General features: G+C 31.1%; 5 protein-coding genes and 1 pseudogene across 11 annotated transcripts; 3 read left to right on the forward strand and 3 right to left on the reverse strand.

Moving 5' to 3' along the window:
- Positions 1–5,630: 5,630 nt before the first annotated feature.
- Positions 5,631–8,986, reverse strand: LOC126738172 (keratin, type I cytoskeletal 9-like). Its single transcript, XM_050443373.1, has 4 exons — positions 8,882–8,986; positions 7,407–7,614; positions 6,981–7,324; positions 5,631–6,633 (listed from the first exon to the last, which is right to left on the reverse strand). The coding sequence occupies exons 1-4, from the start codon at positions 8,894–8,896 to the stop codon at positions 5,806–5,808; spliced, it is 1,395 nt and encodes a 464-aa protein (XP_050299330.1). The 5' UTR covers positions 8,897–8,986; the 3' UTR covers positions 5,631–5,805.
- A 21,661-nt stretch (positions 8,987–30,647) lies between these two features.
- On the forward strand, positions 30,648–32,728 carry LOC126738765 (uncharacterized; annotated as a pseudogene).
- Positions 32,729–46,563: 13,835 nt separating this feature from the next.
- Positions 46,564–77,928, reverse strand: LOC126738187 (uncharacterized). Of its 7 annotated transcripts, none has more exons than XM_050443398.1 (2): positions 48,817–48,950; positions 46,564–47,337 (listed from the first exon to the last, which is right to left on the reverse strand). In XM_050443398.1, exons 1-2 carry the CDS (start codon positions 48,838–48,840, stop codon positions 46,675–46,677), a joined length of 687 nt encoding a protein of 228 aa, XP_050299355.1. In that variant the 5' UTR covers positions 48,841–48,950; the 3' UTR covers positions 46,564–46,674. The 7 variants fall into 7 exon arrangements, 3 of the variants coding, with proteins under 3 accessions (XP_050299355.1, XP_050299356.1, XP_050299357.1); XM_050443399.1 differs by lacking the exon at positions 48,817–48,950 and adding an exon at positions 47,880–47,997; XM_050443400.1 differs by lacking the exon at positions 48,817–48,950 and adding an exon at positions 47,405–47,428.
- A 6,138-nt stretch (positions 77,929–84,066) lies between these two features.
- Positions 84,067–84,630, forward strand: LOC126738766 (uncharacterized). The gene has a single exon (XM_050444200.1). The coding sequence runs from the start codon at positions 84,067–84,069 to the stop codon at positions 84,628–84,630; it is 564 nt and encodes a 187-aa protein (XP_050300157.1).
- A 3,261-nt stretch (positions 84,631–87,891) lies between these two features.
- Positions 87,892–90,292, reverse strand: LOC126738189 (uncharacterized). The gene is made up of 3 exons (XM_050443402.1): positions 90,160–90,292; positions 88,956–89,079; positions 87,892–88,662 (listed from the first exon to the last, which is right to left on the reverse strand). Exons 1-3 carry the CDS (start codon positions 90,169–90,171, stop codon positions 88,175–88,177), a joined length of 624 nt encoding a protein of 207 aa, XP_050299359.1. The 5' UTR covers positions 90,172–90,292; the 3' UTR covers positions 87,892–88,174.
- A 9,613-nt stretch (positions 90,293–99,905) lies between these two features.
- Positions 99,906–104,008, forward strand: LOC126738190 (uncharacterized). Its single transcript, XM_050443404.1, has 4 exons — positions 99,906–100,072; positions 100,299–100,431; positions 103,467–103,708; positions 103,763–104,008. The coding sequence occupies exons 1-4, from the start codon at positions 100,061–100,063 to the stop codon at positions 103,940–103,942; spliced, it is 567 nt and encodes a 188-aa protein (XP_050299361.1). The 5' UTR covers positions 99,906–100,060; the 3' UTR covers positions 103,943–104,008.
- Positions 104,009–141,744: the final 37,736 nt, after the last annotated feature.

Genomic DNA, 141,744 nt, shown 5'->3' on the forward strand with positions numbered 1-141,744 from the left:
TGATGACCGCATAGTTTTATATACATTTATATACAGGGTAATATATATATATACACGGTAACCTGTTTAAAATAACTAAAGAAGAAGAAACCAATTTATAGTAAGCAAGGACAAAATTTCAATTTTGGCATATTTTGAAGCTCGTATGGAAAACTCAACTAAAGATTTAGCAAGAGCTCACAGCGTGAGCTTAAAAACAATATGGCCAGCCTTAAAGAAGTAGTAGACCAGTACAAACATTGTTGCCTTGCGATAACAAAAGAAGATTTACTTTATGCAACTGGTTACGTAATGCATGTGAAGCAAATAATCATATTTTAAACTATAATTTATAAATTTATAACTATAAAAGAAATATTTAGAATTATCTTCCTTGGTTTTTGCCGAAAGAGACCAATACTTTTAGGAGAATACTGACAGTCAAAGCAAGCAAGTATACAAATTCTAGAAAATTAAAACTACAGGGATTTACAATAATATAACCTAAATAACCTAAATTGGGGCCAAAACGGGGCTCTCGAACAAGATGAACTCTTAAAATCTAAACACTATAGATAAAAATAATAAACCAAGCGTAAGTAAATAAACCCTATGAATCAACTTCAACTACAGAATACTAATAAAATAGTACAAAAACTAGAAGAATAATTAACGTATTTACATTTTCATAATACTTCTCCCCTCTCAAGATTGATTGTCCCGATCAATCAACACCTCTAGGGTCGAACATGGGACCACCTGAGTTATGATAGGCTAACCCGACATTGTTTTCAATTTTCATAATCGATGTCGGATGTCGCTGGATACGGTACACCGCGTCGTGAATTCTGGTGACCACATTGTCATAACGTGATTTCATTCTGTTACTCTGGATGAAGTTTATTCCGTGCTCATTCGTGAACAATTTGTAAACGCTCTTGTAAATCGTCGACGTACTCCTCAAGAGTTTTAGACTTATGGGGTCTTTCAGTAATAATGTCCAAAGGTAAACGAAGTTCATCACCGAAGACAACTTTTGCCGGGCTTTTTCCAGTTGACTTGTGGATAGAAGAACGATATACCAATAGGAATGGTTGTTTACAGGTATTCCAGTCGTTTCCTTAGAGTTTCCTTACCACCATCCTCAAATAGGTTTCAAACGTGAGGTTAAATCTTTCAACCATTCTATCAGACTGAGGGTGTAGGGGGGTTGTACGGGTCTTATTGATTTCCAGCAACTGGCATACTTGTTGGAATATTTGTGACTCAAAGTTCCTTCCTTGCTCTGAATGTATCTCTCTGGGTACACCAAATCGACAAATCCAGTTCTGGAACAGCACTTCAGGTACTGTCGTTGCTTCTTGGTTTGCAATGGGATAAACCTCGGGCAACTTACTAAAGTAATCCATTGCAACAAGAGCATATTGGTTTCTGGAGCTACTAGAAGGAAAGGATCCTGCTACGTCTATGGCAATTCGTTTAAAGGGTACACCAACAAGATACTGCATCATCTTTCCTCTTGTCCGGGTTCTGGGGCCCTGCTCACACTGTCGGCACCAGCGTTCAACATCTTGATGATTGTTCAGCCAGTAAAATCGTTCTCTCACTTTTGGCTAAGGTCTTACTAACTCCAAATTGTCCTCCGCCGATACCGCCATGAACTGCTTCAAGAACTTCTGGAATCCGTTTTCGAGGAAAGACTGTCAGATATATCTTTTCTTTTCTATCTACGTTGTCCCAGACTCTTTTTAACAATCCATCTTTTCAACCAACGAATTCCATTGAGACCAATAAGCTTTTAGTTCTGGAGATTTGTCAGAAATATCTTTCCATTCTGGTTTTGAAATTTCTCGAGACTTCAGTTCGTAAATAAGACCAAATACTGGGTCATCAAACTGATCCTGGATTAAACCCACTCTTTAGAACTGTGAAGGCCAATACGATTACAAGTAAATATCTCTGGATGCTGTTTTGATTCCTTTTTAAAACAATGTTGACATGTTTCAATACAAGATCTTCTCGATAAAGCATCGGCATTTTGGTGATATTCGCGTTTCCTATGTTCTATTGTAAAGTCATACTCTTGTAATTGTTGAAGCCATCTTGCTATTTGTCCTTCGGGGTTTTTAAACTGAAACAGCCATTTCAGTGAAGCATGGTCAGTTCTAAGGATAAATCGTTGACCATACAAATATTTATAGAAATGTACCAAGGTACCGCTACTTCTTTTTGAAATAAGCAACATTTTTTAGAACTTAGCTTCAGGTTGGCCTTTAGAGCTTAACAATTACCTTTTGAATATTCTTCAAATGATCTTCAAATGTTTTTCCCAGTATGATGACGTAATCTGGATAAATTAACATGATTCCCAAGTTATTCCCCGTAATACTGTTTCCATAAGTCTCTCAAAGGTAGCTGGAGCATTGCAGAGTCCAAAGGGCATGACTGAAAACTGCCAAAGTCCTGTTCCAGTCGAGAATGCGGTCTTTTCCTTATCTTCTGGCCACTTTTTATATCGAGTGTTGAGAACCATTGTGAACCTGATAGCGTGTCCAGGGTGTCGTCAATTCTTGACCTATCAGCTATCCCCTAGGATAGCTGTCTTTTTTGGTAATGTCATTCAGTCGCTGATAGTCTGCACAAAATCTGGTGGATCCATCCTTTTTCTTCAATAGCACAACTGGAGATGTCCAAGAACTCTGAGAAGGTTCTATCACTCCTTGTGTCCTCATTTCTTGAAGCATTGGGGGAACTTCTCCTTGTTTAGCTATCGGAATCTTTCGAGATGCTTGTTTAAGCAGAGCATTGTCTCCAGTGTTAATTCGATGCTGCACCAAATCAGTTCTTCCCAGGTCATTATCGTGTAAGAAAAACACATCTTAATTTTCTTCAAGAAGACGTCGCAATTTACTACACTGGTCCATGGTTAAATTGGCAGAAGATTCTTCAAATAGGTTTTGTAAACATACAGGAAAAGGTCTGTTAGGCTGAAAAGGCTGAATAACGACTTCTATCAGCATTTTCCATGACTGCCACTACTTCAGAGCATACGCCAATGTTCTTTCCATATCATATCCTTTTAAATTTACCATTCGAACCAAAATAGTAGATTTCTTCTGCGTAGATAACGTCTTGACTGGAAAATTTTGTTGATCATATAGTTTGCAGTTTTCTATGGGCTTAATCAAAACAGTTTCTCCCTCTTTTCCTCCAGTTGTAGCATTAACCACCACCTCTGAATTTGCTGGTATGGTAATATCCTTGAATAACTTAACGACTCTGGTATTTACTTTATCTTCATATAGGTGGTGCATAAAAATTCTTCATTTCTCGTCGTCAATATCCGGTTATATACATCCATTTTAAACTGCTGAGCATTCATAACATGTAATCCTAATATGACATCATCCATGATTTCTGCCACTAGTACTGGCTGTTGGAAAGTTGTTAAGCCAATGGTGACTGTAGGTTTATGCAATCTAAGAATTAGGATCCTTTTTCCATCCGCATAATCCAGAATGAAATTGGGTGGTGCTGAAAGCTTACAGTAAGCTACGATGTTCGGACTTCACGATAGTATGACTTGATCCTGTATCCACTACCATCTCACATTCACAGACGCATATGTTTCCCGATACTACCAAGCTCTCTCCAGGATGTGGCAGCCGGTTTAGTCTTATACGTGGGGCTTGGTATACTACTACCCAGCCAGCTTGAATTTAAAGTTTTCCTGATTCCTTGGGTCTCTTAAAGGCTTCGGGCATTGACGTTTAAGGTGTCCCTCCTCATCGCAATACCAGCATTGCAATGGTCTTTTAGGTTTCCTCGCTAATAATGACTCAACCTTCTTTAGGCGGTCTTCGAGATCACTTTCCGAAGTTCTGATTTGTCTTATTCGTATCTGCCTTCTAGTTGCTTGAAAGGCGGCCTCATACTCTAGTCCATGGGTCAAAGCTTCTGAAATACTTTTTATGATGAGCCATTCTTAGAGCGTGGTTAGTATCTGAATCTCGAACTCCGTCAATAAAATAATTTATAGAAATTTGTTCTCGGAATTCTATTGGGGCTGAAGGGTAAGCCAGATTTACTAATCGAGCAACATCGGCCTCAAACTGCTGAAGTCCTTCCTCGGGTTGTTGTCTTCTAGATTTCAATTTAGCCTGATACATTTGTTGTAGATGGGCTTCACCGTATCTCATCTCTAAGGTATTTAAACCTAAGGTTTGTTATAACTGAGGTGAGGTTAGGTGTGGTGTTCAAGTTCTGTCGTCAACTGCGTTTTGTCACTTTGCAGCTTAAGCCTTGTCTCCAGCCTGGCTGACCTTTTCTAAAATGTAAGTATGAAGTTCAGACCCTTCATACTTTCTAACATGAAAAAGTATATAGAGTGCTCGTAAATGTCGAGCACATGGACGCTTACGCCCCCCATGTGCTCGACGTCTCAACTCAAGACAATTTATTCCAACCCAACCCAACCCCTCGAAAATGTTAAGCACACGGGGGGCTTATGCCCCCGTGTGCTTGATTAAGGACATTTAATTGAATCTTTTTATGAGTGATCTTACTAAATTTTAAACATGAACTTTTAGAGAGGTTGAAAGAATTTTTGATAACGTCCTAACGGTACGTTCTCAAGCTTATTTAACCTACAGGGTGTTTTTTTAATATTGCGACATGTATTCGAATGTCTTACCGTAAAAACTTAAAAAAATGCTGAAAATAAAGTTACGTAACGTAACACACACGTAATACGTGATAGTACGTAATACAAAATATATATGCAGGGTGTCCCGGAAAATGTGGGAAATCTCTCGATTCAGGTAGAAAATAAAAAAAAGGAAAAGACTGGGTTGTACATTATAATGCCTAAATTTTTAACACCTTGGATGATAAAGACTTTAAAATAATAAATATGGATAGCTTGAACCTTAAGCTAAAGAAAAGGCATACTTGTTCATTATCGATAAAATGCACCGTTATGGAGAAGAAAATAATTAAGTCACTGTTTTACTTTAATTAAAAAGAACCATGATAGGTTTTTTCAGCGATGCGACAGTTATTCCAACAACAGCGAAGTTCCATTTTAAGTTTTTAATCCGAAAAAGTAAATGTTTTTTAAAATCAGTGTGGTTTTTAGAAAGACACCTTAACGAAATTGTTTAAAAAATATAAACCTATGTTTCTCTTGAAACGAAAAAACAACCTGAAAAACGAATGTAATAAATAAAGAAGCTGCTAATTCGCAACAATTAATTAAAAACTTCATAAGTAGCTTCAACTTGGGCTACGTGACCATTTTGATTTCGCGAACTGGCTATTAGATCAGCAACGAACTAATCCAAACTTCATTGGCATTCTTTTTACCGTTGAAGCAGGGTATACCAAAAATGGTATTGTGAACTTACATAACTCGCATGTATGTAACGTGAATCACCCAGAGAAAATTAATTAAATTGATTACAATATTAATATAATATATTAAAATAAGAAAAAAATTGTTAAATCTATTCAATGTTAAAAAAAATGCTACGTACTTTTGCTTTATCTTTATCATTTATCGAAGTAAGAAATAAATACTTCACTACAAAATTAAAAATGTGTTTGGTGTTTGGATACCTATCTTATATTTTAAACTAGTTGAAAATTAGATCGAGTTAAAAAAATAAATTTCTATTTACAATAATAAATTTATTTCACTACTAAAATATTTTTATTTACAGTAACAAAACAATACTGATATCACAATACAGTTACATTCACTTCTCTACAAGCAATGAGCGAAAATGCAGTTATATATACAAAAAAAGTACAATTTTGAAGTTACACTTAATGTTTAGAATATTCGGGGCTCCCAAGACTAATAGAGGAATAGCTTGAGGCTCCTTTTCCGCCTGAAAAACCTGATGAATAACTGGTTAGCCCACTGGAAAGGCCGCTTAAAAGGTCAGATCCGTATCCGCCTTTTGATAGACCACTTCCGTATTCACCGCTTGAGAAGCCACCTCCATGTCCTCCGCTGTAGAGACCAGCTGAGTAACTATGTCCTCCACTTGACAAGCCATCGGCATTAGCTTTACTTGAATAGCCAGCACCGCTGGAAAGGTCACTTGAATAGCTTCCACCAACAACTCCTCCACTAGAATACCCGCGGTTTCCTGGCGAAAGCGAACTGCCTCCATATTGATGTTCCAGGGACAAAGAGCCTCCAGAATATCCGTTACTACCTCCTATCGAGTAAGATGATCCAGAATGCCCAAAGTCAGAACTATGATCGTCACCGATAGATATTGATCCGCTTACGCCTCCATGACTTCCACCTAGGTTACTACCACCATAGCCTCCACTAAAACTGCTGCCTCCATAACTACCTCCGTAACCTCCTCCAAAGCCAGCTCCAATATCATTTATGGCAGTAGGTCCGTTATTGCCTCCACCCACGTAAACAGGTTGAGGAACTGGTACTACAACTCTTTGGGGTATTTTAACTGGGACGGGTTGAGGAACAGTGATCGGATATGGTTGAGGAACTGAAACCGCAACAGGTTGAGGTACTGGTACACCTACTATAGTTGGAACTGGAACTGGTACAGGACGGTTTACGGTCACTGGATAAGGACGTGGTACTTCTACACGATGAGGTACAGGAACTGATACCTTAAAGAACAAATATTTTAGCAAAATAAATATAGGGCCCAATACCAGTTTTACCATTATCTTAGGAAAATCACCTTTAATTTTTTATAAGCTAAATGAGTCATATATTGGCTGGTCAAAATACTAGGCTTCCTAGTACTTTTTTCATATAACCTTAGATTTCATTAATTTTTATTGGACGAAAAGGAATTAAGGAATTGGACAAACAATATATTATAATTAATATTAATAGATAACAATAGAAAACATCAATAACTAAAAAAGGTGAAGTGAGCTCACCCCAATGAAAAGTTTTTAATTAAATCGAATTAATATAAAGTAAATGATTGAAATGACTACCAACTTACTGGTACTGGTCTTGCTACAGGGATAGGTACAGCCTGTGGAACGGGTACAGGTACTGGTCTGGTAACGGTGACCGCGTAGGGTTGTGGTACAGATACAGGAACAGTTCGAGTAATAGTAGATATGGTAGGTCCTCCACTACCACCACTGGTCCCACCTCCGAATCCGCCTCCTTCACCACTTCCAAGACTACCTCCAAATCCGCCTCCATAGCTACTGCTACCTCCTCCATAACTTATACTACCTCCTTTGTAGCTACCCCCATAGTCATCACCGCCTCCTCCGTAAGAGTTGTAGTTACCACCGCTGTAACCATTTGAAGAATGTCCTCCAGATGAATAACCCCCTTAAATTAGAAAAAAAAAATGCTATTAGATTACCTACCTACATTTTTTGAGTCCTTTGATAGATATTTTTTCTTGCTTTACCTTCAATAGATCCTCCTTGGCTACCACCTGCTAAAGATAAACTAGTTCCGTGACCTCCAAAACCCTCAAGAGAGATGCTACCATGTGAGTTGCCACCATAACTTCCTATATTGCTTGAAAATATACCTCGTTTTCCTTTTTCTGTGCTTTTTTTACTAGCCTCTCCTGCATTAGTTGTACATGAGATTGCCAGAATTACAGAAAATATCTGAAAAATTATAGATATTTTAAAAATGTTTAGATTATTAAGTCAAATTAATAGTTTATGTCTGATTTTATGATTGATACATTAATAACTTGAACTAATGTAACAAAATATAATAGAGGCATTTAGGGGATAATTGCCTTAGTGCAAAACTATGCTACACTAACATTTATTAGAACAGACGAAAAAAGCTTCATTTTGTAAAAATGTCATATTCCTTGTTCAGCTAAGAAAAGTCGAATATAAATTTAAACTCTAAATACTTTTAAAGTAGAGCTGGGATGCTAAGAATTAATAATAATGACCCCGTACGAGCTGTGACTAACAACTGAATTACTCAAAACGTAAAAGAAACCACTACTCGATAAGCTTCTATTCCACGTATTTTGTAATTAAACGAAAATAATATTTTACAATCACAATGTATATACTTCAGCTTTATTCGTACAGTTCTAGACAATTTTTTTTGTGTTGGTATCCTCAAAAAAAAGGTTAACATTTTAAAGTTCCTTATCAGCGCACATTAAATTTGCGCCTGTTTTTATCACTTTTAGTTAAAATTTTACAGTGAAAACATGAACATTAATATGCTAGGTAAAAGAATGCGTCGTAGAGTGTACCTAAATAAAGTTGAAATCGCTAGGGCCGAACATTAATTGAGGAAGGTTATTCCAGAAGAAGAGTTCCAGAAATTTTAAATGTAAGTCGGGCCGCTTTAAACAGACCATGGACTCCGTATTTAAGTTATGGCATTAATCTATCCTCAACGTTAGAGGGCCACATCAGCTCGAGAAGGCCGGTTATTAAGTCTGTGAGTGAGAAGGGAACGAACCACTACTGCACGAGCACTTCAAAATCAGTTAGCAGCCACTACGGGAGCCAGAATTTCTGATCAAACAGTACGTAATAGATTTCATCAGTGTCAGTTGCGTGCTAGGAGGTCGATTCGAGTGCCTCGACGGTAGCCTATACAAAGCATCCACTAACCTAAAGAACTTCTTATTCAATAATGGAAACAACCCCAGAAGTTGATGAGAAACTTGATTGAGAGTACACCCAATCGTTGTGCTGAAGTTATCACAGCTAGAAGAGGGTATACTCACCACTAAGAATAGTTTTAAGATACTGCCCTATTAAAAGATGGAAAAAATAAAATCATTTTATATTAACCTATTATAATTAAGCCTCTATTAGTAATGGTTAATCAGAATTTCTTCAGAGATATATCGTAATACTTATAAATTTGGAAAAAATCTTTAGCTCTGCTTACCAAAAAAGGCTTCATTTCGTATATAATATTTAAAAACACGATTCAAAAAAACGCTACTAAGCTACTAATGCACTACCCCTCACCGAGGTGTGTATATATACCAGCAACATCTTTGGCTTGAAGAGAGGGTAATATGGAGTACCATGATGGTACTCTGAAGTACTACCATAAAACTATACATTCTCCCATGGTACTTTCACCGGGTGCATGAGTACAGCAAGACGCGATGATTGTATACTAGATTGATTCGCACTGATGCTGGGTTGGTCAATTTCTTTCACTTAATTGACCATCAATAAGGCGTAGAAAAAAAAGCCATTTACTATGATTTTGTATCGAACGTGTGTTGGCTCTTTAATTAATAGTAACTATACGATGATGTTTAATTAGGTAAATTTTAAAATTATTACCAAGTTTTTTAATAGAGACCCATGTGTCTAAGCATAAAATCTTATATTGTTTACCTTTATATAATCGTATAGAGTTACTCGGTTTAAAATTTAGACATTTTAAATAAATTTTCCCTAATCTATATATTGATATTATCCACATAATGAATATGCTTTCAAAAATGTTTAACATAATTAACATCATTATTATGACATTTATAACGCCGGTTTGCAAAATTGAACCTATTTATTCTTTCATATTTCGTGCATAAATTTATGTAATTCACACATATTTAGAAACTTTTCTAGGGCACTTTAACTATTTTCCTGTAGATAATTATGCTAATTTCTGAAATACTGTTACTGTGTTAAGGTTATTTTAACTTTTCAATTATTACCCTAGTAAAAAAATAGTTTTTGTAAGAAAAAAATATTTTGTAAAGAAACTCGAAAAATCTTTTTTAGCATTTTTAGGCATTTTAGGCAGATTTTCTTTCGTGTTTTACTGCATGAAAATGGTCAATTTTTTAATATAATTTCGCAACCAAAGTCTCAAATACACTCTCAAAAAATGGGCTGCGTACTTGATTATTCCCTTAGGATGGTCACAGAATATAATCAGACATACCTTTCATTAGCAAGTATTAAAAAAGTTTTTAATACCCAGGTGTAGTAAGTTATTAAAAAAATTAAAATATAGCCTGTAAACCAGTTGGGTTTTTGTTCCGATTATTTCTTTAGGTTTACAGCACTATATAATGACTATCATCGTATTTCGCTGGTACGACACATTGAATAATAATACTGGCTAATCTTCTTCCAACTTTAAGTCCGGTGGATCTAATAAAATACTAAGTCATTAAAAATATCCCAAAATTACTCTTGCATGTATTAAGGTAATTCATTTTTTTAGTTCCAAATTTTACAAATAATTTAAAATTATGTGTTTCATAAGCCCAACCAATCTACAAAAGAACTAAACAGAACAACATTGCTGACTCAGTATTGATATATCTAATATTTATTAAAGAATATCAGGGCTATAATGTTACCTGGGGCTTGGTCCTGCAGACTTTTTTACCTGCAGACTTTTTTAGTAATTGCAGTTGCATATTATTAAGATTTTTTTCGTGTTTTTAGTTTTCCACAGGTATTCTTTTTTTCATTTAATTTACAGGGAGATTCTAGAGGAATTCATTGCTAAATAAATATAGATCTAGTAATATTATATTTGGGAGTTTTGCACATGATTCTTGAGGCTTTAGTTAACGGTCAAATGGCTGATCAGCAGTTTGGGTATTGGAGAGAAAAATTCAGTGAGTTTTACTGCACAAACTAAGAACAGTGGGTGTTGGTAATCACTTTTACATTGGCTTAAGATATACTTTATGGGAAGGACATAAATAGTAAAATCAAGGATTTCGTCTCTTGTGAGATTCATTCAAGTATGATAATGTTAAATTCAGTCGACAATGGTAGAAAACTAATTTTGATACGAGTCATTTTTGGTAAGTTTGAATATATCAAAAAAACTTAAAAACAGCAATAAAGAGCTTCACATTGATATAATACAAAACACATTTCATAATTAAATTAATAAGTGTAATTATTGTTTGGTATACAATACAGCACCATCATAGACGTGAGTTTTACATGATTCTAACATATTAAGTCTTAGAATAACACTTTTACAGTATTACAGACAGTAAATTGTTCATGGACTGTGAACTTCATGACCTCCTTTTTATTAAGCCTGAAAGTGTAATAAGCGTTACTCTACTACTAATAACTGTTAAGAAGATATCGTGAGCAAACGTAGTTGTCATGTTCAAGAGCAGCCATATCTTGAAGTAACTAAATTTTTTTTAGAATCTTGATCAGAATTAATTCTTTGGGATACATTTAATAAAGCCAAATCAATTGATTCCACTTAAGAAGCCATGTTCGGATGTACTAATGATATGCCAAATTGATTTGCATTTATTTGTGCTAGTTAGTATCATATTTTTAAAGCAGTCTCTTTGAAATAAGAGGAACTTTATTCTATAATATGACAGTAAGTTTTTATATACTGTACAATATTAATTTTAAAAATTTCTGACATGAGCCTTTTATGTTTAAAAGAAATGCACAGACCATAAGTGATTTTTAGATCTAAATATATGAAATTTTACCAATAGAAAACTTGTTTGAAGGTACTTTTAATAGTTTCGAGAAGTAAATTAAATATACGGTTAATATCTAAAACTACGCAACTAACATAATGTTCCTCATCAAAATGCGCGGTCTTGGTCTTTTTATAAAGGCTTGCACGTTGTCCCAGTCCAGATCTTCCCGTTGATTCTGACACGTGGAGTCGCCTGTACGGGTAACAGGCGACTCCACGTGTCAAAGATACCTAGTACGTGGTATGAAGTTTCTTACCCTGTACCACAATTCGAACAGAGCGGACTTTCTCTTATACCAAGAAGGTATAGATGCCTGTTTAGACAGTTTTACCCAGTTAGGATTCCCCCAAAGTCTTTCATACCCTGTTTGGTCTTTGCTAGCAGTCGCCTTGCTTTAGAGCCATCATGGTCTGGCCCGGTTATAATCCTTGATGCCCTGGTGTCCTAGAACCCACCTCAGTCTCACTCCCTGTAAGCTGCAAGTCTTTTCAATGCGTCTGTGCACTCCTGGACTGACGCTGAACTAGCCCTGGGTTTCTGAATCACCTTGAGGACAGCTTCACTATCAGAGTAGATGCAAATCCCCGTTACCCTTCAATGCTTTTCGTTTGTTTGTTACTTCAAGTATACCAAACACCTCCGCTTGGAAAACTGTGGTGTGTTTCCCTAGCGAAAAAGATTGAGGAGGAGAGGTAATGTCTATGTTACCCAAGTGATGAACCAACGAGCCCTCGATCGTATTTAATTTGGGGGTATGAAACTAAATACTTTTTGTAAGATTTTCAAGTAAATACGATGGGGAAGGTTAAAAAAGTAGGTAATCTACACTGAAATATATTTGTTTTCTTATTATAATTGGGGTTTTCTATATTATTCATTTGTGCTATTTATTAATTCCTTCTAATGGTTTTTGCCGGATTTAGTTTTTTTCTTTATCTGATAATAGTTTTCAATAGTTTTTCAATTTTAAAATTTATTTATATATATATATATATATATATATTTATTTATATAATTACATAAATATTATATATATACTACCTGTATATACAGGGTGCCTCGCTAAGTATAAGTTGAAAGTTGTTCACTAGGGAGCATAATTAAAAAGTCAATAATTCAAATTTTATTTTCTCCGGAAACTGTCAGCTTAAAGAATTTAACAATTTTTTTAACATACTTAGAAATCTTTATAAAGTAGAGTAAGGAAAGAAAAGTATATTTGCTATAACTTTTAAAAGACATCCCATTGTGTTCAATTTGAGCTTGCTTGAAAGTGAAAGGTAAGAACTCTTACATATTATTACTCGCGGAAGTTTTAGTAGTACGCGAAAGTTTTAAGTACAATTTATAGAAAAATCAAAATATGTTAATCATAAATAAAAAATAAATAATCATAAAAAATATTTATTAATTATCATAAATAAATCATAAAAATCTAAATGATACGGAATAATTCTGATAGCAGAATCGAAAAGTAGATTAAATTTACTAAAAAAACCTGAAAACAGCAACCGGCTTTTTTTTACCTTTTGAGTTATTACTGAAATAGGAAATTTTACCGCCTAATACAGATATGTCATCTGCGTTAATAATTATTGGGTTTCTATTCTTTATTTGGCACCTTGCTTTCCAGTTTATCTAGACATCGGATTATTCCAAATTAACAATATTTCTAAAAATTCTGAGGTCATAATAAAAATATAATTTAATTAAACATAAATTATCTTTTTATTGCCAACAGATCATAACAAAACACAAGAACAAAAACCAGAAATAAACTTTACAAATGTTCAAAGCGTTCACTATTTTGTAAAATATAGTTCTCAATTTTTTCTCTACAAAAAGAAACAGCTGTTTTAATTTTTGGTTGAGGAATGTAATTTTATAATTGTATTTGAAATTACCTAAATATTGTATAATTTTAAATATAATTAAATATATTACACTTCTATTGTATCTTCTCTTGTTGTGGGCCGTGATTTGTACCCAATGTCCTTAATTTGTCCCTATTCTTTCATTACACACTCTTTGATGGACAACCATGATCTGGATACGATATATTTATCGTTAGGCCAATGGAAACATCTTCTAATAGTATTTGCAATATGTTTTGTAAAAACTTAACGCATGATTGATCATTTGAAATATCCAAACGGCCAATTAATTATTAAACAATAAACGGCCCATGTGATAATGCTATTTCCAAACACTCCGCACCAAACATTTAAAACTCCATGTGTTTTGGTCATCAACTTTCCGTATCCACTGATGGTTCTCCCAGGATCATTAATGACTCTTATGCAAATTAACATTACCACAAGTAGAAAAACTAGCTTCATTAGTGCATAACATTTTAAAAAAGAACTGAGGTCGAACTGAAGGAACTTTCGTTGCACATTTTTTTAAGCCAATAATAATGATTAAGTGGTTTGTCAAAACTATTTTCTGACAGTGCTTGGTGCAAGGCTACATAGTATAAATGAAGTTTAAATTCTTTCAAAATTCGGAACACTGAAGGATGACTAATTTCCAGATCAAGCAAAATTTCTCTCGTACTTAAATACGGTACAGCCTCAAAGTACGCAAAAATATTGTAATATTATCTTCATCGTTTCTTACCAGTACCGAAATACTTTTCTGCTATAATGCCTTTGTTCAGGTTTTTTATAGCATATTCACGTGCCGCAATAGGACCATTTTCAGAACACTAAAAATATTTGGCAAGCATTTCACAAACTTCGGCACTGGTGTAAACCAAAAATATAAGATGAAAAGCGAATTAAAATAATAAATTTGAATTAGATCAAACTAATTAAAAGTGCCAACTGTTAAAAATTTATTATTAAATTAAAAAAGATAGTCGACAGTGGTATTCTAGTAAATTTAATTTACTTTTCGATTCTGCTATCAAAATTATACCGGCCATTTAAATTTTAGTGGAAAATCAAAGTAACCGTTTTTAATTTAAATGACGCCTTTTACCAATTTTACTAAAATCTATCGCGTACTACTGGATATAATATTTAGAAGTATCTCCTTTTTAATTTTAAACAAGTCCAAATTAGACAAAATCGGATAAGTCTTTTAAAAGTTAAGCAATTTAAACAATTACAATTTTACTATCTTTCACTACTTTATAAAGGCCGCCAATAAGTTTTTGACCAAAATGATGAAAAATATAATCTAAGGTTTCTAATTATGTTAAAAAGAAGTACCTAAATTATTTATAATTAAAATGCTGATATTTTCCGGAGAAAATTAAAATTTAATTATTGAGCTTTCAAGTATGCTTCTTAGTAGCCGAAAATAAATTCCAGCATTTTCTCTTGGGCACTTTTATAATTAATTAAAAAAAATCCAATGATGTCATATTAACAATTTCCGAGATATAGCAGGGATCCACGCTTAGTGAAATACTCTGGATATGTACATATATATGTATGAAAAAGTCGTCCAACGTTCTCAAAGAGACTTAAATTAAAAGTAAAAATTAAAGTTATTGTCAAAAGTCTCGTATCTATTCACACATTTACAAAAGTTACACATTTCGCCGACCTACACGGCATCCTCAGACCTACATAAAAATCTCATATATTTTTGGCTTAAATAAATAAAAATGTAAAAACAAAAATTACCTATCTATAACAGCCAGACCAGCTACTATCACAAACGGGACCGACAATTTAAGATGTACACGTTATTATTACACACAACAGATAGTGATGAAAGTTTAAGAATTCATGCTAAAAAAAGTGTAAACAAAGTAAAACAGTAAAAAAGAGATGCAGCATCAAATTAAAATTAAAAAATAAAATTTTCTGACCTAACCTGCTTAAGTTCCTTTGAATTAAGCCAACTAAAGAATTAACAAGAACCACTTCTTTAGGTCAGCCTTCCTGAGTAGTAGTTCTGATAAATGCCATAACTAAGGCTAGCTAAGCTGATGAGGAAGAGATAATACCTTGCTTAAATTCAACAAACTAACTATTAAATATGGATATAGAGAACTAAGAAACTTTGTTTTGACGTGTGTTTAACATGAGAAGAACAACTATGCAAGCCTCTTGATTTCTTTGAGCTATAAAAAGAAGTGGCAAGCACTAAGAGATATGGGCATAGAACCTGATGAAAATAAAGTAATTTCTTCCAATCTGGCTACCTCGGATGAGATTAATCAATACTTTTGCAAGTTTTTTAAGTAAATAATTATATCAACAATGATTCAAAACAAACGGGAAAGCAAATAAATGAAAACATCTACAAACTAAACCTAAAGCACTGCCATCCATATTTTATATTATCTGAAAGTTCAGTACAAACTGTGACATATTCCTTAATCAGTTACAACATTAAATCTGAGCTGCTTAGCTTTAAGTTTGTTATTAAGTTATATTAACCTTATTATTAGGATAACTTGTATGTAGCTGTTTAAATAAATAAATAAATACATAAATAAATAATAATAATAATAATATAATTTTTTTATTTATATATTATATTATATTTTAATTTATTTCTTCTTAAATTTCATTTAATTTATATCCTTTTTACAAGTGTAAGCCTTTGGTATAGGATTTTTAGTTTCTATAAGTGAATAATACAGGAAAAACCTAACCTCATAGCCGGGTCTTTGGTAAGGGGAAGGAATTTCTGCAATGAAATGAATGCCAAGCTATGATAGGTGAATAAATCATTGATGAGTTACCTTGTCATATGACTGAATAAAGGCTTCAGAAAATAGGTTTGTAATAAAATGTAATATATGTTGGAGAATCCCTTTAATTTGTTTTCAGACCACATTTTAATACTTGTTAAAACAAGAAAATTAAGTGAGATTTTTTCAATAAAATAATGTCAAACTATCGACCCATAGTCGACCAGCCGGTTACCGATCTCGACCAATTCTCTCTAAAAACTGCCGGTCCTTACTCCTAAACTCAATAATAAACTTCATGAAAGCTCCAGTTATAGTTAGAAAAGTTTATAAAGAACCGGTGACATCAACAGGCGGCAAAATCCGCGCATCTCGTTATTCTATCGATCGGGTCAGATGACTATGTCGAGGTCTGAAGACAGTGGAGGCGGCACACTTGTTGAAATTATTAATATTTATTTGTACTAGAGTTTAAATAGCCCTAGATTTTTAGTAGGTATAGCTAGCGATATTATAAGTGCGTTTGATTTAGTTGAAATACCAACTAAGAATGCATATATTTGAATTTAATTGCTCCGAGATTCGTTTAAAAAAATGTAGATAAATTAAAATTATATTTTTTAGCATTGTGATGTGCCCATAAAAAATCTAATAAAAAATAGTTTTATTTACAGGAGGATGCAGTTCGATAATTATTTTTAAAACAGGACTTCAAATAGGTAGCTGAAAATTATTCTTTATTCGCATTTTTTTTAAGGATTAGGTAGGTATTTTAAACGACTTGTGTAAAGAAACAAATTGGTATAAGCTTAAAGTTTTATTTCATTATTTTACATATTATATATTTTTATTCACTTATCTGAATCAGATAGTGTATTACAACCTAAATCAGATTCATCCGATGAAGACCATTCGATCTCTTCATCAGATGAGCCTGTATTTACTGTAAATTTTAAAGAATCCAATGCTTCATCAAAAAGGTGATGACTTTTGAAATATTGTTTTTCTATGTTGTCTATATGGTTGCAAATATTTATCCAATCATCATTCGAAATTTCCGCAAATTTCTGCATTGTCAAAGTTTCGACATCCGCCAATTTAAAAGTGGAATTTCTGCTTGCCACCCAATTCTTAACAGTTGCTCAAATTTTTTCTATCGGATTAAGCTCTGGGTGGTATGGAGGCAAACGTAACACAATGTGTCCATGCTTTTCCATTAGGTCGTCCAACTTGGTTTTTACAGGATACTTTTTTTTATTTTCAGACACTATTTCATATAACTCTGTCTTGGTGAGTTTTGCATCAGATGTAAAATTACGTTCCTTGAGCCAGTCAACTATTTCCTGCTTTTTACTTCCAGATGTAACATTCTTGACTACAGGCACATTGTAATAAGCTGCATTGTCTAATACTAGGACGGAATTAGGTAGTAAATTTGAAATTAACTGATTTTCGGCCCATTTCATGAAGTTGTGATGGTTCATGTCATCATGATAGTCACCGCTTTTTGACCTTAAAAAGAGAAGAATAAAAGATTTTAAAATAATCGTATAAAGTTGTCAGTGTGGTATTAATTATCAAAATATCAATATTGATAATGGTAAAAGGTTGACTAAATATTATAGGTGAAAATATGGGTAGGGAACTGGTACTGAAAAGTATAAGTACCCGCTTATCCAATCAATGAACTAAAAGTATCATTTCTGCGTATTACTTTTTAATATCATTTTTGGTATTACTTTATATAGAAATAGCTAAAAAATTTTACCTGAGCGAAAAATCAGTAGTAACCCATTATTTACGAAACAGTAATTAATTTTCATTTATTTTTTTAAATTATTAGACAATTGAATAATTTAAACCAATTTTACTTACCTTTTACAATAAAAATCGGATAGTCTAACTAAAAAAACTATAGTCTATTTCACTATTATACTTTAAAAAAAAACACACAACGGATTTTAAATGCCTTATAACACGATTAACTCACTTCCCGTACGAGACGACACTGAGTAGGCCTTCAGGCTACGTCATAGGCTTTAAATCCCCGGCAGGTACAAAGAAACGAAGTACGGCGGCTGCTTTGTTGTTGCGGTTTCTTTAATAAGAAGCGAGAGAAAATATATTGCGGTCGTCTTTTCTCTCTGCCACCGGATTTTCTATCGATTTTGTGTTGAAAAATGGGTTTGTGCGCAGCAGCCGGTTCTTTATAAACTTTTCTACCTATAGTCGCGGCTATGGTTTACTCTTTTCATTATTTAATTTATAACTCGGATCATGTTGTATATCAGTTCGAATGTTGAGACACTGATACTACTTTAGCACTAATGATTTTTATTCCTGATATTTTATTACCTTTTGTTTTATAGTCTATCAAATTGGCTTAATGGTTGAGAAAAATTAGAGACATATAAATAGAGAAAGAAAAAAACAAAGTAAAATAATAAGCTCATTTTCTTCTCCATTTTATAATAATATTTTAAAATGTTTTAAACTAATATTATCACAGTCCTCCTTATTTTATATTTTAACATTTGGAACCCTTCTATATCATAATTTTTTATGTAGTTTTGGTAATATGTCATGAATGATTTAAACTTGCCAATTATCCATTTTATTATTTTTATAATTATGTTTGGTTATAAATAGTGTAAAAACGAATTTATGATAGTTCTCTTAATAAGCCTTTCGAGGTTTACGATAACTTTTGAATCACGTTATCTAACGGCGCCAATTAAGTATGCCTAATTTTGTTTTCTTTATATAAAATTAAAAATATCAATAATAATTAGGCATTTTAAAAATAAACACGCTTGGGTAAGACATATGTATACATAAACTTCTTTTGCTGATATGCTTCAAAATTGATTTATTACAACTTTCATCATTTACTTAAAAATTTCATGAGGTTTTCTAAATTAATACAGTTACCTGCATAATAAATGACATACCGAAATGACAATAAAGTGGAATTAGCTTGTTTTTTTCGCTCGAAATATTATTCGTAATTAAATGAAAGGAACGCCGTACAATAGAGAAGTAAATTACTGGTCGGAAAAAACTTGCAATATCATCAATTTCGAATAAGATTTTTTGTATAGATAAAAAATATGTACAACATGTGAATCAGAAAGACCATTTATTTTAGCATTTTATTTATTCGGTTTTTATTTTTTTACACATTACTTTACTTTGCCTGCAGTATAAACTATATGAAAGAAATCGCCGAAGACCCCTTGAATAAATTACAAAAATGCGTATTTATCAAAAAATTTGCTATAAAAACACAATCCTTCCGCTATTAGATATAAGTCTCGGGAATATGAGCACAGAAGTTTTCAACTCCGTACTCAGTATCCTAAAAAATTGAATGTTTAGGCTAGTATTTTGGGCGATCATATTATAGGACCATTATTTACTGAAGGTACTTTAAACACCTAAAGACAACTGCGATTCAAATCTTCTCAAATTTCCAAGACGGCTGTTCTGCTTGTAATGCTGTTATGGTAAATGAATTTTTAACAAATACTTTTCCTAATCGTCTTATTAGTGGCACTGGCTATATTAACTGGCTCCCTATATGATCAAATTAGTCCCCATATGTCTTGCATTTTTAGGGTTATCTTAAGTAGACCTTAATTCTGAAGATAGTTATCTTAAGAATTTAGTATGTCGTAAAATTAAAAAAGTTGCGAGAGAAAATGGTTGAATGTGACAGTTTTGTTTCACCATAAACTCTTCTGGTGTGCAAAACTACCTTTTATGTTAGGTTAACTAAAAGCTTAGCCAAAGAAGAAGATCTGTTTGAGCCTTCTATTTAAACAAATATTTTTTGTTCAGTTTATTTTTATGAGTTTTAGTTTTACATTTGTATAGCGCCTAAATTTTTCTATATTTATCAGAGATTATATTTTAAGAATTAAAATAATGCTTTTACTTTCATTATGTAATAGAGAGCATACAAAATATTTTTACGAGGTTACGAGTCTATGAGGGCTATACACTGATGTATGCGAAACCTGCATCAGAAAAATCTTTTAGAAATTCTGAAGTTTTGTGTAATATTTGACGAAATTTTATGGGAAATACCGTACTTACCCTTTGAAAGCCAGACGTTCACTAGTGCATAGAAATAGATTAATACTTCTTAGATAGAAAACTTCCATAAGAATGTATAGAACAGTAAACGCCGATTGACTGTTGCGCCCTCTGAATTTCCAGGAGTATTACTAACCGGAAGTGAAAATGGGTTTGTGACGTCATAATAGCGAGTAATTTGAAATTTGATTATGGCACCAACTTTGAATGTTGCTCTACTACACAGTGCGCCTTAAATTAGAGGGAAATGTGTAGTTCTTTCGTAATAAAATATAGTAGGCAGATTAAAAGTTCTTCAAGTCCTTGATTTGTCACTTTTTCTATTTGCGAACTATATTTCTGAAACACCCATACAATGCCTACTAGATACACAGGTGCGGATTTCAAAAATGACAAGAAATATTCTCAAAATCTATTACTATAATTATACCAGATAAGTTATACAATAAAAATTAAGAGTACATGCTTGTTAAGACATTAAATAAAATTAAAAGAAAATTGTTCCAAATTCCTTAATCTATAACCTTATAACTTAATTTAATTAGGAACTTTGTTGTATGAAGAATAAACTTTGTAAGTTAGGATTTATTTAGAGTGTTTCAAAAGGTTACAGTACATGTTGAAGGTCAATAAAAATTTAATAAAATCACTGAAAAATTATTGCAAACCCAATTAGTGACGTGTTTTAGTAAATATTATAAATTTAATAACTATTAACGAGAGATAAAAAATGCACATATGTATATTATAAATAAATTATAGAAATAAAAGCAAAATCAAAACTAATAGGTATACATGTTTGTTAAAATAATAAATAAAATTTATAAAATTCTTTCAGATTCCTTTCTTCCAGACACCTTTAAGAATTTTCTTCCTTTCTTAATAAAAATATTTTTTTTGTTTTTGTGTTATATTGTAAGTTTATTCTACAAAACTGTTGTTAGAAATTTACTATTCTTTTTTTTGACGACGAAGAAATTCTTCATGAACACAAGTAGTCCTTGAATCTTTGGTAATGTAGAACTCCGTGGCTGGTTACACACACTAATACTTCCCTGCTAGGTCGTACCAGTTGATTCTCTGCACTACAATCTGCACTGTTGCAGTCCTGTTGTGCCCCATAGATTTACAACTACATGTTAAGTTTTGTTGCTTCTAAAAAGTCCAGTATTTTGCCCAGTGGTAAGGTTCTTATCCTCTGGTAAGAGTTTCGCCTACTATTAAATTTACGGGAATCCCCATTTTACAAAATAAATGTACAAAATAGATTATTACATGATAGATAACTTAACCTAGTGAGTAATACCTGATACCTGATACAAGGTAAATAAATATATATATATATTTCTAAGAACTGAGTTGACACCATTACAACCATAGTCTGCTCAGGCTATTCTTAAAAACGGACAGTGAACTACACAGTGAGATCCCTGAGGAACCCCTGAGACTACATTAGTAGGTGCAGAAGTACAGCCATGCACCTTCACACTCTGAGTTCTTCCCATCAGAAAACTGTTTAGCCATTTTAAGAGGGAGTCATGAAAACCAGCACTTTCCAACTTGGCCAGCAAGAGACCAAAGCTCACCCTGTCAAAGGCCTTGGAGAAGTCGGTATAGACCGCATCAGTCTGAACCCCCCTTTCGAAAGCCCCCAACAGATCACACTTGTATTGAACCAAACTGCTGGTTGTGGATTTTCCAGAAGAGAATCCTGACTGTTTTTCACTAATGATTTCTTTGCATTGCCATGTTAGCTGACCGCAAACCAAACAATTTGCCCAATGAGTTTTGAATACATACTCCACGATAATTGGCAATATCCCCCCTATTGCCAGCCTTAAATATCGGCATGATGAAACTGTGCTTTCAAGCTTCTGGGGAGGTAGAGTCCTGTAAAGACATATTAAAGATCATCTGGAGAGGCCTACTAATTGTATAAATACAGTTCTTTAAAAAGACATTAGGTATATTACCTGGCCCACAGATAAACTTGTTAGGTAATTTTTGGATCTTAGAAAATACCGCCGAGATTGAAGTGTCCAACAATAATATTCTGGGAACCAAATTCAAGAGAATCAGGAATGGGATAAGTAGAGTTATCGTATACTGTAGCAAAAAACTTTGCAAACAAATCAGTAATTGCTTTCCTAGACTCTGCCATTTCCTGGCCCGAAAACATCCAATTTGAAAATGCATTGCTCTTTCTTTTGTCATTGACAAACCTCCAAGGACTAAACCATTTAGGAAAAGATGAAGACCTTAGTATCTTTTTAGGAACATACAAATCAAGGCAATCCTGTAAAATATCATTTAACCCGCAGCACCATCAACATTTAACCCATCAAAATTCATACTCCAATCAATGGCCCCCAAATGAAAGTTAATAGCCCCAAAGTCGGCATTCCGAAAATCGAAATAAAATTCATCAAGCATTAGTGAAGATGAGTTAGAATATACACTCCACCAAAAACAAATGACTTCTTGCAAATATTTATTTCTACATATACTTGCTCCACTGAGATGTAAGGAGCAGCAATCATCACCATCTTGAGACCTCACATTTTTTAACGGCACGATCTTGGGCACTCCTTTAATGTACTTGATTCCCAGATTTTGTTCTCCATTATTAAGGCGATTCGAAAGAGTAAGCTTTAGTTCCTTAAACTGCTTTCTCTGGAGAAAAGTCTGATCAGGACCTAATTTAACATCAGTGTCAACTCTGCTCCTCAAAATCTTCAATGACACTTGTTCATTAGCAAGAACAGCCTTGATAGGTTGTAGTGTGTAGCGTTCAGATTATTTGCATTTCACGTTAATTAAAAAACAACATTTATTTGCCAAACACAGTAATAAGTACAGTATAAATTATTAAATTAAATAGTATGACGCCATTGCTTGCGTCGTCAGAAAGTTAAGACGAGAGAGTAAGTGATAGTAGTTCCCGCTTCTGCACCTCGCGCGGCGCTCTCCTCGCGCATGGTGACGTCGTGATGTGGAAGGGATGCGGTATTGCCAAGCGTTTACAATAATAATTGTCGACCAGACAACCAGACATAGGTCTCACTCCTGTACCCCTCTTCCCAACACGAAAAACTTTATTAATTTGACCCTCTGGTCTGTCCTCCACCACGTTCTGAAGCAAGCTTCTAACTTTATTCGTATCAATCAAATTCATCTCTAGCATCCTCAGATGTCGACTCAGTCACATTGTACAGTGTGATGTTCTTAGATCGCCTCTTTCGCTCTTCAAAGTCCTTAAAAAAATCACCTGTAACTGAGGCAATGGGTGCTTTGTTTTCACCTTCACTCTGAGAATTAGATCTAGAAAAGGCTACTTGAAGATCACTTACCGCCTGTTTCAAGGTAGATACTTTCTGTTCCAGACTTTCAATACCCTCTGATCTTTCTTTAGTCAGGTCGCGTATTTCCTGCAAAGTCTCATGCAATTCAGTTCTCTGATCAAGCATAATATTGAGCATATTTGAAAATAATTCAATAACATCTTTGGTGTTCACATTCTGTTTATTCAGAAGAGATGACATCTGGTCCCTAACTCCATCAAAGGGAGAGGTCAGGGAACCGCCGACCGGGGCTTTGAGGGAATTGCTATTGTTGCGTCTTGTCCCATTGGTGACAGTCATGTTGCCGCTGTTTGAATTAGATTTCAATGGTTTAGTAGAAACGTTTTTAGTTATTAAAGATATAGTGTGTTCTATTTAAAAAATATAGGTTACTCAAAAACAGTAAATATGTAACCAAAATGATCTGCACCAGTGGATTTTATGGAAAAAAATCTTTTAGAATGTTATTTTACCTATTAATGGATAACGGACATATATGGGAAAATGCTATAATCTTCAAAATGCCCTATACCTGAGTAAAAAAGTTATGAACATTCTGTTAACGGTATCTTTAGGTTGATAAGAAAGTAGACTGCTGCAAAATTCGCATCCCGCTAACTTAGTAACAGTACCTAAAATTGGACACTCTGTACTTAATTGAGTCTTGGTAACAGAAGACTTAATTTATATAACACGTACTTTAAATTAAATTATAAAATAAAATGATTTCTGTAATTTACAGAATATCTTAATGATTAAATTTCAAACAAGGATCAATATGAATAAAACCAACAATCTCAATACAACATTAATTTTATTTAGCTTACTTGTACACTTAATTTATATGATTTTATTTTAACATAACAGTATACAATACCTCTCCGAAATAAACTAGGTATATTAATTGTCTTGTGAAGAAAACGCACTTCACAAATCTAACTGCTACTATATATGCTTCCTATTCCCTTTAATTTAAAGATTACGAACTTAAATATAACGAGAGAAAGTTCTTTTGCGTTGTAACATTTTTGCTATTTATGTCGAGATATTAAATTACGATATACTTATGCATGCCATTTATCAATATAATTAAAACAAGTTTTAAATAATGACATTTTGTAGAAATACTTTCTTAGCTAGATTTTTGTTGGTCAATTAGTTTTGTAAATTAAAATTGTAATATAAATCTAAATTTTAAATAGTTTATCGCCAGTTATGTTTTTATAATAAGAGATGAATATCTTTTTCTAGAATGTTTTTCTCGACAAATGAACAGTTAATTAGTTAACATTAATTAAATAAAACATTAGAGTTATTGTTGTTACTAATTATACATGTTTTATGGAAAAAACAATTTTGTTTTATGTTTTTATTTTAAATTTGGAAAATATGATAATTGATTGTAACAAATCACAAGAGGTGGCCGATAAAATAAACGCTGATCTGTAAATATGTAAAAAATTATCTGTTTAATATAACCTAATCTTAAGTTCTGCCAAAATTAGACTGTCATATATTGGAAGAAACTTAGAACATTGAAAGGTCTTTCAATGTTCTAAGGGCAGTAAAATGTCAAGAAACTCTATTAAAAAGAACTGTAAATTGAAAACAAATTATTCTACATTATGTGGCGTTAACTTTACAGTGTTACTATTTTGCCAAGAGTTTGCAGACAGTAGCTCAGAATTATTGGAGGCTTGGGATTGTTCGAAGGTTCACTTATGACTGGCTATTAAAAAATATAAGCTTGATTATAACTAATAAATAAGAGGGCGCCACTTAGTTTTTTTTTTAAATAAGTATACACCTCAATTTCTAATCTGTTAAATGTTAATAATTTATTATGAATTAAAATATAAATAATGTTGATATGATTAAATAAAATAATTTTGTCAAAAGTAACATTTAAATTATGATTAAGCGACTAGGTAGTTCAGCACTTGAAAATTAAATTGCAATTATTAAAGTTTTTAGTAAATATTTGTATTACGCAGGGAAAAATTCATGAACCTTTTTACCTAAGGCATATCAGCCTTAACCGACTTATATCTACTTAACTACTTAAAAAAAAGGTACTGAAAAATACTGAACAAAAAATAACTAAAATTATAGATAGGAAATTGACATACTAAATTATGATATTGATTAAATATTTGGAGCAATAAATTTAAATTAAAGATATATTAGTAAAAATTTAAATAAGTGAGAAAAATCTATGGTTAGTGATATTTAAATAAATGGAATAAACTGGCCTGTATATTCCTCCAAGAAATGAACGGTTAGCCTTCAAAATCAAGGCTCTAAATGTGTGCCATTTGTAGCTTAGCTATCCGGACTGGGAATGTCTAATACTAGCTCTAACTCTGGCTCCAGCTCCACAGCTTACAGCAATTTTCCGGGGAAATCAAAAATCCTGCAGCCATCAACAATTGAAGAAGAACAAAGAGGAAAACGGAAAAGTAAAACCCTTGCTAAGTTTCATTATCTATCCATTAAAATCTTGGGCATCCTGCACCAGAATTATGAAATAAACAGTTCCCTAAAGGAACAAGATTAAGGATATAAATTATAAACCATATTGACCACTTCCTGCTTCACAAACTTCGGAAATAAAAAAAAACTGGCCTTTTACGTGTGCTTCTACCTGCAACACGGGAACAAGTCCTCGAAAAATGGATGCAGTACCGACTAAATAAGTTACGACCCCACCTCTCGCCTGAGCTGTCAATGTCAATCCAATCAGAGAAAACATTAATCAAGGACCAACCAGAAGAGTGACGGACCGTCAACAGAAAGCATGAATAATAAAACCAGGAGAGTGATGCGTTACAGTAATAATGTGTCATTGACAGTGTGAATTTAAAGAAATATCGACAAAAGAAGTTGACTGAAATTATTAATATAATTATTGAAATTAATGAAATATCAATGGAGCGTTAGTGAACATAGCAAAATAGAAAAATAAAACGCTACAATTAAAGTTTGTATGCAGCGCAAAAAAACTTGGTTTACCTATAGACAAAGATCTCGTGTTTAGTGCGCTCGTTCAGAATATATGTTGGGGCTGATACTCTTAAATAAAAGTTAATAAATTCACAAAACCAACTTTTAATTTGCCAACTTGACAATTCAACTTATTTGATTTTCGCGAGCGCATCAGGCCGGGGACTGCAAAGTACCGCGTCGCATTTACCGCTTCTTGCCGTGCTCGGCAATTCTGCTGGATCAGCTCTCTGGCAATCTGGAGATGTTTTTTAAGAAATCCGCTTACACAGCCATCCTGAAATCGGTGCGTCCTCGCGCCGTCAAACAATAACTGAAATAAAAAAAACAACCAACAGATCTCTTGCTATCAATTTTCTTTTAAACAATTACTGATGATTTAACCTCAGATGAAGTTGCCGCCTTCAAGCGTAGTGGAGTTGCCACTAGCTCTAACTTTTTTTTTGTGTTTTTTTACCACAGGAGGAGTTGCCACCTTTCAAGCATAGTGGAGTTACGACTACCTCAATTTTGTTTTTACCACAGGCGGAGTTGCCACCTTTCGAGCATAGTGAAGTTGCCACTACCTCCAGATTCCTTTTTTTTTCACAGGCGGAGTTACCACCTTTCGAGCACAGTGGAGTTGCCACTACCTCAATTTTGTTTTTACCACAGGCGTAGTTGCCACCTTTCGAACATAGTGGAGTTGCCACTACCTCCAGATTCCCCTTTTTTTTGGTAGATCCACAAAAACAATTTACTCGTTGAAACATTTTAAAATAAAATTTTTTCTGAAATACTCACATTTTAATTTTAATCCTCTGAAGGCCATGGTCTCAGTTGATCATGCGGTATCATATCTTTTATTGGGTAGTACCTTTTTGACTGCAAAAGGACCCTTAAATATCAGTTTTAACTTTCCTCCGCCAGCCAGCTGTGAGTCTTCAATAGCCACAATATCTCCCACAGTAAACAAATTGGCAGAATATCTAGACGCATTAAAATGCAGGGCTTGTTTATGTGCATTTTCTCGCATCCGAAGCCTGGCCTCGGAAACAGCCTTGTCTGCGTCGACAAAATCATCACATGGAATATCTTTTTAAAGTTGCTGTGTTGACATTAATCGAGGATTTTGACCAAAATGAAGAACGCAAGGAGCGTAGCCTGTCACTGTATGGACTGTTGCATTTAAATTATCCTCTATTGCTGCTATTGCGGTAGTCCAAGTGTTATCAATTTTATCGGTAAGACTGGCTCTTAATAAATTAAACACTGTTCCCATAACACGCTCTACTTGGCCATTTCCTCTAGGTACGCCGGTTGCAATGTGGTAAAGTTCAATTTTTTGGTCATTTAGGAAATTTTTGAAAATTGTTGAAGTAAAAGCAGCAGCTCTGTCAGCAATAATGCGTTGAGGTTCTCCTAATTCTTCAAAAACTGGCAGTAAGACACGTATTGAATACTCTGATGTTTTCTTAGGAATTGGTTGTAATCGACATAACTTTGAAAATGCATCTATTATTACTAGGATTTGTGTGCAACCATTTGAATTAACTAACGGGCCAGCATGATCAATATGCCATGATTCTAGTATATCATTTGGTTTTTGCCCATGCTGCCAAAGTCCATGTCGGGGGCCAGTGTGTGATTTCCCCAGTACGCATGCTCTACAATTCCTAATATATTTTTTTAAACACTTACCCATCCTAGGCCAAAACAAATGTTCTCGTATTTTCTTTAAACACTTGTCCCCACCAATATGAGAGGATAGGTCATGGTATAAACGCATAGTAAGCAAACGCGCGGCCACGGGCACGAAGCACTTAGAAGGATTTGTTTTGGTTACAATCATATTGTCAACAACTTTATAGACTGGATCGGTATTTGTGTTACTAAGCACTTCTTGGCAAAATGCGTCGTTGTTTTGGAATTCCCGTAATGTTTGTTTATCATACAGTTTATTTGGGTTAATTGTTTTTAGGACACACACTTTTAATTCACGATCGTCACTGGTAATGGGGTTTCAGCTTAAATAGTCCACGTGTATCATTTTGCTACCCGGTCGGTACTCAATCGAAAAATCGTAATTTTGTAGTTTAACCCACCATCGCGCTACACGGGGATGAAGGTTCTTTTTAAGTGATGTTGTACGCACTGAATTACAGTCAGTGAACACGGTAAAATGCACACCGTATAGGTACACTCTGAAAGGGTATATATATATATATAGGTACACTCAGCTCCAATCCTAATCGAACTCGCGTCAGCATGCACTTCACAGGGTAAGTTTAGATTATAAATCCGCAATCAGACCATTCAAACCTACAATTTTTCTTTAACAAAGCAGTTACAGGCGCACTTAGTTGTGAGAAAATTTTACTCATTACAATATAGTAATTAAATGTTTTGGTTAATATCTGAAATAAGTGTTAGTAAATGTGAAAAAAATCATTGTCCATTCAAAAAATTTCAATTCTGGTAAAGGGTATTTTACCCTAAGAAAACTATCATGCCTTTATTAAAGAATTTTGATCACAAAAAAATATTCATTAAAATTAAATACTTTCGAAAAAAAATCGTTATAATAACAACCATCAACCACGACAAATCCCTGAGATTATTAAAAACTTTTGTTGAAATGTCACAACAACAACATATGGGACCGACAATAGATTCCCTTGATTTTTTAGCAAATATCAAGATCCCAAGTTTTTTATTTCTTCAGCCTTTTTTTCTAAAGACTTTTGAAAATCTATTATGTTGTTTTGGCTCCCCTTCGTTTTGGGATATCAATCTAGGAAAGTACGCACAAATATTTAATCCAAACTTTATTCCTTATATAGGGCTCACCGTGACGTATGCAAAGGGCAATCCTTAACATCATGTCTGTACATTCCCGCAAAAAAAATCGTCTTCCTAATATATCTTTAAGCACATGTTTAAACAAATAGAACAAAGAAAGATGTGAGAGAGGGCATCCTATTCACTGGGTGAATATTTTAAGATCTTGAATTGAATATAACTTAGTTTTTAATTTTTATTCTATTACTTTTGTCATGTTTTTATCCCTTTATTTATTGTATATTCTTGACTGTTCTACTAATAGTTTTGTGTGTATTTTAAAAATGTTGTTGATTCTTTTTATAGCATATTTTAAACATAAATGTATTGTTGAAGACAAATTTTGTTCGTTTATATAATATATTATAATAAAGTATATTGAATTTCTGTATGGATTATTCTAACTTATTATATTTTTATTATTCTATCAAATAGATAACCAATATTAACGTATATATCGTTGGTATTTATTCCAAATAATTTGTACTAGAAATGTAGATATATCAAATTTTGTTGCCTTATTTTGTACCCTTCGAATCTTAAAATGTTTCTATTTCCATTTTAACGACTGTCAAATTGATCGCACCATGTGTCTATAAGATATTATATATTAATTTAAAATGTATTTTTAATAAATATTATTGTCATTATTATCCAAGCTTTACTTCAACAATTAAAAAAAGCAATATCTTATTTGGTTTACTATAAGCCGCAAGTGTAAAGTATTTAAATGTTTAATTTAAAAACCGAATATTTTACGAAAAATTATACATAAAGTCACCTACGCACATTGTGACATTAGCGAAATATAAACAATACAATGTTACTATTATGGGAACTACGCCTACACATAAGTTCCCGTGGAAACCTCTGATCAAACAAAATACATGCAAGCGCATTTATTTAATATTATATATACCATTACAACTGATTTCAAAGAGCCTTATTTTCTCTTGACGCTGTACATGTAGAAATAAAGTCGTAATTTGTAAACGTGTTGTTTTAAACAACGCTCTTTGTCCGTTCGATCGTAAAATTGACGCAGTCGGTAGGATTTGTTAAAACGCTTCGACAAAAATCGCGAATAGTTTCCGTTTCTACGGTTAATTTGGCAAATCGAACACGCATCGCTGTGGGAAGAGCATAGAACGCACTTGCACTTTTCAGTGTTAAGGTGGGTCCAGACTACTCGTGCTCGCGCTCGCACTCCGGCTTTTATTTGTACTTTTTGAACTTGATCTACTTGTGCCACCATTTACTTGGACCATCCACATAGACTTATTTATTTGCTAAATTGCTTGTACTTCGGCTGTTCCAATGAGCGACGACGAGCTTGTGGCGGCTAGTGCGGCTTTTAGTGTAATTTATTGTTTATTAAATAAACAAAAAACAAAAATGAGAAAGAAGAGACCGTGGTGGGTTACGTCGTTATTTAAAAGTCGAAGCAAATGCAGTGGAAGCAATTTACTTAGCGACCTAATATTGAAAACCTCCACTTTCATACATTCTGTAGAATGTCGCGTACTAATTTTGAGGAAATCATAATTTTAATCGGCCCAAAAATTATGAAGAAAAACAGAACATTTCGAAAAGTAATTCCTGTAAAAGAACGATTAGCTGTAACACTAAGATATTTAGCATCGGGTGATTCGTACACTAGCTTAAGCTTTTTGTTTAAGTTTTCCAAGCAGTCAATTTCGCTGATTGTGCCAGAGGTATGCAGTGCTTTATGTGAAGTTTTTCAAGATTTTATAAAGGTAGGTAAACAATAATTCGTTCAAAACTTTATTAATAATAATTCACAAATTTTAATATTGATTAGTGTTGAGAGTGTTAATCCATGGCGTTAATGAATAGTTGTTATCGTTGGTTTGTTCAGGCTGAGAGGTTGTAGGTGTAGGTGTTAGTTGTGACGGTTGTAATAGTGGTTGATGTTCCGTGTTTATTGCATGAGGCGAGGGAAAAGGACTTTGAACCGTAGAAGCTGATTCAGTGGTTGAAGGGGAAGCCGTACTCCAGTACGCCTGTAGTGTTTGGGCCCTATAATTTCCTAGATTGGGTCTTTGCATAGGGTATTCCCCTAACTCTGCCTTAAACAGGATGTCATTAAAACCTTTCTGGACGTAAACAGCTGTTCGTTTATCCAATGATCTTAACTTACGAGCGATGAATTCACCATATGCGTCATACTCATCTCTCTCTTTATTGTTTATCTTCTTTAATATTTCAAACGATTCTTTTATTCGTGGATCTTCATTACTACGTATTCTTTTGCGTCCAGTGATTTGCCTAGTTTGGGCCAAACTATTTTCTTGTGGTACAGTCTCTTCAATAGTGTTGTTATTAGGTGCTTCTTGTGTATGTCCTTCTTCACTTTCTACTTCTTCCTCTTCTAGGTTTTGTGTTGAAGTTTCCTAAAAAATTGACTTATTAAATTAATAAAATCTGTCCAAGAAAATCTACAATATTTAAATATTATTAATAAATGTTTCTTTTTTTCAGATGCATCAAACAGAAAACGAGTGGCTTCAAGTAGCTCAATATGAAAGACTATGGAACTTCCCACATTGCATGGGGGCAATGGATGGCAAACACGTTGTTCTTCAGTGTCCAGTAAATACAGGCAGTGACTATTTTAATTACAAAGGAACTTTTAGTATTGTTCTTTTTGCTGTTGTTGATGCCGATTATTGTTTTCTCTACGCTGACGTGGGCTGTCAAGGTCCAATATCAGACGGCGGTGTTTTTCGCAATACAACCTTTTACAAAAAACTGGAGGATGGCTCTTTAAATCTTCCAAGTAGTAGAAAACTTCCTGGTAGGGAAATGTTGGTCCCGTATGTTTTTGTTGCGGATGATGCATTTCCGTTGCATAATAATATAATGAAACCATACTTAGGACAGCAAGAAAAGGGATCAAGCAAAAGGGTTTTTAATTACAGGATGAGTAGAGCCAGACGAATAGTAGAGAATGTTTTTGGTATAGTCTCAGCAGTATTTCGGGTTCTTAGGAAACCCTTACTTTTGGAGCCCCAAAAAGCTCAAGTATGATGTTATGGCTTGTGTTTATTTACACAATTATTTAAGACATAATGCAAGGAATACATATACACCAACCTTAACATTTGACTGTGAGCAAAATGGAGAAATTGTTCCAGGAAATTGGAGAAATGAACCAGAGCCGAACTCTACATTCCGGGCTTTAAGAAACATACCTCGTAAATCTTCTCAGAATTCCCAAAGCATAAGAAATGAATTTGCAGATTATTTCGTCAATCAAGGAAAAGTACCATGGCAAGATAATTATCAATAAATTAAAAATAATTTTGTCAGAATTTTTTTAAAGTGTAATTACAATTTTTTCTTAAAAGATTTTTAATTTTTTTAATCGGTGTTTAAATAAGGATAATATTTTGAAGAGCAGTTTATTTAAATGGCACTTATAATTAGATAAAAAAATATAGGTACGTACCTCTGTATTTATTGTTTCCTTGGGTTGATATTTCGTGTGCAAGAAATGAAAATGTTTAAAGGCAAACCAAGGAGAATATAAGTCATCTGTGCCCATTCCAGATCTGTTATTTTGTGCAACTTTTTGCCTAGCTTTTCTGTATGTTGCCAGTAGTGACGTAATTTTGCGTTTTATCTCCTGTACATCTAAATTTAATTCTTGTGATATTTCTTTCCAAGCATCGTTCTTTTTATTATTAATTTTGTAAAATTTATTTGTACTGTCCCACAAAACTACATGCTTTTCGTATAATTTAATTAAATCAATAACGCGATCGTTCGTCCACTCCATTTTGATAAAAATTAAACGTTTAAAATAGGTTTGACCGTAAACAACACAACACAAGTCACGAGTATACGAAATTCGAAAAATTTTCGTCCAATAAACTTACAAGTCCGTGCGAGGTTCCGTTGATGTACCGACACTGGTCGGAACCTCATGAGTAACGTACTTGCCTGGCTTGCGCTGCTCCCACTCCGACTTGTCGCCACGTCCACATATAGGCAAGTCGCAAGTAAAAGCCGGAGTACGAGCACGAGCACGAGTAGTCTGGACCCACCTTTGGTGGAAGCCAGCATAGCTAAGAAGACACAGAAGATAGCATCGCTTCACTAAAGCAAGAATCCAAAAGAATGATACGAATCTTCATATTACTGTAAGACATTTTACAAAAACTATTTATTTGTTTTGATATACATTATTTTGCTCGTTTATTTTTGATAAGTGATTTTTTTTTTATTTTAGTATGATAATTTTTGAATTAGCTAACATTTAAGAATTTTTAATTATAACATAATTTCCTTTTTGAACGACTTATCTTAATATCTTATATTGACGATTCTGACGTCTCATTACAGGAAATAGTAATAAAAAATATAAAATTACCAAATTTAGAAATAAAACTAAGTTCGCGCTTAATTTAAGAAACATAGCAACAAGTCAAGCTAATCTGAAACAAACTGCTAATCCCAGTACCAGTAAAAATAGTACTAATACCAATAATACGAATTCTCTTTTAAAACTATACGTGGATACTTTTCCAAATTTTGATAGAAACCCACATACTTTGGCTGTTTTTATTAATAATTGTACAAGTTTAATTAATAATTTTTATAAAGAAAGTGATGAGCTTCATAATAACTTTATATGTAGGGCAATTACTGGAAAGTTAACTGGCAGAACTCTAACTTTGATTGGTTGTAGATTATATGAATTAGAAATATGGGAAAATATAAAAAATGCATTAGAATTTGGTGATCAGAGAAACCTTGATTGTTTAGTTCAGGATCTAATCACATTATCTTAACTTGCACGATCTCCTATATTTTCTAAATTAAACATTTTAAATCTAACAGCAATCAGATAAAGAATTAAAAACAAAAAAAAAATTGACAAATTAGCTTTAAAAACTTTCATTGAAGGTGTAACCGGAACTCTACAAAATAATATTAGAATTAGGAACCCCAAAAATGTAGAAAAAGCAAATCGTAATTGAAGAAGATAACTTCCTTTATGGCCAACAAAAAAGTAACACCCTTAATACCCATAACTTTAAACCGACACCAAGAATCATACCCTTTTCACATTATGGAAATACGAGATCTTTTAATTTTCCAAATAACCATAACGTCAATCCCAGAATAAACCAACCACGAAACAATTTTTCACATAATAATCTTAGACCCAACTATTTCCAGAATTGACCCTATTTTTCAAATTTTAGTTAAAATTAAAAAATGGCGCAGGGTGATGAGGATACGTCAAAGCTCGTACATAAAAAGTGCAAATATTGCAAAAGTGGAGTCGAAAAAGTGCTTAAACTGTGTAACAGTGTACCATACATCTTGCGCACTTCATTGAAAAGCCAGTTAACTGACTCTGATGTTATTCATGTTACTTACATGTCAGATCCTGAAATAAATACCACCAAAAGTTTGCCTAACCTCAAAAATGGCGACAATACAATCGAAAAGTTTTCGTGTGAAAATCTTTTACTCTGTAAACTAGTTTATGAGATGGAGTCTAAAAACAATATTTTAATAGAAAATGCCGCCCTACGTAAAGAGAAAATTGATCTCTAATCTAAAAGAAACACCTTGGCACCAGTATCGGGATACTCAGATTCCGATCCTGCTAGTCAATTAGCCTTTCGACTATCATATTTTAACGTAACTAATGGCAACTCCAAAAGTCAACAGAGCCCACACCAATTGGGCCGAACCCAAAGTTACCGTAGCACCAGTGAACTACAGACAAAAAATAGGTTCTGCTATGGTTAAAGCTGCTATTCATGAAGCACAGATTGTCACCAAAATCCATAATCTACAAAATATCAAAGATGGCATCACTAAAACAGCCGATGGTTGGCAAACTCAAGGTAGGAAGAGAAGGCGATTTATTGTAGGCCAAAATGAATCTGCCCCTAACATTAGCACAGTACCCAGGTTAGCAGCACTTCATATCTCACGACTAGCACCCCAGACTAAACCAGAAAATCTTATGCAGTTGCTAAAACCTTCTTTTCCAGATGTAAAAGGTGAACCCCATTCCTCCAAACATCCGGGAATATATACATACATGAAGCTAACAATTCAAAAGAGTGACTTAAAAAATTCTTGGAAACGAGACATCTGGCTCCTGGGAGCGACAGTTTCCCATTTTTTCCAGAAACGGAGGGCAACACCAGCTCAAACAGTACAACAGCCACAGGTGATAGGTCCTTTGTAAATCCAGCCTCTTGCCACAAATCCCCTCTAATGAGTCTATCCTGCTCCACTATTACACCACTGCTACTACCAAAATATAAGAGACCTCAGGACAATAACAAAAAGTCAACAGGTACAGACGGTATACCTGCTTATATCTACAAAGGTTTAGCTGACTTTTTAGCAAATACATTGGCACATCTGTCCATAACGAGCAAGCAATTCCCACAAGCATTGAAAACAGCTTTGGTCACACCTATACATAAAAGTAATAAAACAAATAAAAGAAAAAACTTTATACCTATAACCCTTATGAATGTCAGGAAAAATTCATTCAAACTAATTTTATGTGAAAATCTAACGAATAATTTCTAACCAAGTATTTCTAAATTTCAACATGACTTTATCACTAACAAAACAACTGATACCAACCTTTGCATACTATCTAAATATGCTTCGCAAGCAATATCAAACAAAGCTCAGTTAGATGTAATCTATACAGATTGTGAGAAGGCGTTCGACTGGGTTGATCATGGGCTGCTCCTGGATCGGCTGGTTGCACTGGGTATATCATACTCAGTTTTTTGTTTTTTGCAGTCTTATCTGCGAAATTGGATTCTAATGGTAAACATTTGGCAAAAGCACTTCAAATAGATATAAGGCTACCTCAGGTGTACCGCAAGGTACCATCTTAGGTCCCCTTCATTATTTATAAATTTACTTCCCGACTGCTTATCAAAATCTGTGGGACTTCTTTTTGCAGATGACTTTAAACTTTTTAAAATAATAACCAACCCTCAAGATTGCATTTTACTTCAGAGCGACATAGACAATATCATTCTATGGTTTCGCAACAATAAAATGTCAATAAATGTTACTAAGTGTTCTGTTATAAGTTTTTCAGGGAAGGTAAATATTATTAATTATGATTACAAAATTAATAGGCTGATCCTAGAAATTTAGAAGTGACTTTTCAGAGTGATATGAAATTTAATACACATTGTATAGAAATGGTCAATAAGGCTTATAAGTCTTTGGGGTTTGTGATTAGTGCTATTTCTACTAGACGTTTGAGCTAGAAACTATTGTTAGGCTTTATAATGCCCTGGTTAGACCACACTTGGAATATGCTGCACAAAATCGACCTAGTGAGCCCTTCACCCATAAATAGAATGCTACTGATATGTAACCAGATACTTAAAAAGAATCACATAGATATTTTTAATACAGCTCAATCACATTTGCAAACTACTCTTGCTAAAAAACGGCTTTCTGCACTGAAAGAGGTCATTATAATTTAAAAGAATGCCGTTTGCATTAAAAATGCACCCTTTACATTTCAACGGGTAATAAATAACATATTACGAGGACTACAAAACGAAAAATGCCTAGTCTATCTAGATGAAATTGTCATTTTTAGTACTTCTCTACAAAAATATCTAGACAGAATTTTCACAAGACTAAGAAATGCCAACTTGATAAATTGGAATTTTTGCGAAAAGAAGTTAATCTTGGACATATAATTACTAGACACGAGAGAGTTAAACCGAATCCCGATAAAATAAAAGAAATAAAAAAATTCCCTTTACCGAAAACCCAAAAGCAAATAAAAAGCTTTCTAGGATTAGTCGGCTATTATCGTAAATTCATTAAAGATTTCGCACGCATAACAAAACCTTTAATGCATTTCCTAAAGAATAAATCCAAAGTAATATACGACGAACATTTTATTTCTGCCTTTAATATCTGTAAAAATTTATTAATTAACTCAAATATACTCGAATACCCTGATTTAACAAAAAAATTTATATTGACGACAGACGCATCTAATTTTGCTATAAGCGTTGTCTTATCGCAAGGAACCGTGGATTCAGATAAACTTATAGCTTAGGCATCGAGAACTCTAAACGAAAGCGAGACAAAATACAGAACTATTGAAAAAAAAATATTAGTGACAGTTTGGGCTTAAAAATACTTTAGACCGTATTTATTCGGAAGAAAGTTTACAATATATACTGACCATCGACCTTTAGCCTGGATAGCTTGGCTAAAAGAACCGAATTCAAAATGAATACGCTGCAGATTAAAACTAGAATAATTTGATTACGATATTGTGTATAAAAAGGTAAATTAAATAAAAATGCCGACGTGTTTTTAGAATACAAATTAATGCAATAGAAAATGAATCAATGATTAACAATTCTCTCAAAGGAAACTTTGAAGATAAATCAGAAAAAATCTTAAATTACTTGCGACGAATAGCAGAAAGTTTTATTCTTTATGAATTAGCAGATACAACAAATATAAATGTTAATAGAAATTAACCCTCATCTAGTCATAAAATCCCGGAAAACAAACGAATAAAAATTTTATTTGATATACAGATAAGACCACCGGATAATCAAATAATAAATTATGAACTAGATCAAACTGATTCACAAACCCAACATTTTTCGATCTATGAAACTACCAACAGCGGAATAAAAATACTCGATGAAATGATTAACAATAAAAAAATTAAATATTATTTTTTCCCCATTTTTATCCTAAATTAAAAGTCAACCAAGACAACTATAAATACCATAAAATTCTAACAATTCATATTCCTCAAACTAATAATGAACATTTAATAATTGAGTTTTTAAGAGACTACACTATTTAAAAAAAAAACATATTGTATTTATTTTCTCACAGACATTCTATATAAAAAATTTAATGAAGTTTATCTAAACCATTTTGTAGAAAATTACTTAATACTATAACTGATAAGGAAGAACAAATTTTATTAACGAAAAACCACCACGAGGGAAAATAAACAATAGAGGTATAAGAAAGACGTTATTATTATTGGAAGCGTAATTATTATTGGATAGGCATTAAAAGCACTGTGACCGAATATATTAATGTTTGTGATATTTGCCAAAGAGCCAAATACGCACGAAAACTACCATATGCACTACTTATGCTAACAGAGAGACCCTTAAAATCTTTTCAAATAGTACATATGGACGTATTTTATTATGATAATAAAATCGCATTTATTATGACGTAGATGCATTTTTAAAATTCGCGCAAGCAAATCAAATACCCGGCAAAAATGCTATTGCTATATCTAAAGCACTAGTTAAATATTTCTCTTATTGCGGTATACCGGAAAAACTAAAAAGTGGCAATGGATCAGAATTTAATAACGATACGAGAAAAGAAATCCTAAATCTGCACAAAATGAAGATTCATTTTACTACTCCATATCACCACGAATCGAATATTGTAGTAGAACATTTTCATTCGACCATAATTAAACATCTAAGATTTTTAAGAGAAAATTTCTACCAAATTAGACATATTGTATTCAAGAAAAACTCTTTAACAAGAAATAAAAAGAATAATAAAACGAATAAAAGATATTTTCGAAAATCAAACAGATGTCTCAGTTACTTATAGAGTAGGTTTTCAAAATACATATAATCTAGCACTATCATTAGAAAACAAAATTCTCCTACAATTAAGTGAATTAAATCCCTTATTTAAAAGTAGGATTAAAAGAGACCACATAAATGCCTTTGGCTCTATAATAAAAACAATAACCGGAAATTTATATCAACATTATGCTCAAAAATAAGATAATGCAATTAAAATGTTATCTAATAATTAAGAAAAAATTCAAACCATTGTCAAAGATCAAATCTCATTCTCGACACATCAATACAAATATATAAAAATAATATGAGAACCCTAACAAAGAATCAAAATATCTTAAAAGTTAAAATAAGACAAATCGAAAATACTATCCGTACAATGGAAGTGTACATGGGTAGCTATAATTATCTATTTTTAGAAAGTGACATTTTTAAAAAGATAGAGATAGCCATCACTTTTGCCAAAATAAATATCCCACAACTCTATGATAGAATCAAATGAACTTTTGAAAGAAATTAATCAAATTTCGAAATACCTGACACAGAGTTGCCTTTTGTTCCACAATTAAGAGTTATAGCAAAGGAAATCAAATTATATTTATTATCGATATACCACTAATTGAAAAAGCCAGATACCATTATTTCTATCTTCACCCTTTTCCGATAATGAATAACGACTCTTTTAATATGAGAATTCTAGTTTTTAAATATTTAATATTAAATGAGCAAAATCATGTATTTTTTGAGAATTCTTATACGGGCGGCGCTGACGTAATATTTTAATTTTTTTCGGGTGCATGCTTTGTTTGGAGATTGAGGACAGGAACGCATTCAGTAAAATATTGTTTTCTTGATTTAAATTGATTATTTTTTTTTATTTGTTTTAATTCAGTTATATTTTTAAAAATACTCTTTCTGTTTTTAATAAAACTACAGCAATTGTGTTTTATTTGGTAAATTGGATATTCTAGCCATTGTATCGTCGTTTGGACTGCAAAACCTTGTATGTGCATTTTAAAACAATTTACAAGAGAGCATTAAATTTGATTTTTATTTCGAACTAAAATTTAAATATCTACAGACTTTGCTTTAACTGGAACAAAATACACTTACTTTGGCTTTTATAATTAGTTAATTAAAACGCAAATATAAAAACCAGCTTTTTCCAAAATAAACAAACTTATGAGATTTTGAACAAAAACTCTCAAACTCTTCAACGACGTACGTGTTCTGATACAAGCAAACTAAATGGTTAACATAAAAAAAAAGTTACAGGTAATATAGTAAAACTATTAAAAAAAATCTTTGGGAAAGATAAACGATAAAAATATAAAAAATTATAAACGTTAAAGACTTTAAATGATTATACTTTTTGGTCTTAATTTTTAGACGAATTTTATAAAGCTGACTAATTGTATAATTTCTACTTCTTGGACTTGTAGGAAATTCTGTTCAGATATCATCATAATTAATTTTATATTTTATTTTACCAGGCAAAAGGTATATTAGATTCATGGTTCCGGAACTTTAGTATCTCCGGATTAGTAATCAGGTCTTATGGTTGAATAATAACCAATTTTAGAAAAATCTTTAAAATCCTTATAATGCATATATTTAACGTTGTATGTATTTTGACGTAGTGTATAGTATTCTACAGATAGTCGATTTACAGTGACCCCAAAGAATTCTCTCCATAAGATAGGTAATTCATGCGATATTAGAATTCGATTTCTTAGTCTTGAAAAACGGCTAATGCCAAATAATTCACTAAGAAAGTTGTATACAAGCTTTTTACAGAAATTTAAAGAATTCGAATATATGATAGAAGTAAAGGAGGTGGATAATCATAAACCCAAATATTATGGAGTTCTTAGAGTACCTAATTTGACAACTAAGATTCGCCTTATATTTAACGCATCTGTTTTATCATCGATGGGTATTTCTCTTAATAACTTGCTTATAAACGATCCAATTAATCAGTCAGATTTATTTTTAATAATTTTAATATTCAGAATTTGTGCAATTATGCTTTCTAGCGATAAAAAATAATTTTCAAATGGATACTCATTAGTCCTGATCATAGAAATTGAGTGAGCTTAATTGAGTGTTTGGGATCTTATCCGCATATTTGTAATATAATTAAACAGGTATATAATACAACATATTTATGTTGATAATTTAAAACGGTCGGTAGATTTACTAAACGAAGCGGAATATATAACTAAAAAGCTTACAGAACTTCTTGTTAAACAAAGTTTCGAATTGTGAAAATGGAAATCAAACCGATCGAGTCAATTGATCTAGACTCAAATAACCATATTATACATTTTACAGAAGACAAATATAGCGACACTTTAAACATACTAACCTATAAGATTGTTAATCATTCAAACGAACTAAATCAAAATATAATTGCTAACAAAGCCTTTTTATCACGAATCGCCACAATTTTTGATCCGCTTGGATCAGTAAATCTCTGCATAACCATAGCCAAAATTTTATAATAAAAATTAGGGGCAGCAAATCTTACATAGGATCAAGTTTTATTTAACCATATTTTGACCAAATGATTAGAATTTTCTTCAAAACTGAACAAATAAAACACACACAAATAAATTACACAGTTTTTTAAATGTATTAGCATCAAGCTATAGATGTAATTCGTTTGAAAACTGTATATCTTTAAGTTCCGATTATTTTTTGCAGACTCTAAATAGATTTATTGGACGTAGAGGGAAGCCAGAAGAAATGTTTTTTTCGATAATGGAACAAATTTTATTAGGGCCATTAAAGATTTACAGTCACTGTCAAAATAGTCAATAATAAAATAGTCGGTTTAAGATTTAGGAATTAAATGGCATTTTATTCTACTAAATTTACCACACTTGGGTGGTATAGAGAAAGCTATATGTATATGTTAGAAGTTTAAAGTAAAGTATCATCTTTAAAGAGAAGTGGGTTCATATACTTTAAAAATTGTCGATCTCCAAACACTGCTTGTGTACTTTAGTACTAAGCTTTCATCCTGAAGATTATTTCTCACTTACGCCCGTACATTTTCTCTTCTGAAACCATTGAAAAGGAAAACATAAAGAAAAATATGAGATCTATAAAGATCAGGCAATTGGTTTTGGACAAGGATAGTAATGTTTTTTTAATGAAATGGTGACTAGAAAAAGTGTTGATCTATTTTTGGGTAAACATGGAATAGTCAGAGTTGCATCTGTAAAGTAAACAAGAGGAGTTCTCACTCGAGCAGTTATCTACCTGTGTCTACTTCCAGTTAAAAGCTGAGCTTCTAAGGCCGGAGGCATATAAAGTTCAACCCTGCCTCTCTACCTGAGAAGGTTGGTGGCGCTACTACCGATTAGCGAGAGAAGTTCATTCCCCGTTCAAGCATAAGAGATAGCGACAGTCTTAGCCGGCTATTTTTATATTTTTGTTTCAATAATTCAATAATAGTTCCAATAATCAATTAGGTTGTAAAATATTATTTATGTTTGATAAACCTATTTAAAAATGACGATGAACGACCAGAAGAAACATCTTTCTAACTAGTGACATACAATCCAAATGCATAATAATGAAGACAATATTGTCTTATGGTTGACTTAGGTGGTTTGTATCCATCCAATTTTTAAAATACGGTTTTTTACTAATTTGTTATTATTTAAACACCATTTAAACATATGCTCCAAAAAGCAAAAAAATATTTGTATAGCAATTAAATTGTCAGTAGTTGTTGATAATTTATTTAAATTAATAATAAATAGAAAAAACTTAATATACAATTCAGTTCCAATGAAAAAAATGATTTCATTGATAAACTTACGAAAGAAAACCGAATACTTTATAAAATATTGATATAAGAAAAAATACTACAAAATAAAAGTTGTGTATTTTATAATTATGAACAACTTTTGGTAGTATTATTTTTCATAAAAATTTTATTTATCTGATAGCGATTAAGTTCTTTCACAAACAACCAAAATAAATTATATATTAATAAATATAGCCATAGTTATTTTATTCACAAAAATCATAATATCTAAAAAAGGAAAATTTAATAAAAAAATTAATGATAATGCTGATAATGAAAGAATTATAGTGATTTAATTAATAAAAATATGAGTTAATTGCTTTTATGGCTGAATATCTCTAACCATGATCCCGAATATTTAAAAACAAAATAGCTATTTGATTGAAGACATTGCATTTTTTTATTTTAGGTACTGTTTTTACCGATTAATATTTGCCTACATTTTCTTGTATTATTAAACTATTCTTGACTCCTAAATTGAATTTAAAATATATAAAAACAGGTCTTAGTAATTAACCTAACAGATACAGTCACTATATAAAACTTTATATAAGAGCTCTTGTTTTAGTGTCAGATTTTCGATTATTAATTATTATTTTCATAAAATAAAATTAAAACATATAAGCTGGTTTTGCGGAAGAGGCTATAAATGAAAGGAGTGAGAGTATCAAAGTCAATAACCCTGCAAAGTTAAAGAATGTGGAGCAATTTCTTAAGCAATCGAATTTAAAAACACCCAAATAACGATGTAATTTTTTTCTCTTCCTTTTCATCATGTGAGTGCTCGCCAGGTATGGCCAACTGTTCTTTTTAATATAATTCATTTTAATGGTCACCACTTTTTGGCTAACGTTTTTTAATGAGAAGTTTAGGTATTTTTTATCTGTTTGAGGTTAAGCAATTAGCTTTTTTTATCAACAAAACGGACAAAAGGAACAATAAGGACCTTAAGTTAAAATTGCACCTGAAAGGATATCATCTGAAAAAGTTTATAAATACCATCTCACAATCTCAGCTTTTTATTTACAGTTTTTTACTAATTTTTTTTACTGTTAACTTAGCCACATCAAAATGGTCTAAGGGATAAAAAAAAGCCGTAAATGAAAGAAATGGGTTTCAAAATAAATTCTGTTTATTTGTTGGATATACCTTTGAATATATCTCATAACATAACAATTTTTCATAATAAGTCAGTTTTGTTGATCTTTTTTTGTTGTTGTTGAAGTTCTTCTTTATTTCACTTTCAAAGTATTTTTTAAAAACAAACGATAACGTGAACTCTAAATGCCTAAAATAAACTTACAAGCTTGAAAAATGTGATTTTTTTAAATTTCTTTAAACCTTAAAGATTACCTGGATTAAAATCGAGTGCCTGGACTAAAATGAATAGAAATTTATAAATAAAATAAAAAGTTTCTTGAAGACTTATTTTGTAAATTGAAAAATGTATTCAGTATAATAACGAGGTGTTGAAATAGTACAGTATAGTATGAACAGTTACGACGTCCCTGAAGCTATAAATAGTACCAAGAGCACTATAGGAAGGTTATGACAGAGGCATAAGTTAGCATAAAGATAAGCCTCTTTTAAATTGAGTTTTACTCGAGTAAGAACACGTCTTGTTTTTTTAACCTGGCCCAAATAAAAAATCAGTTTACAAATGCCAGAGAAGAAAAACAAACATAAAGTAATTCATAACTTTAGAACATTTTAGGTCTTATATTCCTAAGTCATAATAAAAACACATATTAACAAATACAAATTACATCTATATAAATATTTTAAATTCAAATATAATTTCAAAAAATTAAAAAAAAAATCATAATTTCAATTTAAAAATACATTTTAAAACATTAAAATAACTTAGACTCCAATAAGAATAAAAAACAAAAGTTAAGTATTGCTCGAAAGAATAAGATGAGTTTTTAATGAGATATTGCTTGATAAAGTGTTTATGCCTAGTAGGTAAGGATCTTATAGCATCTGATATGACCGAAAAAATTTTAGTATGTTACCTGGTCATTCCAGCTTTCCGCTGTATTTATATATCTGCTTGATACCAAAATAACATAGGAGAAATGTGTATGAAATGTTGCATAATATGTAGTTTTATGGAATTTTTGAAGACATATTGTCATTATTGTCAAAGCAATATTTGTCTCAGTATAATATTTTTTTTACATTTTCTCAGAAATTAAAAAAAAAATCAACATATTTAAATCTGTTTTAAAATAATCCCACGATCTACATGATGTCCTACAGTGGGTGACACATTAGTTATTAGAATTATATTAACATATATAAAGGGAATAAATAAAATATCTATTAATACTTATGATGCCTTTTAAGCTATTTAAGTCAAAGAAATAATATGAGCTTTGTACATTTCTCACTTAAATGCCTATTTTTAAACACATATTCAATTTTTATACCTGTACTAACAATTTTTTTCAGATGACGACCTAATGGAAATAATTACTTAATAAGATTTTCTCTAAAAATCAATTGGTGTAGTCTTTTTTCAAATCCGTTTTATGCAATGATGATTTTTTAATTATTACACTTTGTAATAAACAGAACGATGCCTTCAACTTCATTGTCAAAAGCTGTTTTAAATTTTAATTTCTTTTACTACTTTTTTCTGCTAAAATATTTTAGTTCCAATTAAAAATTATTTTAACATTTTATAAATTATTACTTAATTTTATACTTTAATTAGGTACAAGGTTTTAAAAATGTACGGATTTATTTTTTAAGGCTTAAATTATTAAAGGTAATATGAAAATCTTTATCTATTATAAAATCTAATTATTGAAATCTAATTATTACTTAAATTATTTGTTTATTTTTTAGAAATCTCCTATTTTAAAATAAATTCAAAATGAAGTTTTTCCCTTACGCTCAATTTTATAGTGTTTTCAATTTTTTCTTCTATAAACTTTATTACTTTCATTTTTAATTTTGTGAAAACATGTGCAAATCTTATTTAATCAACAAAAAAAAATTGAAAATTCTCTGTTAATCATTCTAATAAATCCACATTTCTAAACACCATATTTAATGGATTTAACCATAACCGAAATTAAAATTTTAATTTAAAAATTAACAAGAAAAAATGTTTTATTAATTGGGTAGCCAACTTCTTTATTTGCTTAGAATTGATTTAAATATTTGAAAAAAACGTTTTATGTTTAACTTTTTTTAAATATGTTATTTCTGGCAAAAATTATCTTGTACATATTTTAATTTAAGAAAATATATGATAATTATGTGTACAAAATAATTGTGTAAAAAATTAGAACAAAAAATAGTTAAAATGAATTTTCATATATTTAAATTAAAATGACAAAAAACACTAAAGGATGCCATTTTAAAAATAATTGAAATACTTTTTGTCCATTTATATATGAATATATATGAAGTAGCATTATAAAACCAATCTTACTAATTACCATACGGTTAAAATTTGTGGAATAGGTCAACATCCTAATAATTACATTATTACACATTAATATAAAAAACAAGGTGATACAAATTTTATTTAATTAAGAATGCATAAGTAAAAACTTCGAAATACTAGTGTTCGTTTATAGATCATTAAACCAAAGAAGAAAAGTCTCAAAGATACTTAAAAATTATTAAAGTTCTCGAAGAAGCATTTTGACATTTCTAAAGACATTTATTGTCAATAGATAATTCTTCTATTGGTCACTAGTAAGCAATTGTCTAATCACTGGTAAGGAATCTAATAATATTGCATTTTATTAAAATTTTATTAAAAAAATATGTACAACAAACAAATTAACAAAAAACACAAAACAAACAGTCTTACATTGGCTTAATATCTGGATTTTAATATACTAGATTAGTTATGTTCCTCCTCTTCTCCAATAGGCTGCCAACCTTCACTCTGTCCACTGGTATCAACTTCCAAGGATTTCGGTTCGTAAGGATTACTACCTCCGCCAATACTATATTCTACTCCCTCATTTGATGGTAATTCCGCATGTTGTTCTTCCACGCCATAAGAGTTACTTTCAACAGCTTGATGACCTCCAATATTACCTCCATAGCCACCGCTTCCTTGAAGCTGGGACAAAGCATCTCCATGATCACTTTCGTGGCTATGAACTGGCACTGGATAAGGTTTAGGAACTTCTACAGGATAAGGTATTTTTTTTTCGACTATTTGAGGAACAGGATACGGAACTTTTACGATTTTAGTCTCGTGAACTGGATACGGTTTTTCAATGTGCACTGGATAAGGATGTGGAACTGGGATTTTTACTGGATAAGGTTGAGGGATGGTTATTTTGCTTTCTTTTATAACTTTAATTTCATCTCCAGGCAGATGATCGTGAGAGTATTCACCAAGATCCAGAATATTATATTTTGGGTATTTGATTTTTCCAAAGGTTTCGAGGTCTGGAACGCCTTCCAGTTGTTGATTTCCTGAGCTAGATGATCCCCATTGGCTTGGTGAAGCCTTTACTGCCACGCATAGGCAGCAAATTGCAAATACCTTGCCCTAAAAATTAAAAATTAATCTAAGTGTTGCAATATGTCTCGCAATATAATACCCTGATAATTGTTACCTTTTTCATACTAGTAAAACGTTCAAATACAATAGCCAAATACCTATATACATTTTTATTATTTACAGTTGTTATTTATCTTGCATATTAGAAATTAAGCAAAAAAAGAGGAACCGGGAGGAAAGGATTCGCCTACATCCACAGTTCTATATATGTTTAATTGTGTGTATATATATTATGTATATTTCTTTTATATTCATATTCTTTTAACACATGTATATTATAATTTCTTTAGCTAATTAAATGTTTAGATAAAAACTTACAGACCAGTCATTTCTTCATAAGTTAATTAATTTTTGACATTTGAGATTAGTCAAAATGTTTAAATCAAAACAAAGTTATTTTAAGCTGCCACATCTCACAATATAAATATATTTTAATATACATATATACGCCGCATAATCTCTAATATCTTAGATAATATATAAAAATACTCTTTATGTAATAAATTAAAATACGCCCTCCAGATACTTACAAAATTGATCATGTCTATTCACTAATAGAAGGTTGCGTTATACTGAATGATTTAGCCAACAGGAAACAGTATTTATATTATACGGAACTAAATTACCTGATCTACATTACAGTTTTTCCTGTTACCATTCGAGAAATGGAAGGTTTACTTTCTTCGTAAATGTAGTAACACAAAAAAGCCACAAGACGGTTTAATACGTCACAATGGAGCATTCAATTTTTTGGGTACCATTCTCTGATGTAATAGTTCCGAAGAGAAGATCATGTAATACATTCAGTGGCGTAGAGATAAAATATTTGTGCTTGCAAAATTTTAAATTTGGTTATGAAAGTTTTTGCGTTTTAGAAATTAGAAGAAACTCTATGGCTACAAAATAATAATAAAGCAAATATTAAAAATGATATATGTAAATATATATTTAAATTTTTTTTTTAATTAACAATCCAAATAAGTTTATAGGGTTTGTAATATTGTTGGGTTTAGGGATTAAGAAGACAAAAGTCGAAAGTTATTTAATTATGCCGACGTTTCGCAAAATATATTTGCATCTTCAGGCTAAAGTACAATGGTAATACAATTAAAATTTAATTATAATTAAAATTAAAATAAATAAAATTGATTTTCCTAATTGTAGTATCACCAACGTTAGACACACGCTTATTTTTTGACCTAAGTTGAACTTTTATTTTGTTGATTCTTAAATATCCAATAATATTACAAACCATGTAAATATAATTTGTTCTTAAAAAAGAATTATGTTTGAAATATCTTATCAATGAATAATAGTTTTCCAAATAGCTTTGATATTTCAGAAACAATATAATTTAATAGTTCATTTGGTTTAGCTTTACCAAAAATATCAATTAATTACCTTTTAAAGGAAGTTTTTTAAAAATGTTGGTACCTGTCACAAGAAACATGAAAAAATTTTTCATACCTTCCTAAATATTTCGTGAGTCATAAAAATGAGTCTAAGATGGAGCAAATTTCATGACATTTTATTCAGTTTTACTCTTTATCTTGAAAACGTTTCAAAGGTACTACAGTTAATACGAGTAAGGTGAAGGTACCGATCATAATTGATAATAAATATGTATTCTTGACGGCTGACATAAGAGTTCATTCGAGCTATGTTGCGATATTATGTAGCATTTAAAAATATAGTGTATAATATAAATAACTTTTTAAGATATCTTTAAAATATTGCAAAAAGTTGTTTAAGCCATTTTAAAAGTAATCCTAATGCAATGTATGTATAAGTTTTGATGTGATACTCAAATTATATTATCAAATAGTCTTATCACTAATCAAAACTCTATATTTTATTCTCTCTCTACACGTGTTTTGCTAACGAAGTTAGCAGCTTCGGGAAAAATATCAGGGCGGGAGGAGGAATTAAAACTCATATTTTTTTATCATAGATTAAAAAATTAAAACTTCTAGTTATGGTTAGCGAAACATGTGTCGAGAATAACATATAGAGTTTTGGGTAGTGCTAAAACTGTTTTGTGATTAAAAATATTCGTTAACTTTATGTTGACATATATTAAATACATGTATGAAATATTGTTTTTGAAAATAATATATATTTTAAAGGGGTCGTTTATTCAATTTAAGAAGCTTATGAGTTAATTTCATTTATTTTATATGACGTTAATTCAGAGGTTTAAAAAAGTCATGTCTATAAACAAATGATAAAAATAATAATTATAAATAAATTAATTGAAGCTTATGGGAAATGTACATGGAAATATATGATATCGATAGACAAAACTTATAATATCAAAATACTATAACATATCTTCTATCTCTTCGATAGCTTTTAATCGCCATGGCTGTAGACTTTCGATAACAAATTTACATGCACCACAAATAAAATCACCAAATAAATATCTACATTAGTGGCCGATTTACCGTAAAGGCAACATACGCCATAGTCTGGGACGGCAAAATTTAAAACGGTATGAAAAAAGTATATATATATATATTTTATTTTAAATTTATTTTTTACTTTTATTTTATATTTACGTTATTTACGCGATTAAAAATTAGAAAGACACTAAGCAGTTTTTATTATGACAGACTAGCGAACTCCATACTAACTACCATAAAGTCTTCAAATATACTCGCGTGACAGTTGAAGCGCTAAAAGATAATTTTTTGGCTTGAAACGTATTAAAAAAGAAATAAGAAAATTAATTTTCTCACTGCTGTTCTCTTAAAAATCTTACTCTGTTAAAATGATCCAACAACATTATTGAATAAGCCCTCACCAAAAAAATTAAAATAGCATTTTTTCTTAAAATAAGGGCGACGTATTCAAAATAACCGAGGGGCGGCGAAAGCGCAAATCCGCCACTGTATCTACTTCGGTTTTGTCGCAGTATTTCATATTAAGACCTCTTTTCTTTAGCATCTTCTGAGAATCTTAATATAGTATATTATCTTGCGTTTCTGTTAGGAGATAAATTTATATTTCAAAATTGATACAATATTCATATGAATTATTTTTATTTAATAAAGCACTAATGTACTGAAATTAAAAATGATTCTCTTAAAGTAAAAGTAGTTCTTATCTTTGCTATATTTACTCAACAACCGTTACGTGTGCACATACCATACATTATCTTGTTCTATGCTTCTGTCGTGTAAATCTTGGTGAGAAGATTAATATATTGATATTTATATTTTTATCAATATTTAGATAGTAATAAGTCTTAACTCAATTATACAAAAATACACTAAAATGTTGGTATGATTAATTTTGTAATGATCACACAGCTTTGTTTCCAAGATCTTATAAAGATGATAAATTCTATCCCTAATTATAACTAAAAATTATCATTAATCACATGTGATATTTAAAAATACTAAACTGACTTATGAATATTAAAAATGTGGAAATCTTAAAAACATTCTTTAGTATTTTTACTTTTCAAGTTTACTATTTTTTATTTAGTTATATATTTAATTTTGGCAAATTAAAATGTAAATTACCTACACTTTACAGTTTCGAGTCGATATACTAAAGAAGTAAGCATACCAAAATATCAAAATGAAAACAATTAATTATTTTGTAAATTATACCATGGCCTGAATGGCCACGGCGCTTCTCCTCTCAGTGCCAAACCTAAGTGGATACTTGGAGGAACCGCGGAAGCATTGTCGTGCGTTCTAATGTAAGGTTTTCTGTTAAATCTTGGGTTTGGTTGGGTTTTGTTCAAAGTCGTAGGCGTTTGTAGAACTGTAAAATTGGAAAAATGGAAAGAAAACTTACCAGAAAAGTTCAACAGTTAATAAATAGTACAAGAATGGAGTCATTTTTACAGTCAGTCTTATTGCAGTCATTTTAAAGCAGCGGCCGGATAAATGGCTATTGTTCTATTGGCTGTTGACTATCGTTCAAGGACAAGGCAACTGTGCTAACTTTGGCCTTAAAAGACGTACGTAAACGTAATGGGCTATTGGTAAAATATAAGGCTACTTCAATAACCCAACGATTATTAGAATTACTGAAGGTCTCTATGACACGCCCAAACACTAACTGCGACAAAATCTTCACTACCGATGAGTAAATAGAATGCTGGAAGAGGGCATTTTTAAAATTACTTAATATTTGGAAATATATTTTATTTTTGTAATTTTTAATATTAATAATTTTTAATATTATATTAATATTAATTTCAATATTTTTTGTTAGGGATTCTTCAAAAAATTTAGTTAAATCATTAAGAAATATATGTTCTGCCATCGGTGGCGGTTTATATGCTGCAGTATCCCCGAATGATAAACCACGATGCTCAAAAATTTTCTACAAAAATTAGCAACCATGATTTTTGTTAAAATTGCCATTGTTATAAAAGGTATTATAACTTAGAATTTAAAAACATTCACTTAAAATAAATATATCACAATAATACAGTTGATGACGTTCTATAAACAAAAGTAATTCATCAAAGTTTTTTTTGCGCTTCTAATATTTAAATGTAATATATTGACGACCTTGTTTTTTAGCAAAATTTGTTTTTTTATTATTACATCATTTACTAGTGTCCCATGCACCTCCGCACCCAATTCGGCCAATATTTCATCTTGTGGGGGTTTAAACATTATCAGTTGTATTCAATCTTACTTTAAAGTATGTCTAATTGGTAATTGTAGCTTGGACGGTTTGGGTTCGACGTTGCATATGACACAGTATGACAATTTGTATTTTTTGTTTGCTTCTGTACAGTTATTGCACTTTTTATTGCCTTGTCACATTTTCGATTTTATTATTACCTGCACAGTATTCACATACCTTATTTTTTTACATTTGTTATTTTCATGGTAAAATTTTTGACAGTTATAGGACCTTGTGACACTCAAGTATTGGAAAACGCTGGGATCCTATATGTACCTTTTTGTATTGCATGCATTTTTGAAACATAGCTCCTGAAGACTCTGCAAAAATAGTTGCTTCCATGTTCCTTTTTTTCTCACCTTTGCTATTTTTAGTTCATCTGTAGTGGTAATTTATTCATTTTGGTTTCTTATAATTTTCTCTATTTATTGTTTAGATTCATTGCCTTCGTATCCTGGAATTTTTATTTTCGATCTCATCATTGTTGTTGATATTATTTCATATTTATTTTGTAATTTTCCTACAGCAATCTTTTTTAAATCTTCAACTTCCTGCTTGGTCGGACATTTAATAACAATGTTCCCATTTTGTTTCTCTCATACTTCTTATATCAATGTCGAGTTCGGAAGGATTTATTTTCTTAGTTATATCTTTTTTTGTTTTTGCTACATCTTAGAGTTGTTTCGGACGGATAATCAGCTTTGGAATATTCATCCTGTTCTGCACTATCGGCTTGCTTGTAACTCCTGCATAAGTCTTTTCAGAGAGATCACAAATATATTTATTTTCATTTATTTTTTTTTAATTTGAGTTTTTAACATGCTTATAATTTCATTTTTATCATAAATATTTGCATTTTTGCTATCTATGACCTCTTGGAATAGTTTAAATGTATTATGTTTTGTGCATCTAGGGCAATGAAATTTCATGACCCTTTTTCCACGTAGCTTTAAGACTTCCGATGCGGATAAACCACCGTAAGATTTACACATAAGGTTTTTACATCCATCATGATGATCCATTAGGAATCATTGAGCACTGTTTTTATTGTCTATAAATAGTTAATATTAAACAAAAACATAAAGTAATTTTCTGAACTACCACTTTTTAAGGAAAAACAACTGGCAACACTGTACACTGTTTAGTACATTGTCTGGGCAATTTCACTAGTTTCCTTCACCAGTACTGAGATATTACATAACAGACAACTTGTTCTTATAAGATTTATAGCGCTCTAAAATTCAACAGTGCAGTATGTAGCCATACAGCAAAATGGGTGTTAAGGGTTTGTATCTTAATCAAAGTTTCTCAATAATTGAAATACAAAATATATTCTCAAGCCTCGAATATAATAATTATCAAGAACTATTTCTAACCATATCTGCCTCATAGTAATATGTATTTGCGTTTTCGAGTGAGCACCAAAAACAATAACACAATTCTTCCACAAAATGTGAGGGATATTCTATAAACGCGAAAAGTAGGGAACGTGGTGTACTACAAATCTGTGGAGAATGTAGTGTACTACACTTGGCCATCCTGGGTGCCGATCGTTCTCAATCGTGCTTTAGTAACAAAACCCATTAACTGCAACAACAAAAAAAAGAAAAATATATTTTATAACAAGCAACAGAATATTTTCTTTCTTTCATTCTTTGGTTGCCAGCAGTAGGGCAGTCTCATATTTTGCATTGTTGCTAGCAGTCGGACAATCTAACATTTTGTAGCACTGCCAGTAATTGGACAGTTTATTTTTACTTTTAGGTAAAGTGGAGGGTAAAGTAGTAATTCTAGGCAAGATATAAAAAAAGTTTATAAGAAAAGGTTGTTTAGAATGCAAAATTATGCTCGAATACCGCATTTCATAACCATAGACCTAGTTTGCTTTTTACGTTTTGTGTACCAATGAATTTTTTTATTCATATTTAATTATTAGAGATTGAAATTTTTAAAAACCAAAGTAGGCCTATGGTTATGAAATTCGGTATTCGGGCATAATTTTGCATTCTAAACAACTTTTTCTTATAAACTTTTTTTACATCAGGCCTAGAAATACTACTTTACCTACTCATAAAATTTTAAAAATGCTCGTACCAAGGCTTGATTTTAAAAAAATAAAAATATGCTAAATTTCATTTTCATTTTTTTTCAAGCAGGGGTGGATGCCAAACGGTCAGATTTCATCTACAAATTTACAAAGCAAATCTGTACGGTAAAATAATTTAAAATAAGTAGGCATAATTCTCCTCGTCTAAATCTGCCAAGATTGCATCGATGGGCGGGCCTACATTTCGCGCACTTCATTTACTCCATCTGTTCGGTAATCCGACTATACTATCCTAATTGGAATGCTTCATATCTTGGTAAAAATTAAATCGTCGTCATTAAATCCTTTAGAGTGTTAAATTGATCGTCTTGTTTCTGTCTATTTATTTCCATCTTCTCATGATTTCCATTTCGTCTATTTCCATTTACGACTTACATCTTTTTTATTAGGGTTATTAAAGGTTTTGTCAAGCCCTCATTGTTAGGAATAAACTTACGAAAATATCCCGTTAGGTCTAAAAATTAGAGTAATAAAATTACCTCTAGAGTAATAAAAGCCGTTTTATTTACCGAATCTGGATGTACAGGAATTTGGTAATAGCCAGCATCTAAATCAATTCAATAAAGTAAATGCAGTCCAATGCTTTACAAGTATTTAAGGCACTTTTTATAATTATTATCTCCCGCTATACTAGTATTACTATAATATAACCGCTATAAAAGAGTTAACTATTGAGTACACTGCTAATTCGCCACCTCTGTTGTTAATGGGTAATCTATTTCTACTATCTTTGATGTACCACATTTGCCTAAGAATACCAGAAATGCACCTTAGGCAAGTCCGCATCGATGGAGCAAGCTTTACGAATTGGAAATTTAACAAGGACATATAAGTAGCTTTGTCATCTGATGGAAAATTCATTTAATTTACTTAACAGCTCACAGTTCAATAATATTACTAAAAATACTATTATTGATTGATGTCTGTTGTGTTGCCAAAATTGAAAAAGTGGGAAGTAATTGATAAAGGATGATAATTAATTGATCGATTTAACTGCTCTTATAGTAGTTTGTCAGGGTTGGTAAATTACTAAAGACCAGTTATATTTTTATAGGAAAAATTAAACGAAATGGAACTTAAATATTAAAAAAAATTAAATTAGACTTAAATTCAAAATCTTTTTGGTTAAATAAAGCAACATGGTATTACAAATTCCAATTATTTACAATTTGTTATAGTCTTTAAAATACTGGCAACAAGTAATATTAATTTTCTAAGCTCTAAAAGTTTGATTTTGCTAAAAGTGCGATTTTTGCAAAACGATTAATAATTTTGAGAAATATTTACAACCGTATTTTTCTGATGAACATGTAAATAACTCGTAAATAACATTGACCATGTAAATTCCATTGATATAATTCAATAGGCAATATTTTATGAATTAGACATGAAAATTTCGTGAAAAAATGAGTATGTTTCACTTTATATGGCAGGTTATATACTAAAAAAAAGAAATCTCAGTAATTGCATAAAGTGGTGTGAAAATTTGCATTCAAATGATTTATGAAATGTTTACATTTTATATATGTAAACAAAATAAAATGTAAAGAAAACACAAAGGAGATTAACGTTGTCCCCTTTTTAAATACTGTTTGTCCTGTTTAGTGTTCTGTATAGTCTTAGGTGTGTCTAAATGTCATGTATAATTTTAATAATATCAAATGTATTCCCACTATGGTAAACTTCTGGGCTTAACTGACAATTAGCACTGATGATGGCTCATACGCCGAAAGCGCTCTGCTAAGCTTTTAAAATAAAATTGCTCTGAATACATCTGGTTTGATTAATTTGTATTGTCCTTCGAGCAACACAGCCACTTCCCTCTTCTACATATTCTTATGTATAGTGTTTTTAATGTTATTATTTTTATACAGTGCTTTCATTTAAAAACGATCCACCCTTAATAACTTTCTTAAAAAAAAAAACACGTCAAATTAGATATACAGGGGGACGTTTAATTATGCATTTACTAAAGTTCTGTCAATCACCTCCTCACCTCTAGCTAACCTTACTTTAATATGTCAAATGGGAACCCTCATCGTGTGATACATCATAGTAAGCAGCGTTAAATTCTCTATTTAACGGTACAAAAAAAAATGAAATCGGTAAATGTGTAAGCAAATAGTTAGCGAAAATGTCTAGAAATAATGAATATTTTATTTACGCCAAACTTTGGTATTTTAAATGAATACTTTTAGTGTGGTACCTACATTTTAAAATTCATACATTTTTTATAATAGATCATCAAAAAAAAAAAAAAATACAAGCAATTTAGAAGTTAAAATGTGTGGTAACAAACAGTACATTTAGTTCAAGCAAATTATTTATTTTTTTAAGTAAAGAATGTGTGAAAAAAGAGTGTCTTAGTTATAGATTTGAAAGATGAAAAGGCTTTTTTAAAAAATTTATTTTAAGAACGTTACAGCGTTGTGACTTAACTCTACTAATGCTTAAATCTATCTTATTAAAACGATACAAATTACTTCTTAGCCAAAGTAAAAATGATTACAATGCAAAAGATCATATTCTATAAACTAAGGAATAAAATATACTATAGTCAGGGGTTATATGTTTCATAACTTCTCCCTCCTAAGAAACAAGCTTACGGATGGTACAGGAGTGGTGAGGTGGTTATATGACGATTTCTGAACAGGATTTCGTCATAGATTCGTCTGGATGTAGGCATCATAAAGTAGCTAATTATTGCTACTAGCAGAATATAAATAATACGGTATAAATGCTGGTTCTGTGGTAGTATACAGGTTGGTTCAGGGCCCGGTCAAGTCTTTGATGCTGAATCTCGATGGATTTATGAAGATGTTTGGCTTCATTTAGGTCCAGTGAGCTTAATTCCAAATTAGAGAATTGGTGTAGCTTCATTGCTAGGCGGTGATAGGTTGATTTGAGGTAGTTCGATGTTTTTGTAATGGGTTTCTGGATCCTTGTAATTTTTGATGACAATGTTTCCGACACGAAGTTCACAAGTAGAATCCAGTTCTACGATGTAGGTGCCATTTAATGGGATATTGTCTTTATTGGAACCACAAGTCTGGATAGCTGCAAGAGGTCGAGGTACGATTAGCATCCATTTTCCTTCTTTTAGTTTTTCTGCTTTGTTGGTGGTAATTTGGATTTTCGTCTGCTGGCATTGGAATATTGATTCTCTGAATTTTAGCATCTGTACTTCGCAAGATGCATCTTCGTCTATAGGCAAGGGGTTAAAGTCTTGGCAAACGTATTCGTTGGTGGTGATCTTCTTGCATGGTTGGTTGGATTTTGCATACTCCAGCTCGTTAAGGATTAGGTATTTGGTTTGCGGAAATATTACATCCTGGAAGGTTTTTGAAGGTGTAGGTAGAGGATAAAGGTGGTACAGTAGATAACTGTTCTTCTCTACGATCGGCATTTCAATGATAAATATGACTTTATTTTCCTTTGCGTAACTTTTTATATTAAGAACTTTCTCAAAAAGAAATACATTTTTAAAAGTTGGATCAAATGGGAGTTAACCGGATGTTAAACTCGTAGAAATTAATTGAATTTTCTTAAATAAGTCTTTTGGACTAATGATTGATGGATGAAAGGTATTTAGTTTTGAAAAAGTTATTGCTATTCGAAGATCTTCTAAGACATCATACATTTCTTGTAAGAATGTGGTAGCATGAGATAGAATTGTTTTCAAAAGAAAGAAATGCCTATCTTCAAAACTGATTTTGTTAAGTCTTTGGACCTCTATTTGAATTTCTTTTATTTGTGATTCCAAAATATTTTGATTGGAAGTTAAATTTTTTGATAGTTTTTGAAAAAGTTTATTAGAATTATCTATTATGGCAACTTGTTCTTGCATTAAAAGTTTTATATTATTTTCGTTTTGCATAATTGAAGTTATTGCTGAATCATAGCGCTGAGCATCCTCATTATCTAAATTACCGGTTATACTTTTGACAATACTGCCTGATCTATTTATAAGGCCTCTTTTGTCGCGAGTTTTAAGAGAGAATGGATTTATTTGAAGTATTTGATTTTTTATTTTTTCTTTTAAGGTTGAAGCTAAATTGTATGAATTAAAATATTCTTTTTTATATAAAGAACAGTTTACTATGTTTTTTTCTAAGTCGTATATAGTTTTTTGCATTATCAAGTCCAGTAATCAATTATGTTGTGCGAGTTTCCTAACTTCATTGGTAAAATTCCGGGGTTCTTGGATACGTCATGAAATGTTACGTCAGGTCTTGCATGTTTGATGTTGAGGGACCTGCAACAACAGGGGTTTTTAATTCTTTTATATGAACTACCTCTTTTTTATTGTTCTTTTTGTTTTTTATTTTAACTTTATTATTTTCGAGTAGTTCAATTAGTTCAAAAGGGCCTAAGAATCGTTTAGATTTTTTATTTCTGTTGGCGTTATTTTTATATACAATTTGTCCTACTTTAAATTGATATTGATTTGGACCTAGAACGTTTCTTTTATCGAAAATTTTGTATTTTTGGGATTCTAATTTTTCTTTTATTTCATCATAAAGGTGTTTTATCTTTTCTTTATGATTAAAGGCATAATCGGTATAATAGCCGGTATTTATAAGTTCACACGGGTCTCTTGTGTTTGTGTGACCAAATGTTAGCTCGAAGGGTGTAAACTGCGTCGATGAATGGATCGAACAATTGTATGCTATTATGGCATATTTCATTAAGGTTTTAACGACTTCATCCTTAAAACGGTCTCCCAAAATTCGAAGGTGTTCGATAAGTGTAGAGTGGAGTCTTTCGATTGGTGAGTTCGATTCATGGTGAAAAGGTGTTGTGAAATGTATGTTTATTTTATGAGTCTTTAAGATTTCTTGAACGGTGGTATTTTTAAATTCAGGACCATTGTCCATAATTATTCTCTCAGGAAGACCATACAATGAAAAATAATGGATGAGAGCTGAACATATTTCGACTGAAGTTTTGCCTTGAATAGGAATGGCTTGACCTAGTTTTGAAAAGGTGTCGACGAGTGTAAGAAAGTCTTGGTTGTCAAATTTGAAAATATCTATATGAAGCAGCTGGAATGGTTTTCCAGTAGTTTCTGTTAATACATGAGGAACATACGGTGGTTTACGGAAATATTTAGATGTTTGCCATATGCTACAATCATTTATATACTTTGTTATGTCGGATTTCATGGATGGCCAATAATAATTCCTTTTAAGTTTTTCTAAAGTCTCGGCTATTCCGCGGTGATTACATTTACCTTCATGCTGGTATTTCTTATATAGTTCTTTTATAGAGTTTATTAGTTTTGTACATTTAAATAGTTTTGGTCCAGACTGATGGAAGTGGTGCATATAAACATCATTAAATTCGACATGGAATCATCATAAAAATATAGGTAAAAAGTTTTCTTATCGGTGGTATATGTTTTTAGGAATTCTAATATATTATTTATGATTTTGGAATTTTGACATGCCATATATTATGTTTCTCGAATGTTTTCCAGTTGACAGTCAATTTATTGTGTGGATTTTTGGAGACAATTATTTGATATGATTTATTGTTAATAATATCATCCAGTATGAGGATTCCATCATTTAGTGTGTTATGGTTGCTGCTAGAATGCGGAGTATCTATAGAAGATTCTGGAGTCTCTTGGGAATGAAACTCTGGTGGTGGTAAATTGACATTATCTGGTTGAAGGTTTAAGTTTGAGAAATCATTAAGAGTTTGTGTTTCGTACTGATGGGGTGGGTCGTTAAAATTTTGGAAATTATATTGGGGTGGTTGAATATTAGGGTTTGTATTTCTTGGAGGAACCAACTGAATATTTTGCAATATTTTAATTTTTGCTTCTGGACAGGGAGGTTTTAATTCTTTTAAAACTGATGTTATATCTGCTGGGTTTAGTTTATTGGGGTCATAGGACTTTAGGAATTGGTCAATATCTAGATCTATATCACCTGAATTATTTACGATACTTTCGTTTTCAATTGCATTAATACAAATTCGTGAGAGTGCGTCTGCGTTGGTGTTTTGGTTACCCTTTTTGTAAATAATTTCAAAATCGTATTCCCTTAATTTACATCTCCATCTTACGAGTTTGCTATTTGGTTCTCGCATATTAAAAAGCCATACTAAAGGTCGATGGTCTGTGTAAATTTTGAATTTGCGACCGAAAAGATAAGGTCGAAAATGTTTGCATGCCCAAACTATAGCAAGTAACTCTTTCTCTATCGTGGAGTATTTTACTTCGGTGTCATTAAGGGTTCTTGAGGCGTAGGCGATGGGTTTTGTCATTGGGAATGTTCCCTTGGGAAAGGACTGCTCCAACTGCATAGTTACTAGCGTCAGTTGTCAAAACAAATGGTTTGCTGAAGTCTGGATATTGAAGTATGGGGGAATTGGTGAGAAGTTGTTTGCAGTGGTTAAATGATATAATGAACTCGGGGGTATGAATTATTTTATGATCTTTTTTAAGACAAATCGTCATAGGTTTTGTTATTTTGGCAAAATCTTTTATAAATCGACGATAATAACTAAGTAAACCTAAAAACGACTTCAGAGCTTTGGGAGAATTTGGAAATTTTTAATTGTTGAAATTTTGTCTGGATTAGGTTTAACACCTTCAGTAATAACAACATGACCCAAATATTGGACTTCCTTTTTTAAAAATTCTGATTTGTCCAACTGAATTTTGAAATTGGATTCACGAAGTTTGTCAAAAATTTGTCTTAAACGGGAAATGTGTTCTTCCAAAGAACTGCTGAAAATGACAATGTCGTCCAAGTATACAAGACAGATTTCATTTTGAAGGCCTCTCAAGATGTTATCCATGACTTTCTGGAATGTCGATGGGGCATTCTTAAGTCCGAAAGGCATTCGTTTGAACTCGTAATGTCCATTTTCAGTGGAGAAGGCGGTTTTTGGGATATCATGGGGATCCATCTCGATTTGATGAAAACGATTGGCCAAATCAAGTGCTGAAAAATATTGGCTTCTGCCAAGCTTATCCAGAATGTCTGTTATTTGGGGAAGAGGGTATTTGTCATCAATCGTTCGTTCGTTGAGCTTACGATAATCGATAACAAGTCGCCACTTGCGTTTTCCGGAAGAATCGAATTTTTTTGGAACGATCCAGATGGGGCTGGACCAAGGGGAATATGAATTTTGGATGATGCCTTGTTCTAACATTTTTGAAATTTGTTATTTTACCTTCTGTCTATGGACTTCTGGGTAGCGATAACTTTTTGTATAAATTGGTGTGTGATTGTCTAATTTTATTTGATGTCTAATCTGGTTAGTAAAAGTAAGGGGAATTTTTTCGCAATAAAATATATCTTTATATTCTAGACACAAGTCTCGAATCATTTGTTTTTCTTCTATGTTACAATGGTCTAAGCGAATATTTTTTAAATTTTCTTTAAGCAGATTATTTTGCTCTAAGGAAAGAGGTTCATCAACATATATTTTTTCAACAAAATTTATATTACGAATGTCAAGAAGTTCAATATCTAGAGGTTTTGTCAAATGTAGGGTTATAGGGATATCCTGAGGATTTGTGACTGAAGTGATGGCAAAATAGTTTGAGATATTAACCAAAGAACCTGGTATTTCTAAATTATGTTCAAATTTATGATAATCTAATCTGTCACTGAAAAATTGTAATTTTGAAAATTTTCATTCGGGATTTTATCGTCACGTTTTTCATAAATTTTTGGTATTTCTGCATTAGACAAATTTTCCGAGCATTAATATTTATCCTAGCATTTAATTGGTTCAATAAATCCGCGCCAATTAAACCATCGTATTTTTGAGAAAAGTCGAAAAGATAAAATTTGTGATAGGCATTGGTATTAAATAAACTAAAAATAGGAATTTTTGCGACTTCATCGTGATATGTCATTGCGTGGGCGGTCTGAATATTAAGTACCTCTTTATTAATACAATTTTTATAAAATTTGTGTGCAAGGTAAGGTTTCATTAGACTTCTAGAGCTGCCGGTATCAATTAAAAAATGTGCTGTGATTTCGGGAATAAACACGTACGGTAAATCTGATCTTATATTGTAATTATGCATATTAATTACGTTGGGTATTGTGTTGCCTGAACTTGCTGAAAATTTTCATCTGGTTTTATATTTTCACTTGAAGCACAAGGATCGGATGTCTGGGTTTTATTGTAGTGATAAATATCTTGCACATCTGCATAATATGCATTTTTGTTGGGATATGGGTCAGATTCGTTTTGCTCTCAGAAATCGTAATAATAATCATCTTGGGAATTATTGTAGCAATAATTATTATTGTCGTTGATTTGTTGTGAATGAAATTCTTGGTAATTTAATTTATGGGGTGTTGGATGATGAATTATGGCTGTGCCTGAACTAGTGTCCATTGGCGTCGGCCTATTTAAATTGCTTCGAGCACTGCGGCTTCTAATTAATGAACTTTGATTAAAATTCGGTCTGTTATTGGTATTTATTGGAAAATTTGAATTTGGGTTTTGGAAAAATGGTTTTTGTTGAAAATTATTTGACGGTTGTGGTTGAGGAGGCCTTGGTACAAAAGATGCATTATTTATTGGAGGCTGTTAGGGGTTTAATGCAAACACATTATTTGAGGGTGGTGTTGGGCGGAAAATATTAATTTCTGGGGGTGATTGGGCATTAAATGTTGGTTGTAAGAAAGGTATTGGGAATTGCTTATTATTATGGGGAAATGTTTGTTGATTATTATTTGTAGCTCTAACATGTTGATGTGGATGTGTTTTAGTCTGTGGTGGTAGATTTACAGTTGTGTTTTGATGTTGATTTCGGCTGAAATTTATAAAGTTTTCTTCTTTGGCGGCAAATGATAGTGCCTGTTCTAAATTAATTGGATTTTTAAGCCTAACTACTAACTGCATGTGATATTTGAGCCCTGCTAAGAAGGTTTTTAAAGCAATATCATCGTAATGGGCGATTTTAATTCGTTTTTCATTTTCATCAACAATTAAAGTACTTAATTTAGCAAACAAAAGACTTCTGGCATCTTGTATTCTCATGCCGAAATTTAATGGTGGTTCATTTTTATAAGGCCTAATAGAAATTAAGTCTTGTATTAGACAGTCAATACCCCTTTGATCTGCGAATGTTAAATTTAAGGTTTCTTTTATTAAAGCCCAAGTATTTAATTCTGATCTAGAGCCAATTAAATCAGCTGCTCTACCCCTTAATTTGCCTAAAATTGAGTCTATTAAAATTGAATTAATAGGGTCTTCACGAGTTTGACTATTTTGAAAATTTCTTAGAAGATTTTCACACGATAAAATAAATCTTTGCAATAACTTTGGATTCCCATCGAAATGTGGGATGTTATCCGTTTGGTATTTTAAAAGTGGCATATCAGTAGGCATGGTTCTGGATACAACTGATACAGATTCTACTTCGAGTTCTTCCTCCGGTAAGGCAGGTAAAGTATTATTAATATCAGCGGTATTATCAGAAATAATTTGATTTAAATAAGGCTGATCCGTTTTAGTATTTGTTACGGATAACCTTTCCAAATGAGAAAGTAATTAGTCAATAATTTCAGAATTATTTTCAGACATAACATTAATAAAAAATTACGCAAAATTACGTATTGACTAAAAAGAAAAAATAAAAACTTGAATAAATTGTAACTCTAAATCTAACCTAAATAAAATTGCCAATCGTAAAAACAACAGTATATGTTATTGTTTGCAATTGTGCAAAAACGGAAAAATTAAAATAAAAATCAATTTAAAAACAAAGGAAAAAGAAAGGACAATGATCACTTACAATAGCAAAAATCCAGCGATGAAAAGCTGCATTCTCTTAGACTACGTTGCCTATAAGAACCGATGCTTGTGTTCCAAAGCCTAATCTAGGGTTGGTCGAAGTTGTACCGTTGCTGAACGCTCTTCTCCCAATAGATTTGGTCGAAGTTTGACTTCCTCCTGGGTGCTGCCTCTTCGTAAATTCACAAGGTTCGTGATTGCCGATAAACCGTAAAAACGGACCAATTCCGCGATTTTTGTCGGATATTGTTCGACTTAGAACTCCGTCGACTGCGCCAGTTATAGATTTGAAAGATGAAAAGGCTTTTTTAAAAAAATTATTTTAAGAATGTTACAGCGTTGTGACTTAACTCTACTAATGCTTAAATCTATCTGATTAAAACGATACAAATTACTTCTTAGCTAAAGTAAAAATGATTACAATGCAAAAGATCATATTCTATAAACTAAGGAATAAAATATACTATAGTCAGGGGTTATATGTTCCATACCTTTTTCAAATTTTTTGTAAAAATCTTTGCAGTCTTATAACTTTGTATGTGTATTTATTTCACTTATATTTTTTACGAAACCTACCTAATAGGTATAAAAAAACACTGCAATACCTTACATTTTTAAGGCGTTTAAAAAGCAGGCGATTTATTATTGTTAAAAATTTCAGTTTGACGCGTGCAATTTTTCAATTTTAGTTAAAACAGTGAGTTAATAAAATGGTGTATACGCTAACCGAAAGAATAAAAATAATTTTCCTTTATGGAGCTCAAGATCGGTGTGCTCACAGAACCGCGAGAGCATTTAATGAAAGGTATCAAGATAAAAACGTGAGCCATAAATACGTATTAGAAATGATACGAAAATTTGAAGAGATGGGATCGATTTGCAATACGAAAAAATATGAAAATAGAGTTGTCGATGAAGCATGTCAAGTTGAAGTACTAGAACAATTTGCTATGAATCCAACTTTGTCTATACCAAAGGCCGTAAAACTAACAAAAATTTCCACTGGTTCCGTACATAAAGTTTAAAAAAAAAATAAGTTCTTTCCTTATAAAATTCATATTCTTCATGAACTCGGAGAAGATGATTTTGACAGGAGAATTCAATTTTGTGAAGTGATGTGCCAGTGAATTGACGACGATCCCCATTTATTGAAGAACATTTGCTTTAGTGACGAATTGACCTTTTCTTAAATGGCCTGGTGAACAGACATAACTGTTGATAGTGGGACTGGGATAATGAAAATCCGCATGTTTTTCGGGAAGGCCATACCCAATATCCCCAAAAAATTAATGTTTGGGCAGGAATTTATGGGAATGAAATAATCGGGCCATTTTTTTGGAAGAAAATTTGACTGGCGAAATTTATTTAAACCTTTTAGAAAATGCAATATACCCTTCTATCTTCCAATCTATGGAAAATCAAGTAGATCAACATGGTGCTATATTATTGAATAAAAATAATATACATTTTCAGCAGGATGGAGCTCCCGCGCACTACACTTTGGTAGTTTGAGGTGGCTTGATGAAAATCTTCGAGAAAAGTGGATTGGCAGACGTGGTGCAATCGAATGGCCTGCGCGGTCTCCGGACCTTACCCCACTAGACTTTTTTCTTTGGGGCTACTTAAAAAGCAAAGTTTATAAAACCCCACCTGAGAGTATTGAGAATTTAAAAAATAGAATATTTCAAGAATGCAGAGAAATTAGCGTGCAGACCCTTGCCAATGTTCGTAAGGAGTTTGAAAATAGGCTTTTTTATTGTCTTGCTAATAACGGCGCGCATTTTGAACAATAAATTAAATAAATTTGTTAAACTAATTAAATTTGTTTTTCTACCCTACCGATTTACACTTTAGTTGCTTCTTGGTCAATTAATTTTTTTTTTACAACCATTGATAGCATAATGAATGCCCTTTTAAATAATGTATCACACCATGGGGTAGCCATTTGACATACCAAAGTTTGACGTAAATAAAATATTCATTATTTCTAGACATTTTCGAAAACTATTTGCTTACACATTTACTGATTTAATTTTTTTTTTTTGGTACCGTTGAATAGAGAATTTTACGCTCCTTACTATGATGTATCACATGATGGGGGTTCCCATTTGACATATTAAAGTGAGGTTAGCTGGTGAGGAGGTGATTGACAGAACTTCAGTAAATGCATAATTAAACGTCCCCCTGTATATCTAATTTGACGTGTTTTTTTTTTTTTTTTTTTTTTTTTTTTTTAAGGAAGTTATTAAGGGTGGTTGTTTTGAAATGAAAGCACTGTATACTTATTTCACGTACAACCTGCTAGACTTTACATCTTCAATTTTCTGACTGATTTTGTTTTTTAATACGTTTTTTATTAGCTCGGTTTGTATATATGTATATAACGGAATCTTTGAGCTTAATTTTCACTGATTTCTAAAAGTTTGATCAACTTGAAACTTTGCACACGTATCAAGGACCAATGACAATGCAATAATTTGAGAACAGTTTCCTATTATCCTTAGTAGGACTGCCAGAATGAATAAATTCTTTTTTATTTACACTGACACAAGTTTGGTTAACGTTAAAAAACAATATGTGATCAATGACATTTAAAAAGAACATTAAATCTATATAGTTGCACGGACGGCCAGCAGAATTCTGCTTAATTGTACGTTATTATAAATATTCATTGTATGTTCTATTTATAAAATAAATATACTTTTTCAGTTAACATTCATTTTATCGATTTTAATAATAAGAGTATGGAAAGTTTGAACAGGCCGCGCCTCTAAAAGTATCCTGGTAATATGAGATGCTTTTAATAAGAAAAGAAATAATAGTTAAAAAAAAAGAACACGCTTTTATTGCTAATCGAACTAAAAAGTAGAAAATCATTTTTAATTACAAAGAGTAGTTTATTACAATAGTAGAAGGTCGGACATTCAATCATAATTAATTACCTCAAATAAAAATCATAATATAATTTTAGTAATTAACAGAATAATTCAAACCGAAGTGAAAACTGTGCGGTGCTTGATATATTCAATATGACAATTATTCCATTGCCAACTATCTATGAGAGAAGAGTTATGAAAATGGAAGTAAGATGTTTTCTGTACTTTTTTATTTAGGTACAAGTAGGGGAAAATAAATATTCTAAAAAATTAGTGCTTAATATTTTAAATATTCTATAAGAACTGAAAAATAAATTATAAAAACTTTGAATCAAATATAGACATTGGCGACATTGCAGTTGCCTAAGTAGGTATTAAAGTATAAGATACAGATTTTCTGGTTAATACTTAAGTTCAGATTCTTAAGCTTCAAAACCATATCGTCACACCTTCAGTTAACCTCCCAAGTTTAATACAAAGTAAGGTAATCTTTAAGCTAAATTATTAATCATAAGCTTCTTGGGTTAATCTAAGCTCTTTAATCCTTAATTTACATTTATCATAGTAAAAAATATTACTTAGTAATATATTTCTTAGACTGAGACTATTATTGTGTAGGCGAATGACATTTTTGTGTATGTAGGGACGTACCACAGTAGGCGATCCTTTTTACCTGTTTTGATGTTGAATATTTCAAATTAAAAAAAATTAATACCAAGCGTATGAGTACCAAGCTGATGGATTGTTATACAATACCTCCAAAAATAAACAAAATAAGAATTAAGAATTTCACCTAGGTCTTCAATAATACAGTAGGATCGTGTATAGATAATGTCGCAAAAGCTGTTAAGATTTAATTTTTTTATTGATTTTAAAAATATTTTTGAAATATGCTTTTTATTTCTAGACATTGGAGATTCATGAATTAAACAGAGAAGCTCAATAAACAGAAAAACTTATCTTATTTATAGATATACTTTTTGACAGCCTCAATGTCAAAACTTTTTGTAATACTGATGTCAAACCTAAGAAAAGAGCAATTTCAATGCATGAGCAAATTTGGAAAGATTCTATACAAATATTTTAACATGCGTGTATAGCTGCTGATTTTGATTGTATAATTTGTGAATTTTTTGGTATAGTCTTTTTTTTGTATGATTTCTGAAATTATAAGAAAAATTAAAGTACACAAAGAGAAAAAGTGATAAACGGAGGACTTTGTTTGATATGAAGACAAAAAAAAGTCACAATTTAATACTTTTTCAATCTGCCTTTTATAGTTTCCGAAAGAACAACACATACATTCACTAATTTTAAGTTGCACGATATAATAAAGCTTTATTCAAATTTAGTACCATAGTCAAATTTTAAATTTCCCGCAATTATGACGTCATAAATTTATTTTCGTTTCCGGTTAGTACTAGTTCGTGAAATTCATAGGGCGCAACATTTAATCGACGACTTAGTGTTTATGTTTTTTCGCGCTTATATAACCCAGTATTATGTCAAGAACGTCAGCCTGTTTTTGAGGTTATGTTGTATTGTTTTTACAATTATTACTCCGCATTTTGTTTTTGCACAGCAGTGCGGATAGCGTTTAGCTTCCCCTACTAGTACTCGTTGAATGTTTTTAGACTCTAGGGTTCATAAGTGTTTTACTAGCACTTATGGAAGTTTCCTATCTAATAAGTAGTCGCTTGTGAGCGACTAGGCCCTCCACCTTCTTTTCAAATGAAGTATGTCTCAACTAGATTAATAAAGTGGTGGTTTAGCATGGACTTATTTTAGTACAGCCAAGAAGTATATTAAAAAATGAAAAAATTGGCTAGAGTATAATTTTTGTCAGTTGATTATATAAGTTTCATCATCCTAAGGGTGGGGCTTCTTTTTAGGGGATGAGTGGATTTCATTATGGATATAGTTTGATAGTATTATTTGATTACTTAATATGATTATACAGTCTACACAATACACTTTCTAGCCCCAGCAGCGGAGATAACAATAATAATTATAGTCCTATGGTTGGAACCTTTGGTGTAATGCTCAAATTACGAGATAGTTTTACCACTAACCTAATTTCTTTACTTTTAATCTCGACACGTGTTTCGCTAACGACTGATTTATCGTCAGTTTTAATCTTCTCCCGAATATGCTAACATCGTTAGCGAAACACGTGTCGAGATTAAAAATAAAGAGTTTTAGTTAGTGGTAAAACTGTCTCGTAATTTGAATAATAATAATAATAATAATAATAATAATAATAATAGTAATAATAATAATAATAATAATACTAATAATAATAATAATATTATTATTATTATTATTATAGAGATATTATTGCACATACCTGTATAGTAGGGCCGAAAGGAACTGTATAATACCATGCAAAATGTAAGGTAGATTCACACTAGAGAACAATCAATTTTTGTTTTATTTAACATTTAAAAACTACTTAAAATATTAAATAAAATAAAAATTAAAAGTGAAAATACCACATTTTAATGTACCATTAAATCTTAATTTGAACTTAGTTTTTATATTAAGTCACTCGAATAATTATTAAATTTGGATATTGGCAATTGTATCCTGTACAGTATACCTTCTTTTATGAAATTCTTAAACAAAGAAACATAATTACATCTTTTAAAATATAAAATGCCATGTTACTATATATTTTATTTGCATTAAATGTAAAAAATATTATAAAACATGGATTGGTAATTTGTGTTGCCAGTTGGTTTAAAGAGTTGTAATTTACGATATATATTTGGTAACCCTATATATTAAATGGCTTAAACATAAAATTTGGTACGTGGAAGATGAATTATTGGGTAACAGAATAAATCTATAAAATGTGTCAAATGCTATTATATTAGCATGTTAAGAAAAAAGGTCATCCCCATTTCCTATATTAAAACATATTATTATTGTGATTTTATCTTATACTTAAACTAATAAAAATTATTTAACAGAAGTACTAAAAGTATTTAACAGGTAGTAGAAATTACTTGCAGAATTTACAGAAACAATAAAACCAAATACTAATTTTCAAATTCAAACTTTTATTGTCTAACAGGAAACAAATCCTCATAATAAAACAATTATTGAAATACCGACAGATAATACAATAAAGTCAGTAATGCAACAAATAACAATATCGAACTCAAAAACTGGTACATTATAAAACTAATAGTAGGTGTTACATTAAATACTTAAGCCACTAACAATCTAATTCTATCTGAAATAATAGATTACAAATGATTCAAAATCATGCCAAACAGATCAACATCAATCCTGAACCACATTAAACCAATTGCATGCTCTATATATGGGCTCTTTCTTGGCCAAATTGATGCCATAAGTATCAGGATAAAAGGATGCAGGGAATAACAAAATTCAAAGCTGATAGACGATCTGAAGCATCAACTTGATTGTTACACATTTTAAATAAGAACAACAAACTCTCACAAACAGTAGATTGCTGAAGAAACATTGCATCAAACCTTGAAAGCAATAACTGATCACTGAAATCCCTCTCAAGGTATACATCATCCAACATAAAACTATGTAATATATTTGTCAAATTTTCGTTACACTGATTCTAGCCTGTGAATATGCACAATTAGGAAAGCATACTAGAGAGACATACAGTAGGCGTGATTTCACTAGGGAGTTAAACAAAATCGTCCTGATAGTATTAGAAAATAGTTCTATTGATCTTATAATGAAACCTAGGGTCTTAAAAAAAGATCTTATGATTGTGATTGTGTATCTCTCTCCATCCCAGTGATTTTGAGGATTACGGGGCCGTACCCAGATAAATTTTTGGGTTGTTTTTGTATTACTTTCGTCGTGTTTTTAAAGAAAATTTTAAGGATGGGTCCATTGCCTTTAAAATAGTTCTGCTGAATGGGTCTGGTCGAAACTCAGCATATAATGAAAAATAGATGTGGTTCTTCATATATAAAAACACTGAATTTATTTTACTTGCATTATCAAATAAAAACAAAATTAAATATAGATAAAAACAAAGTGTGTATTGAAGCGTCTGCTTGCTAAATCTTGACTGCTCCAGTGCTACTCCTTCTTCTCCATAACGCCATACTCACGACGTGCAACGTTGCCAACTTTCGTAATGTCTTTAATATTAGCCATACCACCCGCCTTGAAAAACTACAGTTTTTCCAACAAACACACACAAGAAAGTTTTTTCATCAGTTATTGGTAAAGTACAGATATTTTTAACGGATCTGTGGATTATACAATTATTAGTTTTTATGTCCATCACACGCACTATTTGATCCATACCAGGATATATCTTCAATATTCGTCCTACTTTCCAGTTAAGCATAGCGACGTTTTCATGTTTTACTAAGACTAAAGCACCAATCTTTATCCTATTTTTGAAGACTTCTTTCTACTTAAATCGTGTCTGCAACTCACCAATATATTCGTGCTGCCATCGTCTTCAAAAGTGCTGCACAACCACTTGAACTTCGGGTAAGGCTACCAAACTTCTTCCAATTAAAAAGTGTGCAGGTGTAAATACCGTAAAGTCTTTAGGATCGGGGGATAAAGGAGCAAGGGACGACTATTTAGGATCGCTTCGATTTGGCACATTATGGTAGAAAATTCTTCATAAGAATAGGCAGTATTAGATACAATTTTTCTTAAATATTGTTTTACACTTTTAATGCTCGTCTCCTATATTCCCCCAAAACTTGGCGATCGTGCTGGAATAGACTTCCAGAAAATCTGATCATTTGCTAAATTTTAAGCAATATATTGAGAATTATTTAGCAAAAATTCATACTAATTAGACAGTTCGTGTTCGGCCCCTACAAAATTTGTCCCATTATCGCTAAAAACGTTAGCTGGCTTTCCTCGTCTACTCGTAAATCTTCTAAAGGTAGCCAAAAATTCGTCAGTAGTAAGCAAAGTCACTACTTCTAAGTAAATGCATTTAGTGCTTAAACAAATAAATAGACATAAATATCTCTTTATAATTTTGGTATTTTGATCTTTGATTGAAAAAGGTCCCTCATAATCTATACCTACGTTCAGGAAAGGGAAATAACTTTCTATTCTATATGACGGAAGATCGCCCATTAAATTCTTCATCTTAATTGGATTTGCCTTCAAACAAACAATACATGATTTACAAATCTTTTTACAGACATCACGTCCAGCGATAGGCCAATATCTATCTCTAATGGAGCTTAACAACATTTGGCTACCGCAATGCAAAAGCCTTAAATGTTCTTGTTTTACAATTAAATCTGTTAATATGTGAGATTTGGGTAATATAATCGGATGCTTTTTATCAAAGTTATATTTAGATTGTCTTAACCTATTCCCTACTCTTATAATGTCATTCTCAAGAAATGAATTAAGACACAAAATCTTACTCTTTTTCGGTAAAGGTAGTTTGCGTTTTAAACAATTAAATTCATTTGGAAAACATTCCTGTTGAAATTGAGAAATAATTAATTTTAATGCTTGATCTAGTTCTATTGGACCTAAAATATCTTTTGGTTTGAAAAAATTATTAAGAGGCAAATCTTTAAACTGCCTTATATTTCTAATAAATCTCGATAGATATAAGCAATTATTCTTTGAATTTTATTAAAACTCGAAAATTAGACTAAAAGGTCAGTAACTATTGAAGCATGATTGATAGAGAGATTACAAACCAATTTTTTTATCTGGAATGTTCATATCTTCTGGAATTTTATTCTGAAGATTAGCCGAGTTATCAGGAAATAACAAAAATTCGAGTCCATACCACCATAAATTATACGATTTTAAACTATCAGGTGTGGTACCCCTAGATAATAAATCCGCAGGATTTTGACCCGATTCTATATGATACCATTTATCAATATTACTTAATGAATGCTTATCCTATTAGCTAAAAATGTTTTCCATCTAGAAACCTCTCCTTGTATCCAGTGAAGTACAATCATCGAATCAGTATAAAAATATTTTTTATTAAAGTTATGTCTAAGGAATCACGAGCCTTTTTTGCTAAATTAACCGCTAAAGTACTAGCACACAATTCCAGACAAGGTAAAGTTTGCTTCATTTTAATCGGAGCTACTCGCGATTTAGCACATAATAGTTGTGAATAAAGTTTTCCAGAGGAAAGCGTACATCTTATACAGGGTGTTCATTTGAAAACTTCCCACCACGGATTTATCGAAAACCACAATTTAAAAAACATGCCGAAATACGTCAAAAGGTTTGTCAAGGGGGAAACTTTCTAACCTAAAATTACTTAAAATTACTTTACCCCCTTTCACCCTCTGCTCCCCAGGGTCATCCCCTTAAAATGTTAAATGGTAAGGGGTATCCAGTAATAGCTTGTTTAAAAGGTTTTTCGAAGTCTTTTATTTTGATGTTTGGTTTTTTTAAATAGGTCGATTCGTTTTCGAGAAAATTAGAAAAATCTTTGTTTATCTTAATTTGTTCAGACAGAAAACAAAAACATGAAAATATCAGTTTTTATGTCAATAAGTGTTTAAAATGTCGCCCGTTAGGGTTTGCCAAATCTACAATTCGTTTATAATTTAAAAAGGAAACTACCAACATAAACAGCAATTCCGAAGATTAGACGTGGAAAAAACTAAATAACAACCTGAATTTTTTTCCGCATTCTTTTCATCAACACAGATATCCTGGACGAACTATATTTATTGTTATACCTGCTTAGTTATTTGTAGTTGCTAAGGAAAATAAGGAATTTATTTTGCCGTCAGTTACATTTGTGACAGTCTTGGAATAGTGAAAATTTATTTGTTGAATTGAAGATTTTACTTCCAAAATGGTTTACACACTAGCCGAAAGAGTGGAAATTATTCTAATTTATGGTGCCCCAAATCAATGTGCTCGGCAAACTCCCGTCACGTTTAACGCTAGACATCCGGAGAAGATAACTTCGCATAGGTATGTCTTGGACCTTGTTTTTAAGTTTACTGAAACTGGATCTGTTGCAAATAAAAAACGTGATCATCGGCGAATTTTGGATGAAGTCGCTCAAGTTGAAGTTTTGGGTCATTTTGGAATAAATCCTAATACTTTATTACCCAAAATTGTTGCTGCTACTGGTATTTCATTAGGCTCTGTTCACACAGTTACCAAACTTCATAAATTTCATCCATTCAAAATGAAAATATTGCAAGTGTGTTTGTTTGTGAAAAAATTACTGAAGCGATTAATGATAATACTATTCATTTAAAGAATATCTGCTTCAGCGATGAATGCACATTTTATCTAAATGGATTTGTTAATAAAGCATAACTGTAGATATTGGAGCAATGAAAATCCTCATGTATTTGTAGAAAGGCATACCCAGTACCTTGAAAAAATTAATGTATGAGCAGTCATTTTAGGAAATAAAGTGATTGGGCCATTATTTATTAACGGAAATTTAAATGGAGACATTTATTTGGATATGTTAGAATGGAATAAACAGGGGGCCTATAGAATGGCCTGCTAGATTTCCTGATAATACGCCGTTAGACTTTTTTCTATGGGGTCATTTGAAATCTATTGTGTTTGCTCCCCAACCTGAAAGTTTGGATGAACTTCGTCAACGCATCATCGACAGCTGCCATGATATCCCACAACATGTTTTTGAAAATGTCCGTCAGGAATTTGAACATCGCCTATATCATTGTTTGGCCAAAAACAGGTAACATTTTGGACCCTTATTGAAATAAAAACTGATATTTTCATGTTTTTGTTTTCTATCTAAACAAATTAAGACAGCAAAGATTTTTCTAATTTTCTCGAAAACCAATCGACCAATTTAAAAAAATCAAACGTCAAAATAAAAGACTTTAACAAGTGTGTAATTATCACCAAAAGTGTGTAACTCTATAGTAACATAATTTGATAAGCATACATATCGGAGAATATAAAATTTTTCTATAATAGGCAATTGTGTTATAAAATTATACCATTTTTTACAGTTCTTCAGGTATTTTGTCAACCCAATCTGATTAAAGTCTCCAAAGATCTTTAACTATAAGCTTAGCGTTAATAATAATTAGACCTATCAAGCCCAAAGGATCAAAAATTCTACAAATATCTGACAAGATCACCCGTTTTGTGGTTTTCTTCTGTTCTTCGAAATTTTTAATAATATATTGTATTGAATCATTTTGGGAATTCCAATAGATTCCAAGAGTTTTATTCAGATCCCCATCTCCAATTTTCAAAATAATGAAAGCTTGATCTTTACAAACTTTAAATTGATTTAAAAGTTCCCTGTTATTACACAACCATTTCCTTAATTAAAAACCTGCCCCAGACAAAATTTCACACACACCCTTGAATTGAATTCTAATAAGTTCATCCTTTATCATCTTCTCCGGTCAATAAAACATCCATGTAAAAATCATTGGAAATAACCTTGCTGGCTAGAGGATAATCAAATTAATTTTGGGCAGCAAGTTCCAATGGAGATCGGACAGCTAAGTATAGAGCTGATGCAGTGCCAAAAGTGACTGTTTGTAATATTCGGAGATATTTTGTATGCTCTTTGTGCATCCTAATTTGCCTATACATCTTAGATATATCTGCAGTCATGAAATATCGATACCGACGGAACCTAAGTAAAATGGACAGAATATCTTGTTGGAGCGTAGGACCGCTATATTGAACATCGTTCAACGACAATCCTGCTGTCGGCTTGGCCGATGCATCAAAAACTACCCGACACTTGATTCTTAATTCTTAATATTCTTATTCCCAATGTCTCATATTCACTCATTGTTTTCGAATATTCCAGCTTTAGCTGGAATATATCGAACTATATCGAATTTATTTAAATATTAAAAATAATTATTATTTGATACTCTATATCGAAGTCAATATACGTTAAATAAATTAAAATAAAGTACGAAGAAACGAGAAAACGGTAATGGCAGTTCTACACATAATGAAAATCAACAATAATTGTTAAGACTTAATTTGTATAAAGTAAAATAAATTCTAGAAGAAAATCCTAAGATTTAATTTAATTAAACAAAATATTTATGAGACAAAAGTAGAGAAACTAAATTTTATTCCAAAAGTACAAGTTATTTCTTATTTCTATCTTAGAAAAATTAATAGTAAGTAGAGTATCCCTTATTGGCAATCACCTCGCAGCATCGATTTGGCATGGATTCCAACAGTTTCATATTGGTTTCCTCTCCAATAGAATTCCAGGAATCTTGTAAAACTTTTATAAGATCATTTTTATTACTGATCTGATGTTGCCTTACACGCCGGTCTAGTTCCTCCCAGAGGTTTTCAATCGGGTTAAGATCGGGACTTTGCGCAGGAAAGTCCATTACCCTAATATTTTCCGATAAAAACCAATCTTTGACAACCTTTGATTTATGTTTGGGGTCGTTATCTTGTAGGAATATCCAAGTCAAAGGTAAATTATCCTCAGCAAAGGGTAGCATTACATTTTGTAGGATGTCTAAATACACAAATCGATCCATGATACCCTCAATGATGTGTAATGGTCCTGTACCGAACCCAGAGAAGCAACCCCATACCATGCAGGAGCCACCACCATGCTTTACCGTAGGCTGTGTATATCTTGGATCGAATCTTTTGCCTTGTGGTCGATGTACCCATGAGATTCCATCGGACCCAAACAAATTGAACTTAGTTTCATCAGTAAAAAGAACTTTTTTCCAGTCGTTGGTTGTCCAATGCAAATATTTTTGTGCAAAGTTGAGTCGGGCCTTCTGATTCTTCTTGCTAATAAACGGCTTTTTAGCGGCTCTTCTACTAAATAATCCTCCTTCCCTCAGTCGTCTTTGTATGGTCTTAGAACTAACATTAACACCAGGTAATTCACTTAAAATTTTATTTGCTGATTTGTGAGGATCAGACTGGGCAATTCTTTTTATCATCATTTCCATGTGTTTGGTTGTTTTTCTTGGGCGGCCACTTTTTTTAATGCTTTTTGTTGAATTTCGTGTTTTAAAATTAGAAATTGTCTTGCTAACAACGGACTTATGCAAATTAAGCGTTTTACTAATGTCCACTTGTCGTATACCACTCTTGTGTGCATCAACTATTTTTCTACGAAGGTCTTCAGACAAATATCTTCCGCGAGGCATGTTGATTAAAAAAACTATGCAAAACTATCAACAGAACTCACGTAAAGCGAACTAAATACTAAATTTGGACGATTGATATTTAGGTTTCTCTACTTATGTCCATCCGAAAATATTTGAATTCTTTTATTGTAAATAAACAACTGATAAGAGGCATGTAAAATGCGGTAAAAAAACGCAGTTGTTGAGAACTACAATATTTGTAGTAAATATTTAATTTAAATACATGGTTTCCGTAAATCAAAGAATTTTTAGAAGTTTCTCTACTTTTGTCCGATAGTGTCGGTAATTAATGTTTTTTATAAATTTTAACGCGTCTTAGGGCCATAGTGGCGTAGTGACGCATTTCCGGACATGGGTTCCTATACTCAAATGGATTCTTCTGTTGCACTGAACAACCCTCAGAAGTTTGATCCCATAGTTCTGAAACACCCTGTATATTATTGTAAGTTGCAATATGGTATAACAAAAAAAAAATTATCGACCAAACTTTAGGGAAAGACAATATTAACTTTATACATAGATATCAATATCTAAATAAATTTCAAAATTCTTTAAAGGCAATAAAAAATTAGTAATTTCATCTATCTACCTAATGTCTATATTAAAAAAACATAACTCTATATAGTTAGGTACATAGGTATTATGCCTTTTTTCTGCGAAAACAATTAAAAAAAACATAAAATCCTGTAATAAAACCAGGGACAAAATTCTAGTTTTATATTTTTTATAGCCTATTAATAGATGAATATGTTCAAAAAAATATAAATATTTTGGTATTTTACGCACACTTTCACATTCAAGCTTTTATTAGGTTTATATCTATAAGATGCCCTATTCTACGTTTATGATGATGGTAACCCCATGATGTGATGTATGAAAGTATCGGTACTTACTTGTGAAAAGATCGGCTTGAATCACCTTTTTATTATGATGCGGCACAAACGACACAAGTTTTTGCCATCCTAGCAATTAAAAAAAAAATACTAAAATGTGGCCTTTTTCCTTTTTAAACCAAAAATGAAAGAAAATACACGAATCCCGAATATAAACAAAGAGCCGTTTGACAGATGACACTACGCGTATGGCTCAGACGCTTAAGCTCTGGTGTTGACGCTTCAAATTTTTTAGAAGCAGTTTTAGGGATGAGAATCTTAATAATTTTGTTTTTTTTTGATTAAGAATATTATATTTATTCTTAAAATAGGTTAATTGTAGTATTTACACTTTTTATTTTAAATTTTCCTATAAAATACAACACAAATAAGTTAAATTAATGTCATAATGGTTGTTAAAATGTAGCTAAAAATTTCCTCCGTTAAAAATTTGCGTCGACTTGACAACAGAGAATCGGCAAGTATGTTTTTAAACAAAACACCCCTCTTGCCCCTGTGCACATGTTGGACTCAAACAAAGTTATTGTTTAATGTTTACTAATTCTAGCCTTTCAATGTTCTAAGTTTAGCTGACTATTTTTTTTTTTAATTTGTTTTCTAACGATTTAAACTTTTTTAAGGCTAAGTTCTTTGTATCTCCCAGTAAACCAACATTTTCTTGCATTCAATGAGATTAGACGGATTTCGGGGTGTACAGTGTTATTAAATTGCATGGCCGGCGGCAAACCTGTGTGTAAGTCTCCATTTTCCTTTGTGTTTATTCCTAGTCGTTTATGGGTTTAGATATTGCTTATTTTAAATAGGAGTGCCTTATTATTAGCTTGAATAATCTCTGTTGAGATGATCTAGGAGTAAATTACCATTTCCAGTCGCAGGGCGCCACGGCCCTGTTTGTGCGACTCGGGGGGAGTTTTGGCATTTCAGAATAATAGTGAATCTTCCCGCTTCTTTACGTTAAGTTGTTTTGGAACTTCGTAAATAGATATAAGAATAATAGAATTAAAGACAGAATTTTAGAGTAAAAGGGTATAAAGCCACTAGTTAGCCAAAATGGGAAAAAAGAGTGTTCAGGGCGAAGAAAATCTTAGTAAACTGTACAAAAGGGCAGAATACTTAAATTTACAACTAAAAAGATTTGTAGAATTTTTAGATAGAGTAGAAGGGGAGCAACATTTAGCGGAATTAGAAATTAGATTAGGAAAAATAGAAGGGCTTTATACAGAAATAGATACCGTTTATTCGGAAATAGAGTTGCTAGATGAAGCATTTGATGGAAATCAGGAAAGGGAAGAATTTGAGACCTATTTTTACTGGGCACTTGCTGATGCAAAACGTTTTAAAGATGGACTTAAAAAAGATTAAAAAATAGTAATTTAGGTTTGCAGTAAGATCTTAGTGCGTTGGATATTGCAGTTTTGGGAGGAGTTTCTGGCGGTGCTAAGCTTTCTAACTTAGGGCTACCAAAATTTAAAGGCGAATACGATAAGTGGACACAGTTTTTTTAAACTTTTCAAACTTCCATCGGATGAAATTCAAAAATTTTATTACCTCCTTGATTCATTAGAAGGGAGCGCCCGCAAGGTTTTAGATTATCTAGAAATTAGCCGTAGCAACTACCGAGTTGCTCTAGAACTTTTAGAAAAAAATATTTTTTAATAAGCCTGTAATTATTCAAACTCATTTAAAAGCTTTGTTTGATACCCTAATAATCCATAAGGAAGCGCATTTCTTATTAAGATCTTTAGTGGACTTAATTAATATACACTTTAGGGCTTTGAAAAATCTTGATGAGCCAGTGGAAACATGGGATAAGCTAGTAATATTTTTCATGAGCAGGAAATTAGATATGGCTACCAAAGTGATGCTGGATAGTAGTTCGCAAATAAATCTCATCACAAATGATTTAGTTCAAAGATTAGGTCTTAAACTATAGAAAAATTTATTTTAATTTTCTTAATTTAGTAGTCGAAAGACTAGTATACCTGTTACAGGCGTAGGGCAAAGTAACCAATAATTTAAAACAAACTTACGCAACTTTCAGATCCTTACACAATACGTATACAACTAAGATTTTGTAACGGCTCATATCCCAGCAAAAACTTTTGATCCGTTAGATTTAAAAATTCCCTCATATTGCAGGTTAGCTGATCATTGTTTCGATACATTGTTTTCCGTAGAAGAACGAGACTGTGAAAAGTCATTTATAAATAGTGTGACGCGGGATAGATTTGGTTGTTAGCGTAGGTTTACCATTAAAGGAAAAATTAAATAAATTAGGGGATTCTTTTGAACAAGCGAAAACACGTTTTCATATTTAACAAAAAAAAATCATTGGGTACCCAGAGTTGTACAGTAAATACTCATCTTTTATTAATGAATATGAACGGTTAGGCCATATAACCAGACTAGGGCCAGATGACATTTCCACTAATAATCCCACTTATTACTTACCACATCACGCTGTAATGAATGACTTTAGAATTACAACGAAGCTTAGAGTGGTTTTTGACGCAAGCGCCAACACCTCAATTTCTTTAAACGACATACTTAAGTTTGGGCAAACGATACGGAGTGATTTTCTTGATAGTCTTATTTGATTTCGTAGACATAGCGTGGTCATCATAGCGGATATAGAAAAGATGTACCGTCAAGTTAACCTTTTGCCTATTTATCGCGATTTACAACGGATTTTATGGCGCGAAAATCCAAATCTAGCCCTTCAACATTCTAGACTTAATACTAACATGTATAAAAGTTCATCGGCCCCATTCTTAGCGACGAGTCGAAGCTCTTTAAATCAAATCTCAATAGATATTCACGATAGATTGCCCCTAGTAAGTTTTATAATAAATAACAGTTTCTATGTGGATGATTTAATCGCAACGGTGCCGACGACTTCCGAGGCTGTAGAGGTTGCCAATACATTAACCCTTAAATTTATTGAAAATATGGGTTTCCCTTGAGAAAATGGGCGTTAAATAAAACTGAAGTTTTAAACCATATTTCTAATAAACCCATGAAAAATTCCGGTTATTTTATTACAAACCGTTAGGCGTATTTTGGCGAGCTAATTCAACACCCACTCAAAGACAAGGCCTTAGTGCTTGGCGCATGACGTCATCGATGTGGGCCACCGATTTTTAAAAACCAAGGGATTTCATATGCTTATATCTCAATATTTGGCTTATTTTAAAAAATGCTAGAAATAGAATAGAGTTCAGGAAACATTCAAAGGTATGTTTTAGTTCTGGTTGAATGTCAGGTTAAATATTATGGTGTAACATTTAATGCACACTCCTAACTCCCCTACATCTGCACCAAAATTCAACATATGTATTTAGGTATTTATAATAATTTTTTTATACCATCAAGTAGTAAAAAATGTTATTATATACACATAAATACATATATTGACTTTAAAAGCTTAAAAAACTTATCATACTCCAGTTCATGTAATTTTTTAATTGCAGAAAAAGAAGCACATTTTTTCTTCGAAGTGTCAAAATCAGGAAAATAAAATTTTTGGTCTGGTTTAGAGTTAAGCCAACTATTAAATACACATTTAAGTAAGTGAACTGTGTCAAATAGGTAAAATAATGGTCTCTGATTATCTATGGGATGAGGATAAACAATGCTAAGTTGGTCTGCAGTTGAAAAATGACTCATGGCTTTCCCGTTAATGGCATTATTATCACTTATAACACAAAAAACTATGTACCCAATCTCCTCTAAATTTTCAATAATTGTCTTAATTAAATTATAAAGTATGTCTGATGTAATTTTGGAGATGGGAGCTAAGTGAACTACTTCTTTAAAGCTGGAACACACACTGGTAATCATAAAAGTAAATGCCGAGGAAGCTAGAGACTTATTATTGACTGATGTTCCAGTGATATTACCTCTTTTATAGTTCATGTAAGGGTCAATATGAATGTCATCAAAAAGTAGTGTCACAAATCTCTCATGATCCTTTAGTAAACTAAACACATTTCGGGCATAAGTTAAAAACATTTTTTTTCATCTATGTGGGGATCAGTCATGTGTTTGTTACAAATACCCATTATAGTTTGAGGATGTGGTAAAATTAGGGATCCATAATCTCTTAAATACTTGTACACATGAGGACTAATACTATAGATTATAGAAGTCAAAATTATTATACTACATACTTGAATATCTGTAACTTTCCTTTGCAGTTGTAAGCAAAGCTAATTGTTCACAAATAAAATCTAAAGCATGCACTATTTTGTTGTCTTCAAGGTTTTTAAAACTTTTTAGTATGTTTGACACAAAATCGAACACACGTTTTATTTTATTTATGTCATTTGATGGTTTGACATGATCGAGAATAGTATTGCCAAGGGTATTGGTAGCAGTCTCGGTAGCAGTATTTGGATTTAAGTCACAGTCAGGGTTGTCATTATTATTATAGTAACATTTTCCTCCAAAGGCAGGGTAATAATAGTAAGGTCTATTGCTTCAAGTATTGCATATAAATCATCTAAACTATGGGAAGTATATGGAGTTTTAAATTTTGATGTTAAAACACAAACTGGCTCGTTATATAAAAAAGTTTCAACATTTAAATTAAAATTAAAAACAATTGCCCAATTAATGCATGGACCAGGTGTGTATTCAATTTTAAAAATTGTTAGCTTTTTGCTGTCTTGAGACTCACTGTGAGCAGTAAACCAATCTTTCGGTAGTTTAAAAGCAGATTTTTCAATAAACTCTTCAAAACTGTGAAAATTATTTTGTTTCTCATGCTTGCCAAAGTCAATTTTGCTTAATTCAAGCGCTTTTGCTAACTTCAACTCGTCAATATTTTTAAACCTTTCATCTTTACTTGGCTTTACCCATTTTCGCCTTAGATTTATATCCTTAGGAAAACCGAAGACATGCACTTTAGGTCCGTTTTTATAGTGTCCGTTACAACCCGGAACACAACGCTTTTGAGGCATATTTACACTCTGGTATTAACTACAAGCCGAACTAGGAGAAAAACATTAAATTAAACACGAACTAAAGTATTAAAATCTGATATAAACAAATAAATCCGCGGCGCGCCGGAGAACCAGTTTTTCCGAGGATTTTTCTAGTCCGAAAATACGATTTTGCGATTTAAAAGTACGCGAAGACTTTACATAAATATTAACATACACGTTTCGCGGAAATAAACAATTCCGATTTTAGAAAAAAACACAAAAATGAGCTAATGTTTACTGCGGATCTCGTCAGAAATACCGGCAACCACAGAACATAAATATAAACAACCTAACCTCTCGTTTCATCAGGTGGCACAACTAGTGGATGCGCCGTTGTCAAATTTATATAGAAAGAACTCCTATGGGCAAGTAACAAGGTATTAAGTAGATAAATGATAAAATTTGAAAAAATGGCAGTTTAAATTATAAAAAGAGAAATAAGGATGCACTCTTTTTTTTAACTAAATTGTAAAGTAAGAGCAGTTAAAGATATAGATTTAATTATTTTAAGATAGTAATAGAGCATCCTAACGTTCACGTCAATCTGCAAAGTCTGGCAGCGTTGCAGGCAGCCTTCCGCGGACGAACAACGGCAGCGGCAACAGCTGAATTCACCCGAAAAGCAACCCGAAGTGCATGGCCCAAACGCGTGACGTCACGAGCAAAATTTTTTGGAGCGCTTTGTCCTTTTGTAGAGGTGTTATTGGCTGATTCCGATCACCTAGAATTTAGTATGAGATTAAAAACCGTTGAAACTAAAAATGTTACGAAACGCTTAATTTTGTCATTAGTGTCTCAGATTGTTGATCCGTTAGGCTTAGCAGGAACGCTAACGGTAAGGGCTAAAATCTTACTTCAAAAAATGTTGAAGCTTAATCTTCACTGGGATGAGTCAGTCCCTCTAGACATTTTTACAATGTGGACTCACTTTTATTTTCAGCTTGAATGTCTACAAGGAATTAAAATTCCTGGACAATGTACTTTAGACAATTCGATTCAAATAGAACCTCACGGTTTTGCAGTAGCCATTGAGGCAGCTTATGGCACTTGTATCTTTCTACACAGTACGGATCGCCAAGAAAATATTTTAGTAAATCTTCTAGCGTCGAAATCTCGGGTAGCTCCGGAAAATTGCGAAATAGATGTATTGTTAAGGGCTATATGTGTATTTTCGTCTGTTTCTCCACAAAGGCTGTCCACAAAGAGGCAGTTGGAGATTTAACTAGTTCTTCCTTTTTGGAGTGTTTAAAAAGGTTTGTGTCATGCCGTTTTTGTTGTTCAAAAATTTTCTCAGACAACGGAATGAACTTCATTGGGGCTAATCGGGAACTTAAAGAATTCGCTCAAAGTTTACCTATGTTAGAAAAGAATAGCTTAATTAAAAACTACTGTATGCAAAATAAAATAGAATGGCAATTTATTCTCTCAAGATCCCCTCACCAAGGTGGGCTTTGTGAGTCAACAGTAAAGTCGGCAAAACGATTAATTCAACGGGTAATAGGGAGTAAAAATCTTACATTCGAACAAACATCAACAATTTTTTGTCAAGTTGAAGCCGTGTTAATTTCTAGACCACTAACTCCTCTGTCCCTCAGTCAAAATGACCTGCAAATTTTGACACCCGGCTACTTCCTCATTGGAGCATCACCGAATGCCGTGCCGCAACAAAAAATTTTTTGTGTTCCAACCAATATACTTAATAAATATCATATGCTGCAACAGATGGTGCAACATTTCTGGCAGCGATGGTCTCTTGAATACTTGACGACTCTGCAACAGCGCAACAAATGGCATGACACCCCAACTATCAACGTTGGAGACATGGTTGTGCTTAAGGAGGATAATACCCACTCATGTGAAAATTAGACCGTATTATAGCTGCTCATCCTGGTAACGATGGTGTGGTACGAGTCGTTAGCTGCCGTACATCCAATGGAACCGTTAAGCGAGCAGTTCAGAAGATGCCCTGCTGCCCTTTGCAGATTTTAATTAGCACTAAAAAAAGACATTATGTGATGTGAGTAGCCTACATTATGTTGTGTTAGTCTCCTAAAGCTGGTTTAAAATTCAATGACTTATGCACTATTGATGTATAGTGTCCTCTGCGAAACAATGTTTATTTTATAATGCGATCTCATTACATTAGAATACTACTCTTTGTTGGGATTTAAACAACTTTTCTTTAACTTTCAATATTAAGTATAAAATAAAGGCCAATTGATATTTAAAAAAAATATTAAGCATTTACATAACCGTCTGACTACCGCCGAACCAGTTTGTGTGGGAAATTCTTGTTTCTCGTGAGAATTGGTTTAGAACTCTAATATCATTGCAAACTTATTTGATAATATTTTGCAATATTTCCTTCCTTTAATAAATTATTTTAAAATTAAATGCATATGAACTAGATCAAAACTCCAAATCAATCAAACCAGATGTATTCAGAGCAATTTTTATTTTAAAAGCTTAGCAAATGCTGTCTTGATTGATCTGGTTGATTCCTTCCCTCTTTTCACACACTTCCCTCTTCTAGATCAAAACTGTTCAAAATCAATATTAAGAGAAGATATTTTTAAAATATACAAAATACTAATTTAATATTGCTGTTAGAACAAAAGAACAAAATAATAATGTATAAGGCTTGCAACACAGTTTTACGCTTGCTTTATAAAAGATTATTTGTACCTGCGAAAAATTATATATTTCTATAAATATTTTTCGAGAAGCAATTTATTATATCATGAAATTGTTTTGCCTAAAAGTAAAATGTAAGTACTTTTAAATTTTGTATCCAGAAGTACGTGAAAGATTTTAGTAAAGCTAAGAGTTTGTAGTCTATTATAAAAAATAGCACAAAGCCTTTTCTTCAAACGAAGTTTATTTTATTGCATTCTAGTATGAACAATTTTGTTAATTGAGGATGGACACCAACTTCGTTATTTTTAATGGGATATCCTATATAAATTATTATCCAACCTTTGCGATTTATAGGATTCTCATTGCTAAATTAAGTAAATCTAATTTTAATGCCTCTAGTATATCCTTAATAAAAAACTACCTATCAGACCGTTGGCGCTGTAAGAGGCTAAGATTTGTGGGTTTTAAGTAAAGATGGTATTTGTGCATAGGAGTTCGCCAAAGCTCTGTGTTAGGCCCTTTACTATTTTTACATATTCAATGATCTTATCACAATCATGTCATGCTGCGCAATTTACTCTCTTTGCTGACGGTCTCACTCTGCAGTAAGAATTTGGTAAAAGCGGTGGGAAGTTTGTGGTCTCAGAATTAGAAACAGAGAAATGGTTCCATTCAAATAGGTTGTTTCTTAATGCAGCCAAAATCCAGTACATACTTTTTACAACCAGAGATATTTCTGATGAATTTAAAAATGCATTCAGTGCTAAATTTCTGGGTGTTCTGTTGGATCCTGTTCTAGTCTGGAATGCTCATACCACTTTAGTTGCGAAGCTCTCAAGCAACACATTTTTGCTTCATGGACTTTCATCCTGTGTTTTCTTTTTGACTTCAAAAAAAGCATATTTTTCTTTGTGTCATTTTCACTGCGTCATCTCCTATGCTATTCCTAGTTGCGGACATAGTGAATGAGCAAAAAGTTGTTGTCAGAGTGCAGAGAAGCGGCGTTTATATTGTCGCAGGTTTGCTATACAGAGCAAATTGCAGACAAGTCTTAGAGATTTAAAAAATATTAACCAATCATATAAATGCCATATGCGCTAATTTTAAACTCATAAAAATATCCATAAATATAATATTATACCAACAAGTGCTTTAAAGAGAACATTGTCTCGACTTTTCAAAGACTTAAAAGGTGCAGAGTTGGTACATCATATCTGGCTATACATTTGTTTTACAAATTACCCCTAATATTTCGACAACTACCTATAAAATACCAACTACTTACCTTTAAAATAAAAATCAAAAAACTTCTTTTGGTAAGAGCGCATTATTCCTAGGAGGAAAATCTTGGTGCTTTCTTATTGTGATAGTCTGCCAGTTCTTAATAGTGTTAAGAGCTGAAGTAAGAGCAAAATTCATAAAGTAGGAGAAGGAAGTGAAATGTAATTGTTTTATTAGTTTTAGTTTTTTAAAAATTTACCTAATTTAGTTTCATTTGGTCTTGGAAAGTGAAATGTACTTGACTATAAATATTATATTGATATTACCATTGAATAAATATTATTCCTTCATAGTTTAGATTAGTCCGATGCCTAGATAATCTGCATTACCGAAATGCTTAATTCGGTAATAATTTGAAAAGTAAAAAATATATCCGACTGCAGTTTTTAGTTTTTTCCTAGCAAATTTACTTTTCATGCTACTGAATATGATATTTAAAAATACTTATATTCCACTTTTAACCATGTCCAAATTGAACGAAATCTAAAATGTCTTTTAAAAGTTATAGCCACTTAAACAATTACATTTTCACTACCTTCTCCTACTTTATGAAGGTCGGTACGCCAATGAGCCTTTGACCAAAATGATAAAAAATATTCTAAAATTTCTAACTATGTTAAAAAAAGCATCTTAAGCTGACACTTTCAGCATTTTTTTTGGGTATTTTTATAACGTAAAAAAAAATCCAATAATCTTCGAAGCAAAAGCGGGAGTCACAAATAAAAACTTCATGTAAAACGTTAAGTGTGTATTTGAAAATTCAAGAAACTCAGTAAATTAATTAAACTTTTTCTAGTATTAGATTGCGTTAAATTATAAAAATTTAATGAAAGAGGAAAAAAAAAACGTCTGAAACCAAGTAAAGTGGACCAATGTTTTCTTATCATTTTTCTTCTTTTAATCTAACTGAAAATGAAATTTCAAATCTTAGATATTGAGGTGAAGTAAGTTACTAAAAAAGGGTAATTTAATCTGCACATATTTTACGAAATCAAATTTAGGAAAAGGCCAATATTTGGTCTCTTTTTCTTTGGTTTTATTTAGTTTTAGAACTTATTAGAACTAAACAATTTTTAATAGAGCATTTTTTTTATATTTAAACGACGTAAAACATTTTTTAAATTTTTGGTTTAAACGTTTGCACAATTTTGAAGTGATGTCCAATCTTGATGCACTATATCCTTAGGCTAGAAATAAAGTAAACAAGTATTATGAAAACATCTTCTCTATTGAAAACAAAATAAAAAGCATCAGATATAAATTAAAACATCAGAAAATATAAATATATTGATATGACTGAAAAATTTACAATGAATGAGAGAAATTTGTGAAGAAAATGAAAAAAATGTTTGGTTTTCCAGTCTAGATCCATTTATTAGCAAAAACTTATGAGTATCACAAGTTAAAGTTTATCATTATTTACATAGCCACTTCCTTTTAAGCTAATTTTAAAATCTAGACTTGAAAACTTTGTTTGTGAGCATAGCCTAGCTCAAAAGTGATGATTATAGCCCCCAAGGTCCAAGCCTCCTCCATAACTTCCGAAATCGTGACTGTCATGTCCCTTAATATAAATTGGCACTTTCTTTTCCACGACAACTGGTACTTTAACCGGATATGGTACTGGTTTGTGAACTGGGTAAGGTACTGGTTTTGGGACAGCTACTGGGTAAGGAGCTGGATATGGAACTTTAACGGGCACCTTAACTGGGTATGGAACAGGCTTTTCAACTGGATAAGGTACAGGTTTCTCAACATGTACTGGGTAAGGTTTGGGTACTGGAACTGGATAAGGCTTTTCTACTGGTACTGCTACTTTAACTGGATATGGTACTGGAACTTTCTTTTCAATAGTTACGGGGTATGGTTTAGGTATTGGAACAGGAACAGTTTTAGTAATGGTAATATGTTTTACGTGTCCGTGATCTTCAAAGCCGCCTCCGTAACTGCCAAGTTCTAACCCATGACCTCCAAAATCACCTAAAGGAAACGAAATAATATGTTATTTCTTTAATGTAAACATAACAGGAAGATTTGTATTATATTACATTATACTTTTTTGATTTGTTTAGATAATGATTAGCTTCTTTAAAGTATTTGCTTGGCAAATATTTTATAATTTTATTTTAAGCTATTCCATTTTTTAAAGTGGAACAGAAATACTCATTTCTGACGTATTTTAAAATTATATGATGAATTTGGTCAAAAGAAGATATCTCTCAGGTTTTTATACATGCAATTGCAAAAAAATATTAGACATTAAGTTTTCTAACCTCCGTATCCCAAGTCGAAAAGGCCTCTTTTGGTTTGTTTTTTCTCTTCGAATGGTTTGGATTCCTCTGCTTTCTTCTCCTCACCAGAGGCAAGGACTAAGAATGCGAAAAAAACGCAGAGGTACTAAAAAAGAAACCATAGTTTATAGGTGTAGCTAGTATACATTCAATCAACTAAAGTTATGTCTATCGATACACAATTAAAAGTTTGAACTAAATAATACTTCATTACTGCGACATCGTCAAAATATAGAATTATATACCTTAGCAAGTATTTTATATTTGCCTAATTTCTCTACAGATTTCAACTGGCTTTTTATAAAGTAAATCCTGTGCGCTTTTGCTTTTGTCCTTTAGATATGTGTTTTTAGTTGAACACAAAGTCACTCATAAGCTTGGCACTATTATTATGATGATGGCATTATTAATAGCCAAAAAAATCATATAATGATATATGTAACTCTAAAAGTTATATGTAAGCTAAACTTTATTTATTTGTATGTTAACCCATACAAATAATATAGAGTTGAATTTATTTGATTGTACGATTTATGATTTTAGAATTTTATTATAATAATGCTTTTGACTTTGCTAAGAAGTGTCATTCAGCCTCGATATGATTTTTTTAAATTCTGAATTAATGTACTATAAGCAGACTTTAATCAATTATAAGTATAATCTCAACAATATTATAAATATATCAAACAAAATTAATTTTCTTTAAGACAAAATAATATGGAACAAGTTGGTTTTCTGTTTATACAAAGACTTAAGTATGCCTTTTGATGTCGTATTAGGTGCCTGTGAGGCATTTAATAGTTAATTTTTAATAAATATTTTTATTTGGATATTATATTTTTAAAACTTAGTTCCATCTGTCTTTTGGTATTAACCTTTTATTAATCCTTCTTAAATCTATATTCATACGTGGTGTGAAGACTTTTATCCATTAATTTTTAACTTTTAATACTTAACTATCCAAAATGTTGTAATATTTGTTTATGTAAGTAAATAAATATCGTTAAAAATTACAAAAAACGGTGGTAAAATTTAATATTTTTTCATAATAGAGTTATTAGGCCCTGCAAATATAATATTTCAAACTAGCGACACGCAAGAAGTAGGTGCATATTAGTAACACTTACTTAACACCTGATACTACTATCTGATACTACCAACACAAAACCAAATCAGATGAACTTACTTGGAGCTTCATTTTATTATAGAACCCACCACCGACTGTTGCACTTCGATGCCAAGAAGACAGTATATATACGTTACAATTTTCAAGCCTTTAACTTAAAAACCATATTGCTTTCTATGGATGGGGAGTATGCATGTGTTAGGTGCCCCCTCCCTCCCGCCCGCGCTCCGAAATGGCACCAATGGTCTCGCAATTACCGCAATCACATTATTTAATTACGGAAAATAAAAAGTTTTTTTGATACACGCCAGCGATAACAATATCTGAGGTTTCTTATTATGTGAATTTATTTAAATTGATTATTGTCTAAGAGTATTTAATAAATAGGGGTCTTGGTGCTCAGAACTGCGAGGTATTCTATCTTTTTTACTATTTTCAGCTTATAACTAATTTATTTATAATATTCATAAAAAAACATACAATACATTTTTAATTTATATACCTACCATAAATATTATTAATTATCAAAAATCAAAGACCCTGCCTACAGTTACAAGAATTTATGCAATAAGACGTACGAAGAAGACCACCACCAAAGTAGTCTGAGTATCAAAACTATGTCAAAATTACTAACAGTCTTTCCTTTAACTGATAAATAATTGTTTACCACATTATTATAACTTCTGTAATATGTGCTTTAACAAAATTAAATAAAAACTTTAAACATTCAGGGTTAATTTTCAAGTAGTTACGACTTACTTTGACTTAATTTTATGAGTTCTTTAATAAGTGTAATATAAATGTTTGATAATGAGTTTAATTTTTGGTTCGATTATTAAGTTTATGGAGTTTCTCTTTAAGATAGAGTGTCATAATATGAAAGATTGTTTTAGATGTTCAGTTATTAAGGTCAAAACAGTACATTTTATGAGTTCAGATAAAAACATGCTTCCACAAGTCTTAAGTAAGGTTGACCATGCAAGTATAGTGGCTTTACTTGAAGAATGCCACTCTGAAAGGTTCGTGGTAAATAGTTGGGGTTTGGCAAAGTGATATGAAATCGTTATCTCAAAAATAATTTTCTTTCAGATAGACCGAGAAGCGGTAAAAGGCATGTAACTTATCAACAATAGAACCCTTATATTCACTTAACCATCCGAAGAAACTCAACTATGGTAATACCAGCATTTCAAAGAGATAAATGTAAGATGTCTTGGAAGTGTAAGTATCGGTCGTTACATTGCGGTGACAAATACTGGCAACAGGTTTGAGGTCTTGCCGACTACAAGAGCACGTAACTTTACCTGAAAAATTTTGGAACCCAGTATTTTTTTCTGAATAATTTGTTTGGTGCAGGATAGCTATCGGATAAGGCTATGGAGGGGGCCATAAGAAGATGTTCAGCTTGTTCATGCACTCCCCGTATCACCCAGGAAACAGTTGCAGGATGAAGTGCTATGTTCTGGTCAGGTATTATGTCTAATAATCGCACAGAATTAATTTATATTCAAGGCTGATATTATATTCAACGCCGGATGTCACCGCACCAATGTGTATCTGGAATCGAAAGGCATTAGCCGCTTGAACTGGATCGCACTATCGCCAGATATGAATTCCATAGAACATGCTTGGAAGATACTTTCCAGGGCAGTGGCAGCACGTAAAAACCTACTTAGGACTATTTATACAAGAGCTTGTTCATAATGTTCGAAAAAAATAGCATAATATTACTCAAAAGCACACCAATCTCATAGACAATATGGGAAAGTGCTTCCAATCTTGGTACACTCTACAGGTATAACAGAACTAAAAAGTTTTCAAGTACCGCAAATAATACCTAGAAAAACTCATTTCGATAATTTGAATTTGTATTAAAAAATAATTCTATATTTAGAAAAAGGTAAAAGTAATAAAGTCTTTTTAAAAGCTTTTAAATTATTTTCCTAATACAAATTAATCAATAAATAAGCTTCTAATCTATTTTTTTCTGATAAAAAAATGAAAATTTAGGGAGTGCAAAACTTATGAATCTATGTGTATTTATTTACTTTGCATACAAAGCCACATAAAATATTTTTATCAAAATAAAATTTAAGCAATACAACCTTTAAGTAAGTGTTATTATTCTCTAATTTTTTTACTATTACAATTATTATTATTATTATGAAATAAGCACTTGCTTTAAAAAAGTAATCTATAACACATTTAAAAAACCAATTTGTGTACTTTAAGATTCTAGTGAACATAAAAATATTAAATTGCAAAATAATAAATTATAAAAAAGCCAACAATCCAATTAATGAACTTAATTAATTATACGCCTTTATTTCAAATAAGACAGAATTCTTGACTACAGTTATTTATTCGAGTTGCAAAATTGTTACAAAACTTTAGCAGCGGTTTTCGTAATTTTATTATTTTTTAATTAAATAACCATTTTTTGTAAATACTTTGCAGCATATAATTAATATTGGCACTATTAGTACTAACACCGTTTAACTATTCATGCCGCAAAAATATAACGAGTATGTATTTACTGTCAATACTAGAAAAAGGACTAATATGGATATTCTGTATTAGCTATAACTGACTAGCTTATATATTTTCTAACTATATTAAAATCAGCTACTGTGTATACTAAGGACAACTCAGTAAAAATCTCCTTTTATAATGATTAAATCTTTAAATCCTAATTTGTCTGGAGGCAACAGATCCAATGTTAGTATTGTTGGTAGTATATACATACAGGGTGTTCATTTGAACACTTCCCACCACGGATTTATCGAAAACCACTGTTTAAAAAAAAACGCCGAAATACGTCAAAAGGTTTGTCAAGGGGGACAGCTTTCTAACCTAAAATTACTTTACCCCTTTTCACCCTCTGCCGCCCAGGGTCATCCCCTTAAAAATTTTAAATGGCAAGGGGTATCGAGTAATAGCTTGTTTAAAAGGTCTTTCGAAGTCTTTTATTTTGACGTTTGATTTTCTTAAATCGGTCGATTCGTTTTCGAGAAAATTAGAAAAATCTTTGTTTATCTTAATTTGTTCAGATAGAAAATAAAAACAAGGCAGAGGGTGAAAGGGGATAAAGGAATTTAAGGTTAGAAAGTTGTCCCCCTTGACAAACCTTTTAACGTATTTCGGCGTTTTGTTTTTTAAACAGTAGTTTTCGATAAATCCGTTTTGGAAAGTTTTCAAATGAACACCCTGTATATATTTATATATGTATATCATTTACATAATATACTCCGCATATTTCTAGCAATCCAGGTGTACAAAATTCTAAGCTTTTAGGAAGGCTTTTTGTGTAGTAGTTAGGAATACTTAAGACTTATTTCTTGCAAGATTGTCAATGTGTAGTTCCTATTTATTTTGACACATACCAACGGAATAGAATAAATGTTATATGTTTTCATAGAAATTAAAGGGAAATATATTATTTTTTGGATCTTGAACTAAATTAGCTATAAAGTCTTAATCCTTTGCTTAGTTCTTTTAAGCTCAAAATACCTAATCCCTTATTTTTGGCATTATTCAAGTTCAGCTGAATGCACCTCTCATACACTACATTGTGGCAGGTTGAGAGTGGTTTAATAAACTCCAATAAAATTCAATAGATTGACAGGTGTGGTGCAATTTGTATGATTCGCACGGTTGCCAAACCTTTACTTAGAAGGTAAAGCAAGTTCACAAAACTCGACATGTAAATATTAATGAATGAATGATCGAATTGTTTGAGAATCCAGAGTTATTAGCGGGCTGTACATTTTGTATAGAATATAACTAGTTTGCCAGAATTAAAATTATTTTTTAAAAGAATATCTTTTAAGATGGGTACAATATGATCCGTATGATATCACATTACTATTTTGTACAGTTTAAATATTTTTTCTTTGTAAATGTTGTAATGGCTTGAATATAATCTCAATTATTTGCCATAAGTATAATAATTTTTAATCAATATCTATTTTAATTCATAATTACTAATATAAAATATTCGTAATTATGAATTAAATACAGAAGCCATTTCTGAAACGTATTTAATTGGGTTTGAATTATAGCCTATGTATTTAATTATTGGCTTTATTAAAACCAGAAATAATTTGTAATAAAATTGGAGGCATTTACCAGATGCCGCGTTATTAGGTAACATAATTTTTAAAATTAAAGACGAAAAAAAAGACGACCAAGATACAGTGTCATAAAATTATTGTAATATTTTAAATTTTGGCCTCAAACTTAGAATTTATTGTACCTTATTTTTTACTTTATGCTTCGTTATTCTTCTTATTCACTTAACAAAGTAACTGACAGCATCAAACCTGATAGTAATAATGTCATTTATAATAATTCATCTTGTCAGGCGCAGCCTACTTAAAAAATATTTTTACTTGAAGTAGGAATATAAAATTTTATCTTAAGCGCATTAAAAATTTTAAACGTAAATATCTCGATTAGAGTGAATTCTAGGGATGTTTTTGAAGTATTTCTTCATTTAGCAAAGTTGTAAATATAATAAATATGTTTATTAAAAAATTAAATCATGTCAAGTCTAAAAAAGTTACGGAACTAAAAAAATCAAAATGTTGATGTCGCCCTGTATGACATAAGACTTTAATTTTAAAATTTACCTTATAAATAAACATATTCTTCATTTTATTAAAAAAAAATAATAAATGCTAAATTTAAAGCGAAAATTGAAAAAAAAACATCAAGTTTATAAACTTTTATCTTGGTGATGTTTGAATTTCGGACTGGAAAAATTTAACTCAACCTGTTTTTTTAAAGGAGTCTGCTGTTATATTATTTATCTTTTTTAAAAGAGTCTGTTGTTACAATATTATTTACCAATGGCACTTCCTATATAAAAAAATATATTAAATAAAATATAATTTAGAGTATATTTACACAGGAACACATAGTCTACAAATAAGCTCATATAATTAACTAAGACAAATAAAAAACTCTTAGGACGTATTATTCAAACAAACAGCTCGCAATTTTCTGAAAATATCTGAAAGAATACTAAAAGTATATCCGAAATGAAACACAATTTATAAAATAAATAGGAAATATATACTTTAAAATATAATAAGTAATGCGTTTTTATTCAAGTATGAAGGTATTATAGTGTTTACATATTACATAATAAGTTGGAAATATAAGAAGAAAAATTTATTGAGAGGCTGCAACGAACTTTGAAGCATAGTAGAATTTCTAACAAGACAAGTTCCGATAGGGTAGGAGCATTACTTGGATTAAAATCTACAAAAACGTACTAAGTCTAGCTAGCCTATTGGGTGTGTAAAAAATTATCTTAAGCATAGAATTCTACTGATTCCTATACTTATATTACTTTATTTATCAAAATTATTATGAAATTGAATGAGAGAATTTAATTAAAACGTAGTAATAGATTTACAAGCTTGGAAAACAGAACAACGACACCAATATTTATTTTTACTATACAAGGTGACAATTTAAAAACTTGAAATTGCCATATATTAGAAACAAACAGAATTAAAAAAAAAAACTAAAAATAGTTTCTATAAATTAAAGGGGATTTAAAAAAAGTATATTATCTGAGCCTGATCTGAAACTCCTTGGCCAGGATGAGATACACCTCTAAAATCTTAAATAGGAAGAGGGGTGAATTGATACACCATCTTGAAGCTCTTGAAAAATGCTTTGCAATGATACCACATTTCAGAAAATTCTTCTCCGCTTATCAAAGAAAACAATAAATAATACACTACTTTGAAATTGTTGATTTCCCTTATTTTAAAGACAATAATACAGCCTACTTTCAAATTCTTCACGTACACAAATGTTTCTCTGGATATAGCACGGTATTATTCTATGCTTGAATTACTCTAATAATTTAGGCTGATTGTAAAAACAGATTTTAGGTGACTGTTCAAAAACATATCAAGAATTGTTATGTCTGGGAATCTAGGTATCCATTCAATAGGACCTCTTCTTCCAATCCATTGGCTTGGATAATAATCATCTAGCCATTGCCTAACGAAAACTATTTAATGGTTCATGGTGGTCCATCCTGTTGGAATTGTAGTTAGCGTTCTTCTCAAGATAAATTTCCGTGTATGTCTCTTTGATTTTTTAATTTCCACACTATTAGTAGTTCTATAGATTTCTGCAGCATTTTAAGCATACATATGGCTATTCTCCCAATATAACATCCCGAACATTATTTTCTGGTGCTGGTGGGGATGCCCTTCTCTAAATACGTGTGAATTTTCCTTATTCCAATAACGATAGTTTTGCTTATTAACGGGCCATTTAAGTAAATCACTCATACAAATTAACTGGTCTTAATTTTTAACTAGTCGAGGTCCTGCTGTAATTCTGTCTGTCATTATTTTACAAGACTGCATTGTTCTGTTCGGGTCCTCGTCGCCAAGTTCTTGTAGTATTTGCAGTATATAGGGATAAAACTTGAAATTTAAGTACCTTTCTTATTGATTCACGAGATAATCCAGTTGCTACAGCTGTTGCTGACCAGTTGATATTGTTGAGTTTATTGCAAAGAGACCCAGAACTTCAATTTGCGCTGTTTCGTTGGCTAATCCCAGTTGATTTGTCTTTTTATTCGTGGCAGCACCAATTTTTTCAATTTTAGCTACTAGTTGGCAAACATTGTCTGAACTTACATTTTAGCCTGGATGCCTTTTGTTAAAATGTTGAACTATCCTTAAGAAATATTTATCCTGGGAACCATAAATAAAAATAAGGTATATACGTTCAGCTATGCTGTATTAATACGTGTGGTACTAATACGTTGCTTTGTAAAGGCGTACAATAATCTTTTTCATAGCTTGTTAGCATTAGTTTGCAAGTGAGAAATTTCTATAGATTATAATAATTCAGGTAAACATGCTTATTACTTTGTTTCAAAAAAATTGGATTATCCAGTAATTATATGAAGAAATTATATTAATTTAGTTTTAACATTTTTACATGTTTTTATATATAGTCAGTTTAAATAAGAGTCTTGCCTTCAGGGGGCTTATGATGGCTCATATCTTAGGTTTTTGATGAGAATTTAAAAAATCTAAAATTATAATTTCTTGCATTTTTTAGTAACAATAAATTCAATTTGACAAAAATTATAGTCACAGCCGACTTCACTTTTTTCTAATTGGATAGCTTAATCGGAATTAATAATGGTCCTCGATTTTCTCTTGAAATATGTGAACCGAATATGTGAACACCTTGTATATCCAGGGTGTTTTATGAGAGCGTATTGTCGCAGTTGAAATAAGACTTTTTCCTATAAATATGTGTCTTATAATGCACCCTCTCAGAGCTACAGCTCGCGCAAATTACTTGAAGAAAATCGATTATTTAGAATCATAACTAGAATTATACATCAATTCTTCTGTATGTCCATAATAATTTGTATGTCCCAGTTTTTTGGGTGCTCTTTTTATTTTTCATTTCAAAAATGGTGTAAATCCAATTTTAGGGGAAAATTCAGCGGAGCTTACCGTTCTGATGGTCCGTATCTTATGTTTCTCGTTTCCCATACGAAATTTAAAAATCTAGCAACATCATCTAGTTAGACATCTAGTTAGACAAAAAATAAACCCCATTAATCTATTAAATTAGAAAAATCTAAGTGAGCTGAGACTGTTTTATTTTTTGTCAAATCTAATTAATTTTATCCAAAAATTAATTTGATTTGACAAAACCATAATTTTATATTTTTTCATGGCTAATTAGATGGAGTTCTACATTTTAAAATTTCTTATTAGAAACATAAGATATGGGTCATCAAAAAGATGAGCCTCCCTAAATCTTTTCCTAAAATTTGGTTTATACCATTTTTGGGACGGAAAATATCAAGACCCAAAAAAATTAAGTTTTGCAAGTTTCCAAAAGATTTAACGTATAACTATAGTCAGTATTCCAAATAATCGATTTTCTTCAAGCAATTTGCGCAGGCTGTTAGAGAGCTCTAAGAAAAAGCATTTTAAGACACATGTTTATAGGAAAAAAAATCTTATTTTAACTTTAACAATATGCTCCTAAAATATTTGCATGGAATGACAGAAATCAGAATTCGTACAGAATTACGCCCTGTATAGCAAAATATTTATTTATACTATACTTAGTTGTAATGTCAGGTTAGTTTCATTCCTTATAACTTTTATTTTATTTTTCTGTGTTATAATATTTAATTAATATTAATAACTCTCGATTTTTAAGCTTCTCTGATGTCGTCATACCAATTTAACTTCATATTTTTTCTTTCTTCATACTCAAAATAACAGAGACACATTTATCAGTATGAAAATTTACAATTTTATAAGTTCTTTGAAAGTTGTAATTTCTTTTATATTAAAATTGAAATAAAAAATAATATGACAAACTCAAACTCATAATATTATTATAATATTACTACTTTGTTTTTTATTTATACCCTTTTTTTCTTATCTTATCCTAATTTTTGGTCTTGCATGTGTTTTCAACTTTACTTAGTAGTTTAACTACTTCTAAACTTTCTTTATTTTCTTACGGTCACTTTCAGTAAGGACTAATAAGAGCAGTGTTACTTTAGGAGAAATTATTAGTTTGATTTTTTTGGTTATTTGTAAAGCAGATATTTATTGGTTACTTATTTTGTTGGGTATTACGGTACTATTTCCGTAAGTGTCAAATTAGATAATACTATCTCATGCGCTTAGTTACTGAAAAAAAATTAGAAATATTAACTTAAATCTTTAATGATTTAACAAATATTTAACGATATTAATCTTAAATACAATAATTTACTAGAAGTATAATAGATTTTTTGATATATCCAGAAGTTAAAGTTTTATCTATCTGAGCTTATTTCTTCTTTTCAATAATCTACCTAACTTTTTTGTATAGAAATTGAAAAGATCGAAAAACCTAATTTTATTCAAGTTGCAAACCTTCTGTCATTTTCATTACACAGTGGTGCGTTAAATTTATGCAAAATTAATTTCGCATCACATCCATTTTCTCTTGCATAGAATTACCTAATATCTGATTTCTATTTGTATTGCTGAATTGGCAATAACATTGTTAAGGACTCTAGTATTGTTACACCCTAACAACTACGCCAAATATATTAAATTACTGATATTAAGAAAAAAGAGCTGCGGCAAATATTTTAAACACATATAAGAAGTCACACACGAAGTTAAGCATGTTAAGAGTTTGTTATCCTATTGATTCTTAAACCTAGACGTTAAATGCAAAACTGTGCAACATTGGTAAAGAAATTAAGCTTTTTATATTATGGTTTTGGAGAGAATTAATTTTAGGCATTTACAAAGCGGATGAAGTTTAATGTTTTGCAATATAATAAATGTAAAATTAGAGCCAGAAGCAATGTGTATTTCGTATAACGGAAATAAAGACCATAAAAAATTTAAATTAGCTTAATTTAGGTCACCACGGAAATGACATTTTATATTTAAATTTAAGATAAATATTACCACAGCTCCATTTTAGTTAACCTTACTTTGCTAAGAATTATAATACTTTAAATTATGTTCAAAAATAACATAAGTTCAACGAGCTTAACACATGACTTAATTATTAAGCAATTGTTATTATTCAACCAATATAAAAATGCATGCATATTATGTATCAATAATTAAAACCGACAAATGGATACGAATAGCACCACCACATATCATAAACATCATGATTTAGGTGATTGCCATCTTATGAAATCGAAATTAACGCACGCATATAAGAAATTAGAAAATTATTTCTGTACCACTCTGCATGCATATTATATACATGAAATTATGAAGAAAATTCTGTAAATTTAGCCATTTTGCAATTGCTAAAACAACAGCGGCGTGTACGGCCTATAAAACCATTGGTCTAATTGAGCAGTCATTAGTTGCTTGTTATTGTCCATTTGAGAGGCATATTCATTGCTTGGATTTTAAGTGACCAAATGGCTTTATCGGTTAGTACAGGGATCTAGCTGTTTTTTATGTTTATAATAATATTTAACGAAATTTTAAATATTATTATTAATGATAAAATATTATAAATAATTAAAAAAAATATATAGTAAATATAAATTTTAGAGATAAAATAAATTGTTGTAGTATAAATATTTTAGAATATAAAAAATATAAATGGTGAATTATAAGTTCAAAAATAATTGAAATTATATTTTATTTTTTTAGTTCAAATTAGTTCTGGCCGTTGGGCTATTATCATCAGGATTATTAGCTAAGGAAACCAAGCAGCAACCCAAGAAGAGAGGTATCTTTGATTTGGGTTATGGAGGAGGCTTTGATGATGAGTTATCAGTTGGAGGTAAGTAAAGTGGTTTAAAGTATAGAAAAAACGTTTTATGGATTAATTAAGGTTCGCGCAATTATCTTTATTCTAAAAATAATAAATTTCGGCTTTTATCACTTCTGCCTAAATCTTAAATATAAAAATAAATATTTATTTTAGAGACAAAATTACCTAAAATTAACTATTATTTTTAATTTATATGGTTCTAAGATGTTATATGGAATGAAAAGCATATTTGAATCTTCGAAATATTTATTATAAAAATATGTTGGGATGCCCATTTTTATAATTACTTAGTTTTGATCCTGTGTAACTAAATTTTTTTTAAATAAACTTAATAGATGTACCAGCAACTTTAATCAATAAACATTATTGGTTAAAAAATATGGAAAAATTAAAATAAAAAATAAATATCTCAAAACTACACATTTATTTTCATGGGGATATATGGAAAAATCCTCACACTCATACATACAACTTTCTGTAACTAGCTTAATCTGAAGTTCTTATCATTTTAAATGCAAAGAAGATCAAGTAATACCTTACTTTAAAGGTCTGTCGGTTCTAAGAGACCTCATTCATTAAAAAAAAAGTGTAAATCAAGCTAGTTTCAAACCATTCTTATAGTTGCAACTTTTTCTACGAAATCTTCAGTAAAAAATAAAAATCGAGTCCAATAATAATAATAATAAAAATGGTAAAGCCGAAAAAAACTGTTCTATAAAATAAAATAAACATCAAATACCAAATGAAATGGAAATAATGTTTAGATACCTAAAGATTTAATTCTGAATAATAAAATATAAAGGCATATTTATTATTATTATTCTACTACAGACAAGGTTGATAAAGATGTTTTCGGGAATAAAAAACATATGTTTGAGTTGCAAGTAATAGAGCAAACTTGCACTAGGTATGGTGGCAAAATTGATACAACATAAGCTCCTGGATTTCTTTACGTTACATAACCCTCATTCTGTATATCATAGCCTTACTATTGACTATGGTTTTCTTAACTTATCGATTATCTTAATAATCTTCTGCGTGTTAAATTAAAATAAAATTATGCACTTTAAGACAACTACTTTTTAAAACAAGTAAAATTAATTTTAATTTAAATATATTTCACAAGTAATAATATACAGAAATTCATATATAAATAAATACATAAACATAAATTTACGGTATATTATAATATTAAAAAGACAAACAAATTGCTTGTATATCATTTTTCTAGCAAAATAAATATATAAATAATAGAGCAAAATAAATAACAATTTTTTTATGTACATACGCTCTTACTAATATATTGGTCACGATGGGCGAAATGTCGAATCTTCAATTTTAAAGTACTATCATACACGGCGGAAAAAGTGGGTATGAAAGTGTTTTTAAAAAGATATGTTTTTCTCTTTTCTAAATTTCTTAATTAATAAGATTTTTAAATTTTTTAAACGGCATTTTAATAAAAATACGCAACTTTGCCATAATTTAACAGACTTTATATCATTTGCGGTTTTTGTGTCTCAAATGGTCATCCTCGAATTCGGAACCCTCTGTATTTAAGAATGTAATAAAACAACACTTTAAATGTTGAATATTTAAAGGTAAAACACTTTCATTGGTACTTAAGCTTTTAACACATACTTGGTGGTGTACGTTTTTTCTTAACCGAAACATTAGTCATTATCAGTACATCGGTTTACCTTTAGAAAATATTATGAGGAAATATATGAAAATTTTTAACTACATTAATATTTTTATAGTAGACGGGCAACTAACCACTAACTTCTTTTCATAAATTTTACCTTATCTACACAAAAATGACAGTATTTTATTAAGGGTGGTGAGTTTCAGCAAAAGTTTATTGATAAAAGTATTTATAATTTTTACTTGGCCTAACAGAATTTGATGAACTTGTTCCATATAAGAAAAAAAGGGTCGTATTGGTACGTCAGATTGGTTATTTTAAGAACTCTAACCTTTTTTTCTAATTTTTTTTCCGGAAATTTAAATAGAAGGATAGACATGAAACTCATATACTAAAATGAATTTGCATTAAAATATGTGAAAGGTTTAATTTAATATATTTATTAGTTCGGAGTTATAGCAAAAAGAACAATTAATAAATCCTGATAATTTTTTTAAAGATTCGCGATCAAGGACTCCATGGAAAATAAAATATTTATTATAATTTATAATTTATTTGTAGTTTTGTTTTCTTATACTTTAAAACTTTACTCAAGGTTAATACTGATTTAAGTTAAGTTTTTTTACTGCAAATTCATGCTATTTTTGATACCATTCCATTTACATTTAAAGAAAAAACTTATAAAAAACTGTTTTTCTTTAATTAACGACCTTTAGTGGTTCACAATGAAATAAATTTTAGTTGTTATTTTAGTTAAGTTAAATCGAAATTTGAAGTACTTTTATAAACAGACTTTTCCCCTCGATTTCTATTCTAATTTAATATTATCTAATAAAAAGTTTTGAGTCAAACAGATGTGTAGAATTATAATGAAATTATCGAAGTAATATTTTTTAACAATTTTTATAAAGATATATTTAAATAAAACGCCTTTTCTTTTATCATAACAATTACTCCCCCCAGTGGTATAGTTACGAACGTAAAAATTATTTTTAGCAATTTCTTTTCCTTATTTTTATTAATGATTAACTAAATTTAACAATTCCGAGAATTCCTGATGAAGTTAATTTTTTTCAAATCTTACGAATAAATGAAATTTTACCTTTATAACATTACTCTAAAAAGTGCCTTCTTATTGTGAATTAAACATAAAAACCACTAAAACATATTATTGTGCTTTTGTGATACATATTTATAAGTTTATGATAGGTTTTTTAACGTGTCTATGTATAAGTTTATATTTAAACGCTTATGTATAACTTTTTGCCTTTACCCAGTAGATTTTGGTGAAGAATATTTTAAAGAAGGTTTTCGAAATTACCTATTTAATACTCTAGCAACTTAAATAAAATTTATTATCTTAATATATACAGAAATATTTAAATCACAAAATTTATAGGGTATGAAGATCATCATCATGAACCAATAATCACGCATAAAACCATCCCATATCCAGTAGAAAAACCCTACCCAGTCCCTGTTGAAAAGAAAGTGATAGTACCTTATCCAGTTAAAGTAGCTGTACCAGTTGAAAAACCAGTTCCTTACCCTGTTGAAAAGCCTTATCCAGTTCCAGTTGAAAAACCTGTACCTTACCCCGTATCAGTGGAAAAACCATATCCAGTACATGTCCCAGTAAAGGTGAGTAATTTTTTTTAACAAATCGACCAATTATGTCCATGTTTCAAAATTTAGGTCCCTGTACCAGTACCCCATCCATATCCCGTAGAGAAACCTGTACCGTATCCAGTACATAAAGAGGTGCCATATCCAGTAAAAGTACCATATGTTATTGAGAAAAACGTACCAGTATATATAAAACATGAGGAGCATCATGGATTTGGAGGTGGTGAATTGTATGACCATCATTTCTAATAATAAGCATTGAGTTAATTGTTTTTTTATATATATTTCTTTATTGTAATATATTTTTATATTGAATTTACGTTTTTATTTTCTTTATTATCTTTATACAGATTTGCAACTTGTATTCAAATTTCCCTTCATATAGCCCTACAAATATACTTCGGTGCACGTAATCAATTATAAAATATACAGCATTGCCAGATTTTAATTATTTTGCTTTAACCAAAATATTCTGTTAAACATAAATACATAAGTAAGTTATTTTTCTTAAATACATAATTACGTTTAAAATATTTACAATTTTCCATTACAAAAGTTGGAAAGTTGAAAACTTAAGAAATAGAAATACAAGATTTAATTAAACGACAAAACGTATATAAATAAATCAAACTTGGGAGAACACCAGAATAATATCATCTTTTACCAACAGAAGGCAGGGGCAGGAAATTTAAATTTATATAGTTAGTTAATTGGCAGCCGGAAAATGTATACTTCTAAAAATATATTATTTCATGCGTGATGTACATATACATGTGATATACATTTGCTTACTCTATGAAGATTTCCTTGTTATATTTTAATTATAATACAGGGTCAATTTGTATTGAAGCTCTGCCGGCGTATGAATGGCTGATAAAGAAACAGGGATTTTAAAATTCCCTTATAAAAAAAGTCCAAAACGTGCCTGCTTTGCCCTATTCATGGATGTTCAAAGTATTTAAAAAATGCTCTAGAGCTATCGCTATCATAAGATAATATAATATATAATAATACATAAGCATAAGATCATAATTATTTTTAAGCAAATCAATTTAGTTTTTTCATAATATAAATATATAGTTACTTATTTTCATTTATTTTTGAGTATTGGTAAGAACTAGGAAATTTTTCACTGGTTTTCGCTGATGAATTTTTTTCTTGATGTGATGATACACGGCTTGTCACTTTAAAATAAGAAAAAAAGGCTTTTTGTTGTATGCTTAATGTTGTAAGCGTCTACTGGTAATCAGTGCGATGTTTGCAATAGTTCATAAGGCATATGTAAATTAATTTGTGTCACAAGACCAACTTAAGCTTTTGCAGAAACATGTTCTTGTATTATTCTCTTTAAAATGCCTCTTTTGACAAAAATTTTGAAGAAAATTAAAATTGATATTAAAGAGGTCAAGAACGTTTGGTTGTAATAAATGATTATGAATGAAAAGAATTTTATGTTTTAAATAACTACGGATTTAACCGTAAGTGATATTTTGTCATTTTTATATTTGAGTGTTTGTTAATGAAATTCTGGGCATATTTTTATGTTGTTAAATTGATCTATGAACTATTTTTTGTTAAATATATCCTCTACCCAAACCATTTGCTTTTTTAGAAATCTTAACTTTTTTGTAAGATAAGCATAAAAAGCGTATTTTTAAATTCCTTTTTTTCTTTCCTTTCTTTACTAGGCACTATAAGATTGTATTATTTTTAAATAAGGCATTTTTAAATAATCTGCAGGTTTATCTGTTTTCAATGAAAAATTTCTACAAGATATTATTGAAAAGGTCATTTTCCATATCAAGAGGAAATTCGATGAAAAACTGGATTTCTTATAGCAAGATGTTTCTGCACTGGAAGAAAAAGTCGCTAAGCTAGGTGAAGAAAGCCAAGTTTTGCAGCTTAATAGACAAAATTGAATAATTTTAACGCAACATGAACATACGAATTTTTGATATACTGGCGAAAAAAAAACAAAAACCCAAACACCAAAATAATAGCAATGTTAACAAAACACCTTAAAATAAATTTGAATTCCTTTGACCTAAAAACTGCTACCTAGTGTAAAGTAAAGTCGAAATTATACCCATTTGTAGTTACGTCATCCAGGTGAGAAAAAACGTATGGCGTAGATATTTTTCCAATCAATATTAGGTTAGAAACTTTACCATTACCTTCAGAAATTAATAGTCTGCGATGTATTTTTATACGTTCAGAAATTAACAAATGATTTATTTAAGCAGCATATTATTATATTTTTATATTCGTGTATATACTTTCATTCCCAAAAAATTTAAAAAAATCTTGTAGTATTTATTGTATTATTAACAAACTTAACAATTAACAAATATTATTATAATTAATCATAAATAATGGGACATAAACAAGTCCGAAACGGAATTGCACTTCAAATTGAGAATGTGATAGAGCGAGCCGCAGATGCAACAAAATTGAGCACAACAACGATCGCAAATATAAAGAAAAGTGGGATAAAATCAGATCAGAATTACGCTGCTCATATATTTTCCAAGCAAAAGACCGCAAAAACCAAATCTACAACATATTTGAAAAGTAGAATTCGGCACGAGGAGTAGACGTCACAAAACCGAGCTTACAAAAATTGTGAATAATGGTATAAAATTATTTTAACTCACTGGGAAAATTTAAATACTGACAATTTAATTTACTTGTTCATGAAAAAAAATGCTGCTTGAAGGAATATGTTAACATAATAAAATAAAAATACCATTCCAAATAATAAAACATACAAACTCAAAAAAAAACACGCCATATTGCATTACCAAGTTAATGAAATTGCAACGATATGATTGAATACTTAAACGACGATCATAAAATAAAATTTGCTAGAACAAAAAAAGCTTAATCAATCTCGTCAGTATTGTCAGAGTCAGAACTGAAATCAGAGATTTTGTTTTCGTCATCGTCGTCTTCGGCAATCGTAATCATAAGTGGCAGAATGTCATAGGCATCACACACTTGTATTGCCTCCCAAGCCTTTTCAATTACCTTTTCTGTATGAAAAACATATTTTTGCATCCATGTAGTCAGAACTTCTGAAGGTGACCCCTTAAAATTGGAAATATATTGAACATATTTTCGTTTACATTCCGTACCATACCATTTCAATTGCATTAAACTGGTAATGATATGGTGGCAGTTGCAAAATTTTGTGTCCTAAAGGTTTTAACATATTCATCAAGGAAGTACTTTTTTTCACTAGGGCAGTTTCTGCGTGTATAATACTCCATATTTTACCTTTCATGGCTTTTTCTGGAAAGCCAATATTCTTTTTCTTCAACCATTCGGTCAGTCTCTGCTTTGTCCAAGATTTTCTCGGGATTTCTTCTAATAAACCAGAATGGTAACTTGCATTGTCCATGATTATAAATGACTTTGGGGGAAGATTTGGAACCAGCTGAGTTTTAAACCAGTTTTCAAAGTTTTTCCTGTTCATATTGTCATGATAATCTCCCGTCTTTAATTCACTCTTGAATATTAAATTTGTAGCCTTGATAAAGCCATCTTTGGTTCCGGCATGGACCACGATATAACGATGACCTTAAAAATAAAAGATAATTCAATTCTCTTCTTTTAGAAATCATTCTTCCAGAACATAAATTAATGTAATTAATAAGTAATGTTCCATGCACATACGAGTAGTGTATGGAGTTAAATTCGCTCATATTGACTTAGAGAGAAATTATATGAAACAGGTGAAAGTATGAAGTTAGAGGGCTCTTACAAGGGCAATAGTTTTTATTCAAAAAAAATATATAAAAAGATAACCAGATAATTTTTACCTTCACTGTTTTTCCTTGAATCCGTGTGCTTGCTGTCATCTTGCCGGCTACTACAAAATGATCCCTTGCTAAAAATCAACGTTGTAATTTTGTTTTTTTCTGTCTTTTGCTTGGAAGATATACGGGCTGCGTAATCCTGATCTGATTTTATCCCATTCTTCTTTATATTTGCGATCGTTGTTGTGCTCAATTTTGTTGTATCTGCGGCTCGCTGTATCACATTCTCAATTTGAAGTGCAATTCCGTTTCGGACTTGTTCCTTTTCCAGTTGAAAAAAAGCCAATATATTTAAAATCATCAGCTGCGATTGTTCATTATACCTATTATATCTTTTTTTAGGCATTATCTAACACTTTTCGAAATAACTTTCAAGAACAAGTTGACAAACCAATATTTTTGATTGACAGTGACGGATATTTCACATAACCTAGTATATAAAAGATGAATAATCATCAGACACCAATTTTTTTCAAAAGTTTGTTGTCGCCGCTGTTTGGAATATGCTAAACAAAGATAAACAAAAATGACGTCATTACAAATGGGTATAATTTCGACTTTAAAATACGTAGCAACAAACCTTCTGCAGTGCTTATGAAGTTTTCCAATGAAGTAGCTCGTGTGCTAGTGTTAAAAAGTCGGAATATTTGAAAAGACTATAACATTTTTATAAAGGAAGATTTACCAAATCATCGCCTTTTTCAAATTCAATAAAGCTATGTATTAGCCTATTCGGTGGCAAAAACACATGGCTACTTCATGGTATAATCTAAGTCTAATAATCTAAATCTAAGCTAAGCTAAGTCTAACAATACAGTTTAGCGAATATCAATTATAAGTGATCTGGTTAATATACATATTTGTACAGGCTGGGAATGTACAGTACTTTCATTTCAAAACGATCCACCCTTAATAACTTTCTTAAAAAAAAAAAAACTCACTTAGAGGCTCGAGATATCGAAACGCGGTTTTCACTGGTTTGTTAGTATGTTTTAAATCTTCGAAACCGCAGTGAAAAAATCATATCATTGCATTTAACTTTTTAGAGAAAATCTCTAAAAACCCAGTCTCTGTGACATTGACAGGTGCATATTTTAAAAGCCCTTTGAATTCCCTTTTAAAGGAGTACCCACTTGAATTACTTTTAATAAATAATCTGAGTACAGGGCGATTAAAAAGTTGCAATATTTATGATCTTCCCCCACCCTTCTCATTGGAGATATGAAGAAAATTCCTTTGCCAAATTAAGGCAAAATTAATGAAGATTATTCTGATGTTTTCAAAATGGTACCTAATACTGGCTATTTTAGACGAAATTTGAATTTTTTGAAATTACTGTGCAGTTACGCCCTCTTGTGGTAGTCTTAGGAACCTGTAAATATTTTCCAGCCATTTTTTTTGGCCATTTTTATTAAGAAATTTTTTTTTCAGCGCTGTGCGATGAATAGTTTCCGAGATACAGGCGCCGTCCTTTCTTATTTGGACACCCGGTACATTTAGTTCAAGCAAATTATTTATTTTTTTAAGTAAAGAATGTGTACCGTTATTTGCGAGAACAAAGAATGTCTTCAAATTTTTTGCAAAAATCTTTGCAGTCTTATAACTTTGTATGTGTATTTATTTCACTTATATTTTTTGCGAAACCTACCTAATAGGTACAAAAAAACACTGCAATACCTTACATTTATAAGGCGTTTAAAAAGCAGGCAATTTATTATTGTTAATACTTAAAGTTTAAAAAAAAAATAGTTTTTTTCTTTATAAAATTCATATTCTTCATGAACTCGGAGAAGATGATTTTGATAGGAGAATTCAATTTTGTGAAGTGATGTCCCAGCGAATTGACGACGATCCCCATTTATTGAAGAACATTTGCTTCAGTGACGAATCGACCTTTTTTTTAAATGGCCTGGTGCAGACAAACAGACATAACTGTAGATACTGGAATAATGAAAATCCGCATGTTTTTCGGGAAGGCCATACCCAATATCCCCAAAAAATTCATGTTTGGGCAGGAATTTATGGGAATGAAATAATCGGGCCATTTTTTTTGGAAGAAAATTTGACTGGCGAAATTTATTTAAACCTTTTAGAAAATGCAATATACCCTTCCATCATCCAATCTATGGAAAATCAAGTAGATCAACATGGTGCTATATTATTGAATGAAAATAATATACATTTTCAGCAGGATGGAGCTCCCGCGCACTACACTTTGGTAGTTCGAGAGTGGCTTGATGAAAATTTTCGAGAAAAGTGGATTGGCAGACATGGTGCAATCGAATCGCCTGTGCGGTCTTCGGACCTAACCACACTAGACTTTTTTCTTTAGGGCTACTTAAAAAGTAAAGTTTATTAAACCCCACCTGAGAGTATTGAGAATTTAAAAAATAGAATATTTCAAGAATGCAGAGAAATTAGCGGGCAGACCCTTGCCAATGTTCGTAAGGAGTTTAAAAATAGGATTTTTTATTGTCTTGCTTGAATGCCCTTTAAAATAATGTATCACACCATGGGGTAGCCATTTGACATACCAAAGATTGGCGTAAATAAAATATTCATTATTTCTAGACATTTTCGCTAACTATTTGCTTACACATTTACCGATTTCATTTTTTTTGGTACCGTTGAATACAGAATTTTATGCTCCTTACTATGATGTATCACATGATGGGGGTTCCCATTTGACATATTAAAGTGAGGTTAGCTGGAGGTGAGGAGGTTATTGACAGAACTTCAGAAAATGCATAATTAAACGTCCCCCTGTATATCTAATTCGAGGTGTTTTTTTTTTTTTTTTTTTTTTTTTTTTTAAGAAAGTTATTAAGGGTGGATCGTTTTGAAATGAAAGCACTGTATAAATTTATTCATTTGAGTTGTTTTATGTGTTTTTGTATGTTCTAATTAAACTATGATTCTATCTAAATTATGTGATTATAAACAACAGGTTTTGGTGAGTACGTTAAATATTACCCCTAAAACTATTATTGTAAATTTTTATTTTTTGATCTTAAAGAAAATTATATTCCAAATGTTTTCACAATGAGAATTTATTATTTTTATGAATTAATATACATTTTATTGCACCAGAATAATCTATCTATATGTACTGTATTTGCTAAACATATATAGTACTTTTATTTCAAAACTTTCCACCCTTAACATCCTAAAAGAAAATACGTCCGTTTAGATTAATTTTATATTTGACAATCACCTCCTCACCTCCAGCTAACCTCACTTTAATATGTCAAATGAAAACCCTCCATCGTGTGACACAATATTATAACACGTATTTAAATGTCTATTCGACAATGCCAAAAAAAATTAAATCGGATGACATAAGTCTTGGTTAAGTCTGCAGTCAGTTATAATTTTTTAAACGAATCGTCTAAAAGGCAAAACAAAATCCCAACAAAAATTGATCACACACCGTATATAAATTTTAAAAATCACTCTTTATGCCTAATCACTTTGTGGTATAATAATATAACAAAATTTATTATTTATAATAAAAAATTGTATTTCAATAAAAAAAATAATCGAAATAATTTTTTATTTAAATTAATACTTTCATTTGAAATTTAATGATACATAAAAAATTTGAAACCAAACGCAAATCAGTGAAAGAAATCTGTTGTCTGCTCTTTGGCTAAAGGATGTTCTGATTCAGCAACTTTTTCAGATTTAAGACTTTTAATTTACCTCTATTTTTTCTAGACTTTTAAAAAAGGTTCTTTTAATAGATACATACGTATACATAAATGTTTACTTCTCATGTTTTGTTGAACTTCAAAATATTGTATAATGTGTTTGATGAAAGGGCTTATGCTTTTTTAGCAAGTATTTGAATATTCGCATAATAGATCGTTAGACTGAATGGCTATATTTCTTAGCCAAAAGTGTGATGTGTGGAGTACCTCAAGGGTCTCTTCTTAGGTCTTTGCTAAATATATATCAAATTATACCGCAGATATGTCTGCAAGTACATCATTTCGTTAAATTCAAGCCTAGGCGGATGACTCACCTTTCAAATTTTGATTTAATGGGTATTGTCAATTTTGTAAGTGAGCAGCATTAAAAAAATTAATCCCACAAAAATTGAAGCTATGCTATTTTTTTCAGAAATCAAGAAAAAATTTCTAGTAAATCGACTTTCTAAAGATATAAATAAGTCCTAAAAAATAAAATTCAAAAAAGTCCTATGAGACAAAAACTTCTTGACTATGAACCTTTATAAATAGGTGGTGTTTCAAAAATATTTTATGTACAGTTATGTGAACTTATATAATAAATTCTCACTGTGTAAAATTTGGAATATAAATTTTTTAAGATCAAAATTCAAAATGTGTTTGTTAGAAAATTAAGATATCTGCTAGTTATTTTGATAGGCTTGGTTAAATTATTTGTGTTATTTTGTGCAATTGTATTTTTGATGATTCAGTAGGTTAAATGGAAAAATGGCCTAATAACGTTAAACCTTGCCAATTGTGGGATTTATAATGTATTTGTTATTAGTCTAATTTATTAATTACATGATGAAGTTGAAATAAATGTTTATTTATTTAAATAATATTTAAAATCGATTTCGTCATGAAAATAAACAGTAACAAATAAGGTAAGACCTTCATATTCAATTCTTTCAAGTAAAAGCAACCCAAGGAGGTGAAAAAATTTCAGAAAATTATAGGAAGTGCGGTAACGGCTGCCACTTAGGCGGGTGTAAGCCTAAAAATTACTTCAAACTTCAGCTGTTGTCAGGTATATGGTGGCAAGAAGTAAATAGTGCGTGAAGAGGTTGTCGCAAAAATGAGGTTTTGTAATAGTTGTAAATACAAGATTACTGGGTAACGTATGAGCCTTAAAGGCAAAATATAGCCATTTTATTTAATTAAGTTATGTGACTTTAAAGGCGGCAATATAAGTTTTGAAAACAATTATCTAATTTTTTTTTAATATTATTATATATATTTATTTTTTTTTTAGTAGAATATATGTGTGATTATATGAAATAGATACACTTCACAGTTTTTCGTTAACAGATTGGGATGGTTCCCAATCCTTCTGGAACTTTGGTGACTTGCCTTTCGTCCTCAGTCGATGATATTACCAGAATTTTTCCTCAGGATTAAAACCGGTAGAAGTCGCATTTATTTTATAACGTATATTATTTTTATATTATTTTAATGTATATTATTTCTATTATTTTACAGGTGAAGTTTGTTCCGTACCTGTTCATGGATCTTTTGAAAGCGCTTTTGTAGATGCTCCATGTACTTCTCAAGGGCTTTATCCCCTCCCCCCCACAGAATTTTTAAATTTGAAACTTAAGATTATATAAGATTAATTCACTGCAATCACGAAGACACTGTCATGTAGAAATATACTTCTTAAGGGTATCAGCTTCGTTAACTGTCCCAGTAATAATGTCCAAAAAAATTCATTACCGGAGACAACATTTGCCGAGCTTTTTCCAGCAGATGAACATCTTCATGACATTGACAGTATAAAGCGTCTCCCACTTTTGTATAGGTCTTCCTAACACTAAAATGTCTTCGGCTTACACCATCAAGATGCTTCAAGAATTTCTGGATTTCCTTGAAATCCGTTTTTGAAACGGGGCTGTCAGATACGTCTTTTCTTTTCCATCGACATCCTTCCAGATTCTTTTTAACAATTCATCTTGTGTAACCAATGAATTACTTGAAATGCTTCTTCACAATCTGTCTATTTTAAGCATCCAAAATCTAGAAGAAAGGTATCTAGTGCATCTCTCTACTCTTAGTTGCAAAATTGATTTATCAAAAACTAACACACATATCCTTTGAATAAACTTGTATCGCACGCTATCATCTAGGATTGACATTTAAGTAAATACAATAAGCTTGTCGTTCCTCAACAAAGACAGCTAAATTTACAAATTCATTTAAACTATAATACAGTTAGAACTTTTAATGCCCTCTCTAGTGAGTTAAAATCTGCCAGCTTTCTATGGAACTTTAAACATAAAATGGAAAAGATTATTCTTTCACATCATTCGTAAAATTTCTATTTTTTATTTATTTACATTCTATTACTGACCTAGTTCATGATTACACGGATTTAATAACAACATGGACTTTTTATGCATAAAAAAGGTTATAACGTGCCCTAGTCAGATCAAAAATTAAAGATTGTGAATTTTTCTGGTTCCCAGGTATATGTCGTATATGTCGAAAATCTAAAACGTGTTTAACGAACAATTGTCAAAAGTCCTAGAAATAACCCACAGGATTTTCATATTTGAAACTTAAGATTATATAAGATTAATCCACTGCAAGCACGAAGACACTCTCATCACAGATTTAACTAGCTAACGCAATAATTGCAAAATTGCGTTAGCTAGTTAAATCTGTGCTGTCATGTAGCAATATATTGATGAAAAATCCTGAGAAGTTAACTGGAAGTCAGAGGATTTATCGACATGATTTATTGAAATTAAAAAATATAAAAAAAGAAAAAAAATTTGCTGCTTTCGGCTGCTTAATCTGGATGTATCTATACTGCGGTTTGTTTGCTACAATTTCATTAAATTAAATTTAGTTTTAATTAAGTGTATTTATAATTTAAACGTGACATTTTAAATGTATTTTTGATACAATTTAAAAGCTTTATTGTTTATAGGTCTGTAATTGGGTAGAGTATTTTTTGCATTAAATGAATAAATAAATATATTACTTAAAGGCATTTGTACTTTTGATATTTTCCGTTTATTCTTACATTTCTTTTATAGGAATATATTCACCATTGAGTTTTTGAGCATTTAATCGTTACTAATCAAATCGTAATATTTTAACTAAAAATTGCAAATAAAGTTCTGGTGGAATAATTAAAATATTCGAATATTAGTAAACAGATTGTTCGATTACCATAATCGATGTATTTATTCATAGATATCAATAAATTTTAATTTTATTTTAGTAGCAATAATATATCTTTTAATATAAATAATCTGTTTACCTATATGTATTGTATTAGAATAAATGTCTGTTACCTCTTATTAAACCATTTTCATTTACGAAAATCAAATTGTGCTTGGCGCCTATTTATTACGCCTTATTAAACTTAACAAAGTTTTTTCTCGGTTCACTTGCATTTTGCATTATTGTTTAACATCAACATTCTGTGAACCTAACATAATTTAAGTCAACATTCCCTTAAAAATTCAACTTAATTAATTCAATTCCATTGCTTTGACTTATTGTTATATGTCAAAGATTAAAAGATATAAACTACATTTTAAATAAAATTATAAGTTGCTTCATACCATTGACAATAACGTACCTCTCTCTTCTTTAATGACTCTGCCTGAAGGAAACGCAGATTTGTCCAGTCAAGCGTCAAAATTGAATGTTTGCAATACGGTTCCTTTCAAATTCTATTTGTACTTTTATAAAATTAATGCTCGGTAAATAATTTATATACATTTTTAAAAATTTATAATATATCAGCTAAATCTTATTCTTTATTATTTCCTTTAGTGTCTCACTGAGTTTTTACAACATACAAATAATTAAGCAGATTCCTATTTAAAACATGCATAATAAAAAAACATAGGTTTATATGATATATATAAAATCAGAATAATAGAAAAGTAGATATAATAAACTTTATTAGTAGAATGGTGTAACTGTTATTGATTGATCTATTTAAATCTTGAATAAGGTAATGAACATAAAATTAGTATATTTACTTTTTTAAATAATTAATAAAAATTTTAGGTATTAATTATATTCATTTAGAATTTCAAGATAATTATTAATTGATTAAACAAGTTTTTGAAAGATTTGTTACTATTGTACTCATTACTTTTTATACGCGTACGTATTAGGATTAAAACGTAAAGGAAAGATAGTTATTAGCATTTTATTATTTCTAGATTAAATAAATAGAACGGTTAATATATATTCATACTGCAGTTTACTATTATTTTGATATCTTTGGTCGTGAGGTAAGTACCTACTTATAGTTCTTCAGTTCAAATAGAATATCTTTTGGACTTGGCGCGTTTATACCTCAAAACTCATGTTTGTTTTTGTTATCATTATTTTCTCAAATTAATAATATAGTGCTAACTATTCTTTTTTTCTATGTTTCACAAAACACACTATTAAATTTTTAATAGTATGTTTTGTGCTGAACACAGTTGGCTTGTAAAAAATGTGCAAAACCTATTAATGATGACTAGATTGAAAGTGCGCCTAGATGCTATAATTATACGTATTCTTTCACGTAGATGGAAAATGTTCGGTTCTGTGTGCCAGTGAACAGATAGCCATAGTTTAGATAGCAACAACTATCACAAAAATGCTTAGATGGCATGAAATCAGCAATAAATAAAATTAAAGACCGAGCTAAACGGATCAATAATTTGATAGTATACATATAGTGTTTAAGAATTAAGAAGTACTAGTATAGAGCAGAAAATAATTGATGACAATACCGATATTACCAATACTTACAAAATAGGCTATTATAAAACCTGTAACCTACTATAAAATCTCCTGTAGCTTATGAGGATCAAATTAAGAAAGGTTGAACTACGTTGTCGTGAATAGAAAAGAGAGTTTGATGAACTAGCGCTAAATTTTAAACTATCAATCCAAAATAATTATCATGATGTTGTAATAACCTCTCATATATTATCTTATAATATAAATCGGTTAGATTATAGTTTAATTTATTTTGACATTAGAAATGCACATTTTGTAGGCTTAAATCATTATTTATTATCAGTTAGAGCAGAATGTTAAACGAAACTAATATCAAGAATTCAATTATTTACAAGATTTTACGTGCAATATCCCTTTTTGTACCTAAAAAAACATATCTTGAAGTTTTCTTGTTCGTTCACCAAAAAAAAAATGTTTTGTCCAAGAAAGCAAAGTTTATATTTAGTCACTCAGCTGCTGGTTTTGCTTTGTTCTATGTAGTGCAATCTATTAACCGATCAATATTATAGATCCCATATTTCTTCCATCGATGAACTGATTAAAATTAATTCTAAACATTTTTGGAACCAAGTAAACTCTTTTAACAAAAATTATGGAATACCAGAATTATGGAATGTATTTTAATGATTTGCCAACTAAGCCAAGATATAATATAGCCCATTATTTGCGAGCCCCTTTTCAAGTGTATATCGTTATGATAAAATTGACTGCAATAACTTGAACTATTCCTGTAAAAAATACTATTAAAATTCCATTCATTCAATTTAAACTTTCTGAGGTTTTTGATTCTATTAATAGTCTAAAAGATCAGTTGAGGTATGGATCTGATAATGTTTCTATTTAATTTATCTTTGAGGTTGCAAACTCATCCTGATAAATGGCGGATGATAAACAGCTACATAACTCCTGTATATAAAGGTGGTGACACAGATAATTTAAAAAATTATAGACCGGTGGTTATATTATCTGCTATCCCTAAACTCTTTGAGCTAATATTAAATAAATAAATAAATAGTTAATATTAAATGAATAGTTAGTACTTGCAAAAAACTTTTGATAGATAAGCAGCACATACTCACACAGGGTAAATCTAATTCTAAAGTTCTTGTTTTATCTCATAACTATACTACCTTAAGAGTTTCTGTTCACAATGGTTACCAAGTTGACTTAATATATACCGATTTCCCGAAAATCTTTGACACTAATTGTTCATGCACTACTTATTTTTAAGTATTTTTAAGTGACCGGTTTTTTGACCTCTTTCATGGCTAAGTAGTTACCTTAGTGAAAAGGTTCAGTTTGATTATATCAGAGCCTCACTATCAATTCTAATTTCTTTTCAATTTATCTATTAATATTATTCATGAAACCATAAAATTCTGCCAATACTTATTATTTACTGATGATCTTAAATCATATTTTAGAATCTCAAATTTATCTGACTGCCTAAAGATTCAAGAGAACTCACTTTATAATTGGTCTATTTACAATGACCTACGTTTAAATATTTTTAATATAAATAAGTTTTGTTATATCATTTCCCAAATCCCAATTAATATGACATCAAAACAAATTATCTTATTAAAGTTACTAAGAGTAGAGATCAAGGGGTCTTATTTGATAGTTCCTTTTCTTCTAAGGCTCTTCGCATGGTTACATTTATTTAATTTATAAAATTTTTTATTTCTGCTATTTAGGTATTTTGCTTTTGTTTTTTTAAAATAAAAAATTATAGTAATTAATACCTGTATATTAAATAGGCAAAATTTTCTGTGACAGAGCTAAGGGCTATCTCCCGACTATATCCCGATCAGGACTAAACCTTCTCTCCTTTGAACAATACAGAACCTGGTCAAACTTAATTTTGTTTTTAAGCTATAGTATAGTATTATAAAGCAATATTGATTGTTGCTTTATAATATTAGTTGTTCTGATTTATGTTATGTCACATTTGCTTTATTTAAATTAAATTAAAAATTATAACGACTTTGTGGAAAGGGAGTTGTTAATAGAATTGATTCGCAAAAATTTTGTATGATAGAAGTCACAATGACTACATGCGTATAAATGAGTTGAATTATTTTAATCGTACTTAGTACATTTAATATACAGAGTTTCATTAAAAATAATAAAGTAATAATTACTTTCAGTTAAATAAGATCTTTAAATGAAATATTATATTATAAATAATATATGTGAAAAAAATATCTTTTTGTCAAAATGCAGCACCACTATGTCACAATTAAGCTTACATCAATAAATTTTAAATTAATTAAAAAAGTTATAGTTACTTACGCGGTCCCTGTGACACTCTTTCGTAGTGCATATTATTTTACTGAATTTTTCAGATATATTAAAGTTATTTTCAGAATTAAGTATTTAAAACAGGTATTCGTTTTAAAAATAACTACACTTATTATGTAAACCTCGTTAAAATACGTTTCCAATTTATCAACAAAATTTGTTTTTTTATGATGCATTGTAATGTTCGCTACTTTACTTCATCCGTCTGCCCTCTTTAAATTTTTATTTAATGCTGTATCTCCTAATAAGAAATACTAAAAAAAATTAAATATGTCCGTCTTGTATTGCTCTTCGTTGCTATTCTAGAGATTCCAACTGGGAATTAAAGCATTTGCTAAAAGTTTCTTTAAAATTAGGAAATCTTCGTTAGTCAGCTAGTAAAATTAATAGTGTATCACATATATTGTGGCGAGCTCTGGACAATCAAAAAAATGGAGAAACTTGCCTAAAAATTGATATTTTTTTTGAAAAATTCATCTGTAATAAAAAATATTATTTGTAATTAAAGTGCCATGATCCACTTTGAGATCGGTTTTTAATATTGATCTAAATACATCAATGCTGCCATTGCAGTTATAGAATAACGATTTGGCTTTGCAAACTGTGCTACAATTTTTACGCCCCTCTTATTTTTTGAATGCCTTTATATAAAAATTTGAAATTTGGCACATATAATTCATTGCAACTTAAATACTACCTACTTTCTGGTCTCTAGCTCATTTACCAAAACTTTAAAATGGCGGCGAGACGCAATTTTTAAAAGTAAAATTAAATAGAAAGGAGAGTCATGCGATACATCGTTTGAAAGCTCCCACTAAAGGCTTCTAAGTTCTAGAATAATAAGTCATTACTTTTACAAATATCAAAATGGCAGCCTTTCAAAATCTTATTTTTAACATTTTCATTTATTTTAAAGTCATACTTTTTTCTGGTTATTGGCTTCTTTAGCACAAAGCAACCAAACAACAAAAAAAAATTAAATAGCTAAGGGATCAAGAACAGGTGCGAACAACCAATTTACGTAAAAGGCATTTACGTTACATTAGTAACTTTGGATTGGTAGAAAAAACAGAGCATCTCTACTAAGGAAGTATATGCTAGTTGTGTGACACAACCTTAAGGCGAGTCAATTAGTTACAAAAAAAAAACAGAGAAAGTTATAAGATGAAAAATAAATTTGTTTCAGGATACTCTATTACTCACGAAGCCGAACAGATAAAGGTGATAAAGTCCAGTTCAGGGATCTATTCCGCTCGCAGATGCGGCCGTCCGTGCGCCTATGGTCGTATTTATTGTCGTATGATATACATGTTTAAACGGCAAAATTTTATATAATTTATTTATTAAATCATTTTAAATATACGTTAAATCCTATGTTTTACATTATTTTTTATTTTTCTTTCGAAAATGTCTATTTTTAGAAAGAAAATAATATCACAAGAAGATAATACGAGTATCAAAAAATTCAAGAATTTTACAAAACATTTTAAACACTCTTTCTTTTAATTCTCACCTCTTTTTAGCCAGTCTTTTAAGCCAAGATAAAACGCCTGCGCTATGGCGATTCCTACTTTAGGCTGTGCAAGTGATTGTGTATCTCTCTCGATCCATTGATTTTGAGGATTAGGTACGTTGTATTACTTTTGTCGTGTTTTTAAAGAGATCTTTAAGGATGGATCACCTTTAAAGCTAGGAGAGGAGTCATGTGAGGTTATTATTTTATGGGTTTTGCCGGTTTTGCTTTGTACACATTTATGAAAGTGGAGAATTTAGAATTTGGCCTGTATTTGTCTAATTTTTTTACAGTTTTTACTGTAAGGAAGTGTGTTCTTTTAAATGTTTTATTTGTGTTTGTGGATTTATTTTAATATTATACCTAATGAGCTTAAAATGTTTCGACCCTGAGAAAATAGGCTGGAAAATTTAACAAATGAAGAAGAAAATGTTTGTGCGGACTGATGGAGACCGTGAATCCACAATAAAAAAAAACATTTGTGATGAAAACAACAAGAGTGATCTGGACAGTGTTAAATTTTCTGATTTAACTAATTTTCTGATCTGAGTTTGTTTTCTAGTGTTGAGGAAGCAGAGGAAGAAGCAAGGGAAGTAACAGCTATAGGGGAAAATCAAGCTGTTTTAAAACATAATTGTTTAAGTACAGATGCCAAACAAATTTGTTTAAATATCTATAACAATCTAAGGAATGATCCTTAGTTCATAAATGATTGTAGTGCTTTGAAAAAAAGAGAGTTTTTAACAGGGGTTCCCTATAGTACAATATGCTATTTTGTAAAAAAGGGATTAAAGCCAGAAAAAAAGAAAGATGCAGGACAATCAAAGGGACTTGACATAGATATTACCAAATTGCTAAGGGAAGTTGTGTATTTTAAATACAAAAACAATCAGATTCCGACCATAGAGATTATTAAGGATACTTTATCGGCAAGGGACAAACATTTTTTAGTCTCAACCTTGCGGAAATTGCTGGATTTAAGTTTAAGATGGTTATCAAAAGGGCTGCTGTAATAGAAAGTACTAGAATTTTCAGGTGGTGTATAGAAAGAATATTAAAGAAGAAGAAAGATATTTGAAAGAAAAATTTCGGCAGGAAGAAAGATTCATATATTATTTAGACAAAATATAATATGATACATATGACACGACAAAAAAGCGTTGGACTAATAGTTCTAACAAATGTGTCCTAAAAGAGGTTTCGCCAAACAGGGGATCTCAGATGATCAATATTCATTCTGGTTCAAAAGAAGCTTGGATGAAAGATGAACTGAAATTGTGTGGCAAAAAAATAGAAGAGTGCAATGTGGACTATCATAAAAACATGCATGCAGATATATTTGAAGCCTGGTTTGAGAAAACATTAATTCCAAATTTAAAGGAATTTAAATAATGATGATGCATCATATGAAGGCTTTCTAAAAAAATCTCAAACACATCTTCACATCAATTGGAAATTGAGATATTTCTACATCTCTATTTTTACGAATCTTATACAAGGAAACAATTATTGGAAGTTGTAAATACCAAATCGTGGGAAAAGCAGTATGTAGTAAATAACATAGCTAAAAAGTATGGTCATACTATCCTCAGACTTTTTCTGTATTATTGTATATAAAATCCTATCGAGTTGATTTAGGGACAAGTAAAAAGGAGAATTCGTAGAAAAAATAAGGATCCAAAATTTGATAAAAAAAATATAAATTTGACTAAGGAGGAAGTTATAAATTTAGGAGAGGAAGAGTGGAGAAAGTCTGAAAAAATTATAATATATGAAGAGGAATATTGTAATAATTACGATTTGCATCAGATTATTTTGAATAAAGGGGACCGTTTTATTACAACTTTGGATAATGATGAATCTGATGTAGAAATTGAAAATCTGTGGCTAAACTAGTTATTTTTCCATATGGTAAAAGAACCCTCCAAATTTTTATTAATTAAATTTATTTTTCCAGCTTACTGCTCTTGTTTGTCCTTCAGCGACACAATAAAGTCTGCCTCTTCCTCCATTCTCCGGAAAAAAAAAACTTTTTTTTCTGTGATAAGAAAAACTATGTTTTACTTAAGAAAACAAGTTTAAAATTTTGTTTTTTACAGTTTTTTGTCCATGTTTTAGCTTTCAGAGACACTATAAAACCACTTTAATTATTTTTTTTTACAGTTACTGCCATACTTGTTCTGTCCCAGAGAGATTACTTCTTTCATAATTTAGTGGAAGAAAAAAGGCTATTTTACATCTGAGTGGTAACTATTAAAAAAATTATTGTAAATTTATTATTATTAATTAAATTTAAAAATTATTTCTGCTACTCGTGTACACTTTTTAAATCTGTTTAAGTATCCATATGCTTCATTGCGAGATGAAGTTGGAATCCATAGTGGCTACAGATAAACTGTTTCCTTCCTAAATAAAAAATATATATTTATAACTCTTGGGTCAGATTTAAATAAGTATTCGTACTGTAATTTTAGGATCCAGTATACTTAAAATGTAGTGTTTTGTATAAGATTTTTATAAGCATTTATTTTTGTTAATTTTCATCTAATTTAAATATGAGGTAAACAAATTAATAAATATAACATTCAGTATGCAAAGTGCGTTTTTTTTGTATAAGTAAAACTTGTGCCTTTTACACCCATAAGATATAGGCAGCTACATGGTTTTTAATATAAAAGTTTATTTTAAAAAATATACTTCCACTTTTAATTACTTTTTAGACTTCTCAATTACTTTTTATTAAAGGATATTGGTACTAAATATAGAGATGGGGTTTTCATGAGTAAGTTAATATAATAATGTATTAACAATATGTATAAATTAAAAAAAATAATAAAGGATATTGAATGTGGCAGCCAAAATCCCCGTTAATAATAACCACCAAATAAATATAAGTCTCAATACCCAAAAGAACAAAATATATAAAATTTGAAGACAAACCAAAATATTTTACCCTTTTGTGTAAAAAAGTAAATCTTTAATACCTTTATCCACAAAATAAAGGGCCTTAGTAATTTCTACCATCTATTCTCTCATCACTTAAAATTATCTATTATAAACACCCCACTGATGGCGCTAAAAACTAAACTCATTAAATTAAAATTTTTGGTTAAACTGATTTTACGTACTTAAATCTTATTTTTAAATTAAATATTACCTTGTTATCAACTATCCTGAATTTCTAACTTTATAAAACTAAACCCAAAAATCCCGAATTATAAAACTTTAAATACAAATAAATTTTAAGGCCGGACCTGTATAACTTTTCACGCTTGAGTGGCTGTGACTGGTCAGACGTCTAAAAAAATAGTACGTGGGCGTATGTAGTCAAATGTTATGAATCAAATGTATAAATTTAAATAAAAATGTTTAAAACATTTATTTATTTCATAAAACGATTAAATATCGCTTAGAATATTACTTTATGACTAATTCCGTATAAAATTTTGCGATTTAAACATGCATATTATGTAACAATATAAGCAACACCAGCACACGGACTATTCGCGGCACATTAAAGATTTTAATAGATCTCTGAACTAGACTTTACAGGTATACTTCGTTATTGGCATCCACGGGGCAAGGCAACTAGAAAATCAAATCACAAAAGAATGTGTGTAATTAGCTTTAATACATTCGGTTTGGGAGGAAAAATAAAGTAATCTACACTATAGAAAAGCATATGCTACCTAATGAGATTCAATCATAACGATAATAATTTGGAAAACGATGATTTTCTTTTTTTTTTTCTTTAAAAATATTATTAGAAAGAATTTCATTAAACTCTTCCAGGTAGAAGGGTGCAATCTTGGAGACGTCTCAATTAGGTCTTCATTGGTCTCCGACGTTATTGGGACGTAGACTATGATCTCCAAGACGTCGCTTTAAGTACGTTAGGGAGACGTCGTCCAAAGTCGTCGGAAGAACATCATTTTAAGACCAATTTTAGACTTCACATTGTTCCTGTTTTATGTCTATTCATATAACAATCCGGATAATATTAGGTCTTGTTTTCATGATATTGATTCTACAGATTATATGATGCCAACGATAATTTGTTTAAAGGTCTAATTTTTACAATGACTTAAAAAGGTGCATCATTTTACAATCAGATTAAATATTTACCTAACTTTGATTGTTGTCTACATAAATAAATTAGCTCTAATATGGCATAGGATGGCGATGCTACGGAGCCGACCTAAAGAGTGTAAATTAATGTAGAGAAAAAAAATATAAGCATTGTGCTAAAGAGATTTGCAAAGCGTTTTTTGTATATACTATGATAAAACTTATCATGGAAGCTATGGAAAGCAAAAAAATCTCAAGTTTATAAGCAAAACGCGTGTGATGTGCTGTGATCTGGCGCCAATAATTACTATCAACAATAAGGACGTAAACAAAGAAAAGATAATTTAACGAATGTCGAATTTGAAAACCAAACAAAGGACAAGAGAAGATAAAGCAGCACAAGGCATACATCAGACCAGAAATCCTAATGAAATGAAAATAAACCAGGTAGTGTTGGATAGTCAAGGTAATCTCGAGGCGTACGCTTCAGTGTGCAGGCAAAGTTTTCAAGTAAGTACGAACGACCACGGAGAATAAAGGTTTTATACACCAGATGACGAGAGGGTTTAGAAAACGATTGGGAAAAGCTGTGGTCAAAGGGGTGAAGATTTCGCCGGCGAAGATAGACGTTTATGGATATATATCAATCGGGTAAAAAGGAGCGCCGCGCCGATGCTGCGACCATTGCCGAACACATAAAAAAGCCAGGGTTTAACTCAGAAACTATTGTAGTAAAAGATATTCCATCATATTCTAACCAACTAAAAAGATTTTTATTAATAGGCCCTATGAGCAAAAAGGAACGTTGTACGATCCAAACTTCTGGCCAGAAGATGTCGGCATAAAACGCGTTAATTTCGAAAGGCTTAAAGAATTTCTACAATCTTTACATTTTTAAATTCTTATACTAATAACGAATTAAATAAAAACCAATTTATCTGTAAAAGTTCGATCAAAAATTTAAAAAACTTGTCAAGTTATAAATAACAATTTCTTGAAAATATGTCATATTAATATACAATGTTTAAGATTTGTTTAAATTGAAGCGAATAAATTTTCTTATGATATATTAGTATTTAGTGACCATTGGTTTTCAATCGCTGAGTTAGAATAAATTAAATTAAATAACTACTCTTTTTTGTCATCATACTGTATCATGTTCATGGCGGAGTAGCAGTAGCAGTTAGAGAGGATTATATTAAGGAATTTATATTAGGAGAAGATATAAGCTCCCTTTCAGTAAAAAAACAAATTAAAGTATGTGCACTGCGGTCATTGAAACTAAGATTAATAGCAATTACTATCTACCGACCTCCACACGTTAATTTTGAAATCTTTCTGGATGTAATGACTAACAATTTACAAATCATCACTAATCTTAAATTTCAATTTTTTATTTAAGGTGACTTTAACATTAATTTTCTAGAAGAAAGCATAACAAAAAGTAATGCTCTGAACTTATTACAAATTAATGGTCTAAACAGTTTAATAACAGAATGCATTCGAGGAACCGCTTGTCTCGATAATATATTTACAAATGTAAGTGACTGTGTAAGCAACATTCCTGATGTAGGTTTCTCAGACTATATGGCTATTGAAGCTTTGCTTATTATAAATCCACTCCTAAAATCAATAATATGACAATGTATAGAACTTTTACGGAAATTGGAAACACCCTTATCTACCACTCTTAAGTAAAAAATATGTTTTATCGCAATGAATTAAACAAAGCAAATGATATAAGAACAATAATTTAAATCTGGGAAAAAAGGAGAAGAAGACAATAAGCTCACATCTAACGAACTAATTACATTTTTTACTAATATACCCTAAGAACTTATTGGAAAATTGCCTTCAGCAAATAAAAATCCATTAGATTACACAAAACAGTATTGCAATACATTTAAAAATCAATTAAGTAACATACATTTCGAATATACCTTTTACCATTTCGAATTTAGTTTTACAAGTGGCGGTAAGGGATGTAATTAAGAAACTTAAAAATAAAAATAGTAAAGACTATTATGGCCTTAATGTTAAATTCATTAATCATTGTATTAAAGAAAATCCGAGGAAATACCTACCCCCTTTTCCATTTGTACTCAAAATTTCTAAAGTTGTCCCTATCCATAAAAAGGGGCCAACAGACGCAGTAAATTATTATAGGCCAATATCAGTAATGCCGATTTATTCCAAAGTATTTGAAAAACTTCTCAAGGCTAAAATCACTAATTATTTTGAAAACAAACAACTTTTAAGTCGTTGTTAATTAGTATTTAGAAAGTAGCTTTCAACAACGACAGCCGTGAATGAATTAATAAAAATTATAAATACAGATTATAATAATGGTGAATACATTGGGGCTCTTTTTGCCACCTTTCAAAGGCTTTTGATTGTGTCTCCCGACATATTCTTATTGAAAAACTAATTATTGAAATAATATATATAACTCTTATTGAAATTGTACAAATTTGATAAAACTGGGTTATTGGAAAATGAGATCGGTGTTCCGCAGGGGTCAGTGCTGGGAACGTGGTTTTTCAAAATTTATATAAACGATTTGGAGAGCTGCAACCCTAGTTCTGATCCAGATCAAAGTTTTGTAATATTTGCGGATGATACTACAGTATTAGAAAGGACCTTATCAAAAATACACATTGTGGATGCTTTGGAGAAGACACAATCATTAGTCACTAAATGGTTTAATTGTAACCAAATGACATTAAACGAGTCTATAACAGAAAAAACTTTATATTTTTCAATGAGAGATTTGGAAGGCCTAAGTAATTCTTAATGTTCTTGGAGTGCATATAGATAGTAGGCTATCATGAACCAATCACATAGAAAAGCTTCGTGAACAGCTAGCCTCATATGTGTTTGCTCTACGTGGCCTGGTGGATGTTGTTTCTGACAATGTTCTTATAGCCGTCTATTATGCTTTTGTATAGTCTAGGAACTCATATGCAATACTATCCTGGGCGCATTCTTCACATATGAAAATAATTTTTAGTTTACAATGAAAAGCTGTGAGAGTGATGGATCGATTGCATTTCGATTTTTTTTTTTGAAAGCAGAGGCCCTTTGAATAATTTGATAGTAGGCCATTTAAACATAAGATCCTTAAATACAGGTTTCGAAGTATTTTTTTTTACTATCTATCTCAATGTCCTTTCAATTTTTTTACTATTACCGAGACGTGGTTAGATGGCAACACAGAAACAAATCGCTTTAATCTACCTGGATATCGGAATATAAGACGGGATAGACAGGGGCGCGGGGAAGGAATTGCTTTATATTTGAAAGAAAAAACATTAATATTGTCAAAATAAATTATGAAGCAGACTCATTTGAGAGCCTTGGAATAGCATTTAAAATTTAAAAAAAAATCATTTGCACTTGTTTCAATTTATTGCCCTCCATCAAAGAGCATACCAACGTTTTTAAATTATTTGGAAAACATGCTTGAATCCTTATATATCCATGGTTATAAACTATGAGTATATAATTCTGGTGTGATTTTAATATCGACTTCTTAAAAATAAATTTCTATAGTAATAGATTAAGACTTATTTTGGAAAGTCTTAATTTGACACAAAATATTGTTGAACCTACCAGAATAGACTTAAATACTGGTAATGGTAGTCTTATTGATTTCATAATATCTAGTAAACAATTAATATCCAAAAAATCACAATCGATTCTAATTTCCGAGACAATATCCGATCATAATGTAATTTTTTCTATTTTTGAATATGAGAACGTTAGAAATCAAGAACCACATAATTATAATGTTTCGAGATTACAATAATTTAAACTACAACAATTTTATCACGGATGGATTAGCCATTCCAACAAATTTCTTCTTCTTCCTCAAATACAGATTCGCGTCGTATTTCGACGGCCGCCCAATATTGTTGTTTATGGACCTACAGTTTAACGTAGGTTCCGAACCACAATATTTTGTTTTTATAAGACAAACACAAACAACCATGCCCATGCCGGGATTCGAACCCGAGACCACACGATTGCATCGTGAACGCTTTGCCCACGGTGCTACCGGGGTCGGCATGGAACGAATTTATTATTTAAGAAATATAGACGATAAAATCAATTTTTTTAATAAAAACATAACCATGCTCTTAGACAAGCATATTCCTGTTAAAACTTAAATAAGGAAAAAAGAGCCATTCTGCCCATGGATCACCGACAATATTAAACTTTTAATAAAATTAAGAGACCATGCGCATAAAATTTTCAAGAATCAAAATCAAACCTAGATCTGCAATATTATCCAAAATTAAGAAATTATACAAAACACGCAATAATTCGTGAAAAACACATTTTTCAATCAAATAATTAACTAAAAAGGCAAAGAATTTTGGACCGTTGCTGAAAAACTTAAGCGAACGGAAAAAAAAACATATGCTGACCTCCCAATTGATTTATGTAATCCCGATGACATTCAAAACTACTTTCAGAGTGTTAGTAGTTCACCATTATGGCATCATCCAATATTATAAAAATAATAATTTTAACAACGAACAGTTAGTGTTTCAATTAATAGATAAAGATAACTTATTGAAGATCATTTCAACTATTAAAACCAGCGCCAAAGGAATAGACCAGTTGTCGATTAAAGATATTAAATTATGTCTGCCGTTTTGCTTAAATCCATTGGTCAATATTATTAACGAATGCATTTTACAACAAAAATATCCATCAATATGGAAAAAATCATAAAGCCTATAGCTAAGATAGTAGAGCCAAAGGAAATTTCAGATTTAAGACCGATAAGTATAATGCTAGCTATATCTAAGGTCATTGAGAAACATATTTATAATTAGATATTTAGTTTTGCCGAATCTTTTAATATAATTCCGGTTTGCCAATCTGGATTTAGGAAACATTTTAGCATTTCGACGGCTTTAGTAAACATACTAAACGACATACTTTACTGGACTTCAGTAAAGCCTTCGATACCATAAATCACGAATTATTATTAGCAAAATTACAATTTTTTGGTGTGTCACTTGCGGGTATCAATTTTTTAAAGGATTATCTATATAATCGACAGAGGTGCGTGGTCGTTAATCAGGTCTCTGAAAACAAAGTCTCCACAATTAGGCCCTGTAATCGAGGAGTGCCCCAGGGGTCGATACTCTCACCTCTGCTTTTTTCAATATATGTGTCAGATATGCAGGAAACAATAAAGTACTCGAGATTACAACAATATGCTGATGACTCCCAAATATACATACCTGTGAGCTGCGAAGATTTAAATACAGTGCAAGAAAAACTGAATTTAGACTTATTAAGCCTAAATGATTGGGCAGAGAATTATAACCTTAAGTTGAATGCTACTAAATTAAAAATTCTGATAATGTAGGCAAATAATTTATTAAGGGAAAATATAAAAAATACCATTTCTATTGAAATAAATGATGCACAAATCCCAATAGTAGCAGAAGCAAAAAGCTTGGGTATGATTTTCGACCAATCCATGGGTTTCGAATCCCATGTTAAAAACAAAATTAAAGCTGCATATCTAAGATTAAGGCAGCTTTATAAAGTAAAAGCATTTGTCACCCCAAAACAGAAATATCTACTTTGCGATCTCTACTCTGCGAAGTCTGGTTTGTCTTTGTTCGATTATGGGGACGTAATTTATGGAGATTCCTTATTAGAAGACTACTGCACATGCACATGTTTGTATACAGAGTCATAAAAAGAGAACAACCCGCATATTTAAGACACCAGCTTCAAAAATTTGCCCATTCTCATGCAACTCGAAATAATGATTTTATTGTATCTATCCACAGATCAGCAGCTTTTAAGCGTGGTTTTAAATTTGTTGCTGTTCAGATATGGAAAAGTCTCTCTCAAGAACTAAAGGAATTATCTCTCCAAAGCTTTTTTAAACAAGTCAAATTAAAAATACTTTTGGGTCATAATAATAATTGATTTAGTTTTTTTGTTTTTTCTTATATGTACTTAAAATTAAAAAAAACAGTTTTACGTGTCTCTGACTAGATTCGCCCGTTCATCTGCATTTCTCTGCATGTTGCTTCCCCTTCTCGCTTTCTCGCATCAGCGCTGTTTCCCTATCTAAGCTGGTATCCCCATTCCCCATTGAAGGTATATAACTTCATGAGTGTGCATGTCTTTTCTTTATTAATATTTTTCTTAGTGTTTTTTCTTGATTTTTTTTAATGTTTTTACATTCCTATTCAAATATAGGTTCTTTTAATTTTGGCTCATAAATATTTAAAATGTATTGCAAATGGAATGTAAATAGTTGTTTAAGGTCTTTAAAAGGGTTGTCTTACTTATACTACAGTTTACTGATGGTGCAGGCAAACGGTTGTTTTAATCGAGAGACACTCTTATTTGTCATAATAAAATAAGTGAACACAAAAATGTAACTTGATTATGAAACTGACAAATAAAATCTTTATGTATTTATATTTGTATTTGTAGTACAGAGAATAATACAAAATATGTACATAAATCTTAAAATTTTAAATGTATCTAGATTTCATATATTACACAGTTTAGTAAATATTAAACAACATATTAGTGATTACTCCACACAAGAAAATGTATGTATATATATATATTCATATATATATATATATATATATTTCGTAGTAGTCCAAGCAGTTAACACGTATGATAGGCGGTCCATAGTTTTTCGCGTGTTTCAAAGGGTTAAGAGGGAGGTCTACCTGCGTAAAACGGGGTTAGGTCCTGTACCAAGACAAAAAAAGTTAGAAAGCTCAAATTTTGTGTAGGGATTGTTTATTGGATTATCTAGACGGGATGCTATTTAAAATTTTGAAAATCAAAAAAAACAATGTTGAAAATTTTTATTTTTTATTAAAACAATGTAAAATTGACCAACCCCTGTTCCTTAAATCTAATAAAACATAACACACGAAATATATATGTTGTAAACATTTTTGGTTTCTTTTAAAACCTAACCCAAAAAATAATAATAATTTTGGCTAAAAATTGGGTCTCCATAGGATATTTAGGCAGATCTGGCAACACCGTTCTTGTTTCTTAGGACGCGCAATATTTGCCGGTCAGCTTTCATTGGTCGAAACGGTTTTGATAAACGGGTAGTGCTAAGTAGTCTTGATTTTATTCTAAGTGATATTCGCAATTATTATTTTCCTTTATTTTATTAGTGCATTGTGTTTTGTACTTTCGTGATTGTGTACTTTCGTCGTTGTTTAAAAATTTTCGTTACGGGTCGTAATAAACGAAACGTTGTGGATAAAAAACATTTAGGTTTAGCTACTTTTCGTAAAAGTAAAAAACGTATTTCAAAAAACGTCTGGTATAGTTTAGGTGAAGTGACTTGGTCAAGCTCCAAAATTGAGTATGTACAAAATACAATCAACATACTACATATACGCATTAAAATAAACTGCAAAATATATTACGATATTTAGTGATGGATTTCCGTATATATTTACGGTGGTTTCAAGTCTTTTCACCACAGCCTCCGGCGCGGCGGCCCCAACAATCAATATTTGTCAGATAAAGATAGGCAAGTTCGGCGCGGATAACGTGAAACAGACGAATATACGAGATTCTCTCGATGCTGCTGGGATTGAATTGTGGACGGGCCGGAAATAGGAAATGCAATTATTTTATACGTTTCATTATTTTTATTTTACAGTTTTCTTCAACTAAACAAATATAAGCAAAATATTAACTTTTATTGTGTTCCATTATTTATAAACGTAATTTTTTATTAGATATTATATATTATACGACGTGTTACAAATTCCTAGCTCACTATTGGGATCTCGGTAAATATAAGAGTTACGAAGATGGTTAAATTTAGGACGAAGTTTCGCATTTTTGAGCCTAAAAATGTGCCATTTGAAAATTTGTTTAAAAAATATTTAAATTTAAATTTCTTGTTGGGGCGCTATTGGACCACCCCTTTTGTACGTGGAAATAATGTTACGAAGAATCAACCATTTCTTAAGATGCCTGCCATAATATATAGGTTTGTATATGGTAATAACTAAAACAATTTTGAATTTTGTGAGTGTGTTAAAATTAGCATGGTGAAGACTTGGCTCACCCTAAAATCGGTTTCGCGTTTATATTATACTGTAGTTCTTGTTGTTATTCTATTTGTTATATACTGTTGATGTTTTCTTTTATTTACTTTCGTCTCAACTTTTGAACAATAAAAATGACATTTTTGCGGCCTTTTAATCCTAGTGATAATAAATCGAATAGTTGTGGTAAATAGGTATTTTTAGGCATTTCATAATCTGTTAGTTTATGATCGCTTTACCGATCAAATTTTAAGAGAGCATCAATTTTTTAACACGTGTCATTTTTGACCTGAATATATTTTAAACCTGAATTATAATTTTTAAACATAATGTACGTTAAAAAATATCATTAATATTTGCTTAACAAAAAAAATTCAGTACTGTTTTTTTAAGATAAAAATTCAAGGTTAAATTAAATTTTTGACATTAAAATTAACGAGTCACTTATTTTGGGTATTATGTCACTTATATTAAATATCAATTTAGAAAATACTATCTCATACGCTCAAATATTGAAAAGAAGAAGAAAATAGACTTATTCACATATTTAAAATATATTTGAATTTAAATTTTTAACAAAACCTTTCGTTATATTTACTTTAATGTAAGTTCAATAAGTCTTAAATACAATAATTTAAATAGATATAATAGATATCGCGAATGAATCCAATTATAATTCATGCCAATGACGAATCCAGTTCTGAAGAGGTGGATAGTGATGCTAAATAGATAAGCATTTTTGGACGTAAAAAAATGTGGGTGCAAAATTATGAATACATAGTTAACTTCACTTATATTTGATTTCGATAAGCCCAAAAATTTCATTTCAATGAAAATTCATTGTTCAGCGGAAATTTTTGGGCTTATCGGAACAAATATCAGCGGAGGCAAGTATAACAATATTCTATTGCAGCACGGCCACGACATTATTTTATACCCATGTAACAACAAACCACCCAACTTTTTGACAATTTTTTTAATAATTAAAAAAAAAACTGTGTATATTTCATTAAATCTAACCACGACTTTTGCGTGACTTGATAAATGTTTTTGTTGGTTGTAAAATAACTTTTAACTAAATTTTTACTATATATATTAAGCCAGAGAACAACACGTTATATGCACGCCAATGCCCTATAAAGAAACCGCCTCGTGCTGAACGTTTTTAGTTTTTATACTTGTCCAAGTAACTTCACCTAAACTATAAATATAATGCTTTTTTTTGTAATTAATAAGTGTACAAGGTGTCCCAGTATATGGTCTAGAGATGCTTGTAATAAGAGCGAAATATGTAACCGATTTTATTTATTATACAATTTTAAAGTTATTTGAGACCGGTGACTTGGAGTTTTATACAGTTTCCGTGTTTTTGGTAGAGGGCGTTCGTCGCGTTAGTTTTTACTTTTTTAGAACATAATCGCACTTTTAGGTTTTCATAATATGTGAATGACTTAAATTTACTAGATTTTGAGCAATGCAATCCTAAATAAAATAAAATTAATACCTAAGATTATTTTTAAAAAAATATTACGACTTTTGTTAATTCTTATATCTGCCGTATTTTAAAAAGAAGATCCTCATTATTCTTAACATATTTACAGATTTTACAATTTTTACATTTAGATTATTAATTATAGGACTATCATAAACAATTGATTTCAAATATCCCCAAATACAGAAGTCCATGGGGTTTAAGTCTGGACCACGCGCAGGCCAAAGCAAAGGTCCTCCACGGCCAATCCAACGTTCGGGATATTATTCGTTAAGATAATTGCGTACCTGTCGAGAAAAATGCGCGAACATATATCTTACATAAAATACATGTTCTGCTTAACATTTAAGTACGAGTCTTCGTTCAAATTATTAAAATTAAATGCCCATTTGTAATTTCAAAAATTAGTACTGAAATGGGAATTAGAGAAAAAAACTTACATTTGCTATCATTGAAAATGGTTCCTTACATCTAAAAAGGAACCACAACTATTACTATCAAATCCAGGGACAGTTGCAAGTTACAAAAAGAAAATTCTGTTTTTTTTTGTAGTATAAAGCCCTCTTGGATTAATTGTATAGAAGGTAAATCATTGTATTAATAAGTTCTCATTCAACCGATAATCCGTAATTTTAACAGTATTAAAATTTAACTTTCGTTGAGGACATTTCAAAAAAATGTTATAAGATCAATAATATTGCGATAAAGGTATAATTTTAACTCTTACTTTAACTACATACTACATAATGTATTTCTTTTTTGAAAAATGTATTATGATTTTTAAAATATGAACCATCACCATTATTCATTATAGCTATGCCATATAATTTTTAATAGTCGTTTTTCTTGAAGATTCCTCGTAATGAAGCATTTTGGAGAGTTAAAATGTTGCCCAAACTAAAATATTTTATGAACATTACCTTTTACCGGAAGTTGATCCACTTTATCCAAAAGGAATAGCACTTAGAGACAAAGCAGAAGAATTAAACATATTATTATAATACAATATAATCATTAGGTTTGTTCTAGCACAATATTTGGAATGGTTTGAAACTAGTTTAGTGTATATCCCAGTTGCGCGTGATTAGCCTGAAACCTCGTTGCAAACGGTTTCATTACGTAATGCCTCACACATTCACCCATAGGGAGTATTATTCGTGTATGGTTTCTGTAATGGTAGCGCATTACGTGCTGTTGATGAATACCGACGTGGTTTTCCAAATCGAAGAATTCCTAATCGAAAAGTTTTTCAGACAGTTTTTGCAAACGCTCAGAAAACAGGAATGTTTCCAAGCATAAGAATTAATTCTGAACGAGAGGCGGACTAAATGTAGAAAATAAGAAAATGTTCTGGATATGGCTGAAGAGAACCCGAGTGTTAGTACGAGGCGGATTACAAAAGAACTTCGATTAGCATCACATGTAGACGTTTGGAAGACACTTAGGAAAAACGGTTTTAAGCCTATCCATATTCAACCGGTTCAACATCTTCAAGAAGGTGATTTTGGCTTAGGGGTTCAATTTTGTGAATGGATCCCACAAAATCGAGACCTACATAATTACATTTTATTTAGCGATGAAGCTTATTTTACCCGCAATGGAATTAATAACCGACACAATGAACATCGGTAGTCAGATGAAAATCCTCATGCCACGTTTGAACAAAACGGCCAACAATCTTACAAATAAACTTCAGAACCGATTATTTCTGAAACGGTCGAGAATCGGATTAGAACATATGAGTTAATTTGTCTTATTTTGACCTTCTGAACATGTTCCCAAAATATTTCCTTTTCCTCCCGAATCACCCTGTATGTACATATGTAAGACTTTATAACATAAAAAGTAGTTAATAAACCTAACAAGAAGTAAGACCAGTTGACTTGTGTCCCTGGTAATCGAGATTTGATATATCAGGGAGAAGGGAACGGTGGAGTGGGTAATTATGGCAGCCAGTGTTGCTACTTTCAGCGAAAACTGCACCGGCCACGAAACTACTGTCGCGCTTCGAAACCGATTTTGTCACGTGGTGGACCGCACTCTTAAAGTGCAGTTTTTGATTAATAATTTATATCAAAAGAAGTCTTAAAATTTTGCATCTTTCAAGCTAAGTATTGACTTATTATTTTAAAATCACGGTTGCCATAAATTAGTAAAATTCAGTTTTTATTTCTCCAATTTGTGTAATAAGTATAACATAAATATAGTCCACGTACGTGATTATTATATTGTTTACATTAACGGGTTTTCTATTGTAAACAGTATTTTTTTGAATTAACTTATATTTATTTCATATACGGGGTGATTTTGAAATTGTAATTAACTAATGTAATAATGGCTGGTGGAAGTACTACGGATGACGGTGATTCAGGAAGTAATTGTGCTAAATGTAATTTAGTATTCGATGACATTAAGTCGATAATACAATGTACCAGGTGCTCTAAGTATTATCATGGAAAGTGTGTTAATGTTGACATGCGCGTTTTCATTTGAGTAAATCGACATGGAAACGTGAATCGTGTGATCCCTCTGCATTTAGTGATGGTGCATACAAAACAGAGCGCGCTAGGAAAAGAAGTCGAACAGATGACATTGTTATTGATTTAGATGATGTAGGAGATATTATGGCCACCTTGCAGCTCTTAGTCAGTAAAACTAACGAGTTAATTCAAAAAGTCGATCTCCTGTTAAAACGAAAACCAGAATTTGAAACGTGAAATTGCCAGCCTGAAGGAATGTAAGCCGTCAACAGCCCCATCAAGTGTGAACTCCAAGTTGTCATATGCTGCAGCAATAGGCGCCAAAAATTACAGCAAAGTTTTGGTTGTAAAGCAAAAGTGTCCGGAGAAAGACGTAAAGCAAGTGAAGGAGGATTTGAGAAAGAAAGTTAATCCTACTGTTATTGGAGCCCGTTTATCGCTAGGTAAAGCAACTAAAAGTGGCGGCGTTATCATCGAGTGTGGCAATGAGAAGGAGCTAACTTCGATTCAGTCGCAGATCCAGAACAACATGGGTGACAACTACAGTGTTGAGGTACCAAAACTTTTAGAGCACAAGATTAAGGTGGTAGGCATTAATGAGTCTGACAACCTATCAGATAATGAAATTTTGGCCAAAATAAAGAGTCAAAATAATGTTCCAGAATCTCCAAACCGAAAAATTCAAATTGTGAGAAAAACTAAAATCGTAAACAAAAAGTTCAATATGATCTTGAAAGTTGATGCTACCACGTATGCAATGTTTATTGAAAAAGAGAAGATAAACATTGGTTGGAACCGTTGTCCTGTCTTATGAATATGGTATCCGAAGGTGTTTCAAGTGCTGTCGGTATGGTCATTTACTGAAAGAGTGTAAAGAAAATAAAGTGTGTGCAAAGTGTAGTGGATCCCATGATGTTAAAGAATGTAATGTAAGTAGCGTTAGGTGTATCAATTGTGTAGTATCTAATGAAAGGTATGGTCTTAGGCTAAATGTCAATCACGTTTCTTGGGATGTAACTAGGTGTGATTCCTATAAGCGAATTGACGAGTGACAAAGGAATAAATATATTAAGTAGCAATTAGACCTAAATATTGCACTTAACACCAACATTGCTTATTTTAATTGCCAAGGTTATCTAAACAACAAAGATAACATTATTTTACTAGTAAATGACTGGAGGCCTAATATCTTGCTTTTGAGTGAGACTCACGTAACCCCGGTTATTAAACCATGTGAGTTGATTATTGATGAGTACTATTTGGAGCAATGCACTAGTAACAACAATAGAACAGGTGAAGTCTTGGCCCTTATTAGAAACGATATTAGATATAAGGTGGGGTCTGTATTGTCTATTGATGATTATGTCTGGTTGTTGTCTTTTGAGCTATCTATGGGTGAAGGTAAATATTTGTGCTCTGTTTTGTACCATTCGCCTTAGAAACAAGATGCCAAATTTATAGAGTTTTTTGGGGGATATTTAGAGCAAATTAGTGGATTTAATGGCACCAACATTATCCTTGGGGATTTTAATTTTGATTTATTAAAAAACAGTTTTTGTAGTAACAAATTATTTAGTATCATTTATACCAATGGGTTTAGTCAAATAATTAAGACTCCAACTAGAATATTCCAAAGAAGTTAGACTATGATCGATTATTTAATTTCAAATGACAAATCTCTTTCGCATAAGGTCCATCAAACTCCTAAAATTAGTGACCATTCTGTTATATCAATTTCTATGGATCAATCAAAGGAACAGCCAATGGATATAGTAAGTTATACTAGGTCTTTTAAAATCTACAAATGCCATAAACTTCGGGAAGAACTGCTTACATGCAATTGGAATAGAAATAGTTCAGACGTTGATTTACTAGCTAATACTTTTGTCACAGATATTAGAACAATTCTTGACAGTATGTGCCCAAGGATTAAAATTGTGCAAAAACAGAAATATGCCGATAAAAAATGGATAACTCAAGATATAAGGGAGCAAATGCAGGAAAGGGATCGATTATATAAAAGGGCTGCCATAGAAAATAACGACAACATTTGGAATGAATATAAAGCTATAAGAAATAACATAGTAAGCAAGATAAGAGTAGAAAAGGATAGATTTTTTGCCAATACCATAGATCTAAATAAAAATAATCAAAAAGATCTCTGGAAAAATTTGAAGACTCTTTTGCCAGAAAAAAACCAAAACATGCCTAATGAAATAAAGTTTGAAAATGAAATCATTATACAGGAGGATGATATTGCACATAGATTTAATAATTATTTCGTGAATAGTATTGATCTTATTCTTGCAGATATTTCACCAGCAGCAAATGGTCAAACATATTTCATTGAACCACCTTCAGTCCAGAAAACCTTGACACAATTTAATAAAGTTTCGATGACTAAAATGAAGGAAATACTTAAAATTCTAAAAACGTTGGTGGTGGGGAGAGTGGCATCTCTAAGCAGGTTCTTTGCGATGTTGCTTACGTTGTGGGTGATCGTCTTTTGGATAATATCAATACATCCTTAAGTACTGGGGTTTTTCCGCAAGCCTGGAAACTTTCTACTGTTGTTCCTGTTCCAAAAGTGCAAAACACTAAATTGTGTAATGAATTTCGGCCAATTAACACCGTACCTATTTATGAGAAGCTCCTTGAAGTATGTGTTAAGGAACAGCTACTCGAACATTGTAATATAAATAAAATAGTTGTGTCTAACCAATCGGGGTTCCGTGAGAATCATTCATGTGAGTCTGTCATTATTAATACAGTTGATAATTTTCTTAGGGCCCTTGACTCTGATAATCTAGTACTTGTTGTGTTTTTGGACTTTAAGAGAGCGTTTGAAACCGTGATTAGAGATATGTTAATTAGGAAATTAGAACGGTTATGCCTTAAACATAATGTATTGAAGTGGTTTCAATCTTATCTAAGTGGTAAAGTTCAGCGAGTCATGTACAAAAATAGTTCATCTGAAAGTGTTGATGTAAAGCATGGTGTGCCGCAGGGAACGGTCTCGGGCCCCTTGCTATTTTTATTGTATGTCAACGATATGGTGGAGGTAGTGCGGGGGTGTAATGTGGTGTTGTTTGCGGACGATACAATATTATATGTGGTGGGTAAAGACATTCATCAACTGCAACAGGTCATGAACGTTGAACTTAATAACTTATTCATCTGGCTCTGTAGAAATAAACTAAGTTTAAATGCAAGTAAATCCAAGTTTTGTATATTTGGTAAGAAATCTAGATTAAGTTCTATAGGCATGGGCAATATACAGATTTCTGTGAATGGGGAAAGTATTTTGTATGCCAAAGAAATTAAATATTTGGGAAAAATTTTCGATGCCAATCTAAATTTCCATGCTCATGCAGATTATGTAGTGAGAAAATTTTCAAAAAAAAGTGGGATTTATCACATGAATTGGAAAAAATTTGTCAATGTACATCAAATTAAAACTTTACAACGCCATTGCTCTTTCTCATTTACAGTTCTGTTCAACATTATTGTTTAACTTACCACAGTATAGAATTGACCAACTAGAAAGAATTCAAAAGAGGGCTATGAGACTGATTCTAAATTGTAATCGTTACACGCCTGTTGTCTCGTTACAAGTCTCTATGTTGGGTGTCCTAGATATGTTGTCTGTACATCAAAGAATTTTGTATAACGTTTCTTTGTTTATTTTTAAATTAAAACATCAGATGCTCCCCGATTATATTTGTAATAAATTAATAGTTTTTGGAGATGTACATAACTATAATAGGAGAAATCGTATAGACTTCATACTAGTCGACAGATGTAACACAACCCAAATGCATAATTCAGTTCTATACAAAGGTTTAATTCTATTTAACAACTTGCCTGCTTTTTATTGAATGTAGCTTTTGCTAAATAAAGATATTATTTATTTATTTATTTATATATAATTATTTTATTTATAATTTATTTATTTATTATATATATATATATATATATACAGATTTTTATAGGATACACAAGGTTAAGTGTGGGGCTCTCCCTGCGTCCATTAAACTAACGTGTGTGAGCACCTTTATGTATATAGCATGAATAATTAATGTTATTGTTAATGTGTTAATGTCAGTTTATGTTTATGTTTGAATGGCGTTTATGCCTTCCTGCGTTGGCAGCCATTTTTGTGCCTTTTTGTTTTGAGTTCTTATTTTGTTATTTGACTCCACGATTGCGATACCAATATGAATTACCCATAATTGTAGATTAGATTGCTGCGCTATATATAATATATTCAACTGCAGTTTATCTTAAATTATGAATACACTTTTCCTAGATAATAATGTAAAATTTATTTCTTCTCATAATATTTTAATAATGTAGGCAACTGTTAATAATAGATTATTTTATTGTTCTTTTTTTTCTAGAATATAGTTTATGTAATATTGTATTTTTCCTTTCGCTGAATAATTGAAATTTTTTCTGTGGATTGATATAATTAAAGTAAAATAAATATAATACTTTTATTTGTAGGATTTTAACTATAATAAGAACAAACTTTTAGTGTTAAATGTAGTAGTATTCATATTTTTTGTAGTTTTTGTGTATTATTTCTAACCACAAAAGTCAGATTTTTTTTCTGTCTGATACGTCTCAAAGACGTCAAAATAATTCTAGTATAATGGTCTTCAAAAGTCGTCCTGAAGACATTATATTTAAGACTTGAGGCTGTGACATATTATTGTCACCCTGACTTCTTATACACGTTACCCAACTAGTCATCTACGTCGTAAAAATGACTATATAAAGATGTCTTCCGGATGAAATTTTCTACCTGGACTCTATCTGAGCTAATGAGGTTATATCCACTATGACCAAACCGTTTAAGTGAACATGACTATTTACCGAGTGGCGGCTACTGTAAGAGGGCCCATATATATTAACCTCCCTATTTTTTTAATAAATTAAAAATAAAATTCACCTAAAATAAAAATAAACAGGTTAAACTATTAAACTTCCTTCATAACATACATATTTAGTATTGAAAAGTTAGTAGGCATCACTCCTAAAATTAGAGGATTAGCATTTTATTTGCGAAGAAAAGACATCCCCTACTAACTTTTCAATATTATATTGACTCCACTTCAGAATGGACTTTTTCCTTAATATACATATTTAGTCTCCCATCCAAGCCCAAACTGGAAGCCATTTCCGTGTGCAGTGAGATTTCGCGGTGGTTACTACATTTTACTTCCACAGGCTCTCGAATCGGATGCAACATATTGTGACGTGATGCAAAGCACGTCGGCTAATAGATCGGCGAGTTGTGGTTGCCATCCCAACGGATATGCATCTGATGCGTTCTCAAATGTTTGCAACCTCTAGGAGTTCAGCAGTACCTAAATCATTTATTTTCATTGCGGATTTCAGGTCGTGGTTTCGGTTAGACTTTTATTTTTTTATGTTACATGTATATTAACAATAATATTACAATAATATTAACAATGAATAAAACTAAATATATTTTGGAAATTAGGCCACAGTTCTTGAAATAAAAAAGTCGTCCTATGTCCGAGAATTACAAACAAAATCAACGGTAGTATGTAAATGTTTCTTGAATCTTTAGAAAACATTATACAAGAGGGTAAAAAATAGGAAAACAATGTCATCGTCCAAAGGACTTATACGTAATTCAGGTAATTTTAGTTTTCTTTTAGAAGCCTTTTTTCATAAAACTCTACAAGTCGAAATATTTTTTAATCAAGTTCAGTCAAAGAATGCAGATAGTATATATGTATTAAATTTTATGTAATAAATTTACGTACAGGACATG

The sequence above is a fragment of the Anthonomus grandis genome, chromosome 7, assembly GCF_022605725.1.
Source record: "Anthonomus grandis grandis chromosome 7, icAntGran1.3, whole genome shotgun sequence".
Lineage (NCBI taxonomy): Eukaryota > Metazoa > Arthropoda > Insecta > Coleoptera > Curculionidae > Anthonomus > Anthonomus grandis.

Coding starts and splice junctions, on each gene's coding strand:
- LOC126738172 (XM_050443373.1), bottom strand. Junction 7,325..7,406: donor CCAAGGAGGATCTATTGAAG/GTAAAGCAAGAA, acceptor TTCTAATTTAAG/GGGGTTATTCATCTGGAGGA. Junction 6,634..6,980: donor CTGTAGCAAGACCAGTACCA/GTAAGTTGGTAG, acceptor TTGTTCTTTAAG/GTATCAGTTCCTGTACCTCA.
- LOC126738187 (XM_050443398.1), bottom strand. CDS start 48,840: ATGACTCACGAAATATTTAGGAAG. Junction 47,338..48,816: donor CTCACGAAATATTTAGGAAG/GTATGAAAAATT, acceptor TTTAATTTTTAG/GGCAAGGTATTTGCAATTTG.
- LOC126738766 (XM_050444200.1), top strand. CDS start 84,067: ATGAACTTCATTGGGGCTAATCGGGAACTTAAAGAATTCGCTCAAAGT.
- LOC126738189 (XM_050443402.1), bottom strand. Junction 88,663..88,955: donor TTTCGACTTGGGATACGGAG/GTTAGAAAACTT, acceptor CGTTTCCTTTAG/GTGATTTTGGAGGTCATGGG.
- LOC126738190 (XM_050443404.1), top strand. Junction 100,432..103,466: donor TGATGAGTTATCAGTTGGAG/GTAAGTAAAGTG, acceptor CAAAATTTATAG/GGTATGAAGATCATCATCAT. Junction 103,709..103,762: donor CAGTACATGTCCCAGTAAAG/GTGAGTAATTTT, acceptor TTCAAAATTTAG/GTCCCTGTACCAGTACCCCA.